At 46.6% G+C, this 144,179-nt stretch overlaps 4 protein-coding genes across 7 annotated transcripts; 1 reads left to right on the top strand and 3 right to left on the bottom strand.

Moving 5' to 3' along the window:
- Nucleotides 1-46,166: 46,166 nt before the first annotated feature.
- On the bottom strand, nt 46,167-51,505 carry LOC129384793 (uncharacterized). The gene is made up of 2 exons (XM_055070381.2): nt 51,047-51,505; nt 46,167-48,511 (listed from the first exon to the last, which is right to left on the bottom strand). The coding sequence occupies exons 1-2, from the start codon at nt 51,503-51,505 to the stop codon at nt 46,577-46,579; spliced, it is 2,394 nt and encodes a 797-aa protein (XP_054926356.1). The 3' UTR covers nt 46,167-46,576.
- A 15,777-nt stretch (nt 51,506-67,282) lies between these two features.
- LOC129384792 (uncharacterized) lies at nt 67,283-72,222 on the bottom strand. Its single transcript, XM_055070380.1, has 2 exons — nt 71,396-72,222; nt 67,283-68,404 (listed from the first exon to the last, which is right to left on the bottom strand). Exons 1-2 carry the CDS (start codon nt 71,852-71,854, stop codon nt 67,934-67,936), a joined length of 930 nt encoding a protein of 309 aa, XP_054926355.1. The 5' UTR covers nt 71,855-72,222; the 3' UTR covers nt 67,283-67,933.
- Nucleotides 72,223-95,799: 23,577 nt separating this feature from the next.
- LOC126531206 (G-protein coupled receptor moody-like) lies at nt 95,800-103,726 on the bottom strand. 4 transcript variants are annotated; one of them, XM_055071025.2, is made up of 6 exons: nt 102,978-103,726; nt 100,380-100,725; nt 99,136-99,420; nt 98,044-98,167; nt 97,214-97,470; nt 95,800-96,406 (listed from the first exon to the last, which is right to left on the bottom strand). In XM_055071025.2, the coding sequence occupies exons 2-5, from the start codon at nt 100,691-100,693 to the stop codon at nt 97,243-97,245; spliced, it is 951 nt and encodes a 316-aa protein (XP_054927000.1). In that variant the 5' UTR covers nt 100,694-100,725; nt 102,978-103,726; the 3' UTR covers nt 95,800-96,406; nt 97,214-97,242. The 4 variants fall into 4 exon arrangements, with proteins under 4 accessions (XP_054927000.1, XP_050034593.1, XP_072144419.1 ...); XM_050178636.3 differs by having other exon boundaries at nt 95,800-97,470; nt 100,380-100,769; XM_072288318.1 differs by having other exon boundaries at nt 95,800-97,470.
- Nucleotides 103,727-116,225: 12,499 nt separating this feature from the next.
- Nucleotides 116,226-143,446, top strand: LOC126532096 (disintegrin and metalloproteinase domain-containing protein 10 homolog). The gene is made up of 9 exons (XM_055070520.2): nt 116,226-116,321; nt 118,973-119,165; nt 119,967-120,151; nt 121,216-121,396; nt 127,151-127,304; nt 132,531-132,629; nt 133,508-133,698; nt 135,324-135,529; nt 142,411-143,446. Exons 1-9 carry the CDS (start codon nt 116,226-116,228, stop codon nt 142,588-142,590), a joined length of 1,485 nt encoding a protein of 494 aa, XP_054926495.2. The 3' UTR covers nt 142,591-143,446.
- The last annotated feature ends 733 nt before the right edge of the window (nt 143,447-144,179 follow it).

The raw sequence follows: 144,179 nt of genomic DNA, 5'->3' as shown, positions 1-144,179 counted from the left end.
TTTAGTGCGCAGCGCCTGTGACGAAGAAATTCCACCGCACTTGGTTTTAAAAGCGAGCGATTCTCGAAGCTGACCGCCTTGGCGCCACAGCGGCTCCGAGGCATCACTGGTGACAGAGTAGCCATCTCAAAAGACAGCTGCGATACGTTGTCGTTCGAGAACACTACGCACTCCTCAGCATCGTTGTCCACCACGGCGCATCGACGCCTTGCAAGCAGCTACAGTAACGTGCCGATAATTATTTGTTGTGTGCTATGTCGCCACAGTGCAGACAATGACGCCGTGCTGTGGGACCATCACAGCCCGAGAAGATAGATGCATAAGCCAGCGACAGATCACGCTTTGTTTTTGATGGTGATGCTCAGTGCATCACCGACGACAGTGCGTTGTGCGTGTTTTATTTCGGCGGTCAAGATATGCCTCGCAGCTCAACACCGCATCGCTTCTCCCGAAAAATAAGTTGGGCGTGGCCCAACCATAGTGGGTGCGGGCACACGAGTTACATGCCTCGTACGGAGTGTGACTTATGGTTTTGATTGACAGGCGAACTCGCGGCACACTCGTACATTGTGAAACACCCCCGAGTGGAACTCGGGAACATGCCAGCGGCAGCAGCAGCCTGTGTCATTGCATCCAGCGGCAGCAAGCGTCAATATGGTTGTCTGGACCTGTCCACCTAATGACCGACAGATAGTTTCAGCGTCATTTTCTCCTTTCCAAAACGCCAGTGTGCTGACAGTGTGATAAATTAGGCGAAGGCCCTCATCTGTGGAGCAGTGACAGGCATATTACGCTTTGTGAGCACAGATAGGAGTGACCGGGGTGCGCAACAAGACTTAGTGCGATCGCTTCGGCTCGCTCCGGCTTCAAGCGCTATGCGTCCACCGCGCTGCAGCGCCAGGCCAGGTCCGACGCCGTCACCGGAGTACTGGGGCATCTGTATGGACCTAGGGTTCAAACCGGACCAACCAACCTGCGAAGTCAAAGTGGTCACAATATACAGGAAGACTCGGAATGGACGCCGGGCTGCCTTCCGGTGCAAGAGGTGCCGAAAATAGTTGTCGTAGTTATACGGTACCAATGCATTGCACCGGCAGGGAGGCAAAGCAACTAAGTTCGACAACATGGACCGCCTCGGCCGTCCGAAAAACCGAACGTCTGTAAGGCGGCAATTGATTTGGCTCACGTACTGCGTTAGCAAAAGCGTAGACGTGTGGCTGTTGAAGGAGATGACCGGCGACTTGTTTCCTTTGTCGGAGTGCGCCATCGCCGACCGGAGGAACTACGCCCGTGTGGTCGTGAGGGACGAGCTGCAGGCGTGACCCTGATTCGTTGGCCCCGGAAAGATAGTGCAGACTGACGAGTGTGTTCTTCGCGACAAGCAAAAATACAATCGACGCCGCCTGACGACCGGCGACAACGTTCCACCAAGCCGCCAAAATTACGGCGGTGTTGCTGATCGGGGACCACGGATCTTCGGCATTGTCTGCGCTACCGCAGGGGAGCTGCGACTTTTCGAGGTCGACCGACGAGACGCGGCAACGCGAGGCGCCATTATTGCAGCCCATCTTCAACCGGGGACCATTATTCACAGTGATGAAAAGGCCCCATACAAGCGTACGTACCCCATATTTATTGGATTCTAACGGGCCGATGCTCAATCTACATTGGGAGACAGTCAACCACAGCGTGAACTTTGTGAAATAGTATAAGGTACTTAGAATGGTACGCATATCTGTAATTACCTGGATGCCCCTTATTTTGGCAAGTAAGAAATAGGGGCCAATGCTTTCCAATTCGCCCTCGCGCAGCACTTGTTGTGTAGGTATATACAAAGGTCAAGCAGCCGCCTACTTTTGTTAATTTCTGCTAGAGCGCATACAGCATTAGTTTCGCGAGGATAACAGCGCTGACTCGGTGTGGTGGTTCATGCGGGCCCAACACTCGCACATTGTAAGAAGTGTGTGAACACAACAAAAATGATTTTTTTACATCAGAAAGAATTACTCTTCAAACGACCAACTATGGTTGCACTACACGTCGACACAAGATATCATTCATCACGGTCGCGAACATAACTCTTTAACCCACAAGCACTGTTCAAGGTACATATTTGTCTATCAAGCTCCGTTTTGAGCGACATTATTCTATTTAGTGACACCTGACCGAGCATGCTACTTTTGCTGCTGCCGAGCTGCTTACTGTCTTAATAGAGCTTGTAAGCTCTTTCATATGCTGCAAGGAAAACCATTTTAGGTTTAATGATCTTATTCTTTTGTATGTCTATACGCGCGGCCGTACAATTGCACGTGACAATAACTTGATATTTCCATAAGCTTCAATTTATAAGACACACAACATTTAAAATGCAATACGTTTCGTTATCTCTAGCGCTCGTTTTCATGGTGGTCGTAATTTCATCACTTGGAAGAGGCACCTGGCAAAGGGCATGCGCTCTGCCGAAACCAATTTGCGGATCACGATTTAGAGCTTGGGACGCCTGAAGTTCTGCATGCAGAGATAGTAGCGTTCGGGAAAGCCACCCCGCTCCTCTTCTGTCGCCGCTCTCTCACCCGGTGGGGGTTATAGGAAAGGGAAAGGGCAGTCGCCGTCCACGCCGGAGTCAGCTCCGCTGGAGACAACGCCCACACGAAAAATCGGCTTATAGGCGTAGCGATATACTCTACGGCTTTAGTTGAACTTGTTAAGGATCCTGTTCTCTACGAAATTATGCAATGAAAGAAGAAACGCTACGCAAGATCCTCACTGTAACAAATATATGCCTTCAAGTGCACCATTTTCTTAACGAAGCGAATAGCTTCAATAATGAAAGAAGGGTTATATACTTTGATTACCTTGTCACTCATATTCGATGGTTCCGGCAAAATTTGTTTCATCTATACAAGAGTGCCCCCATTTACGAATTTTGTTTTGCTTTCCTACACAGAAACACACACGTGGCCAACCTTGGGGAGTACGAGCCATAGGACAACAACAAGTCCGGCGACGACCACGAATTCTAGGGCCACCCTTACGAACCCGACTACAACCCCGACGACGACGACGCGAACTACTAAGGCACCTCGTGAGCTGTGCAGAATGAGCGAAGTTCCCGCTTTAGTTCAGCATATTCATTCAACCGCACACCCCTACCTCATACACGCTACGCATTCATTTCACAGGCTTCACCTAGAGTGTCTGTGAGTGACTCAGAGTATGAGTGAGTGTGAGCATAAGCAGGAGTGAGAGCCGTCGAGTGCGAGTGGACGTAGTATATATGAGCAGGAACACAGACACGCGAGCGCACACACAGGAACACAAACAAAGACGCGAACACATCCGTGCGTGTCTTTGACCGCAAGCCTGTGACTCGGTCAGCGTGGTGCGAAGTGGATCTTTAATGGCATCAGACTGCGCATCATATTACATAGTTCATGCATGCACACCTGTGTTAACTGAGTACCGGTGAGTGGAGGCGAGTATCAGCGTGAATCGGTGTCGGTCAGCTTGAATGGAAGCGACTATGAATGCGAGTGAGTGTTGGCGAGCGTAAGGGAGTATCCACTTATTATGCCCACCTATACTGCCGCTTGCCGCCGTGTCCACTCGTTCAATATATCAGGCGACAGTGTGTACTATCCTACAAAGAAAAAAAAGAACGAATGGCAAATTTAAACCGGAACAGAAAACTTGTGAGGTTCGGTATAGATGAGGCACTAGCGTCCATTGTTGGTTTGAACCGCGTCACGTGATACACTCGTCTTTGCAGGAGTAATCAAACACTTACGTGGACGAAGTCAAACAGCGACCCTCGTGCTTCTTTGAGTTCACGTTAAATTATTTAATTTCATCGGTATTCGGCATTGATGACCGCCTACCATACCCACTTTTCTTAAACTCCGTACAATAAGCCTACTTGGAATTTTGTGCCAACTATAGGCGTAAGCGCGTGCTCTAATTGGTATGTACAAGAAACGTAGTAAATTAAATAATAGCCGTCACGGCATTTTGTTATCTCCGTGTGATGCTATGTTGCCTCTGGTGACTACTGCCGTTTCAGCAACCTTCTATTTTCGTGTTCCTGCTTTGTTGAAGATTTTGTAAACAATCTGCCTGCTCCCAATTACTGCTTTGCATTTGTTTCGTATCGCTGCTGCCCATGCTATCCGGCCATAAAAGAAAGGCAAAGCGAAGGCGCACCGCGACAATATCAATATGAAGGAACGCTGGCGGCGTTCGCTTCCTATTCCGACCGCATGCCACCCACTCAAGAAAAAAATTTAAAAAGAACGCACTACGTTGTGCACATTGCACAGGAGCCTGTGAATGTGCCACCATAGAAAGTCAGAATTGCGCACCTGTGTCGCTTCCGGATTACCAAGACTTATCTGTTAGGGCAGCATGTTCTCGATCAGGGCTGTACTCCGAATCGCTGTCGCTAAGGCAGCTATCTTCGCTGTCCTCAACAGGTGGAACCCTGATCCAGTAGAACCTCGTGAAGCCCATCACGGAAAAAAAGCATTCAATAACTGCACAAGAAACACAACAATGATTAGGTCTCTGACCACAACTTGAGGAAGAAATTGGGCACAAATCAAGACGCTACAGACCGAAGATGCGTAAGCGCGACAAAGCTACGCGCACTTGAAAGAACTATTCTTCAGAAATGAATTATTTACGCAAACTCTGCGTGTTATTCAACAAAGTACCCGTTATGTAACATTTGTAATGGAGCAGACGCGCCTCGTGTTTCCGATAGCAAATCGGGGACGACGACGACGGCCTGTGCTGTGATTTGCAAGAGAGCTCGGGCTGTTCGCTGCCGCTAGGCTGCTGTTGATCTGGTGCTTCTCAGCTTTAAATAAACACCATTACATTTGGTGGAGATTGCTGGAATCCCTCAAGTCACCCTGGAGCTCCCCAATCGTACGTTGCCCACCGCCACCATGACTCATGCGACCTGCACACCGAGTGTACGCATGGCTCCTTCTGCTCTCGTCCTTCAGCTCAAGTATTTCATTCGCGAAGAAGTGGCCCGCCAGCTGTCACTGCTCCCTCCCACCCAGGAGCCAGTCCCAACACTGACTACGGCCGTGCAACAAGCCATTCGTGCCCAAATATCTCACGCACTTGCCCCGGCTCGCTCGCCAGCTCCTGTGACGGCACCGCTCTGCTATGCTGACTACCCGCCGCTATTCGCATCTCCGACGGCACCGCTCTCTTATGCCGACTACCCGTCGCGGGTCACACCTCCACGCTCAACTATGCTGCCGCTGTCGCACGGCCACCCCCACCGTCATATTCCGTCCCACCACCAACGCACCGCGTTCCCCCTGCTCCCGTTCCACGGCAGTCACCCCATCTTCTACGTCGAGCCGACGTGTGGCGCACGCCAAACAACAGGCCTATTTGCTTCGCTTGTGGCATTGCTGGTCACGTTGCGCGCTTTTGTCGTCGTAACATGTCCTCGCACCGAGACGCCTTCGACCAGTTTCCCTACGCGCCACAACCTGCTGCCGAGATGCGATGCCAAGATGCCGCTGACTCGCCGCTGGGGCCCTTCGATCGCGACCGCGGTTCAGACAGTCGCCGTTCCTCTCCACGTCGACGGTCGCTGTCACCTATGCGTCGTCGGCCACCTACTGCCGAGGGAAACTGACTAGCACAGTTCCGGAGGCAAGAACAGCAAGCTCATCGAACTTTCTAAGGCCTCAATTTTCACCGCAGAATGTCATTGACGTCCATGTGGAGGGAGTATCCACCCAAGCGCTTATCGATACCGGGGCCGCCGTTTCCGTAATCCATGAAAATCTTTGTCGCAAGCTGACATAAGTCGTGAACTCTGCATCTCGCATGGCACTCCGCACTGCTAGCGAGCAACACATTCATCCTACAGCTGTATGCAAAGCCCGTGTAGTCATCCGAGACGTTTCACACGTCCTCAAGGTTTTTGTGTTGCCCTCCTGTTCTCATGATCTCATCCTCGAGTGGGACTTCCTGTCACGTCATAGTGGCATCATCGATTGTTCTCGCGCGCAAGTGGAAGTGGCCCTTTCGGCGCCAACCACAGTGTTCACAAAATCTTCATTGATAATTGATACTGATCTACCTCCGAAGACGTCAGTGCTTGTGATTTTATCCTGTAATGCCATGCCAGACTCAACAGTGGCGTTTACGCCATCTGACATGCTTGCTCATCGCAAGGAGTTATTTATACCGTTATCCGTCCTCACTGTTAGGTCTGAATCCGCCTTGATACCCATCTGTAATCCACACCGGTATCCAGTGACCATACTGCGCGGTGAGACTTTAGGATTTGTGCAAGCTGCCACATGTATTGAAGGCCTTGACGTTCACGATGGCGCCACACGTTTACACCTGGACGCCATAACTTCTGTCTCATCAACACCACCTCCAGCAGTTTTCAACAACGCCGTCGCCGTAGACCTTTCACCGTCTCATCGCACCTAACTTCTTACTCTACTGAACGAGTTCTTTTTTTCGTTCGACTGCACCGAATCATCCTTGAGTCGCACAACAAGTGTCTTTCATGCTAGCGACACCGGTTCCCATACCCCCTTGTGACAGCGTGCGTATCACGTTTCCGCAGAAGAGCACCGGGTTGTCACGGAAGGAGTGGACGACATACTGCAGCGCGGCGTCATTCAGCCTTCTCAAAGCCCTTGGTCGTCACCTGTCGTTCTGGTGCGCAAAAAAAAAAATGGCACCGTTCAGTTTTGTATCGATTATCGCCGCCTAAACAGGATTACAAGAAAAGATGTCCACCCACGGCCTCGGATCGATGATGCTCTTGACTGTCTGCAAGGTGCCGAATACTTCTCGGCTCTAGATCTCCGCTCTGGCTATTGGCAGATTCCCATGGCTGCGGCTGACCGCCCAAAGACAGCTTTCATCACTCCTGATGGCCTGCACGAGTTTAAGGTAATGCCTTTCGGGCTCTGCAATGCTACCGCTAACTTCGAGCGCATGGATGATACCATTCATCGCGGACATGAGTGGAAGACCGTTACTTGCCGATTGGGTCATTGACCCTTGCTCCAGGATCCAGTTTACCTCGCCGTGCCTCGCGGTAGGGGTCATTGCCCCCTGGTTTTTCTTGGAACCGAGGCGGAAGCCCTATTGAGGCGCCACCGCAGCCGCTCAGCAAACTTGCCTTTTTATTTAATTAAACCAGTCGACTCTCCATTCTGAAGCTGTCAGCACGTGTATTCCTTGCATTCGTCAAAAATTCAATCAATTAATATCTCAAAACCCATGAAGGGAACAAAAAACAAAACAAAAGCGGGAGATTTGATGGTTAGAACGCTACATGCGATTACTAGCTCTGGTATAAAACGCAAGCACCAATGAAAAATTGTGCATGACATTTCAACAAATAAGACACCTGGCTACGAAAGAAAAAAAATCGTCAGAAATAATGTAATTGGATCACAGCGAAACAGAACGGCCCCTGCAGATATAGCTCGTTCACACGTCTAGCCTTCAATGCGCATGCCCGCATTAGTACAACACTTTCAGGTGTTTAGATCACCCAGGTTGGTTATCCGATGTCCCATAATAATACAATGGCAGAAATTACTCATTTACTTATCTTAACATATGAGAAGCAATAAATATACCTATCGAATCCACACTGGTTCACAGTTCACAGTTACGATGCAGCCGATCTTGTCAACCCAACGCGCGCTTGAGAGCACGATACCACTGCGCAAGCGCTCCGTCACGCGGCTTTCTTTTTCATATTTTGCGGGCTTTCTTTGAAACCCGGAAGAAAGGACTACGTGAGGCGTATCCCACAGGAAACAACTCGATCGGTGATTTCTGAAGGTGCGCTACAAATCTTCTTATCTGACTTGGGGTCCTCAGTCAATAATAAAAAAGTTGGGTAATCAAACAACGAGTGAGTTATTTGGAAAACAAGAAAGTTGCCTTAGTTACTATAGGCCAGTGGAATAGTATGCGCTCGACTCAATTCGCTTCCGACGCGCTTTTCATTTTTAATGTATCGGCACAAGTTACTCGGGACACCCTGTATATACATGCATCAGGTATGTATTATTAATAATATATGAGAAAGCTCGCGCCGTCTAGGTAGGCAAAATACTTCTTTATTCTGGTGAGAAAAGACTCCATTGGCTTACGTCGTGCTGTTGGTACGTCGTCCGCAGGAAAATCGCTGCTGGTGGGTAGGCTGCTGTGCACCCTGCGTTATGGTTTCTCCCGCGAAACATTCGTCTTTCCCGCCGACGGAGTGTGCGCCATCACCACGTTCAACTCTCTCTTCGTGACTGGAGGCAACACGCTGAGTCCCCCATACCTTCCCGACTTCAAGTATTTCTTGGAGACAGCCAACAGTCACCGCGAAACGGAGTACGGCATCGGAATCGACCACAAGTGAGTGCACCAGCCATGGTATTGCCTCAGCATCGCACAAAATGGCCATCGTACTGCGTCACTTATTGAGCTTTCAATGCATTTTTTATTAGAAATAGTCTCGTTTCCTAATTACCGATTCTCTTGTAATAGGCAGTTTACTTCGATCAGATGCCCGTACTTAAAGTAGACGGCAGTAGGACCAGAATCAACACACCCACATTCAAAGCAGTGTTTTCACTTGCTTCAGAAGCTATAGAAATTCCATAACGTGATTTTCACCCGCTAAATGGCAGTGCTTTTTAAGTAGGAATGATGGGAAACATATAAAATACACTTTAATGTTATGCTACGGTATTGGTCGAAAAGCTAGACTAGAAGTAATCAAAATTTTCTTCTTGTTTCGTCCTAGAAAAAAAAAAATGTGCTGCCGTTACGGAGCAGCAAGACGCGGTACAATGATCTTGCTCGCAAAAAAAAAAAAAAAAAAAAAAACAGCAGGAGCGGTGCTTGGATTTCATCGGCCTGCAGACGGCTTGAGGCAGAGGAAAAGGATAAACCAAACAGATAATGCAGCTACTCGAATAACGCACGGAGTTCTTCGGCGGCCATAACACTAATGAAATACTAGGCACTGTATGGAAAGTCAAAATGGTACCATGTAGTACACCTCTAATTGCAGCCAGTCGCCTATGTGGCTGGGGTAGTGCAATCGACATTTAAGGAAGATACTTCAAAGTGCACTGCGTCGGCGTCACTCGCAGGAGAGCATGTTATATTTCCTTAGTTAGGGCTGGATTCTTAAGACCGGTATTCTACTAGGAAATATTTGGCACTGTGGGGTATAGAAGATGTCCTACGTAAATTGTGCCGAAATTTAAAAAATATATATACAAGTGCAACATAGATATTGAGAATCAAGGTGATTTTGTTGACCGTCACTCGCAAGTCAGAGTATTTTCTTTTCGCCATTTTGCCAATTACGTAATTATGCATTACAAATATTGAACATCTCAAATGCTATAGTCCGATCGAAATTGCCAATCTGAAAATCGGAGGCCGTCATGAAAAATTCCCGATCCCCGATCCATCTTTCAGTTGCTGTATACGTGCGACGTAAAAGTTTTTTTTCAAGGCCTGAAAAGAGCCCGCAAAGGGCCACACGACTACGTATAAGTGTTGCGCAGAGACCTGGTGTTTTTCAGATTTCGCCGGCTTTCTCTAGTCGTCGGAAATCCCTAAAAAAAAAAAAATAACACGCGATGTGCACCTATCAGGACATCCCTAACTTTGACGTGTCTTACGATTCCGTACAATGCCCCATTTGACATCTGGGCAATGGTACGAACAAAATAAAAATTAGATAATTACTTTCCACGAAATCTTGAATCAAGGATCTAAAAAAATTTATTGGCGGTTTTCGAAATGACATTAAAAAGCATACACTTGGTCCTATGTAGGTAGAATGATCCACGTTTTTTTTTTGTTTAGAACGTAGTGTATGTTAGCTGAGATACCCAGTATGTAATACAGCGTTACATTCTTTAAGCGTTAAATGCACGACAAACGCTTTTGTCCAGGAAGCACAGCTATTTAAAAGCGGTGAGGTGGAGACAAGTAAGAATGCGTACGTGCGAGCATCCATGTTGCGAGGAAGACGTGGTGAACGTTTTGGATTCATGTCCCAGCACCCTGTCAGGGGTCAACGAAGATTGGGCGTGGTCGTAACGCAAAGCGGAAAGGAGAACAGCAGACAGAGGCGCTGACTACGAGCTCAATTTAGCTAGTCAAAGCACAGACACACAGGCACGCGCGCGCGGTCACGCACACACGCGCACACTTGCGTCCGTGCGTGCGCGGTGTCATTGGACTTCCGGCCAGCCGGTGCGGCTGCTCGGCGTGTAAGCTCCCTCCTTCTCCTCCCTTCTCTTTCTCTTCCCACTCTCTCTATCATTTAACATACATGTCGTAGACCGATGCGTAGACATCCACCTTTCTTTTTTCTATTGTAGTCCGCTTACTACTGCTCAATTTGATATTGGTGGGATTTGAAGTTATAAAAAAGGCTACTTGCAAAGTTTTGGATCTCTCGAAAGTGTTAATTATATAGTGTCCCACAAGAATCCGACACAACTGAAAGTGCCAACTTCACTGTAATAATTCATGGGCACAAAGTGATGGTAGTGGACACGGGTGTAAACTTTTCTATTGTGTATTCTTTCTTATATTTCAACAAATTTTTAAAAATTGCCTGTGGGAGGTAGAGCAATTCTAACCATTGGCCGAAATTACTCGGTGAGGCGGCTATTACTACTACGAGAAATCAAATTCCGTTGTTCAATATATAAAACGTTTAGGCTAGATATTTAACCCTTTCCAAACCGTGCAAGAAAAAATTTTTACGAAAATTATCGGACTTTTTTGTCAGCTTATAGAGATTTCTTTCTGTATAAAACAGGACCCTCATTACAATTTAATGGCGTTCCTTTATTTCACAAATTGCGTAAAAATATAGTTTGAAGAAGGTTTCACTGCATGGTTCTGGTGTCTTACACAATAGCGCTTTGCAGGGCTCGATACGCTATGAAAAGAGAGAATAAAGAAAAAAATAACCTAAACGGCGCAGAAACATGCACATGAATAGTGGCGATTTTTCTGCAGCTCCTAAAGCAAGTCAGTAGGCCGTCTTCGTGTGGTAGACTCACGGACAGCCGCCAGCTCCTCCGTGCATCCGCAGAATCGTCGTCTTCAGACTCCTCAGATGAGAGCACATCGCTTTCCTTTTCTGTGCAAGACTACACACAGCGGTCGTCTAACGAGGAGTCGTCAAAATATATTTTTACGCGCGCTTTCATTGCCTCGTTTCGAGGAGACAGCCACGCTTAGGAGTCAGAGGTGAGAACATAACGAAAGGCGAGACACAAATAGCACAAAATGGACGAGTGTGGCCCTCTGGGGTCAGGAATCTATATCAGATGCAATATGGTAAGTATAGTTGTCACAGGTTTACTGTGAGACAAATCTTTATTTACGACGACTATAGTTGTCATTGGTTACATTTGTACAAACTTTCATGACCACTTCACTCGTCAACGGGAGGTCAAGGGTTAATTACTTATATTACGGCACAGATTTCGACCTACGAATTGTAGCTGGTGAGTGTACAAGGCATATCGACTTAGAACGAATTCTGGGTATGGCACCAGTTTCGAGATATGTGCCATCAAACTTGTGGTAAAAACGTGTTGTTGTCGCTCTTAATTGTTTAACAAAATGCTGTTTTATGCACTGAAGTAAAATAAGTAACTGGAATTATCTCGAAACTAGCGTCATCGTGAAAATTCGTTCGAAGTCTATACGCCTTGCATACTCACTATCTATAATTCGAACATTGAAATATGTGCCGTAACATAATTAATTTAAACTTAATTTGTGTAATTAGGTGAATTATTCCATTGAGCGTTTTAATATATTCTATAGAAGCAATCGTCTCTTCATCGAGCAACTTAGATGAAGGGTTAGAATTGTGCTATCTGCCAAAGTCAATATCTGAAAATTTGGTGCAGCTAAAAAAAATCTGTACAATGAGTCAGCCATTGGGAGACGAACTAACAAAGGTGAACATTAGTAATGATGTCTACAAGCAAACGTTGAGCAAGCCTAATGGTCTGGAATATAGCTTCTGTCACGACTTTCATAATTCTACCAGATTGCTGCTAATCGCTCATACTAGGCATGGACTTCTTACGAGAATAAGGCACCGTGGTTAACAAACGTTACGGCGAAGTAACTTTCTCCACTAGTAATGACAGGACCCATGGTGCAGACCTACAATGCAGATCCTTACGTGTCACCAAATGGGACGCCTGCCCACCGCCGCTATCATGTAGTCATGTTTCCATTCATTGCGAAGCACATCACAATGAAGACGGAGTAGCCGTACAACTAGCTCTACTCCTGCTCCGTCAAGGTGTTATCATCATTCGTGGCATCGTCAGCTTAATAAACGTGGGCCTGACAGCGTTCACTAACGAACCCCAACCCCAACAAAGGCACCGCCCTAGAATACCTTGACGAAATGGACCAGGCTCAATTTGCTATTCAAGGGGAAACAACGGGTGATATGGCAATACCTGCACCAGCCGTCGACATTGCTCCATGTGTAACGCTGAAAGGAAAAAAAGGCCTTCTAGAATTGCTTTTGGAATTTATGCACTGCTTCTTCTCAACGCTTTCAGTAGGTCAAATGCCGCTGGCTGAGCACTGCACAATCACAGAGGAGGCAGAAGCCGTACTGTGCGCCACAAAAAGAAGGCCAGGCAGTACAGCTGGAGGTAAAGAAAATGCTAGAGGATGATGTAATCCAGCTGTCAAAAAGGCCTTGGGCATCGCCAGTGAGGCTCTCAAAGACGAAGGATGAGAGCTTGCACTTCTGTATCGATTATCACAAGCCGAACCGAGTCCTAAAGAAAGCGGCGTTTGTCTGCTTACCCGCATAGATTAATCTCTCGACAGGCTACGTAATTAAACTAAAAAGTGGTTACGGGCAAATCGAGTTTGATGAGCGTGATGAAGCGAGGACTGCTTTCATGACGCCTGATGGGCTTTACGAATTAAAGTTTATCTGCTTCGCTTTGTGCTCAGCTCCTATCACGTTTCAAAGTCTCCTAGACACTGTTCTATTCGGCCTCAACTGGAAGACTTGCCTGGTGTCAGCCATACAGTCAGCGAACTCACATTGAAGCAAAAAAAAAAATGATAATGGCTTTGAAGAGCATCAATTCTTCGGCCATGCGGCCTTACAGAAGGTGTCAAAACTGATTCCGATAGAAAATTGCAGCCGTGACGAAGTTTTCAAGGCCTGGGGGGTGGACAAGAACGTCGTCCAATGCTTCCTGGGCCTCTGCGCCGATTAATGACGATTCATAGCACATTTGCATGTGTCGCCTCTACACTCAGCTGCCTCAAGAGAAGATGTCGTGTTTGTGTGGGAACAGGAGCAGGAAGCGGCCGTCAGCGATTTACGGCAACGCCTACAAACACCTCCTGTGGTCGCGCTCTTTGAGGACGATGCACCGACAGGGATCCATACAGATGCCAGCACCAAGGGCTTAGACACCGTTGTCGTTCAGTGGCAAGACGTTGCCGAGTAAGTGGTTGTCTATTCGAGCAGAACGCTGTCACGTGCAGACTCCAAGTACTCCAACCCAGACAAGGAATACCTGGCTGTAGTATGGGCAACCATCATGTTCCACTCGTACTTATACGGCCACTCTTTCCAAGTAGAAAGCAACCATCATTCCCTTTCTTTGTTGAAGAACACGTACCCGCCGTGGTAGCATACCTGGCGGGTACCACTAGTATTGAATTACTAATCTTGAGGGCTCGGGATGAAATGCCGGCCACAGCCACCGCATTTTGACGGGGGTGAAATCTAGAAGCGCCCGTGTACCATGTATTGTTTGCAGGGTAAAGAACCCCAGCTGGCCGAAATGAATGCCTAGTGCCCCACTACAGCGTGCCTACTAATTATGTCATAGTTTGGGCAAGTAAAACCTCACATATTTTTTAACAAACATGAAAGACCGATCCGGACGTTTGGCATGCCGAGCCCAATACATTAAGAGTATGACATGGAAGTAATTAATAAATCGAAAAAGCTGCACTTCGATGCCCACTCCCTCTCAAGTTCACCGATTGAGTCCCAAATCCAAGATGGCGGCTCTCGGTGTGACGTTACCGCCGAGATGGCAGCCACTAAAATTAGTTGGGCCTGTATAGATAGATAGCCACGATAGACTATCTCACCAGATGCGCGAAAGCCAAGGCACTTCTGAGCGACATGGCAGCTGAGGCGCGACGAGCTTCTTTTTCTTTTTTTAGAACATCAGCCTTAGACCCGGAGCACCAGATGCGGTCATAAGACAGAGGAACCACATTCATAGACGCGCTTCTGCGTACAGCGCTCACGCTCAGAGGCCCGGCGCATAGGAAGACGACAGTCTATCACCCAGAAACGATTGGCTTACGGCACGCCTCAACAAGACCCTCGCAGACACGCTTAGTATGTACGTCGACGTGCAGCTCAAGAATCGGGACATAATTTTACCGTGCGTCACATTGGCGGTGCAATACGGCGCGCCAGGAAGCGACAAGAATGAAGCCGTTTGGTCTTCCCCATGATAAAGAAGTAACAACGATGCTTGATGCTATGCTGCCCCATGATTGCAGCGATTCAGTATGTGACGTCGCTGATTTCACTGAGCTCCCCGATGAAGCAATCAAGCTCGTGCGGGGCGGAATAAATAACAGTCAAGGACCCTTACGCCCTCCGCTATAATCTCCGCCGCCGATGCGTCGTTTATAAACAAGACGATAGAATATGGGTTCTTACACCTGTACGACCGGGAGGCTTTTCGGATAAACTTCCACATCGACACTTCGGACTCTATAAATTTCTGCGTCGCTGTAGCGATGCTACCTACGAACTAATTTCTGACACACCATGTCTCACGGGCCACCGACAGCATGTCCCTGAGAATGAACACGTGGTGCGCATGAAGCCCTATCTTTCCGAATGACGCGAACACTCCCTATGTATGCACCGATTACTATGCGGTGAGTACCGGGACGGTGCTCGTTCTGGAGGGAGGCCATTGTCACGCCTCCATCAGCATCAAGCGACGCTGGCGACGATGAAGACAAAGATGTGCTCGACAGTGCGAGCTGTAAAAGAAGAAGGTTGCTTTCGTTGTTTGTATGTCCCTGCAGAGTACAAGGATACTTCCCCAATTCGAATAATCTGTGTTAAATGAACTGCGACAATATGCTCTGGAGAGTTTTACTATGCAACTTATTGCAGGCGACATAATAAACCAAAATACTTCGTGTACGTAAAGTCCGTAACGTATTGGGCAACGTAGCGTAAAAAAATTACGTAACAGCTTCGAGCACACGTTAAGCACTTTTTAAATATAAACTTGCATTCATTTCACAAGCACTGAACATTGCATCTAAATTGGGCAGATGTTTTTCTACGTCTGTGCTTTATTTCGCCTTGGTGACGTTTGTAGTTACGTCAGGGCTGCTGCATAAATTTTGCGCAGCTTCTAAAATGCACTCATAATCCTCCAGAGGGCTTGCGTTAATAATGTATCTTAAGCGCTGCCATAAGCCCATCCACTTGGACCTTTTCCTACATGTCACCCGCTGCCTGGCCCTTGGTTTCACCAAACAGAAAAAATGGAATTCCTTTATTTCACCGAGAACAGCGGACGAACTTCCTATCACGCGTGGAAATACCGTAAAAAGTAGGTTCATAAATTTTTTAGAAAGATTTACAGAATTAGGCCAGTTACAAGTAAGTTACCGGCAAGTGATAGGAAAGTAAGGTTAGTGTTCACTCATGCGTAGCTCTCATACACAGCGAAAGAAAACTTGTTCAATTTAAAAGAAGTTCGAAGGAAAAATTCACCGATGATTATGGCACTCCCTAATGTGAAATTTAACCGCAGCTCTTCAGGTGTGTCGAATTCCACCTGCTGCGTTGCTCATTGTTTAGAAAAAATGCGCGAACAGGGGAACGCTTGTCTCGCGCGGAATGCATTGCCATGCTTATTCTCTAGCGGCGGCAGCGCCGGCGAAGTAGCACATGAAATGTGAAGCCGAAACGCACGTCAGCGCTTTATTTCCATGTACTGTATCGGTGAACGTGTTCGCACAGCACTCGCCACAAGCCCTAGCAATGACGTCATCCATGCACTACGGCACACGCTACTACAGCGCGATTTTGTTTACAAAATCGCGATTTTGTTTTACAAAATGACCTGTACAAGGTAAATGAGTGGTGCAACAAGTGGCATATGCACATTAACATGAAAAAAACCGTTCATATGCGTTTCTCGAGGAAAAAAACCCCTCATGACTTCTGTTACTCTTTAAATTCAACCATGATAATATCGGTTCAGGAGCACAAACATCTCGGCGTTTATTTCACACCTGTTCTTTCTTGGAGCCGTCACATTGATCATATCACAAGTAAAGCATGCCGCATTGTAGGTATCCTGCGCAGAAATGCAAAAAAGTTGCCACTGGAGACAAAGGTATCATTGTACAAATAAAATGTCCGATCTGTTCTGGATTATGCGTGTGCTGTGTGCGATTCGTGGACGGCACATGACGTCAACAGTTTAGAAAGAATTCAAAGCATAGCCGTTCGTTTTGTTTATTCAAACTACACTAGGAATTTCAGTGTTTCAAGAGCAAAAGAACGCCTCAGTTGGGAGCCACTTCAGCAACGCAGGAAATATCTGAGGCTGAAACTCTTTCATAACATATTCCATTCTCGAACAGGTATAAATCCCGGGAAATATTTTTCCAAGCCTGATTACGTTTCTCAACGGCTGGACCATGAAAATAAGGTTAAAGAAATAGCCTGCAAAACTGAACCGTCTAAATTGTCATTTTTCCCCAGAACCATAAGCCAATGGAACAAGCTACCACCCAATGTCGCAATGATTCTATCAAGTGATGTATTTTCAAACTGTATACGCCCACTGAAGTAAGATAGTGTTTTTGTGTGTATGTGCGAGTATGACAGCATTCCGGGTATATGTTATGTTTTGCCTGCTTTATTTATTGGTTCTTTGTTTCCTTCTCCCCCCCCCCTCCCCCCGCTGTAATGCCTACGGGCGCTGTGGGTATTGTGATAAATAAATAAATAAATAAATAAATGTAGTCCAGTGCGGCACTCTGCTTTTTTTCCTCACCCTTCCGCCATACTCTCCGCTTTCTGCCTCATGATTTCACCGCAGCTTCCTCCTCCGCTTTCCTCTTCAAGTTCTCTTAGCTATCGCCCTCTCTTCGCTGCTCTCCGAGTTCGTTATTTCAACCTTCACTGCTCTCGTTTGCTCGGTTACGCCGACGCTGAACGCAGGAGCAAGCGCATGAAAGCTGCGCTCTATATGAACGCATTCCGAACACAACATACCAATTGGGGTATTAACAGTAAGCGTTTGTCAATTGAGGTGAGCTCGAGTCACCTAAATCTAGGCAATTCAGTTCAAGCACTTAGTCGGTTTATTGAATTTAGCAGCTCACAACAATATGGAAGGACGGAGAGGTTCGAGGACATTGTGTCTGCATCGTAATGGATGTTTTTAACTGGTAGAGCAGCTTGCTGTAAATGAAATTGCGCGCTCTTGTCACAAAATTGCCAGGTGTTCGCGTTATCCGTGCTGATTTAGCTGCGACATATTTATTATTTATTTATATATCATTATACTGTAAGGGCATAATGGGCATTAAAGAGGGAGTGAGTATATGGTTTACAAAAAATCAAAAGAATTCAAGCCTATAAGGACAAAATAACATGAGCAGGCAGAAACAGCAGGAAATAAAAATATAAGGAAGAAAAACAGGAACATTCGGGTCATTTCCAAGGACGATCGGTTAGAGTGGTCTTGATTGACGATGCATCAGCTGAGGTGGCGATAGAAGAGGCAAGGTGGTTCCACTCAGAACAGGTTCCTAGCATAAAAGAATGCAGGGACGTGTCAGAGGGACAATGAGGAACAGCGACCTTACCGCTGTACTCGCTACGGGATGATACGTACATTGGTTGTAAAATGAGTTGCTGATTTAATGAATGGTGACGAAATACTTTGTGGAATAAACAAAGACATGAGATATTGCGCCGAGTTTGAAGGTAAGGAAAGTTAAGTGATAATTTCATCTGCGAGACACTGGTGGTACGTGAATAGTTAGAGATAATAAAACGGGCTTATCGATGCCGAAGGGATTCGAGAGATTGAATGAGAGTGCGGTGAGCCAGATCCAAAACTACGCGCGTGTATTCGAGTTTGGGATGAATGAAACGATTAATTTTAGGCGCCATGGAGCTTCGAAAAAATTACGTCGGATATAACCGAGAGTGCGATTTGCACCAAGTATGATGTAGTCAAGGTGAGTGTACCATGACAAGTCATCAGATACGTAAACACCGAGATATTTCTGTGCAGACACGCGCCCGAGTCCGATGCCATTATTTCTGAATTCTGAAGGCACTGAGGTATAGTGCTTCGCGAAAATGTCGCGCTCTTGCATTTAATTATGTTCAGCAACATCAACCATCTACTGCACTATTCAGAAACTTTGGTTAGATCAGATTGAATAACGAGTTCATCATTAGGGTTATTTATCTCGTGATACCTAACGTAGTCATATGCAAATATATCATTTAGCCACCCAGATGAACGTATTCTTACTGGAACAAGCAACTTTATCTCAACAAAATGACGTCCTTTTTGGGGTTGAAGTTTTTGCAGAAACGACATGCGGATGACTGCTCTGGTTGCGAATCAGACAACGAAGGCGTACTTAAATGAGCTGTGGTTCAACCGGGTCTACCACTACGGACAAGTCAACACACCTGCAATAATAGAGAAAGGCAATACTATCGAATACGTCACGCAATCAGCAAAAGGCCTTCAGGTTTGTACGAAACTCATACTTCTGTATTTTCCATAAAGTGATCAACAAACATGCATTTTGCTTCACCGATAGGTGCGAAACGAGGGAAATGAAATAGGCTGGGACATGGGCTGGAACATAGGAACATAAGCTGAACTACCACACCTTACCTTGAGAACTGCTCCAAGCTTTGTATTTGAAGTTGCTCTTGAGAAACTTCCATCACATTTGCGAAAAATGCTTCGTAAGAAATTACACTAAACGACAGATTTATTTCTGCAGACACTACTTGGACTGTTTGCATACTAAAGTTATTTTGCTGGCGCTCCATTACCGCCTGTCGGCTCTTCAATAGTGCTTGCACTGTGCGTCACGTTCCTTGCACTGTTTTAATGATAATATTTAAATGAATTAATCATGTCCGTTTGTTCGTTCGTTCGCAAAAGTATTGCCTGCGCCACTGAGTCCACGCTTGTGACCTCAGAGCCACTGACCGCAGAGCAGAGTCAGATCCTGTGCTGCACAGAATGATGCAGAGTAGCCGAGGGAGAGAAAGGGTTCATGCCTTAGGCAACAAGAGCCTACGAGCGCTTGCGCAGAAGTGTTCATAAAAATTTTCTTGAAATTCGGCAGGGCGAGGCTCTCAATACTAAATGTGTGGCAAAAGGTACGTTTGTAATGTTGAGGACCTGTTCGTAACTTTGTATTTGTCAAGCTTTCATCCCCCTCTAGGCATCTTACTTTCTATGTGCTAAACTATAGCTGTATGAATATTGAGGAAGATGCACTGTCGGCGTAGGTGGAACAATTAAGGTAGCGATGCGGTGCGATCACAATAGCAGGGTGTAAAATCGCTCGTAATTTGAGATCTCCCTGAACTAACGAAACTCCATTGTGATTGCAGGTCTTGATACTTAACAAACCGTGCATGCAGTGCGTAAATAATATGGTGAGTTGCATTGCGGCAGGGGGTGCAATGATTTGTTTTCTATACAGTTTTTAACCATACTAATTTTTTTTTAATAAGAAAAGCTATGAGCGTAGGGAGCGTGGCGCTGTTCCAGGTAGATCGTTCGGCGAGGCCGATATACCTTGAGTGCTAGTAAATTATTAGGAGAATAATTAACATAAAATGTTGAATAACCTTCAGATGGAGCCTTGGAATCAGTTGCTTATATGGCAAAGTTGGAGGCAATCACATTTTATCGCAGCCTTACTTTATTCCATACCTTGAAAATCTCACCTGCTTCGAGATATTCATAATAGAATTTCAACGCTCAATCGCAGCAACATCGAAACCTGGCTAGTCTGTGTTATAGCTAATCTTAGAATTCAAATGCTGTATATTGCAATGGCCACGAATCGAGGCAGCAATATTGTTGCATGCGGAGCCAGAGCCGAACTTTCCTGTGGGATGTCGTAACGTGCGTGACGTTACGTAGCGGAAAAAACAGTGTTTCGTACAACGCCTTTCGGTTTTAAAACACCTCTTCGGAATACTGACGTGGAATCAGAAATGAACTGCTTCTTTTGAAGGTTCTAGTGCGCGCTTCCGATCATGATTGGAATGACGCACTGCAACAACACACTAGCATGAAAATTCGGAGTTCCTTGTGATCGGTGGACTCAGCCCTGCTTTGCGAATCAACAAGCGTCTATGAAGGCATGCGTCGGTTGACGGTTGAAATTTTCTCCCATGTTCTTAGAAGCGCAAGTCACTGTGCTCGCTAAAAACGTGAATTGCACAACTGAACTTGTCGTCTGTCTGTCGGTCTGTGAGCATTTTATTGCGATAAGTCCTTGACGTTCGCTATATAAGATTTAGCGAATGCGATCCCGGCTTCTGGTAATACAGCATTTGCTCTGCAGTAGCTAGAAATGCGGTCGAAAGTCTTACAATCCGTCATCATGAGGACAAGTGAAAAATTGTGTTGATTTGTTGTTGGAGGTCGCTTAAAACGGAGGAAAACACACGTGAAGCACCCTGTGGATGCTTACGCCTTAAACGAAAGGTTCACAGAGGAGCATTGACACCTTACAAGCGTGTAGGCAGAGTAAAATGCTACTGTAGCGTTCCCTACTTCGCCCAAGTTCGCAATATTTGATTAAAATGTCAACGACAAGAACGTTTTCCATCTAATATGTTTTGTTTACCATGCACAAAAAAGGTCGGATGGTTCCCTTGAAAAAAATTTCAGCCGCACCCATACCACGATGAATGTTGACGTCAATGCGATTAGCATTGAACCAACGTAGCGAGTTCCCGCATTGCCACCGCCGAAACGCGTCATGTGTAAGATGTGTAGGGAGCAGCGTTTCTCTCCCGCGCTTCCCGCTAAACAAGCTGCGACATGTAGCGCTGCGGCTGCAAAATTGGTGCATGATTTCGATTGGATTGCACGCATGGAGCGGTCATGGATTGAACTGCGCACAGCACCGGAGTAGTGTAATGGATTTTTTTGTCAATACAGAATGGTGCATTACAGTGGCAGATACTCAGTGACCGAAGTTGGCGTCAAAAAGGTTAATTGAGGTGCAGAACACACGTAGTGGCACGCATCCAATGACCCACGTTGGCATTAAAGAGGTCAATACACGAACTTACTGCAAGGTGTGAGAAACTCCCAACGATTGCTAATGACATTATTACGGTATGCGCTTTGAACATATACATTTGGTAGTACGAGGCACTCTGTCATTGAGATGAAATCCGTGTGGAGTGATGTGCCGGCTTTAAAATTTATATTCTTGTACTTTCGTTGGCGAGCCCTTTACCTCCCGGATACGTTTCGTACACCGTATACGGTGGACAAGCTTGGCTATTCCGCAATAAACGTGCTATTATATTTCACCAAAAAACAATTTCCACGTGTATTGTTCCTTTTTTCGGTGAAAAAGATTCAGATCTCATCTCAAGCAATTTTAGAAGTTCACAACAAGAAAAATTAGGTTCTCGTCGCCGGATGGCACACTCTGTGAGGCCGCACTAAATAAGACCAGACGAAGGCACGCCTTCGAATTTGACTAAATGGCATACCAACTGGCAGTCGGCTTCGTTAAAAATTTATAGGACATGGAAGTTGTGCTTGGGACGTTCACGTTTTATTTTTTTACTTTATCGGCGCTGTTAAATCCGACTTTGAACCTGAATCAAAACATTGTGTGTTCACCAAGTGAATATAGCATTCTGAATGTATTCCTTGCCTTCATTTAATGTGTCGATTCCATCAAGAATTTTATGATATCGACATTTCAAGTATCTTTTCGATTAAATTAAGGTGGAAACCATCCTTAATGATTAAGTATGCCATGCGAAGCATTTTGAAAAGAATATACAACACAATTGTGCGCAAAGAGCGGGGACGAAGGTATGACAACTGCTACATAACGATCATGGGATGATAATTCTCAAGCGTTGACAACGGTACGATGACGATGGTGTGACAACGGCGGGTGACCATTACATTATGACAACGTTGCTGCTGCCGCGGCTGCATTACAACAAGAGATGAAGACGCGTCAGTGACGGTGATGCTGTGATGGCGACGACGTGAGGACAGCGTGATGCAGATGGGATCACGATGTTAAAATGATCACAATGATATGACGACGACCGGCATCACCGCGACTTTGTGATAACAACGCAATATCTACAATGGCATGACGATGATGGAATTAGGGCAACTGCATGAAGACGACTGCAGAAGGGGAAAGCAAGGAAAGGAAAGGCAGGGAGGTCACCCAGATGAGAGTCTGGTTTGCTACCGTTCACTTGGGGTAAGGGCAAGAGGCAATAGAAAGAGGAAAGAGGGCGAAAGGGGACACTGGGTGTGCACGCTGCACTGTGTGGAGCGAAGTGCCTTAACACCAAAGCCAAGTGCAGTAGCTGGCGATGTGAGTTAGAGTCAACTGGGATGTCCTAGGGGCCATTGGTCGTTATGCGAATAAGCGGCTGCGGGAGAGCCATGGTACTTAGGCACAATAGGCTAGCCTCGAGTCGCAGTTCGTTTTCACTCCACAACTCATTTATTTATTTATTTATTTATTTATTTATTTATTTATTTATTTATTTATTTATTTATTCAGAATTGATTTAGACACTGTGAAGGTCTTGGATGGCAAGGCTAAAGGTAGAGCGTTGTCTGCCTGACTAAGGCCCTGTCACCCATACATTGCTCAACGATAAGGTAGCGCATGAGGCAGGCTAGGTCTCAGTTTAACCTTGGCTCAGATCGAAGGTCACATTGATGGAACCAGATGTTTTCTGGGTTTGTGCCTGTACTACTACAACTTCCGCTCTAAGTAGACGAAGTGAACGCTTCTTGCGAAGGTAGTGCGCCGTCATTAGGAAACGTGGCGTCCTCTGAAGCAGTCGCGTCTCGTGGACGCCGTTTTTCGAACGGGCAAGGTTTCTCGAAAGAGTCGAAGACGTTAGCTTTTAACGTCTTATAATCGCTTTGCCAGTGAGTGTGGGGAAGGATCCGGCATGAAGTTTCCGCTCAAGCGGACAGCGCAACTCACCATGGTGAGTGAGCAGACGCTGTACGAGTGGGTGTCGTAGAAAGAAAATAGGCAAAGTGTTGACACCGAAGCAACTCTCTGGCGAAGGAGGTCACGAGCACAAAAAGAAGCTGGACCACTTTGACCTGACTTGGGCGTGTTGTGAAGGGTCGTGCACAGCTTTTTTTGGGAGAAACGAGATCCCCACTGCCGGCAAGCTGACACGCCCCTTTGAAGGGTACAGCGAGCTGCCATTCGTATCTACGGCAACTGTGCGCAGGATGTTGAAGAAGCTTGACATCCGAGACAAGAAGCGGTCTCAGAACGCATTGCTCACTGAAGTGACGCATATTGTGCTGTCTCGCCGCCGCTACCTGCGCAAGATTGCGGAGATACGACGCCAAGGTAGGCAGGTTTTTTTACACCGACGAAACCTGAGTAAATGCCGGCCACACGAGTAGTCAAGTATGGGCTTACGAAACTGTAAATACTGTGCATAAGGCGCGTTTATCCAGACTGTCGACGGACCTCCAAAACCCCAGTGTAAGGGGCGGCATGCTTATGGTGACCCACTGCGGGAATGAAAATAGCTTTGTCGAAGGGGCAGGGGAAGTGTTTCACAAAAAAAAAGAAAGAAGCTCAGGCGTTTATCATGAGGAAGTGAATGGAGCGCACCACGAAAAGAGGTTCACTGAGAAATTGCTACCTCTTGTGCAGCCGGGAAGTGTTATAGACAGTGCACCTTATCACTCCGTGAAGCAGAAAAAGGTGTCGCGAATGAGCAGTCTGAAAGAGGAAATACAGGACTGGCTTTCTGCAGAGAGTTTCGTGTATGATCAGGTCATGGAAAACTGATGTCTTGAAGCACGTCGACAACACTAACGCGCGTGAAAAACGATACCGAGGGGTCTGTATCACTGCAGCATTAGGCCACCTCTCTGTGCACTTGTCACCCTATCACTGTCAACTGAATACGGTAAAGCTAGAATGGGGTGACGTCAGATGTTTCGCGGCCAGGGAAAACAAGACACTCAAGATGCAAGACGTGGAGTCGTTGGTATGGAAGGGGATGCCGCATGTGGGTGCTGAGCAATGAAATAAGTACGTACAGGACGGCCTAGACAAAGACCACTCGATAAAGAAAGTGGATCATACCACTGGTGATGATGTTTGCAGTCTGCACCCGGTGGTGGTGAACCTCCGCGGGGACACAACGAGTAGTGATGGCACAATCTCTGCTGATGAAGGCGACCTTGAGTGCGAATCCCTGTAATGTCCTTCGAGACAGGCTGTGCATTCTGTGTGTATTCGGTGCATTATATGCGTGTTTTTTTTTTAATGTGCAAAACCTTCAAAACTATACCTGTATGGTGAGGCGTTCCGTTCTGAAGGGCTTCGCAATAGGTTAGACAGCTGCAGGTCCGCTTTTCTTTTTTTCTTTTTTGCTGTGGCTTGGTAGTGGTCGAACAAACTTCCTTCTTAACTCAACCAGGGGCGATGACAGGAGGATGCATGAGCAAGACATTAGGTGTGGGCCCCTCTTACGAGCTTCGTCAAACGTTTACGTGAAGATTTCATATGTTCAGGACCGTCAGGTGAAGTAGCAAAAATGTATTTATTTATTTATTTATTTATTTATTTATTTATTTATTTATTTATTGTACCCTCAATGCATACAAGCATTATAGAGGGGAGGGGTCAATCATTCAACATAAATACAGTTATTTGCACATACACAATTAAAAATTTTCAAAAATGGGAATGAATGTAATTTCTAATAACAACGAATATTCACACTGTCATGCAAGGCTTGTACAATAATTACGGCAAGAAAATACTATTGCAGCCGATTAAGACACTAAAAGATAAAGTTTCCAACCGACATAGAGAACGTTTAAAGAAAAAGAATGTTGGAATGCGTTGAATTGCGCTGGAAAGAGCTTCACGAAAATGGTCACAGTTGGTAATGCTAACTAATGAGGCGGGAAGATGGTTCCAGTCGAGGCTGGTTTTGGGCAGGAAAGAGTGCGAGTATGTTGCAGTGTTTTGGTGCGGGACATGGACTTTCTTGTGGTGATCAAGTCGAGATGAAACAAAATTAGGTGGTTTAATCAGTCGGGTCCTAAGAACATGATTATGGTGATAGATCTTATGAAACAATGCAAGTCGAGATAGTTTCCGTCTATTTGCAAGCGGGGGCAGATTAAGTATCGATTTCATGTTAGTTACGCTGGAAGTTCGATGGTAGTTACTTAGGATAAATCGTGCTGAGCGATTCTGCATTGAACCTGAATTTTTTTTTAATAAAATATATCAGTTGACAGTTTCTGTGCACATTCAATCCATGTTTATTACCGAAAGAACTGGAAATGTTTTAGTGCTATATTGCAATGACCGAAGCTGACAGTTCTCAAATATTCTAAAATATCTTTTTGTGCTATAGTTACACCACCCTGCAGACCATATGTGCATAATACAGACTACTTCCGCAAAAGAGCCTGTGTATTTCTTGTGTTTCTGAAATGCACAAATGAAAACCTGTACTGTCAGGCCTTCTACATGGGTGCATATGTTAGACAACTGTCGTATTTTCTCTCTTTCTTTTTGGCGTGACATGTGATGGTGTGACATGGTCATGGTTTCTAAATAAACCTGCTTGTGCAATAAAGATTCATCTCAAAAACGTAGGGCTGTCAGTTTCATAGTGGGTTTGTGATGCAGCTGAAATGCCGTAGCGGCCGCATCATGCTATTGGTATCAAACTATGACTGACAGTTATTCATGATACAGGCTGAGATAAATATCCCCACAGTTTTTAGTCGTCTGAGCAGTCAAACATCATAAAATTTGGTTTGGGATAGTATGGGCGAAGCACCAGTTACAGCAGTTTTTTGTAACCTTGACCTTCCCGTAAAAACCCATGTATTGACGGCAGACGGCAATTCCGAAATGTTTACAACTCCACAGTAAACTTAATAACTGTGACAAGTAAATGAAAGTCGGCGTAATGCTAGAGTCATCTTAACGGGCTCTTGCACAATGATTTTTTCGAAGATAGATTGAGAGCTACAGGGCGTTCGTGAGAAAGTTGGCTTTGCCGCGTAGCGTATTCCGCTGCTGGACCATGCCACGAAGAAATCCCGATGTGTGGGTCAGGTACAGTTTCGCTGTAAAAGGACATAATACCCATAAAGACACAACCAACCTTACAAGGAAGGGGCTACCTTTAGATTATTTTATTGGCTTCTGTGAGGAGGAGCAGTTGTAGGTCGCGGCACCTGGTAAGCACGCCGCAGAACGCAAACAAACAAAAGTACCACTTACACAGTGCGATGCGGTGTATTCAGCTTTAGGCAGCGACAAAAGGTTACCGTAAAAAAAATACTTTCGGCCCGCGCTATCCGGATTCGAAGTTGCATCCGCTGAGGCTCGCACGATTTCGGGGTACGGGCGTTCAACCGATTAAGCCACGGCTGAAAGCGAGCTCCGACAACTCGACGCGGAGGAACTTGCCTTGCTGTGTGATGGACTATACGTCCTTGCGTATTCCTTCTTTATCCCATGCTCCCGCGAATCATTCGAACAGATAAAGTATTGCTACTGTTGTTATCTGGAAATTCAGGACACCGTAGCTTTGTGTATGTATGTTGTGATATTGAATGTATCACCTCAAAAAGAGGAAGCAATGTAGGGAGCCTCTGGAAAATTTGAATGTGCACGTTTATAATGCAAGTTTCTGGCGCTTTTCCCATTCCAGTGTGAAGTAGTAACCATTATTCCTTGTTACTGGCACAGATGATTTCCAAACTGATGAGGGACAAGGTGGACCCGGAGTATCGGCCCAGTCACACCATACTACACTACCCGCTGATCTATGAGTCGATGGCCACTGACGTCGCGGAAGCGCTAATGTAAGGATCATACTAGACTTGTGAACATATATGTATATTGAATAACAAAACGCTTACCGTATCTTGTTCAAACTGTAATTCTGAGTACATAACGCAATTATCGAAATTAAGCTGACTGCTTGAGGTAGGAATGCCATCAGCAAGCATCAGTTCGTAGTTGCAGGGCTAATGCTTGTCCCTCGTTTTTTTTTCTATTCTTTCGGCCTCTGTCACTTTAGCGCTACCCCTGCAACCATGAGCAGCTACCAACTCGCTCCATTTTCCTATTCTTCTCAAAGCATCAGCGATTCTCAGCAATGCAACAGTAATTTGGCAGCGAACAATGCGTCATCATACTTACTGTGGTATATTTTCGTGCTAGTGTCATGATTTCAGGGATGTCGATTGGTTCGTAATATTAAAAATTTTTTCTCGGATATACCTAGACACAATTTTTGAAATATCTGAACCATGTGTACAATGTTGTTCGAGAACTACTACACCTCTTGGAGCGAGTTCAGAGGAAAGCAGGATGTTCGCAAAGAATTTTCAATGTGAAAGTGCCGCTACATTTTTACGCACTATGCGCACTTAGTTCATAGGTATCATTTCAGGATGCTTAGGGACACCATTGAATAATGGAATGTCTTGTTCATCCTTATCTTCCATCTCCTTGCTTCGGATCAGCATATAGACAGTTTTAAATTATCCATTTTCAAGGTACAAGTGCAAGAAAAATAACTCGGATAGCTTTGATAGCATCGACATCAACAGCTCACGGTGCTTTCCCTTTATCTTGCAGGACCTATTCCGTAGATCTGCTTGTTGCCGTTGGATACGTAGCCTACAGCGACATCAGGATCAAGGACTGTCGCATCGTGCCTCCAGTCTTGCACTCTACTGAGCTACTCGAGCCTTTTGTTTTGAATAATACATACCCAATTCGTTTGGTAAGTTTGGCTGGCTAGCGCCTCCGTTTTGTCCATAACACTTCTTATAATTGACCCAAATAGGAAAAGGCAGCCAAAGAAACAAAAAATAAGGGTAAGACGACTTGATATATTTGATGACATGTACGTTTTGTTTTCTCTCGGAATATGCTGTTTCTATTAAGAACAACTTTAGTGTAAATTTTTTCTTACTGACAGGTCGTATAGAGCGAATGGGATTTTGGCTAGGATTCCGTCTTTGTTATTTTACGTGATAAACCTATTGTAATGTGTCTTACGAGTGATTTCCTTGATCAAAATTTTAAGTGCCTAATGAAGCTTTGCAGACTAGAATGAGTGCATCTAAAAAAATAAATAAATCTATGTATGTATAAATATAGTGTAATTACACCAAATTACACCAATGTAATTTTAGGGTGCCATTGACATTCAATTCTTTATTTTTATTGCTGATGCGGATATCTTTAGATCATCGTCGCATCGAAAGACTTCGTTATTTAATCATTTATAAAACAAACCTGATTGTGTAGTAATTCGGCTGTTTAATGAGGTGTTCAGAAAGTGACTGCCTTGTTTGTTTTTTTTTTTTTTTTTTACTGCATCTGCTCCCAGTAGTCAATATTGGTTTCAGTGACGTACAAAGGCGAGTTAAACTTATGGAACTGAGTTACCTCAAATTGTGCTACGCCTTGTCAATCTCGCCACCAACCGCGACAATACACGTGTTACTAGGCCAAAAGAACACACGGAAAGCTCCAAAACTATTCGCATCCTCCCCAAATTCAACAAAATTCTTGTGGCACAGTATATCTTCAAGTCAACGGGCTATTATCAACTGCCCTTTTATGATTCTATAAAGTATTCGCTTGCTAAGATTACACAAGCCCATTTTTGTTACAGCACCTCCATAAACTCTATGTGGTTAGAGAGTACATTTCTTCAGTTCGTTCCGATAAACGCGTCTTTTTCTTTTCTAAGCAAATATGTACAGATTGAGCATCACATAGCAATTTCTTCATTCACTTTTGATCCTTGATTGCCATCTCGTTTCGTGGCACTTGAAAGGTACAACACTGTTGTGGTCGCTGACGATGCAGCAGTATATTTAGTGCGAAGCATCGATTTACTTGAGAACCAGTGCATAACAGCTTCATCACACGCTCGACATATGGTTTCACCTGAGGCGAGCTTTGTGTTGCAGGAGCCTATTTTAGCTCATTTTTTTCTGGGTTAGCTCAGAAAATAATGTAAGCGTTTGTTTACGGGGCTGGACACAGGAGCAGAGCACATTGTGCCCACAAAATGATCATGTTGATGGAGGCAATGCATTAGCTCACGGTTAGAGGCCGCCATCGAGGTCACGTGGCTGTCTTCTTTGCACCAATATTTTCTCAGTCCACAAAAGACCCCTGATCGCTCTATGGTTCAACAATCTGCTGAGCACATCCCAGAAACTTGCCTGTCTTATTAGCAGTGACAAGATTGAAACAGTGGACACGTGAGAAGTCAGAACAAGTTCGAGCCAATCGGCTGACTTTGCTTGGTTTAAGCCAATCACAATGATATAATAAAGTGACTGCGAATAATCCAACACCGCCATAACAGTCTGGAAACTCCTGACCAACAAGTCAAGCAACACTCACATCGCAATGATGGCGGTGAGCACTGTCGTCGGTCATCAAACCTGATCTGACGCATCAGATCTGTGGGCTATTATGCACGTATCATCGCAGATTCCATCGTAGTGGCTGATGATCACGAGTATCCATGAATGTAGTACAACAATATTGGCGTCGCGCGCGCCATTTGGTTAAAAAAACTATCGCTATAGAATTGGCAACAACTTTAAAGAAATTTCCGATGCGATGGACGTTTCTCACACCGACGACATGGTGATAAAAGCAATGAATTAGAAAAATTATCACTAGCAGCTAGCTTGTACGCTTAAAACAATCTACGCTTGAAAACTATCGAAATATACCAGACAATGTCGAGCAACGCTCGTGAAAGCAAAACTTTGTTAATTCGACCCAACGATATTTCCCAACACGCAGCTTGATGGACACTGATCGTTGTTTCAGAGCATAAATTCCAGAATGATGACTGCAAAAGCAACTAGCCCAACCGTTAGTCTTTCAAAGTTGAAAGTTCATGTCCACTTTGCAAGAAACCGTAACCTGGCAATAAATACATTTCAGTTTTCGTCTGACGCATCTAAGCTGCTCAGTGGTCATTTCTTTATAATGAATAATAGCTGTACGAAAGGAAACGTTTACACTTGGAAGACACCGGGATAGCACACTGATTATGCGCCCGGTGCATACCGGTGAGTTGTCCAAAAGGAAACAATTTGAGCGTGAGCATTTTTTGTTGGGCGGCACACAGTCGGCCACGCCATTTACATTCACCGAAGCAATCTAGTGTCCATAGGTTTTGAGCCTGTCACTGGAAACAGTTGCCAAATGCTGGGCACGCTTTCTTGCTTCCTTCGTCTAAATGCACTCTGGTGGGCCGTTCTCCCTTCTACGTATGCTTAGTAGGCTCGTGCGTGCTTCATGTACACCACTTTTGTAGACAACGTCTGACATAAGATGCTGTTCCGGACACCGTCGAAAGGTGCAAAGTTTGTCACCTTGTCAAATCTGATTGGCCCACAGTGCTGCTACGGCTTCTCTGACTCGCTGGAAACGTGAACACGGAGGAATTCTATAGTTTCCGTGAATAGCAATCCTGTGATTTGTACATCCTGCCGGTGAGAAGATCGCCGGGCCTTCGTTGCCTGTATTCTATAGCAGACGCATCTAGTTTAACGGTGCGCACGTTTTGTCGCGACCTCAACCGTACTGCGCTGTGGCGATGAGACAAAGGTGCTCACGACTTCTGCAACGTTACCTTCGTCCTGACGTCGACTTGTATCACCACCTGGGCTCATCTCAGGTCAGAGTCATATCGGCCCTGGCGACCTTAAAGAACAAGTGGGCCACTGCAACAGCGTTCGCCGTGTCCCTGGGTATGGGTGGCCGGTGGTACGTGCCCAAGTACCCGGACAAGCTTGCAGGCACTTCCGGAAACTACCCTCTCGGTCATGAGTGCATGACGGCAACGGAAGGAGATCTCCCCCTGCGGGATCAGATATCGAGCATTGTCGAAGTAAGTGTGAGCAACGTTTAATTCTTTTTCCCCCTGACGCAAAAGCATTTCTCATTGGCAGGTCTATATGTGACCTTACTGCCTCGAGCTCACATTATTCACTGCCGCAGTGAACGCATTTTTATTTGCATCACATGATTCTTTGCTAGGGCAACATTGACCAATGCAGCACTTTTTGCTTGCGTCAATGAGGTTATGTACTACGTTGAGCCGTTTAAGCGTCAATACACGAGCATGTGTCTTTCAGCATAATAACAGAGCAGCGCAATGGTGAGGTTGTCAGGGTAAGTATTATTTGACTTGCGCAGTTTGTTAATTTCCGCATTTGTCGTGTGCGTGCGCGTGAATGTGCATGAGTGTATGTTTGTGCGTGCTTGTGCGTGATGCAGTAAGGTCGTCCAACCAGTCCAGACTAAACGTGCGTTAGATAGTGAAGAAATTTGGTCGTTTAGATAACTGCAAAGCGGTAGCTGTGTGGATGCGGGCGTATGTGATGTGTGTGTGTGTGTGTGTGCGTGTGTGTGTGTGCGTGTGTGCGTGTGTGTGCGTGTGCGTGTGCGTGCGCGTGTGCGTGTGTGTGTGTGTGTGTGTGTGTGTGTGTGTGTGTGTGTGTGTGTGTGTGTGTGTGTGTGTGTGTGTGTGTGTGTGTGTGTGTGTGTGTGTGCGTGTGTAGAACGTTTGAAATGAAGTTTTGCTTTGATATATTAAACCTATTGGCACATTAAATATTGCTTAAATTTTTGGCACATCGGGCCATCTCATAAGAGTATTGTGCAATTGGTATTATAGCAGGGAAACAGCCTCCTAGACAAAAACGGTTTTTTAAGAGTCATCTAAATTACCATCACTTTTACTATCACGTTCATTATTCGCATATTGCTTGAGCAAAGTGTAAACAAAAAGTATCCACGTTGTGATATTTATATTCGAAACAGATTTAGTAACGCTGAAGTGTGCAGAAAAAAACATGAGTAACAAAACGCGAACATCGTAGTGATTCGGGCTCAATGCATTTCGACAATATCTTAGAGCCGTCAATAAATCAGGCATTGCCCAAAAGCTCGCATGCAGCAAAAACACGCATTGTTTCTACGTGTCAGGTCGAAAGCGAAGCGTACGCTTTCACGCTCTGATCAGTTGGCTACTTCATGCAGAACTCACATCACGACTTATACAAAGGCTTTTGTGCTATGGTTTTCAGTAGAGCCCAACAAACTGGCACTACTGCTAAGTAATGCGCTCGAGCTCCCTAGCCCATTTTCGCAAAATGTGAGCAAGAAATTTCCCCATCAGTTTCCTGGATTTTTGCAAAACAATATTGTCCAATTTAACGGTGTGCTTACATAAAAAATAGAAGGTATCAAAGTTTACCTAATTAATTGAACCGTATGAATATAATGCGCCGTCCTTACTGAAGATGAAAAAGAAGATGATGCCAGCAATATAGAAGATCACACAACATATCCCCATAGACGCTGCCAAATATACTTGATCTCTCGTTTGCAAGAAATCAGACAGAGAGAGTTGGCGCCCTTCCAGAGGCTAACCAGAAGCCTATTTCGCAGTATAAAGGTTTGTTTATAGGCACCCGTGTTTGGTTTCTGCGTCTATTCTGGCTTGCCTGGCCTCATATCACAGTAAAAATGGAAGTTTTTATTTTGCAGTAATCTAGATTGCTAGCTCAACATAGATTGTGCCAAGAATTTACATCAGTGTAACAACAAAACCGCTATTCTTACCGTGAATTGAGGCGTGGTAAGCGTGAAAAGGTGCAAAAAATGAGACAGGAGACGAAGCATCATTCAGTCGCGCTGATGTCAGGGATTACTATACCGTCAACATGCATCTAGCTCATTGTTTATGCGTCAAGAAAAACTTGCAAGACTGTACGTTCAAATTTCCTTTTCTTTTTAGCCCAAACATATCGGCGCATAGGCTTATGCGCGAAATAGAAGTGAAGTGAGTCTGGGCCTAGTGCTCTCCAGCATAAGCGAATTTATTCCCTCCACATGAATGCAAACACTGTTTCAAAGTGACAATTTAACACTATATCTCGATTTATTGTTCCGCTTGCCCGTTAACTATGGCACTGTCTACTCCAACAGAAGACAGCCTGCTATGTTCGTCTGGTGTCGGCAGCGTGCGGACTGGTTAGAAATTTATGGAGATGTGGCTCATGCGCACGACGCATGCGCGAGTCTTTTAGGCTCCCCCTGTTCACCAATCTCGACAGTTCATACGCGCAACTAAGTGTTTAGCAGCTTATCTTTCGGAATCATTTATTAGCGCGTGACAATATTTTCATTTCTCACAGTTTTCTGAGCAAAAATCTCGTTCTGATTCAACAGGCCTGTGAAGACCCGAACTACAACGACACCTTCAGTATCGATAGCACCTTCCAGGCCCTCTTTTCATATGTCAAACCAGACTTTGCGCTTTACACATACGACAGTGCCTCCACACTTCGCTCCAAGGTGAGAGTGCTCGCTAATGTCTGGCCGCACTGTCATCAGGTGCTTCCTGTTATACATTTTGTAAGTTCCTTGATAGCAAGTGTAGAGGGTGTAGATGAGGGCCAGGTCTGTGCTTAGAAAAAAAACTGATGAGGGTCATTATATTACTACAATGTTACAAAATATATGCTACATTTTCCCATTGTATAATACCTGGTTCTTGAATTTATTTTGTTTGTTTTCTTGTTCTTGTTAAAAATTGTTGTCTAGTCCTCTTAGCATATTACTCCTACATGGAGCTTGCGAGGTATTTGTGAATAAAAAAACAATTAATTTGAACCCACATGGGCTTAAGACGCGAAAGCAGCGCAGACAACGCATGGCGGCAGCCGTGCGTGGTTAGAGCACGTGTCTGTGGCTCCCTCCCGATGTTGCCTGGGTCTGTCATCCTTGGCGGCATTCTAATCGGCTCAACATAGAGAGTAACAGCGGTGGTTCTGGTTGTGCATCGAATACGCTTCCCGTGGGCCGCTCTTTTTCCATACCTCGACGCGTTTCGGACAAGGACACAAACCCGAGAGCCTGCCTTTGGATTCTTGCAAGGTTGTTTATGCTGCACTGAGAGTACGGGTCTCAGGCAATACAGGCCTACTGGAGCTTCGGTCGAATTAGAAAATAATAAGCTAGGAGTTTAACAGATGGTGGAGCTTTTTAAGCATGTATTTTCGGAAACACAGTTTAGAAATGCCATCATCAGCATAATTTCAGCTTAATAATTCATACCTGCGCAGAAAGGTGATCATATCCGGTGCACTATGACAATACAAATATTAAAACAAATAAAGAGTACGTCGGCAGATGCATGTGGCAATGTAGAGCTCGTGATGGAGCGAAGCGGGTTACTACACAACCACACATTATTTTGAAGTGGACCGAACGTTAGGACATTGGCTAATTAATACATTGCTTCACCTGAACCGATACAGCAAACGTTTAGGCAGCCTAAGACAATACATGCTTGTTTAACAAGTGGAGACTATTCTGCATAAGTGATGTCCATGCGTTCGCTCAGAAAATATTTTGCCTGCGCAACAATCGCAGCTCCACTGCAGGAGAATCGCTCTGAGGAGTCTCCACTAAATTGAATAAATATGTTGAATGCGAGAGCATTTCTTTGCCGACTCCTGCCCACTTTTCCCTGGCAACATATCTGATCTCGATAGAATTACACGGTAGTCGTCTGAAAAACAAAACAAAAAAGAACAACAAAGACGAATTTAGAACGAAAGAGTTCAGTCCTCTACGACGATCCTAAGACGGGCTGGCAGCGTGGTTAGCGAGTATCAATCTTTGGCAACATGCCAACAGTTTGGGTGGATTTCGTATTTACGTGCAACTAATCCTGCAACTACAGAATTCGAACCCAAAGTCATTTTCATTAGGAAGAAACGGGAAACGAAGTATAAGGATAGAGCCTTGGTCAGAAGCGAGTAACTTCGGTTTCTCCAAATAGGCTAACCTCTGGTTTCACATTCAAATAAGTCCACACACCACGCGTCACAGCAGTTGGAATGGGTTCTAGAAAGCAAACTCCGTAAGCAGAAGAGGTTGAACACAGGAAGCGACGACGTTCCCAAACAGAAGCTCTTCGCTGTTCCACCGAAACAGAAGCCGCCAGGGAACGCCGGCTCCAACAGCGAGCGGCACAACGGCAACGACTCGCACAAGAAGCATCTCAAGAACGTGAGTGGAGGTTACAGCACATGCGAGAAGCAAAGCGCCAGAGAGCTGCACGGCAAACAGCTGAAGAACGTCACACTACAGGTAACAGCAAAAAGGAAAAGCAGAACGCCAATGGGTCGCTGGCCAAAACCAAGTCCGTGAGTTCCGTACTACGATAACACCATATAGAAATAAGTAACAGTGATGGTGATAGGGGACTTCAAGACATGGCATCTCTAAACCTCCGAACAAATCGTTTCCAGACTTCGTGAAGGAAGCTGACGGCTACAACTGTTCGCCACAGACTTCATACCTATAGCAAGAACGGGATGTGTCATTATTCTTGTCTTTGCTGGAGGTGTACAACATTTCAAATGGTTGAAATGTGTGTCCCCTGTTTGCCGTCCCTGTTTACTCTCTTAGGCAACACAAACGATAGAATTAGGATAGAACAAATGTGCGTATATGTGTGTGTGTGCTCAACAGTGTGTTTACCTTTCTTTAATTTTATTTATTGAGTACCTGCATCGCCTCAGAAGGCATTCAGCAGGAGGGTTACATACATATCTACATCAATTGTCACTCATTGCAACACACAACTCACGGTAAAAGTATTGATTACATTGTATACCTACAATATTTGACGGGAGAGCATTCCACTCCCTCGTGGACCTATAAAAAGTTCATAACGCAAGGTGTCACCCTTAAAAGGAAATTCGTGGAGTTTCAAAGCATGGTCGCTTCTACGCGAGATATACGACGGTAATTTAATACTTTTCTTCCTGTCAATGCCTGTTTTAGAATGGTTAACGCTGTGAAAAAATTTGTGTCTGAGGCCCTTTATTCTGTCCTCTAGATGCTGTCAATGAAATCTGCGCTTGCTTTCGGTGGTACTGAGGTTTTTGACGTAATTCCACATAACGAATCGAACCGCCCCATTCGGAATTTTTTCAAGTAAATCGACTACATGACACGTATAAGGATCCCAGCAGATACACGCGTACTCAAGTACCGAGGAATGCTGTGTGGAGGCTCGCGCATTGACCCGGACGATCACGCTGAGATGGTTTCTGCCGGCATTTTTACGCGAGAACGTTAAGGGCCTCGCGTCGCAGAAAATTCGGTGTTGGTGTCGGCGGAGTTGTCCGTGAGCAATCCAAACATATTGTTACGGAAGGATGAACGAAGAGAGGAAGAAGATCGCGAGACGCTGGCTGCTGCGGGTTGTTGTTGGTCAGCCATCTTAACTAGTCATACTCATTTGGTATGTATATATATATATATATATATATATATATATATATATTGTAAATATAATCTTCTATACTCCCAACATCAACGTAACATATTGGTGAGAGGTGCGGGGCACCACGGCTGGAAACGGAGCTCCGCAGTGGACGTCGCATCACCGCCCGCACCATGAATGACAGTGAGCACTCGGGATCAATGTCATTTCCGCCCTCCTACGTCACCGTCGAATGCGACGTCGCTGTCACCTTCGGTTATCGTTGTGCAACCCAAGGATCCTGGAAATTTCTGCGGGACCGATGGCGCCGACGTTGAAGAGTGGGTGGCCATGTACGAACGCGTGAGTGGAATCAACAGATGGGACCGTAGTCTTATCCTAGCTAACCTGTTGTTCTGCTTAAGAGACACGGCAAAGGTGTGGTACTAAAACCACGTAGAGGAGCTAACCAGCTGGGACTAATGCAAAGAGAAATTGATACAGCTGTTCGGCAAACCAGCTGGCCGTAAAATTGCCGCAAAGCAGGAACTGGCCTCACGTGCCCAATCCCCCACGGAGTCCTATGTCTCGCACATCCAGGACGTGCTGGCACTTTGTCGTAAGGCCGATCATGACATGACAGAAGCTGAAAGGTCGGGCACGTGCTTGAAGACATTGCTGACGACGCGTTTATTGTGCTCATGTGCAAAAGCTGCTCTACAGTTAATGCAATCATTAAAGAGTGCCGAAAATTTGAGCAGGCCAAAAGCCGACGCGTCTTCCAACCATTCGCCAGACTTCCCAATACTGCCGCAACGTCGACGTGTGAAGATCAACCCGCACAGCAGCATGCTTCGCCATCAGAGGACGTGGTGCGAATCGTTAGACGTCAACTGGATGCGACGGCGCCCGCAGCTTTCTGTTCGCGTAGCCCTGATACTACCACATTTTCAGTTCCCCTCATACAATCCATCTCTCGCCAGGAACTTGAAAACATTGGTTTACATTCTGTTTGCGCTGTCCCCAATCCCAGAGCTAACGAACGCCCTTCTACTATTTTCGCTCCACCCCGACGCCTCTCTCCACGTTATCGCAATCCGACTGAGAGAAGAACGGCCGACTACCAGCCGTTATGTTTCACCTGTTGCCGCATTGACCATGTCGCCCGACACTGCCACAGCTCGTGGCCCTCAACACCTCGCACGCCGACCAACCTGAGCCGTTTTGATGGAAATGCCCGCAATGTTTCGCCCACCGCCGTGTATAACAGCGGCCACAACTCTGCTAAGAACACGTGGTACAGCCGCTCACCATCGCCGCGCGGACAGCGCAGCGGTCTCGTTCACCCTAAACACGTCGCCCATCTTCCCGTTCACCGCAGCCACGTCGCCTTTCTTTCCCTCTGGCCTTTGACCGCAACTCTTCGGAAAACTAAGAAATGCAGCCCTCGGAGGTGGTGTTGCATTGCCAACTACTGCAGCTAATCCTCTGTCTGTGCCCCCAAGAAGAAGTGTAATTGATGTTACAGTAGACGGCGTACCTGTCCAAGCACCCGTCGACACCAGAGCCCACGTATCTGTGATGAGTGCTAGGCTACGTAGACGTTTAAAAAAGGTTCTCACCCCAGCAGCTGCCCGAGTGCTTCGTGTGGCCGACGGAGGCGTCATGTGGCAGACGGTGCCGAGAGAGTAGTTGCCTACGCGAACAGAACACTGTCAAGTTCTGAGTCCAACTACTATGGGCAGTCGCGACGTTTCGTCCGTACTAATACGGCCACGCTTTTCACGTCGTAAGCGACCAGAATTCCCTTTGTTGGTTGACCAATTTGAAAGATCCTTCTGGACGTTTGGCACGCCTGGACCTTACAGCTTCAAGATTACGGCTTGACAATAGTCTGCAAGTCTGGAAGGCAGCACTTAAATGCCGACAGCCTCTCGAGTCCACCGATTGCACCGCCGAGCGCCGACGAGGATGAATACGCAGGTCTCTTAGGAGTTGTTGATGCGACCGCCATCTCTCGCCAACAGGAAGACGACCGGGAGCTCAAATCACTCATAGAGTTCTTGAACGGACGAGCTATGAATGTGTCGAGATTATTTTCAAGAAGTTTGCCTTCAATCTGTTTGCGTAATGGTATTCTGTGCAGGAAGAACTTCTCTTCAACAGGGAAGAGCTATCTGCTAGTAGTTCCCGAAAATCTCCGCCATGAAATCTTGCAAGCCTGCCATAATGAAACCATCTCAAGCCACCTTGGTTACACATGAACACTGGCACGAATCAAAGAAACATCCTACTAGCCATGGCTCGCAGCAGAGGTGAAACATTACGTTCCAACTTGCCTTGAGTGCCAGCGACGCAAAGTACCACCGACTAAACCCGCTGATCTACTGCAGCCCGTTGCCGTACCGGAAACAGCGTTTCCTCAAATTTAAATGGACCTTCTCGGCCCTTTTCCAATATCTGACAGCGACAACCGATGGGTCATAGTCGCGACGGACTATCTCACCCGATACGTGGAAACCAAACCGATTCCTAGCGGCACTGCCTCTGAAACGGCACGGTTCTTTATCGAGAACATTGTCCTGAGACACGGTGCTCGGGCGGCCGTCATCACCGACAAAGGAACCGCATTCACAGCTGAGCTTTTGCGCATTGTGCTCACATTCAGTGGCACAGCGCATAGGAAGACGACAGCCTATCACCACAAACGAATGGGCTCACAGAACACCTCAACAAGACTATCTCAGACATGCTTTGCATGTACGTCGATATGGAGCGCAAGAATTGGGACAAAATATTGCCGCACGTCACATTCCCATATAATATAATAAACACCTACAAGCTGTTTATCGAGTCTAGCGACTACCAATTGATGAGCATCGCGACGATGCTAGCTCTGGAGGGAGGGTAATGCCGCGTCACTATTTGTGCCAGCTACACCCTGATGGCGACAAAGACGACTTGCTCGAGAGTACGAGCACGAAAAAGGTAAGACAAAGACGTTCTTTTGTGCTGGCCTGCATCCTGCACGTCCATTTCGAGCAGAACGCGTTACGGCGACTTGCCGCAATAAAGTCCCTGTTCTTTGTGATCTGCGACAATATCAAATAGACCGCTCAAGCAATCGCGCGCGATCAGTTATTCTCACGAACTTAGAATCTACCATCTACTCCAAATAGCAAATATCAGTCCACTGTTATTACGGATTGAAAATAAGGATTGATGCTATTAGACGGTATACTAGGTTGCTATAGGTTTGTGAAATATGATACCAGCGCAAAGTCGAGCGAGACGAGAAGAACAAGTATTTGCAACACAATGTCTGGACTAGAAGTTACATGGGCGTATTATTGGGAAATGTCCCGTGGAAATCATAGTCAACCATTATTTTGGTGCACATGTGTGTCACTAATGCTCCACCTTTATGATACCCGATTGTGTGAGAACATCGCAATTATTTGTTGCTTCTTTTATGCAGCTGTGCGAGACCAAGCGGAACGTCACCGATTTGTACTACAACGTTGTTGCCGACAACATTCAGTACGAAGACTTCAAAGACGTGTGCGGCTATGGCTCGTACAGCCGGCTTCAGATACTGAAGAGACTGGCTGCCTTCCTGGCAGAAAATTACACTTCACCCGATGAAGAACGCTCTTGCAATTTGGTCACGTAGTTTTCGCTGCCCATTACGTTTCTCCTTTTTTTTTTGGCACAATCCCTTATGTATCACGATGTAGTGTCAGTTTACTGTATGTACATGTCTTTTGTCGCTCATTTATATCTCATGATTTTGTAAATTATATAAGCATTCTTTTCCTTGTGATCGACCGTAATTAAATTGCTGTGGCGTAGATATTTCAACTACCTATAAAGTATTGCCGTTGGTTTGTGGTCGACTTGCTTAACCCCATCTACTTAGCACAACGAATCAGCCCGGCTCTCTCTTGCTCTATTTCTGCCCAATATCTGGGACTTTCTACTCCGATTATTAGATAAAGCGCACTTCGTAGTCCAAGACTACTTATAAACTTGTGTTTTTATTGTATAGACAACGTGGTGTAAAGCATATGCAATTTTTAATAGTGATAATACGTCTGCATGTTTACCGAGTACAGAGGATAGGATAGGAGTAAATTTTATTTGTCCAACAGTTATTGATGTTGGTCGCCGGGGCTAGGCTGCCAGGGGTCCACCGCCCCTGAGTACAGAGAATGCTAGGTAAACGTGAGTAACGTATTGCCTTCATTTTCTTCAATTTTCTGTGAGAATAATAGCAATAAAATGAATTATTGCTTATGAAAAAGATACATGTTCCATATGCGATGCCAGTAACGTGTTTGTTTCACGAATTTTGTTTCTTTCACATGCGTTTTTTTTTCAGTTTCGAAGTTGATTTCGATCTCGTGTTCATGAACACTAAACTGTGGCGCTGCTGGCTGAAGTATCTCGCTTCCGAGTATCTCACATTGCATAGAATATGGTGGTAGTCATAGAAGACGTATCATAGCCATGTCCAAGTCGAATCCCTTAGGCAGTCACATCGCTCATCAGTCACAATAGTTGTACTTCGGTCATCGTTTCTTTCATTGTTACAACATGTCTTCAACGACAATGAATTGAAGAGCGGTAGGTACGAAGTGCCGCGTATCCAATGACGTCACTTGAACCGGCGTTCAGTTTCGAACGCGGATTTCTAAGCACAGCAGCTTGATGTTCTACCGCTTACAATATGAGCTACCCAGTGACCTACACTGGCATGAAAGAGGCCAGGCGTGGACAGACTAACAAATGGACAGACACATGGCAAAAGGTGATGTTCGCAAAGATTGCCATTCGCATAAAAAAAAAGTGGGGACCTATTCAACGTACTGCGAAAATTTAAGGGTGAGAACAGCCAACAAAGAGGAACCTCACTTATTAGAGCTCCTGGCTCATTTTATTAACAAAATCATTTAATGAATCATTACACGTTACAGTTGATAGACGCTTTAGTACCTAGCTCTCGTAGTGTACACGTGTCGTGGGTGGAAACCTTGAGGTTGTTTGAGAAGAGGGGGCGGGGTAGAATTCAGCAGATCGTAAATGATCAAGTTTTTGGGTGTAATACGCGTATAAATGACCAACATCCCTTTAATTTGGGCAAGCGGTGTCCTTTGGCCATTCCAGCACTTCGCTGTTAAATACGAAGTTAAAAATTCCTCTGGACGTCTGATATCTTATTTTACCCAAATGCACTCGTAGCCCTCAGAAATGCTGTACGGAAGATGCCATGTGGCTGTTAAAGCATTTTTCAAAGCCTCCCAGCTAGCTGTTTCATGTAGTTCAGGCTAGTGCATGCAATATTGTATGCTGCGTGCGCAAAGATGTCAAACTAGTCTGCTTGTAATACTTGCGACACTATGAACATGGAATTATGAAGCTGGAACTATGAAGCTGGCAGTTTGTTCACTACTCTATACACTCTTAAGCAAATGTACACCCTTTGGGGTGTCGTGAAAGATGAGGTTCAGCGATCGCTTGGAGTTCCTGAGGTGCAACCTCAATTACCGCAGCCCCAGCGAGAAGCGATGACCTACGCGGCCGTCGCACGCCATCAAGGTCACCCTCCGCGACCGCGCCAGGGCCCTGTAACGCCGCAACTCCGTCGTCCGCCGCCAGCACGCCCACCCGTCGCCCAGCACACCTACGCGAGGAAGACGGACATTTGGCGAGCCCCCGACCATCGCCCGCTCTGCTATAACTGCGGAGAAGCCGGCCATGTGTGCCGCCGATGCCTATACCGCGACTTGGGACTGAGAGGGTTCGCCGTCAACGCGCCGCGTCCACAGCTTGGGGAGCGCCCACGTCACATCACCGATTACCTAGCCGCCACTCAGTGGAACTCTCGACGGACCGTCCCGTTCGCCGTCACCAGGCCGCTACCTGTCGCCGCAGCGCCTCCGGAAAACTAAAAGCAGCAACCGATTCAGGTGCGGTCTCTGTTCATCGAACTGACGAAGATCCTCCGCCGCCGACGAATGCGCCGAAAAGGCTATCTCGACGACATAACAACGACGATACACCGCCGTCCCGACGAAGTCTGGCAGCAAAGAACACGCTGATGAAAGACGACGATGCGACGTTCTAGCCACAGGTCATCGCGACGCAGCCGTGATCCGACGCCACGACCTTACTGTAACGCAAGACAAAGAACCACCGACCTCGACGTGCTTCTCGACGGCCACGCAGTCACCGCCTTAGTTGACACAGGGGCCGATTACTCCGTCATGAGTGGACACATCGCCGCCCAGTTGAAGAAGGTTAAGTCTGCATGGGAGGGCGCTCAAATGCGGACCGCTGGAGGACACCTCGTTACGCCGACTGTAATATGCAACGCAAGAATTACCGTTCATGACCGGACTTACCCTGCCACCTTCGTTATCCTCCAACAGTGCTCACGAGACGTCATTCTCGCCATGGACTTCCTGAACCAACACGGCGCAATAATCGAACTGAAGTCGTAATCGATAACGTTGTCGGAAGATCAAGCGCCGGCTCTAACATACGTAGTTTACAGAACTGCGATATCTGGTCTAGGTGCAGAGTTACAGATTTGTAGAATTCATGGTTCTTTTTTTCTTTGTTCGTTTCTAGCTTAGCACTTTCTGGCAATGTTTATCAGAAAATTCCAAGTCGTAGTCATAATTTTGCTTGCTAGAGTTGCTACAATTTAATTTTCTCTTTCAAATGCAATAAACATCATTCAACTCGATCCCACGGTTGTCTCAGGCAAGCATTTCGCCGTTGTACATGTATTTTAATAGAGAAATCGGAGCTGGCGTCGAGCTAAAGCTTCCCCTTAAAAGAAAATTTCGCATACTAACTACATACTATTAAATATTTATTTATTTAAAATATATTTCGCATACTATTAAATATTTACAAATGTAAATTCATGTGTGTTTCTCGCTGCTCCAACACTGCCCCTTCTTATTGTCTTAATGGTATTCCTCTTGATTTCGTCGCATCATATAGATATCTAGGAGTACATATATAACAAAACTTAACATGGAATGCCCATACTGAATACGTTACCAATAACGCTAATCGCATGTTAGGGTATTTACGTCGCGACTTCTCTGCTGCTCCTTCGTCCTTAAAACACCTACTTTATAAATCACTAATACGACCTAAACTTGAATACGCGTCATCTATATGGGACCCTGGGCATGAAAAACTTCTATCTTCTCTCTAACTAATACAATATAACTCCGTTCACTTCATCTTTTCAAATTACAACCGTATTGCAAGTATCACAGCCATGAAAACTAACCTTTCTCTCCCACCTTTAAAATCTCGCCGTAAAATCAGTCACCTCACTCTATTCCACAAGGTATATCATCACGTTACGCTACACGACGATATTATTTCACCACCGGAATACATCTCCCATCGCATTGATCATCGGCACAAGGCTGGCATCAAAAAGTGCAAAACTAAAGCTTGTTTTCAGTCCTACCTTCCCCAGACTTCTGTCGAATGGAACCGCCTCCCTCCCGATATTGAAGCCATTGAAGATAATCAACGATTTCGTGATGCACTAACAACCTTTGTTTATATTGGAGAATGTTGAAATTATGTTCTAACAAAATTCACTGTATTGTATTTATTGTCATCGTAAGCAACATTACCCACTCCCCTCTGTAATGCCTTTGGCCCTGAGGGTATAATAAATAAATAAATAAATAAATAAATAAATAGATAAATAAAATATAACTAACGCCATTGTGATTCGAACTCGTGGCCTTGCGGCAATGGTGCAGCTTTAATAGGGCTAAGCGCTAAAAATTGCGCTATCACGCAACATGCGCTTGGTAATTTCAGCTGCGTTGTATCCCACAGATTCTGCGTGTGGTGACATATATGTATGCATTTAGGAGGCCACAACACGCCATGCTATAGTGGACGAGGAGCTGAAGTGTTTGTCGCAAGGAAGTTCACAAGACAGCGGTATCAGCTACGACGGCCTGCTGCTGTTTCACGGCACTGAATGAGCTCAATGCCAGAGAAATTGCTGAAGTCTGCCGATTCTTTAAACTTTCTTCAGTTGCTTCGCAATGTTCACAGGGAGTTGATATAGAGGCCAGAGGGTGTTCCCAGCGAATACTTTCAAACTTTTTTTTGATTGCCTGTGGTAGATAGCACAACTTTAGTCCATGGCCTAGTCTACTCGAAGAGGCGGACATTCATTGCACAAAGAATTGAAATGAATAACTTAATAATTAATAAAAAATCACTTATTGGGGTTTAAGCTAATCACCATATGGCACATATTGCAATTTGCAAATCTCCAGTGGGTGAGACGGCAAAATTATACCCGCTTGAAAAGAATTTTGTGGATGATGCCATTTGTGAGATATGCACTGTCAAAGTTGCAGGGAAAATGCATTGTCATTCTTACTTTCTTAACACGTCGCTTTATGCATTGAAGTACAAAATTAACGGGAACGCAAATGCATTTATCTATAAAGTTCGGGAATCAATTACTCCAAAGTGGTGTCATCCTGAGAATTATTTCGAAGTGGATCCGCCTTGCGGACTCTCCGGCTAGAATTTGTAAATTGCAATGTGTGCCATAAGGTAATAAGCTAAAACCTAATTGATAAATTATGCACTTCAATTGTTTACACCAGTGATGACCGCCTCTTCTAGTAATACCAGCGCATGGACTAGGATTGTGCTATGTGCCGCAGGCAATTTCTAAAAATATTTGAAAGTGTTCGCTCAAATACCTGGCATATGCAAACAGTGTAGGTGTAGATCAACGTGCGAACAGTTAGGAAAGTCTCCTGTGCCTTTTTATGTCTATGAACGTATCAGCCTATGAATGCATCATTGTCGTCGCCGTCGTCATCGCCGTCGTCAAAGCCACTGCTCGACAAAAAGCTGTTTGCAGAGATGCTTCAAGTAACAGTCTCGCGCACCCTGTCATATATGCAGCAATATTCGGACCCATAACCTCAGGAGTGTTTCTCGCATGGCAACTACTTGTTTCTCTCCAATTTCCGAAGCTATCTTGCCAATGCAAGCTTTCTTAAATCGCATCCCACTATCTAATACTCTGGTTGGCTCGATGGCGGTTATCTCCCTTTGCAGTCCAATGTTTTTAACTATCGACAGGAAGCTATGTTCTAGCAAACCAGCAATCGGACTTAATAAACAGTAATTCGACAGACACTGTCCGTTCAATACGAGGCCTGCCGAACATTTACATGGAGGTACGCGCCATGAGACCTTTATGACATAGTACGAACGATTGCGGTGAGACTACAGCTAGTCAACTTGCACATTTATGTCCAAACACCAGCCCCCCTTCCCACTCACCATCCCTCCCTCTCCCGCCCTTTATTCAGTTTATACAGCGTAATTGACACCAAACACACGCAGGAAAGGTTCTCTTCGCCGTGTATGCAGCAAAACTGCAGCTCCGTGACATAAGCAGCAGTCGCCAGTTTATGCCGTACAATACATGTTTTCTCAAATTGCCACTGAATGCAGGGAATGCGGTTTCCAGCCTTAGGTAATGCGATATACTTTAAAATACTTAATCCGGCGGCGCATAATATTGCAAGGCCGAAGCCTATTAAAACCCGAAGCAGGAAAAGCATTTCGTTCAGCTTGACAAAACAAGTTTGCTAGTATTAGAAAAGATATCTGTTCCGTGCACTGACTCTCCTACCGCGTTGCCACCTCGTTGCACCGCATTGAAGTCACACAACACTGATGCGCGCGTTGCACAAAGTTCGAGAACCGATTTGCAAACCAGTCAAGTCCAAGCCGGTGTCAGAAGAGGCGACAGCGGTCGGCGGGGTTCATATACGTTAATCGAGGACATCTGAAGGCGTCAGCGAAGGCATCGACGTACCTCAATGCCACATTGCAGTCTTCGTCAGTGCCTTCAGAACTTCCCGGACATGTCGTGAAACACGACGCTATAAAGAAAATCTGCGACGCCGTGTAGTCGTTGAGCCCTACGAGCCGAACATCTTTGTCATCCAAAGCGCTCCTGAAGGCGTCGAAAAGGGCGCTAAGCGCGATCGCTTCCAGGCAGCTGCCAAGGTCTGGCGCACCGGCCATACAGATGGAGGCACGTTCAATATCTTTTTTTGCTTCCTTGAAGCGTGCATAGGTGTCTAGAAAAGCATCGCTCAAGGCTAGCGCCACTTCCTTGCCAACGCCGGCGTATTTGATGGCTTCAGCGGCGTTGAGATGATAGTTCGGAAACGCCGTAGCGAACGGCAGGAGGAGAAAGTCGTAGTCGAGCACTACGTGTAGCTTTAGGTGCTTCAGAGCGGCGTAAACCAAGTCAGATCGCATGACGTCGAGCGGCACCGCGGCGTCTCTCCAATTCTCCGCCAGGGACTCCCCCATATCCGGGTAGGAACGACTACCGTTCCCGATGCTCGTGGCATCGCTGTCAAAAGGGCTAAAGACAACAGACACAGAATCCCAATCACCCAAGACGATCCTTTCTGGCTCGTAGTGTTGCCACCTCATGAGCCTCTTGAGGAAAGTACGCCGTACAGAAAGGGCGATGACCTCTGCGTCCCCGCGGGCTGGCGGTTTCATTTCTTCGCTAACGTACGGAACGAACACGGAGAAACCCGCGATGAGGTAAGCCTTGCTGAGACAGAAGGCGCCGTGTTGAAAGTGCGCCGCATCTTGTGTGCCGTAATAATTGGTGACGAGCCGGTGATTGGCGTACAATGCGGCCACCTGCACGGTGCACCAAGACACCAGAATTTCGGTCATGGCCACGCCGTACCTTTCCCACAGGGTGAAGAACTCCGTAACGAACGATAGCGCTTCTGTCTCGTAGATGACCATCTCGCGGCCCTCAACGCCGTACGAGGCGAGCACCGATTGCCAGCGCGCTTTGCTCGGATCGGCTCCCGACCTGTACAGCCATGCGGGGCTGATGGCCACCGGCTTCCTGTCCTTCAGCACGGCGTCGAGGAGTGGATCCAGCATGACCTGCAGGGTGTTCTCGACTTCTTCGAAGCTGACCACCGTCTGGTCGGCTGCGGACGCTCCAAATTCGTCGGCGAGTACATCGAAATAGGCACGCCTTTCAGCAGCCTCTGATTTTTTCAGGGAGGTGTACTTCCGCGCCACTAGCTCGAAATCCTCGTACGGCATCAGGAAGACCCGCGTTGCGTAGGTCTTCGTGGTTTCTATCTCGATGTTAAAGATGGGGCTCCATCGAAGGCGAATGGACGAATAGAAGAGCGTGTGCAATACGTCCGGCTGCGCGGGACGCCGGGGCCATTCGACCTTCGCTTCTCTCAGCAACTTCTTGACTACTGCGATGTCGTCCTTGTCGTTTATGAGGACAGCGTAGCAGCTGCGGAAGAAGCCTGCGCCTTTCTGGGCAGTCGTCTGGCCTTTGGTCGGCACACTGACACTGTTGGCCAGACCCGCTAGCGCGTCAAGTGCGGTAAGCGTCATGTTTTGGCGAACGCTGTAGATGTTCTGGCGTCGCCACCCGTTGCAGACGAATTCCTTGAAATTATAACAGGGTGCGGCGGCGGACGCGTTAAGTGACGCGCGTAGCCTCTGCGCGTAGAGGTTGCAGCTGTCGGTGTCGCACGTAACATACCCGCCGGGCTTGGGGCCGTTAGGTCCGATTAATATGATGAAGATTACGATGATAAAGCCCACCGTCAGGGCCACTGTCTTGTTCACGTCGTTGAAATACCGGCACCGCTGTCTGTTTTCCTGCGAGATAAAAAATCCATAAGATACACCACAGGCTCTCGATTTACATCGTACTAAAGGGGCATGCTGGTCAGCATTAAAGTTGAGTTTACGAAAAAGGCTGTGCTGTGCTATGTTGTTGTTGGTGGTGGTAGTGTTGTTGTTGTTGTTGTTGTTGTTGTTGACGATCACTTTGCTAGGTGGTTAACGGGGTTTAAATGATGGATCCGGAACCTCAGAGATGCAGAGTTGCGCCGTAATGCTACGCATCATATATATATATATATATATATATATATATATATATATATATATATATATATATATATATATATATATATATATATATATATATATATATATATATATATGTGTGTGTGTGTGTGTGTGTGTGTGTGTGTGTGTGTGTGTGTGTGTGTGTGTGTGTGTGTGTGTGTGTGTGTGTGTGTGTATATGTATATGTATATAATATATATAACAAGGAGGCCTACCGCTCCTTTTCACCACGTGACCGGCTTCTCAGACTTCACACACACACACTTTTTCCCACTTTGACACTCCTAATGCGAACTCATTAAACAGACACAAAGAAACGCCCCATCGGCGAGAATGTATTTCAAATTGTGGAACAAGAACAAATATTAATGATAGACCTTAACGGTTAACGGATAAACCCTTAAGTCATGGTGTGCGCAGTTGTGGTACGCGACTTTATTTGTCGGTTTCGTCCAGTATAGCGGCAAGGAAGAAACCACGTACATTGAGCTTCGGGTTAATTGAGCCCCTCTGCATACTCAACAACCCTCCATTTCACTTCAGTGTGCAGAGTGTACTATAATGTTTGACAATATTTTCCACGTACTGCGATCTGCCAGCCAATTGCAGGAAAAAGAAAGTCGCAGTTTCACCCGAAAGGCGAAGCACCCATTGCGATAGCAAATTAGTGGATAGCTGTGCGAAGTAATGATAGTAGCTTTAACGTCCGTATAAACTTGTAAGTATTCGCTTACTAACTAAATTAACATTGGTAGAATATGTAAGCGTAACTCAACGAGGACGTAGTTTTTGCTTCTTTCTTCATCCATGTTCAGTCGTCCATACACATTCTATAATAGATTCAAAGCAACTAGCCCACCAACGTGTTTTAACTAACTTGACAAGCACGGTCTCACGCGCGCACAGGCAAACATGAACACATCTCGTTCGATGAGCGCGGAAACTCGCTGTCAAAATGCGGGAGTGAGAAATGGCAGCAGCAGCAAGCGAATTGACCTTCGCGCATCTCTCGCTTCAACGCGAGCGAAACGTCGAAAGCACAAAGCATATGAAGCTACCGGCACTACGCGCGCTCTGCAAACATCGCAGATCGCTTTGAAGACGAGGCCCGCGCGGACGAGCACTTTGGCCACGTCGCAGAGCGCTTTTAAGAGACACGAGCGCCTGCAACGCGTCCCTGCGGCGTCCGCCAAAGGCGTCTACTGCCAACGATCTTAGACATTTGTCTACTACGGCGTTCGCCAATCGCGTGCCCAACGCCTTCGTAGACGCCTCAGTTGTCTCCACTCTGTACGAAGCGGCGGGCGATGAGGACATCGAGGCACCCTAGCAGCCGACGGAAAAGAACGCCCCTTCTCCCTCGCCTGACGCCCCTGCCTCGAGCGCGACAGGAGAGGACACGCTTCCAGCCCTAAATCCAACCCTCGTTTCTCGCTCGCACACGCGAGATTGAACCGCGTTCGCCGGCTCACCCTCGTACGCTTTCACTCGCACATACAGCATACGGCGCGCGACGACGATATTATCGCCCTTGTACTTTACACAGAACCTCACGGCGACGGTGACGGTAGAAATGCGCCTGGAGAGTCCATGTAATTGCTATCGCAATAAAATGTTTTTCCTTTTTCGTAATGCTTACTTAACGTGTTCCAATTTTTCAGTATTTGCTGTCGCATCTCAAGGTTAAGCTGTTTCTTCGCCACGCTGTCATAACGGGCGTAATGGGGCTTCCTCAAGCCGCTGCATGCGGCTTTTACCCTTACGTCTACTCTCTTATTGTGTTCTGTGAAAAGAGAGAAAATTATTATTATTATCATCACAGTGACAAGCCACTGCGATGGCTTAGGCCAACCCGATTTCTGTACTTATACTCGCAGATTTGATAATAGATTATTATTATTATTATTATTATTATTATTATTATTATTATTATTATTATTATTATTATTATTATTATTATTGGGAATAATTAACATGCGTATGTGCATTGAACCAGGGATTAAATTCAATCTTTACGCTATGAAAATTCACTATCAACGTGACTTCCTTTCAATGTGGTCTTCAGCGGCATGCGATAAAATTAACGCTTGCGCAATTTAATTTCATCCTAATTCGTGAATTCATGGGATATAGTCCTTACATAGACTGTGAGAAAACTGAAGGCATGACGCTCTCGTGCGAGCTGTAGTGTTCCTTTGCGAGAAAATAATGTGAGCATTTCTCGTATACTTCCACAGATATATTTATATACATTTAATCAATGATAACGCATGCACTCACCTCCGGCGTTTGGCTAACATCGCCTCGAGGCGCAGACTCGACTGCTTTCGTTTGTGGGGCCTCCGCGTTCCCGACGCTGGATGGAGCCTGAGCCACGCGATCCGTTCCTGGGTTCTGAGCGCCTTCCACGGCACCCTGCAGCTTCTTTACCGGCGCAGAGTTGTCCCGGTGCCGTTCTTTGGTTTCTTCTTTATTGGTGGTCTTCTGCGTGGTTTCAAGCTTGCTGCTCGAGCTCTTCTCGGTAGGTGTAACTGAAGACTGTTCCCGGAGATCCCTGCCTCTCGTGCCCTTGTCCAGTGAACCAGGCGCTGCTGCCGTGTCCCCGGGTTGCTTATGAGCTTTCTTCGAACGACGATGCTTTCGCTTCCCTCGCGACGACTCTTGAGTGCGAGAGGTGTCGACGCTACGGGAGGCTTCGGCGTCCGACAGATTAGTCGCATCAGCCGCCTTTTCTTCCATTGTAGGAAAGGGCCTATCGAACGACAGAGCAATTTGGTTTGGTTTGACTTGGTGCTTATTTGTACGGCTCAACCCACTACGGGGGATCGGCCGCTGTGAACGGCTGGCGAGACAAGACGATGAGGCACCTCTGCGATTTGCATATCTGCACAATTGGTGAGGCTCGCCCGGGTAGATGGTGTCATATACGGGCTGATTTTTAAGTTTTCGGGAATTTTTATAAATGGCGTGGTCGCAGATTATATAGTTTTACTCCTTCAGCTGGATTATTCGGAGAGGCAGACATTACTTGCCCCTAGAGAAAGGAAGACGAAGTGATTCTCGTAGAGACTGCACGCGAGACCACGGTCGGGTTTGGTTCCCTCCCCCCTCTGCTCTTTTTGTAATGAGGAAGAGTCGATACACCACTTTCTTCTATCTTGTCGCCGCTTTACTGCGGTTAGAAAAAGATGGTTGGAAATACCTTTTCGAAGAATTGGCCTGGACTTGACAGAACCTTCAATTCTTTCGTTCGGAGCGTCCACTTTGGGATTCAGCCACAGGGATGCATGCTTCGCTGTCCGAACATTTCTTACGGAATCTAAACGAATGCCCTGCTAAATTCCTTTCTTTTTGTTTTTACTTTTAAATTAATTATTACTCATTCAATATGACTTTCCTGATTTTATTTAGCAGGTAGTTAAGCGCTATTCAATGCTATTTCAATAGCTATTAGGAAATTTATGCTCCATAATAATTTTGGATAATCCACCCATTTCTTGGCCAATCCCCCAACGTGGGTAGGAGCCACACGCATCGCAGGCTACAACAACAACAACGACAACGACCACCGACGCCGACAGGCAGCTTGGAAGCAGCTCCTCTGCAACCAGTGCCCCAAAAATTGGTCTGATTACAAGTTTCATGCTGCTGTCTTTAAACGTACAGTTGCTAAAGCTAAAGAGGATTATGATAGGAAACACTATGATTTCCTTTCTAAATCTAAAAACAAAAAATTGTTGTTTAGATATATGAGATATCGGAAAATTCTGCCATCGCCAACTAATATTGATTATGTCAATGTGGCTCCCGATGAAATGAGAAAATCTCTTGAACTCCTTGCTAAAGGCTTGGAGAGTAGATTCACGTCATCGATGTCGTATAATTTGCAAAAAGTAGCCCCATCCTTAGTGTATACTGAAGTTACATTGCCTGAATTAGCTCAAATGATTCGAAACTTACCTTTGTCAGCCCCTGCTCCTGATGGAATTACCGTTCACATGATAAAAATTTTATTTGATCTATCTCCTGGAGACCTTCTAAACGTTATAAACTATTCCTTACACAAAGCCTGGATACCTTACGATTGGAAAGTAGCTAAAGTAATCCCGATACCTAAAAAACAAGGACTAGGTTATAACATAGAAATCGTCAGACCTATTTCTCTTACTTCTAATATGGTCAAACTCATAGAGAGGGTATTACACTGCCGAATTACTATCTGGATGACGGATAACTTAATATTAAGTCCAAATCAAATAGGCTTTAGAGGTGATTGCTCAATATGGTGTGCCCATGCTGATTTAGAGAGCTGCATCCAACTTGCCCGGAAAAGGAGAGAATATTCTGCTTTGATGAAATTAGATATAGCTAAAGCTTATGACAGCGTCGAACATTCAATTCTATTGGATATTCTGCAGCGTCGTAATTTCTCCAATTATATAACCGCGTGGGTGGCAGAATTTTTGCGATCAAGAGAATTTTATTGCTTCAAGGACGGATGTCCTTCGTCTAAATTCAGACAAACTCGCGCAGTTCCCCAAGGATCTGTCCTATCCCCAATATTATTTAATATATTAATGAGCTCTATCCCCACTTGTCAGGACGTGCACGTTTACGTGTATGCAGATGACGTTGCATTCTTTGCTGCCGACATTGACATTAACACATTATACCAAAAATTACAAAGATACATGAGCATGCTAGAAGTATGGCTTCAGACAATTTGTATGTCATTAGATGTAAGCAAAAGCGCCATTTTAGTGTTCTCAGTCATGGATCCGGTTTCAATTTCTATAACTTATAAGCAAGAACCCATTCCACAGGTTGAGTCTCTAAAATATTTGGGAATCACTTATAATGGAAAACTCAACTGGAGTCCACACATAGAGAGTGTAGCGGGTAAGGCACAACGTGCTTTAGGTATTCTGCGCAGAATGAGTAACCGAAAATATGGACTACGTAGGGATTCACTTTTGATGATTTATAAAATGTATATGCGCCCCATATTGGAATTTGGGTGTGTCTTGTTCTCAGGCGACCCCGCTTATAAAATAAAGCCTCTGGTTCTTTTGGAGCGTGAGGCCCTACGCCTGCGTCTGGGGCTCCCCAGGTTTGTGGCTATTAATGATATCTACCAAGAAGCGCGCCTTCCAACATTGCCCTGCAGATTTCGCATCTTAACAGTTCAAGCATTTCTGAAATTTTACAGCTTGCCACTTAGACGATCTGAATACGCATTCATTAATGATCCAAATTCCTTCTTCCTTGCTCATTGGCCTCGATTTCACACTCCACAGATCATATTTGTACAAAAACAATTAGATAGCCTGGATGTGAACATTCGAGAGGTAATTCCGTCAACCGAATCACATCAGAATATTAAGATAGATTTTGATGACATTTTCCCCCCAAACTCAGTTTCAATCTTTGATGACATTTCCCCCCAAAGTTTCAATCTGCCACTTTTTTTTAAATTAGCTGTTGCAAGATTACCTAGCACACGTGCAAACAAATATCATAATAGCTACAGACGCTTCAGTGAACAACGAAAAGGCGGGCATAGGCATCTTCTCGCTTCCGCTTGGCTGGTCATTCTCCTTGAGACTGCCAGACTTCACACCTGTTTTTGAAGCCGAGCTTTTAGCAATTGTTTAAGCGCTTCGGAAACTCCCGTCGAACTCAATAAGTGCGGTTATTATAACAGATTCCCTTTCGATCTGTACTTCGCTTACGGCTTCACCCAATTCGCCACCACTAAAGACGTATCTAACATTAGTTCCTCCACAGTTGACTTCTCTAAAACTATTATGGGTACCTGGACAGTGTGGCTTACATTCAAATGAAATGGCAAACGCATTAGCGCGAGCATTCCTGAGTGGACCTATAATGCCTGTTCTTCCTTTGGTGGCTCACATAACAGCAATCAGATATAGAAAATATTCAATTCATAGGGATGTCAGTGAATCAATAACAACATGGACAGAATATCAGCACCTCAGATTTCCGTGGAAAATCCAGTGGTGTCTATCAAGACAATCAGAAGTAGCGATCACGAGATTACGCTGCCGTGTCCCTCCATTAAACCTATATTTACACAGGACTGGTCTGATGCTATCGCCTCTGTGTCCATACTGCCAAGAAACAGAATCACTAGATCATTATTTTTTAGTATGCCGACGATGCAAATTGTTAAGAAAAAGACATCTAGAACTTCCGCTCGCAAAATTAGGATTAATGTTATCACTATAAATCATACTATCTTTCGGTGCGTCAGTTATAGGGGTCAGCCACAGGGACGTATTTGATACCGTTTGCAGTTACATACAGTCTAATAACGTTTTAACTTTTGTCGTATAATTTGTATGTTTTTGTATGTTTTCTTGTCTCTCTCTCGTTATATTTTTTTTTCGCGTCGAATAAGTAGCACTTCAAAAGAATAGGTGAACGCTTCAGCACTCAATTCTTGGCCAATCCCTCAGTGTGGGTATGAGCCATAACATAAGGCCATCATCATCATCATCATCATCATCATCATCATCATCAAAGACCACTGTTCCTTCGCGCTGCAGTATTTACGGCTTTTTCCCGTGTTTTACTAGGAGACGCCGCTCCCATTGCCACGGCAATGGGAGCGGCGTCTATCGCTTAGCCAGCGTTTCTCGCATGAAGCAAATGCTTGAACTACCTCTCCTTTCTACTAGACGTCGAATTTCCCGCTTATGCCTGTTTCACAAAATATACTACACTAATAATGAGCTAAAAATGACACTTTTTTCGTCACCGAGCCATTTGTCATTCTGTATTGATCATCAAATGAAGGTTGGGGTGCCTCAGTGTAAAAGCAATGTATACCTCGAAGCCTTCATCCCGAAAAAAGTCAAGACTGGAATCGCCTTCCCGCATCCATCGTCACTATCACAGACCATGATGTGTTCAAGTCGGCTGTACGGCTGTAAGTCGGAGGAGTGCCACTCCTCTCTGTAATGCCTGTACGGCCTTGAGAGTAAATAAATGAAATGAAATGAAATGGAAGTGGAGTCGGCAGAATGCCCGCGCGACGTGACTGCTTCGGCAGGTACCGGCCCGAGGAAGAGAAATTGCCCTCCTAGTCAAACTGACAGCGAAGACACTGTGCTGTACTCCTGCTCAAGCGATGACGCATCAGATGACGAAGGCTTCGAAAGAGTTGTACATCGCAAGGCCAAGAGAAGAAACATCAGCGGACGGTCTTCGTCAAGTAAGTCTACCGTCATGCCACACCGAAGGCCATCGGCGCACACAATTATTTTTGTGCCGGACACATCTGCCGACAACCTTAACCGCGTTAATAAACAAGCGATTTCCGTTTCTCTGGAGGCTCTTGTCCCAGGAGAAATCAAGGATATCAGAATTGATACTCGAAAGGACGTCCTGGCTATTGATGTCCGCAACCAGAGCGCAATCAATACTGTGATGGCAGTGAAGATCCTGGGCAACATCAATGCCCACTACCTCATTCCGCAGGACAACGAAACCACGGCTCGAGTCGTTTTTGACATTGACACATCGATAAGTAACAGCGACCTGCGAATTTTAATCAAACCTGCCACAGATGGTGTTGCCTTACTACAAGCTCGGCGCCTTGGCAAGTCGACCTGTGTAAGGCTCGTGTTTAAAGGTGACTACCTACCATCACATGTAAGGGTCGGCCACTTTCGGCATGTGGTACGACCTTTCGTACCCAAACCACTTCAATGCAGAAGGTGTGAAAGAATTGGACACGTGAGTGCTGTCTGCCGAAATACAGCGACATGCCCACGATGTTCCGAACAACACGACACTGACACTTGCCGTGCAACAGAGCTCAAGTGCCCAAATTGTCAAGGCTCGCACGCTGCATCCTCAAAAGACTGTCCACGCCTAAAGAAAGAACAGAAAATCTTGCGAAAGATTGTCAGAGATGGATCATCACAGAGATTCTTCTGCAGCGATAAGGCGACATCGCTCCCGGAAACGAAAGTACGAAATCATCTTCCAGTTCAAGGAAAAAGTCTCGTCCGGCAACGCCGCCTGCTGTTCCATCTGTCTCCAGTAAGAGCACGAATGTCAACGATAAAAGCGGCCCTGCTATTCCTGCTTCATCAAGTGAGGTGTGGCCAGCACTGCCGAAGACATGCCACGTGCCAGAGCCACAGCACATGACTCGCCACTTAACGTTAAATGTCACTTCAGTTGACTGAATGCGAGAGAAGGATTCACAAGTTATTGCAATACTCAAATCCCTCACGAATGTCATGCGTCTATTACTGACAAACATGGACACTCCGGCTGCTCGTAACGCAATGCAAGTGCTGGGCGCGCTGACTCCAGTACTTGAAAGCATCCCATAGCACCATGACCCGCCCCTCGCTGCCCTTCCACAAGGAAGTAAAGAAAGCATCTCTATTGCAGTGGAATGCCCGTGGTCCCAAATCGAGAATTTCAGATTTTAGACACTATGTCTTCGAAAACCGATTTCCCATCCTCGTAATTTGCGAACCGAACGTGCAGAATGTTATACGCATTTCTGGCTATGATGTAATAATGTCTTCTACCTGTGGTGATGTGAGCAAAATAATTGTATATATTAGATGTGATCTGACATACGTGTTGCACCCAGTCCCGCCTCACGACGACAACCAGTACGTTTGTTTAATTGTGAAAACGAATAAGCTTACGTTCACACTCATCGCTGTTTACATTGCTCCTTCACGTGGCTTCGACTCTAAACAACTGCACGACGTGCTATTAGCGACACCCGGCCCTACGATTCTCACCGGAGATTTTAATGCTCACCATCCGCTTTGGGGGAGTTTGAAGATGGACTCCAGCGGAAGGAGACTAGCATCCTTTGCCACACAGCACGACCTTTCCTGCCTCAACGATGGTAGTCCAACATATTTACGCGGGCTTACATACAGCAGCTGCCTAGACTTGACGCTGCCTTCTCGGCGTCTTGAAAAAAACGTGCAATGGTTTCCAGACATCGAATCACATGGAAGCGACCACATTCCGACATGCCTAAATATCAAGGGACTATCTAAATGCCCCTCCACGACCCTCCGGAGAATCGAATGGTGGGCGTTTCGGTCGCACATGGAGGAAATATGTCAGCAAGGGAACCATTCAAATCTGGAACACGAAATTCAAAAAGTCATGCAAGATGCTACGCGTGCTTATCATCCTTCCCCGAAATACGAAGAATTTGAAGCCGAACTCCAGCGACTACGAGCAATTCGCCGGCGGGCTGAAAGAAGATACAGGAGAACCAAATCCATCCATGATCTCAGAGAGCCAAGGCGGATGCAAAAGTAGATTCAACGCCGCATTGATGCACTACAATCTCAAAGGTCAAAACGTTCCTGTGCGTCATTGGATCTACGTCAGTGATTATCTCAGATATGGGGAACTGCGCGTGGACTTGGCGTATCACCGCAACAGCGTGTTCCTTTGAAATCCCTCGCTTTGCACCAAGGTCGCAGCGAAAGAGACATTGCTGAAGAATTTTTCTCAAGACTTGCCAGCTCGCAGCTCCAACTCGCACTTACACCATGTGCCACTCCTGTGCCACGGGATTCCCGCATGGATGTAATGTTTTCGGTGGAGGAGCTTGAAGCGGCACTGGCGACTTGCAGGCGCTCTTCGTCACCTGGGCCGGACGGCGTTACCTATGCGGCGCTCGCCAGTCTTGGGCAGAAAGCACGACTCATGCTGCTAAACCTTTACAACGAGTCTTTGCGCAACGGTTTGGTTCCACGTGAATGGAAATGCAGCCGCTTGGTTCCGCTTCTCAAACCTGGTAAATCACCGCTAGATTTGTCATCGTACCACCCCATCGCTCTGGCCAGTTGCATAGGGAAAATAATGGAAAGAATGATTTGGACTCGCCTGGAATGGTACCTGGAAAATTACAACATGTGCCCAGACGCTTTTGCTGGCTTCCGGCGTGGGCGCTCATGCATAGATAATGTCATCGATTTGGTCACGTTTGTTCAACATCAGAAAAGTCTCAAACGACTCACTGCCGCATTATTCCTTGACATCAAAGGCGCCTATGATAATATAGCACATTATGCCATTATAGAGGCTCTGATTGAAGCTGGAATCGGTGGCCACACTTTTCGGTGGCTGTGCAGTATTTGACCGACAGGCATTTCTTCGTGATGACCGAGGATTTCGCCACGACTCAACACCAAACGTTCCGTGGAGTACCGCAAGGCGGAGTATTGAGCCCGACGCTATTCAACCTAGTGCTCGTTGGCCTAGTCAGATGCTTACCCAACACAGTTCAAGTATAAATCTATATCGACGACATCTGCATCTGGACGTCTGCTGTAACACGATTGCAGGTACGAGCACGGCTACAAAAGGCAGGTACCATAACATCACTGTATTTGCGAAAACAGAACTTAGAGCTGTCTTTAGAGAAATGCTGCCTTGTTACTTTCACTCAGAAGGCAATGAACCGTTACTCTGTAAGTGTCAACGGACAAGCAGTTGGAAATGCACGGAAACACCGCTTTTTAGGTGTAATTATCGACCGCGACCTATCATGGAGCCCGCACGTTTCATGCCTAAAGAAGACATTGATGACAATACTACATCTCCTCAAATTTGTCGGCGGAAATTCATGGGTCACATCGGTGCGATCAATGCTGCAGCTTTATAACGCCTTGTTCCTCGGTTTCGCAAGATACAGCCTCCCTGTGCTTGGAAACACCAGCAAAACAAACCTGCGTGTACTCTGGACTACAAGTTCAAGCCCTAAGGACGTGTCTCGGTCTTCCGAGGTGTGCGTCTACAGCGGCAACGATTGTCATAGCTCGAGATCACCCAATATCAACGTACTTGGTAACCGACGCTCTCAGAGCGCATATTCGCCACGTTGCCCGACTACCTTCTCACCATCTTGCCGCTCTACCAGCAGAAAGGCCACACGCAACTATCAGTCGTATAATTGTTGCCAATCGCACCTCATTGCCATCGAACTACATGCCTGCAGCAAGACCATCCTCACCTTTATGGTGCCTGCACAGACCTGAAATACGCCTCACCATCCCAGGAATCACGAAGAAGGCTAACATGCCGTCGTTTGCCCTGAAGCAGGCCACATTAGAACTTTTACATGAGGTGCACAGTGGCCGCGTACACGTTTACATCGATGGCTCAGTCACATCTGTAAGTTCAGCTGCTGCTGTGGTGATACGAACAAGATCCGTCAAAATACAGCCAAGAACGTCAAATGTATCATGAACGACAGATGCTGAACTGGTAGGCTTGCGTGCGGCTCTTCATTTCATTCATGAGGAACCAGCCCATGCATGGTCAGTCTTCTGTGACTCCAAGGCAGCCCTACAGAGTGCACTCTCAGCACTGTGCCATGGATCACATGAACAGCTCGTCGCAGAGACCAGAGAAGTACACCATCGCATAGCTGACGATATCATATTTCAGTGGTTGCCTAGTCACTGTGGCATACATGGCAATGATCGAGCAGACGCAGCTGCCCAATCTGCCCATGACGGCGTCAACTGCGTTGCCGTTCCTCTTTCGAGAGACGACGCAGCGAAAAACCTTGCCGTACTTGCACACGACCTGACATTAGCTCAATGGAATTCATCCTATTTCACAAGTGCACAACTTCATACCCTGGACCCTAATTTACAACTCCGTATTCCGCCGGAGCTTCCACGACGTGACTGCACCCTTCTAGTTCGTCTATGGCTCGGTGTAGCATATTCAAATGCGTATTCTTTTCTTATTGGAATGTCCAACAGCCCACTTTGTGACGTCTGCAGGTGCAATGAAACAATGGCGCACCTTCTTTGTCAGTGCTCTCGTTTCAACACGCAAAGAGCAGTCCTCTCAGCCACCCTAGACAAACTGGACAAGCGCCCAATGACGGAAAAGAAGATCCTTGGAAACTGGCCTACGCGACCATCAACGCGATCGGCTATGAAGGCGCTGCTGCGGTATTTAAAAGACATTGGACTCTCTGACAGATTGTGATTTCACTGTGTGACGCAGGATTGTACGGTGACACAGCATAACACTAGGAACGCCTTTGTGGGCTGCGTGACAGTGCCCACAGAAACAGTTTGTTTGTGCGTGCGTGTGTGTGTAGATTATTCTCTTTTTTTCTTTATTTTAAATCCTCCTCTCTCTCACCTATCGCAACCCCTTGCCCCTCCCCCAGTACAGGGTAGCCAGCCGGAGATAATCTCTGGTTAACCTCCCTCTCTTCCCTTTGCCTTTCTCTCTCTCTCTCTACTTGCCCAAAAAATCGAACCACACATTCAATTAATTAAAAGAAATTCACAAATTAACTTCCTAATTAAAGACTAGACGGCATATATTGCAATTTGCTAATTGTTAATTGTAGCCGGTGAGTTTGTAAGGCGTGACCACTTGAAAGGAATTTCCACAATGTTTTGGAGATACGTGCCATCAAACTTGCTGCAAAAGTGCGCGGTTCTTCCATTTACTGTTTTTGCATTAAAGTACAAGGGTAACTGGAATGCCCATGTATTTCGTCCCACACTTCCGGAAGTAGTATCCTGGAAGTGGTGTCGTCCTGGAGCTTCATTTCAAGTGGATACATCTTGCAATTTCGCCGGCTACATATCGGAAAGGAAAGATTAGCAGTGACATACAGAGAAGAAAGAGAGATGGCGGTACACTCTTAACTGTTTATTAAGCAAACCAGCTACAATCCGTAAATTGCATTATGTTCCGTGAAGTTATTAAGAAGTTATATAGTTAATTTGTATTAATTATGGAAATGTGGATTTCAATTTCTGGTGCCAGTAATGTCCGACTCCTTGAATAATCCATATCCAGCTCAAGAACAACATTTATGCTATATACCGAATGTAATCTTCAAAAATTACGGAAAACTGAAAATTTACCATCCCGTATAAAAAGGAGCAGTGAAAATCACTCGTACAATAATAAGTTGGAGTAGGTGCGACCTGGTCATCAGGCAAATCATGCTCAAAAGCATGTCGTTTCATCCTGTGGTCTACGGTATGCGATACGAACGGCAATTCCGAACGCCTTGTTCCAGCGCTCCAGGCAACTTTGTTAGGCACTGTACAGGCAATATAACTGCGTTTCTTTGAGTTCAATATACATTTATTGGATATTGTCACAAAACAAAAATGTTTGCCTAGTGCATGCGCATACTGAGGATTCTGGCATAAATAAGAGCTGGAATAGATTTGTATTCTCCTCAAGCATACTGGTACTCCCAGCGAGTCAAGTCTATGATACGTACGCAATCTGCATAACTGCATTAAACAGCAGATTAAACATTAAAAAAATGGATAGATGTGTCTCAGTTTCCTATAACCAAGATAGTTCGATGTCATCTGAATTCGGTTAGCTGTCTACACTGTCCCATTAAAAATAGGATCGGTTTCCGTTCTTTCTTTTAGTTCTTGCGTCTATCAGTAAATTCCGCTTGCTAGCGAGGTCGCTATCACCCGCCATTTTCGCACAATACATGCGCACGTAGGCGCCTGCTTCAATATCGGTGCGACACACTTACTTCTTGTCTTCACTGCAACGACGTCCTTCAGAAGCTACGGACTCCTCGTTTTTAGCTGAATGTGCTGACAAACGAAAAGCTTGGGAAATTGCCCAACCACGAAACACAACGCGGCGTTTTAGCAGCGATGACGGCTCGGATAAAGCGCCGTATGTAAGATAAAATTAATCTCTCTCTTATTGTCAGTCAGGCAACACAACACGCTTCAGGGCCTGCTGCCCTCTTCTGGGTGGCATGCTACAAAAATTAGTTACCGATTCAGTTTACAACTATAGCATTTGTATGTATACCACCCTTAAGTCCCTGGACATGCTCGTGAGTGAAAGAAACCCGCAAATGCACGCAAAATTGCCGCGAGACTGGCCGATCGAACAAACACTTTTGTGTAGAACGTATTGAGCAACAGAAAGCTGTATTGGGAGTTTTTCCTGTCGCTCTACAATTTTGTCATTAACCCTTTTAGTCTCATTACAATATTTGTGAAGTTGAATAATTAATTAGGACTAAATATCTAATTAGGCGGAATGAAACAAATACTTGGAGTATCTCCAAGCAAAGAGAAACATCATTACCTTTGTTCTGTCGTGCTACGTGGAATTTGCATATTTTTAAACTCTGGCTAAAGTTCGCTGGGACACCCTGTATACGCTTAGCCCGAAACGATACGAGGGGCTCGAGGAAAGGCGACGAACGCGGTTTTACAATTTTCGTAGAAATCACCGTACGGCGGACGCTCACTCGCGCCCATTACCACAGCATTCACGTCACAAAGTTATACAACAGCGTTGTAAAGCATTCTGGAAGATTTAACGTCAACGTCAAGCACTGCATGACAGTCTGCAGGATTCTTCCGGTTGAAAGGCTGAGGCATCGGTGAACCTGCAAGTGTGCCTAGTACTAAACTCGGAAACAGATGCAAGTGCGCCTACGCCTTCGTAGTAGAAAGCAATGGCGTGAGCACTGCGCTGTCATTGAACAGCAAGAAAATGGGTGCCAGTGCTTTGTCGTCCTAGTCATTACTGCAGATTCTACCGCACTGACCTTCGTGTGGCGATGCTTTCCTGCGTTCCCCGTGTCATTTCACGATAAGGTGACAACGGATTACCATCTAGACTGCTCCTGCACATTGATGGCTCAGAGGCTGGTCTGTTGGGAGCCTCGCTGCTCGCCATCCGTCTGCTCCGTTGCGTAGGACGCTTGGGAACAGCACAATGCAGCTACGGAGCCGAGAAGCTGCGCGTACGCCCGCCGGTACTGCCGGTTGGTGACGCCGTAGATGATGGGGTTGATGCACGCACTCAGATACAGCAGCAGCTGGCTTCCCAGGTGCGCTGCTGGGCTTATAAGGTGAAGCCAGGTGCGCCACAGTGGATTATAAAGTAAATCCACTGCGGCTCCAGGGTTCTGGCTAATTAAACGTGTGGCTTAGTGCGTGCCTCATCGAGCACGTGACGGCGCAGCCAATGGCGAGAATGTGGTGCCACGTCATAAGTGTATAAAATGAGCGTGTCCACGACGCTATGAGGTCTACAAAGGGCATAATACTTTCGCATGCCCACACGTAAGCAGTCTTAATTGTCTCTGCCGAATTTGTTTTTCTCTACTTTCGTACCACGTAAATAATCCGGCTCACGAAACGGGCCACATAACAGCGGGATGCGTAACTAGCGTCCCGTTATACTGTGAGCCGCATATACTGGGGCCACATAGTAAGCGTCGTTATTTCGATTTTGTCTCCTGAACGGACGGCGCCGTTATCAGCGGATTTTGACTCACAGTGTAGGTATTAAAATTGTATCTTGCATCTTACTTCATTTAACTTCTTTTTTTGTTGTTGAACAGCAGAACGTTAGCAGGAGCACCCTATTTACCAATATACCACGTGACACACGGAACGCGCGGCAAAAAGCCTTCTTTAACACGCCGGAAAAGGAGAGCCACGCAAAATACAGTGTGTCGCAAACAATTCAAATCGTTACAATTCAAAACACGTAATGTTAACATCTGTGCCCTAAATATATTGATTGAAATGGAAATAATTAGTCATTACAATCTAATTAACTAGGAAGGACGCAAAAATTACGACAGCTTGCGTTAGAAAACATCTCTTTTCTAACGGCGTCGTAGTTACGCGTGACTCATCTTCGCGTGGTTTTTCTCTCGCACGTGCGTTTGTTATGTTCATAGAGGGTCGTTAAAAACCGGAAAGTAGCCTCATCAGGTTTGTGGGACCGTTGTCGTCCCCAGCCTAACAGTTTTATACTGTTTGAACGAACCTCTTGCAGTTTCTAAGCACGCCGACCTGCTAATCGGATGAGCGGGTGATATTCTACTGCTTACTATTTTGACGCATTACGCGTTACACACAAACGTCGTCAGAGGTCGTGGACATATAGTCACATAAGCGCTGCGTGCCAAATAGGAACCTTTAGCTCATGGACTGCCATCTATATACACGGGTAAACATAGTTTTTCTCCGCAACCCCTGCACCGATTTATTTTAATGGGGTTTGTTGCATTTCAATGAGGTTGAGTCTAGTAACTCTCGCAAGCGGATTTTCAATCTATGCCATCAATTTCTTAACAAAAATTTTTGAACGTTGCGATTTTCTTAAATATCAACTTTCAAGTATTCCAATATAGCTTCAAGTATGCCAAAATCTCAAGTTTCAGGTCAAAGAGTATAAAGTTTATACCACTAACTCTGCAATAAAAAATCACAATTTTGTAAATTGCACATAATCACATGCTTAAAGAACACAGAGCATACGTATTTCACACCGCTCTCAAGTACATCACTAATTGTTGAGCAGGCCTCTTAGAATACCGTTGTAAGCATCGTAAAAATCTTGCGTATGCTGTAAAATCCCGTATAAAGCTTGTCCGCTTAAGATGCTCTAACATACGTAGTTCACAAAACTGCGATATCTGGTCTTGGTGCAGGGTTACATATTTGTAGAATTCATTGTTCTATTTTTCTGTGTTCGTTTTTAGCTTAGCACTTTCTGGCAATTTTTATCAAAAAATTCCAAGTCGTAGTCATAATTTTGCTTGATAGAGTTGCTATAATTTAATTTTCTCTTTCAAATGCAATAAATTTCATTCAACACGATTCCACGGTTGTCTCAGGCAAGCATTTCGCCGTTGTACGTGTATTTTAATAGAGAAATCGGAGCTGGCGTCCAGCTAAAGCTTCCTCTTAAAAGAAAATTTCGCCTACTAACGCCATTGTGATTCGAACTCGTGGCCTTTGTTACGGTTGGCGTCTGGCACCACGTGCAGAAAGGAATTTCACCCTACCTTTACCCACCATTCCTCGTCCGAATGAAGCGTCAATTCCTAATTCGCCATGATCATTTCGAGTGTCTGCCGGTCTGGCGGAAGCCCCGCAGTGTTTACAGGCCTCTTTTGTGTTTGTGTGTGCGACTTTAGAGGGACCCTTTCCTCGATCGGTCAAACTCGACAGGAGAACTTCCACGAACCAGCAACGCGCAAAGGAGACTGACAAGCGTCTACAATTCCAGGAGACGGGACGCCCTCCTCCTTGCAGCAGACTCGGTATAACCAGAGGAGGAGGGGCCGTCCTTCTGTGCCGGACACATGACGTCGACGGAAGCAAGATCCCTCCCAGGATTGTAGAGAGCTTACTTAAGGGGCTCCGAAATGTACTTTTGTACACTTCATTCTCTTGTCATCATCTTTCATCAACCTTTGAATAAACCGTGCAAGTTTCGCACTAGAAATCGTCTCGTCCTTGCCCGGTCGCCATGGTATACCGGATGACTGCTGTCCGACGACAACGCCACGCTACCCAATAGTAACGTCGGTCGAGCTTCGATAGGCAGACGTCGCTACAACTCGGCAGCAGTACGATACGCTACCCTGGAGTGTGCAACACATTGCGGCTACGGTGCAGCTTTAATAGCGCTAAGCACTAAAGATTGTGCTATCACGCAACATGCGCTTGGTAATTTTAGCTGCGGTGCATCCCACAGACTCTATGAGTGGTAGCATATATATATATGTGCATTCTGGAGGCCACAACACATAATGCTACAGTGGACGAGGAGGTGAGGTGTTTGTCGCAACGAAATTCACAGGACAGCGGTATCAGGTACGACGGCCTCCTGCTATTTCACTGCACTGAACGAGCTCAATGCCAGAGCAATTGCTGAAGTCTGCCGATTCTTTAAACTTTCTTCAGTTGCTTCGCAATGTTCACAGGGAGTTGATGTAGAGGCCCGAGGGTGTTCCAGCGAATACTTTCAAACCTTTTTTTTTAATTGCCTGTCGCAGATAGCACAACTTTACTCCATGCCCTAGTCTACTCGAAGAGGCGGACATTTATTGCACAAAGAATTGAAATGAATAATTCAATAATTAACCAAAACTCACTAATTATGGTTTCAGCTAATCACCTTATGGCACATATTGCAATTTGCACACTCCAGTGGGTGAGACTGCAAAATTATACTCGCTTGAAAAGAATTGTGTGGATGATGCCATTTGTGAGATGTGCGCAATACTCGCAATACTCGGACCCATTACCTCAGGAGTATTTGCCGCATGGCAGGTACTTGTCTCCCTCCGATTTCCGAAGCTATCTTGCCAATGCATGCTTTTTTAAATCATATCCCACTATCTAATGCTCTGGTCGGCTCTATGGCGGTTATCTCCCTTTGCCGTCTAATGTGTTTAACTATCGACAGGAAGCTATGCTCTAGCAGGCCAGTAATCAGACTTAATAAACAGTAATTCGACAGACACTGTCCGTTCAATACGAGGCCTGCCGAACATTTGCATGTAGATACGCGCCATGAGACCTTTATGACATAGAACGAACGAATGCGGTGAGACTACAGCTAAAGCAACAAGCACATTAATGTCCAAACACCTGCCCCCTTTCCCACTCACCATCCCTCCTCTCCCCCCCCCCATTTTTTTTTTTTTTCACGTTATACAGTGTAATTGACACCAACCACACGCTGGAAAGGTTCTCTTGTCGTGTATGCAGCAAAACTGCAGCTCGGTGACATAAGCAGCAGTTGCCAGTTTATGCCACGTATGTGTCAGATCAGAATTAATGTCCGTACAATACATGTTTTCTCAAAGAGCCACTGGATGCACGGAATGCGGTTGCCAGCCTTTGGTTATGCGATATACTTTCAAACACTCAATCCGGCGGCGCATAATATTGCAAGGCCGAAGACTATTAAAACCCGAAGCCGGAATAGCATCTCGTTAAGCTTGACAAAACGCATTCGCCAGTATTAGAAAGCGTTTCTGTTCCGTGCACTGACTTTTCTACCGCGTTGCCGCATCATTGCACCGCATTAAAGTCAAACAACACTGATGCGCGCAATGCACAAAGTTCGAGAACCAATTTGCAAACCAGTCAAATCCAAGCCGGTGTCAGAAGAGGCGACAGCGGTTGGCGGGGTTCATATACGTTAATTGCGGACATCTGAAGGCGTCAGCGAAGGCATCCACGTACCTCAATGCCACATTGCAGTCTTCGCGAGTGCCTTCAGAACTTCCCGGACATTTCGCGTAACACGACGCTATAAAAAAAATCTGTGACGCCGTGTAGTCGTTGAGCCCTACGAGGGACGCCGGGGCCATTCGACCTTGGCTTCTCTCAGCAACTTCTTGACTACTGCGATGCCGTTCTTGTCGTTTTTGAGGACAGCGTAGCAGCTGCGGAAGAAGCCTGCGCCTTTCTGGGCAGTCGTCTGGCCTTTGGTCGGCACACTGACACTGTTGGCCAGACCCGCTAGCGCGTAAAGTGCGGTAAGCGTCATGTTTTGGCGAACGCTGTAGGTGTTCTGGCGTCGCCACCCGTTGCAGACGAATTCCTTGAAATTGTAACACGGTACGGCGGCGGACGCGTTAAGTGACGCGCGTAGCCTCTGCGCCAAGAGGTTGCAGCTGTCGGTGTCGCACGTAACATACCCGCCGGGCTTGCGGCCGTTAGGTCCGATGATTATGATGAAGATTACGGTGATCAAGCCCGCCGTCAGGGCCACTGTTTTCTTCACGTCGTTGAAATACCGGCACCGCTGTCTGTTTTCCTGTGAGACAAAAAAATCCATAATATACACCACAGGCTCTCGATTTACATCGTACTAAAGGGGCATGCGGGTCAGCATTAAAGTTGAGTTTACGCAAAAGGCTGTGATGTGTTGTTGTTGTTGTTCACGATGAATGTGATAAATCTATGAAGTATAACATCTATATGCCTTTCATTGATAATGAAAAGCTTTTAGATTCAGTGGAAATCACAGTTGCAACGTACTCGCTCATTAGTACGCAGACTCATACTCGCTCTATATTGATTTCCCAGAGGTGAAATAATGTGTGAGTACAAACTATGATTGGACGAGGGTATGAACATGAATGAGCGCCGATGAGTCTGAGTAAGCATGAGTGAACATATATATCTCGTCGATTGCACTTCGCTCCTAGAAGAGGCAGTACGTATGTCGAGTGAGCTCCTGAACACTTTGCGATGTGGTTAATGCGGTTCAAATGATGGATCCTGAACCTCAAAGTTGCGCGGTAATTCTACGCATGTCTCTCTCTCTCTCTCCACACACACACACACACACACACACACACACACACACACACACACACACACACATATATATATATATATATATATATATATATATATATATATATATATATATATATATATATATATATATATATATATATATATATATATATATATATATAGGCCTTGTATATATACATATACATATACAAGGCCTACAGCTCCTTTTCACCACACACACACACACACATACACACGCACGCACACGCACACACACACACTTTTTCCCACTTTGACACTCCTAATGCTAACGTATTAAAAAAACAAAAAGAAACGCCCCATCGGCGAGAATGTATTTCACATTGTGCAACAAGAACAAATCTTAATGATAAACCTTAACGGTTAACGGATAAACCCTTAAGTCATGGCGTGCGCAGTTGTGGTACGCGACATTTATTTGTCGGTTTCGTCCAGTAAAGCGGCAAGGAACAAACCACCTACATTGAGCTTCAGGTTAATTGACCCCCTCGGCATACTCAACAATCCTCCATTTCACTTCAGTGTGCCGAGTGTACTATCATGTTTCACAATATGTTCCACGTACCGCGATCTGCCAGCCAATTGCAGTAAAAAGAAAGTCGCAGTTTCGCCCGAAAGGCGAAGCACCGATTGCGATAGCAAATTAGTGGATAGCTGTCCGAAGTAAGGATAGCAGCTTTAGCGTCCGTATAAACTTGTAAGTATTCGCTTACTAACTAAATTAACATTGGTAGAATATGTAAGCGTAACTCAACGAGAACGTAGTTTTTGCTTCTTTCTTAATCCTTGTTCAGTCGTCCGTACACATTCTCTAATAGATTCAAAGCAACTAGCCCACCAACGCGTTTTAACTAAATTGTGTCACAAGCGCGGTCTCACGCGCGCACAGGTAAAGGTGAACACATCTCTTTCGATGAGCGCGGAAACTCGCTGTCGAAATGCGGGATTGAGAAATCGCAGCAGCAACAAGCGAATTGACCTTTGTACATCTCTCGCTTCAACGCGAAATAAACGTCGCAAGCACAGCGCATATGAAGCTACAGGCACTACGCGCGCTCTGCAAATATCGCAGATCGCTTTGAAGACGAGGCCCGCGCGGACGCGCACATTGGCCACGTCGCAGAGCGCTTTTAAGAGACACGAGCGCCTGCAACGCATCCCTGCAGCGTCTGTCAAAGGCGTCTACTGCCAATGTTCTTAAACATTTGTCTACTACGGCGTCCACCAATCGCAAGCCCAATGCCCTCGAAGACGCCGCAGTTGTCCCCACTCTGTACGGAGCGGTGGGCGAGGAGGACATCGAGGCACCCTAGCAGCCGCCGGAGAAGTACGCCCCTTCTCCCTCGCCTGATCCCCCTGCTTCGTGCGCGACAGGAGAGGGCAGGCTTCTAACTCTAAAACCCCTTAAACTTCGTAAAGTAGTGCCAAGCTTTGAAGAATGCAGCCTCCTGCTCGCGCGCACGAGCCATGGCCGACGCCGCGTCGCTATTGGCCTAATAGCATCACGTGGGCCCTCGCGCCGTACATCAGCGCCATTTTTGCTCGAGAAGCGTCTACGGAGTGGCGAGGAGCTCATGTTGGCGCCGTTGCTACGCTCGAGCAGTGTAGACGGCGCCAAGGTCGAGGAGGGAGCGTGAAAGAGGACAAATGAGGAGGAGTGAAAGCGGAGGAGGGGAGTGTCGCTACTTTACGAAGTTTAAGGGGCTTTATCCAGCCCTCGTTTCTCGCTCCTGCACGCGAGATTGAACCTCGTTCGCCGGCTCACCCTCGCACGCTTTCACTCGCACATACAGCATACGGCACGCGACGACGATATTATCGCCCTTGGAATTTACACGGAGCCTCACGGCGACGGCAACGGTAGAAATACGCCTGGAGTGTCCATGTAATTGCTATCGCAATAAAGTGTTTTTCTTTTTCGTAATGCTTACTTAACGTGTTCCAATGTTTTCAGTATTTGCTGTACGCTTCTCAAGGCTGTTTCCTCGCCACACTGTCATAACGGGCGTATAAAAAATAATAATTAATAATATTAATATATTAATAATCATTAATAATTAATTATTATTATTATTATTATTATTATTATTATTATTATTATTATTATTATTATTATTATTATTATTGGGAATAATAACATGCGTATGTGCTTTGAACCAGTGATTAAATTAAATTTTTTAATTAATGTCACTGACATTACGCTATGAAAATTCACTATCAACGTGACTTCCTTTCAATGTGGTCTTCAGCGGCATGCGATAAAATTAACGCTTGCGCAATTTAATTTCATCCTAATTCGTGAATTCATGGGATATAGTCCTTACATAGACTGTGAGAAAACTGAAGGCATGACGCTCTCGTGCGAGCTGTAGTGTTCCTTTGCGAGAAAATAATGTGAGCATTTCTCGTATACTTCCACAGATATATTTATATACATTTAATCAATGATAACGCATGCACTCACCTCCGGCGTTTGGCTAACATCGCCTCGAGGCGCAGACTCGACTGCTTTCGTTTGTGGGGCCTCCGCGTTCCCGACGCTGGATGGAGCCTGAGCCACGCGATCCGTTCCTGGGTTCTGAGTGCCTTCCACGGCACCCTGCAGCTTCTTTACCGGCGCAGAGTTGTCCCGGTTCCGTTCTTTGGTTTCTTCTTTATTGGTGGTCTTCTCCGTGGTTTCAAGCTTGCTGCTCGAGCTCTTCTCGGTAGGTGTAACTGAAGACTGTTCCCGGAGATCCCTGCCTCTCGTGCCCTTGTCCAGTGAACCAGGCGCAGCTGCCGAGTCCCCGGGTTGCTTATGAGCTTTCTTCGAACGACGACGCTTTCGCTTTCCTCGCGACGACTCTTGAGTGCGAGAGGCGTCGACGCTACGGGAGGCTTCGGCGTCCAACACATTAGTCGCATCAGCCGCCTTTTCTTCCATTGTAGGAAAGGGCCTATCGAACGACAGAGCAATTTGGTTTGGTTTGACTTGGTGCTTATTTGTACGGCTCAACCCACTACGGGGGATCGGCCGCTGTGAACGGCTGGCGAGACAAGACGATGAGGCACGTCTGCGCTTTGCATATCTGCACAGTTGGCGAAGCTCGCTCGGGTAGATGGTGTCATATACGGGCTGATCTTTAAATTTTCGGGAATTTGTTTAAATCGCCTGGTCGCAGATTATATAGTTTTACTCCTTCAGCTGGATTATTCGGAGAGGCGGACATTACTTGCCCAAGAGAAAGGAAGACGAAGTGAGTCCAGCCATTTCTTGGCCAATCTTACTATCATTAATCATAATTTACCTTACCTTTTGATTAACCAATTTATTTTATTTTGCTTATTGAATCATATTACCACCCGATTCGTGGCCTATCCCCCACAGCGGGTTTGTGCCGTTAACTGAGGCTTCATCATCATCATCAATCCCCCATCGTGGGTAGGAGCCACACGCATCACAGGCTACAACACCTACAACAACAGACCGCTGTTCCTTCGCGCTGCAGTATTTTCGGATTTTTCCCGTGTTTTACTGGGAAACGCCGCTCCCATTGCCACGGCAATCGGAGTGGAATCGGCAGGCTGCCGATGCGATGGGACTGCTGCGGCAAGTACCGGCCCGAGGAAGAGAAATTGCCCTCCTAGTCAAGCGGACAGCGAGGACACTGTGCTGAACTCCTGCTCAAGCGACGACGCCTCAGATGACGAAGGCTTCTAAAAAGTGGTACATCGCAAGGCCAAGAGAAGAAACATCAGAAGACGGTCTTCGTCAGGTAAGTCTACCGTCATGCCACAGCGAAGGCTATCGGCGCACACAATTCTTTTTGTGCCGGACACACCTGCCGAGAACCTCAACCACCTTATTAGACAAGCGATTTCCGTTTCTCTGGAGGCTCTTCTTCCAGAAGAAATCAAGGATATCAGAATTAATACTTGAAAGAACATCCTGACTATTGATGTCCGCAACCAGAGCGCAATCAATACTTTGATGGCAGTGAAGATCCTGGGCAACATCAATGCCCACTACCTCATTCCGCAGGACAACGAAACCACGGCTCGTGTCGTTTTTGACATTGACACATCGATAAGTAACAGCGACCTGCCAATTTTAATCAAACCTGCCACAGATGGTGTTGCCTTACTACAAGCTCGGCGCCTTGGCAAGTCGACCTGTTTAAGGCTAGTGTTTAATGGTGACTGCCTACCACCACATGTAAAGGTCGGCCGCTTTCGGCATGTGGTACGACCTTTCGTACCCAAACCACTTCAGTGCAGAAGGTGTCAAAGAATTGGACATATGAGTGCTGTCTGTCGAAATATAGCCACATGCCCACGATGTTCCGAACAACACAACACTGACACTTGCCGTGCAACGTAGCTAAAGTGCCCAAATTGTCAAGGCTCGCACGCTGCATCCTCAAAAGACTGTCCACGCCTAAAGAGAGAGCAGAAAATCTTGCGAAAAATGGCCAGAGACAGATCATCACACAGAGGTGCTTCTGCAGCGATAAGGCGACATCGCTCCCGGAAACGAAAGTCTACGAAATCCTCTTCCGGTTCAAGGGAAATGTCTCGTCTGGCAGCGCCGCCTCCTGTTCCATCTGTCTCCACTAAGAACACGAATGTCAACGAAAGAAGTGGTCATGCTATTCATGCTTCATCAAGTGAGGTGGGGCCAGCACTGCCGAAGACATGCCACGCGCCAGAGCCACAGCACATGACTCGCCACTTAACGTGATAGGTCACTTCAGTTGACCAAATGCGAGACAAGGATTCACAAGTGATTGCTATTCATGCGTCTATTACTGACAAACATGGACACTCCGGCTGCTCGTAGCGCAATGCAAGTGCTCGACGCGCTGACTCCAGTACTTGAAAGTATCGCATAACACCATGGCCCCCCATCGCTGCCCTTCCACAAAGAAGGCAAGAAAGCATCTCTATTGCAGTGGAATGCCCGTGGTCTCAAATCGAGAATTTCAGATTTTAGACACTATGTCTTCGAAAACCGATTTCCCATCCTCGTAATTTGCGAACCGAACGTGCAGAATGTTATACGCATTTCTGGCTATGATGTATTCATGTCTTCTACCTGTGGTGATGTGAGCAAGATAATTGTATATATTAGATGTGATCTGACATACGTGTTGCACCCAGTCCCGCCTCACGACGACAACCAGTACGTTTGCTTAATTGTGAAAATGAATAAGCTTACGTTCACACTTATCCCTGTTTACGTTGCTCCTTCACAACAACGTGAAGGAGCAACGACGTAATTCAACCATCAACGAGTCCCTGAGCATCTCCTGTAGTTCTAGTTAAGCAAAAAGACGGCAGCTTGCGTTTCTTCGTGGACTACCGAAAACTAAATCAAGTGACAAAGAAAGACCTGTACCCGCTTCCCCGTATAGATGATTCACTCGACAGGCTTCGTCACGCGCGTTACTTTTCTTCAATGGACTTAAAAAGCGGATATTGGCAAATCAAGGTAGATCCAAGAGACCGTGAAAAAACTGCTTTTGTGACGCCAGACGGCCTATACGAATTTAAAGTCTTGCCTTTTGGCATGTGCTCTGCCCCTGCTACATTCCAGGGCCTCATGGATACTGTGCTTTCGGGTCTGAAGTCGAAAACCTGCTTAGTGTACCTGGATGACGTCATCGTGTTCTCCGCAACTTCTGAAGAACACCTCGAACGGCTTGAAGCGGTTCTGCAGTCCATCCGGTCCGCCGGCCTCACCCTGAAGCCGGAGAAGTGCCACTTTGGCTTCGCGGAACTACAGTTTCTCGGTCACGTTGTCAGCCACGCAGGTGTTCGCCCAGATCCTGAGAAAATTGCCGCCGTATCACAGTTTCCCGTACCATCCGATAAAAAGGCTGTCATGCGCTTCCTGGGGCTCTGTGCCTATTACCGGCGGTTTATTGCGGACTTTGCTCGCATTGCGTCGCCGTTAACTCGCCTGACGAGAGACGACGTTGCTTTTGTATGGGGCGACGAAGAGCAAAGTGCATTCAATGACTTTCGGGAACGTCTCCAGACACCTCCAGTGCTTTCTCACTTTGATGAGACCGCTTCTACATTGCTCCACACTGATGCCAGCAATGTTGGCTTGGGAGCTGTTCTTGTGCAGCAGCAGGAGGGCATAGAAAGAGTACTTGCCTATGCAAGCAGGACACTCTCACGCACAGAGCCTAATTATTCCACATCTGAGAAGGAATGCCTCGCCGTAGTATGGGCGGTTATGAAATTTCGCCCATATTTGTATGGCCGCCACTTCACAGTTATCGGCGACCACCATTCACTGTGTTGGTTGACAAACCTTACAGACCCTTCGGAACGACTAGCGCGTTGGAACCTACTGCTACAAGAGTTTGACATGACGGTCAAGTACAAGTCGGGGAAACGACATACGGATGCTGACTGCCTGTCTCGATCGCCGATAGAGTCGTCTGCTCCACCAGAAGAAGACTCCGCATTTCTTTGTGTTCTGGACACATCCACCATCGCTCAACAACAACGGGACGACCCTGAGTTGCTTGAACTCATGAGGAGGAGGAGGAGGAGGAGGAGGAGGAGGAGGAGGAGGAGGAGGAGGAGACAAACGAGAGGAAAGACAGGGAGGTTAGCCAGTGTAAGTACCGGCTGGCTACCCTGTGCTGGGGAAAGGGGTAAAGGGAATAAAAGGAGAAAGAAGAAGAGGAAAAAAAACTCATGAATTACTTAGAGGGCAGATCCACGAAACCGCCTAGAGTTTTCGCAAGAGGACTGTTGTCGTTTTGTTTGTGCGCCAAAGTCCTCTACAAAAGAAACTTTTCTTCGACCGGGTCCCCTGTTACGTTTCGCCTACGACGCGCGGTATAGCCGGCGCGGATGCAACGGCCGCCGGGGCTTCGTTCAAAGCGGAGGACATTTTGGCCCGTTCGGAGCTCCCGCAAAGCCTCCCCGCCAAGCGCGTCCAGGCGTGTTTCAGTGCCACGTGTCTTCGTGTGTGCGTGTGTGTGTGTGTGCCCACGCTTGTCAAAGCGCGGCAGCCGGGGAGAGGAGCTCCCCAAGTGTGAAGCGAGGAGGTCTGTCCGGCGCCGGGCCGGCGGATGCGTCACTACACTCGTCCCAACGTGTCTCTCAGCTTGTCCGTGCCGCGCGTCACGTGGGCCTCTATCAGGCGTTCCCTCTTGCCCTCGACTCCGAGACTATAAGAGCAGGTGCCCCCGGACGCCGAGAGAGGCTCCGATTTCTTGTGTTGAGTAACGTGCTCTCCCGTCTCTCATTTCGGTCGACCTGACTGGCCGCTCTTTTGCGATGTTAGAATAAACAAGTTGTTCTGTTACCAGTTGACTCATGCTTTGCCGGGACCTTCGGATGCTTCCAGTGCCCCAGGCCGCCAGGCCAACGCTACCCTTGGGGCTCGCGACCCATTTGCAATAACGGGCGTCAGCACTGAGGTTGCAACAACTCGTGCCAGCGGTGCAATTCCTACACCCCCTATCTGCTCGTCATTCCTGCAGCTCTTCGTACGGAAGTACTTCAAAGCTGTCACAACGAGGTGACTTCTGGTCACTTAGGCTACACGAGAACGTTGGCCAGAGTGCATCAGAGGTACTACTGGCCGAGACTTACCACCACCGTGAAACATCACGTCCGCACTTGCCTCGACTGCCAGAGGCGCAAGTGGCCTCCGTCGAAACCAGCCGGCCTCCTGCATCCCGTCCAGGTTCCTCAAAGACCATTTGACCAAATCGGAATGGATATATTGGGTCCACTTCCTACTTCTACTGCAGGGAATCGCTTTGTTATCGTAGCAACCGACTATCTCACACGTTACGCTGAAACAAAGGCAATCCAGAGAAGCCCAGCAGCCGAGGCGGCGCGCTTTTTAGTTGAGCACATTGTGTTGCGACACGGCGCACCAACCGTCGTAATAACAGACCGAGGAACCACATTCACGGCTGCGCTGTTGATCACGTCTTGCTGCTAAGTGGAACGGCGCATCGGAAATCAACCGCCTACCATCCACAAACCAACGGATTAACAGAACGCCTAAACAAAACAATTGAAGACATGCTCTCCATGTACGTGGATGTTGAACATAAAAATTGGGACGACATCCTACCGTATATCACCTTTGCATATAACACGGCGAAACAAGAGACGACGCGCATGACTCCATTCACCCTTGTTCATGGAAGGGATGTACAAACGATGTTGGATGCGATGCTTCCACATGACTTTGACGACACTGATACGGTGCCGATGTGTTTACGCAACGCGCAGAAGAGGCTCGGCAACTAGCGCGCTTGCGGATCTGCCAGCAGCAAGACTACGACGCAGGGTGCTATGATCTTCACCGTCGAACAGTAATCTATGACGTCGGCGACAGAGTGTGGGTTCGGACACCCATACGGAAACGAGGCCTCTCCGAGAAGCTGTTAAGGCGATATTTCGGACCAGATCGAGTATTGCGCCGACTCAGTGACGTCACGTACGAGGTCGTCCCCGATAGTGCCAATTGTACGCGGCGCCGCACGCACCGTCCTGAACTTGCGCACGTTATCCGCATGAAGCCGTATGTGAGCGAATAACTATGCGAGAGGCCCTTAATTCCGCAAGTGACACTGCTGGTCTAGCATCGGGAGGATGCTCTTTTAGAGCATGCTCTTCTTTTTTTTTTTTTTGCAGACGACAACGAAGATAGGGACATTAACGGGTCAGTGGGATTCGGCGAGAACGAAGAAGACGTGTCTCTGGCCTGTTTTGTATTTGAACAAGTTGTCCGGCGGTTCTTGAACGTCTCCCTGTCTACTGTCCGCGTTGTACTGCGACAATATATATATATATATATATATATATATATATATATATATATATATATATATATATATATATATATATACACACACACACACACACACACACACACACACACACACACACACTTCTCACTACTAGGGTCATTATTTTGAACTTGTGTATCGCGCAACAAAATCCCATTCACCTGGCAGGCTGCACGGTAAGCTTCGGTATTTCGAACTTTTGTACCACATAGCAATGTACCATTTACACAGCAGGCAGCTTCGCAAGCGTAGTTTCAATGCGAGAGCATTATAAGCCCCATTACTGGAAAATCCGTCGTATAGTCGGCGTGACCGAAATATAGTACCCAACATGGCCGACGGCGCAAAGAGTAAAAGCTCGTAAAAAAAATGCTCGGATGGACATCTAATTCCTGAGCGAGTTCCCTGTAAACAAATTAAATTAAGGGCTGTGAAAAACAAGTTTCCTACATTTTGGGCTGGGTGGGAATTGAACCCGGGCTCCCGCGGTGCGAGGCGAGCATGCTTCGCCGGCGCCACTGTGGCTCGTTCTGGCTGATTAAACGTGTGGCTTATTGCGTGCCTCATCGAGCACGTGATCCCCCGCCAAATCGGAGCTCCTACTTTACAGAAAAGAGAAGGGAGGCAGACCCAAAGATTGGAAGCCAGTCTCCGAAAGCAGCATCAGACTTCGCACTTGTGACGGGAGGATGATACCCATGGTCGACGTTATTCGGGTCCTGGGCATGGTTGTCGAATTCAACGGCGGGAACGGAACTGCTCTCCGCAAGATCATCGCAAAGACGGACAACGCTTTCCGCCTCGTTCGCAGAATCGCAAACCGGCATCGAGGAATGAAGGAAAACAACCTTCTCAGGCTGATCAATGCCTTTGTACTCTGCCACTTCACGTACACGATTTCTATACACAACTGGCTCAGAGCGGAGCGAGACAAGCTCAATGTTCTTATCCGCAAAATAGTCAAGAGGGCTCTTGGGCTACCCATCAGGACCCATACCGAGGATCTCTTGAAGCTGGGGGTACGGGGTACATAACACCGCCGAGGAGATTGCCGAAGCCCAAGAACGCGCACAGCTCAGTCGCCTGACCACCACAGCGGCAGGTAAACGCATCCTCGAAGAGCTGGGTTACCACCCTGCGGAATTCCCGATTGTCAGTACCCCGATCCCTAGGTGCATTCGAGACAAGTTCGTTGTGGCCCCTGTGCCCCGAAACGTCCATCCCGTCCACAACGAGGGTAGACGCAAGGCCAGAGCAGCAGCCATCCTCAAACAGATCAAGAAACACGACATTAAAGCAAGCTTCGTCGACGCCGCGGAGTACAGTGACGGGAAGACCTTTGCCGTCGTTGTGGTCGACTCGAGCGGACCGATTTCCAATAGCGCCTCGATTCGCACTTCAGACCCCGGAGTCGCCGAGCAAGTCGCCATCGCCCTCGCCTTGCTAGACGGCCGTAGGTCCGAAATCTATAGTGATTCGAAAACGGCAGTTAGGGCATTTCAGAAGGGTTGCATCGCCAAGGAAGCAGTTCGTCTTGTTAGCGGCTCGAGTCCACATGCTCTCACAAACCATTCAATTCACTGGTTTTCCGCTCACGTAGGATCGGTCGAGGGTGCTCCCACGAACCTCAATGAGTCTGCCCACGAGGCTGCGCGCAACCTCACCGACCGCGCTTCCTCTATAAGGAGCACTGACTCCCCTCCTCTCTACGGTCACAGGGACGCTCCCGCTACTTACAACGAGATTATTAAATATTTCTACATGTCCAGAAGGGTCTTTCAACCCCCTCACCCCAAGTTGAATAGGGCGCAAGCCGTTTCGCTTAGGCTTCTACAGACCAGCTCATATCCGTGTCTTTCCGCTCTCCACGAGGCTTACGCCGACGTGTATCGCGACGACGCCTGCCCGTCCTGCGGCCAGACCTCCACTCTACCTCACATGCTCTGGGAGTGCGGGTCGACTTACTTCAAGTTCATCAAGGAGGAGTGGGACTCGCTTCTGCGTAGCCCCGCTCTAGAAAAGCAAATCCTGGCCGTCCGGCGTGCCCGCGACCGGGCCAGTGGGCTAGACCTGCCGGTCCCGACGTGGGACTAGCCGGGTGCACGATGGGTTCGCGTCCTCGCCGGACCTGCAATAAAGTTTATTCACTCACTCACTCACTCACTCACTCACTCACTCACTCACTCACTCACTCACTCACTCATCAAGCACGTGACGGCGCAGCCAATGGGGAGGAGGTGGTGCCACGTCATGAGTGTATAAAATGTGCTATGAGATCTACAAAGGGCATAATACTGTCGCATGGCCACACATAAGCAGTCTTAATTGTCTCTGCCGAATTTGTTTTTTTTTATTTTCGTACCACGTAAATATTCGGGCTGACGAACCGGGCCTCATAATAGCGGGCTGCGTAACTAGCGTCCCGTTATACTGTGAGCCGCATATACTGGGGCCACATAGTAAGCGTCGTTATTTTGATTTTGTCTCCTGGACGGACGACGCCGTTATCTGCGGATTTTGACTCACAATGTAGGTATTAACATCGTATCTTGCATCTTACTTCATTTACCTTCTTTTTTTTTCGTTGAACAGCTTGCTTAACGTTAGCAGGAGCACCCTATTTACCAATATACCACGTGACACGCGGAACGCGCGGCAAAAAGCCTTCTTTACCACGCCGGAAAAGGAGAGCCACGCAATATACAGTTTGTCGCAAACATTTCAAATCGTTACAATTCAAAACACGTAATGTTAACATCTGTGCCCTAAATATAGTGATTGAAATGGAAATAATTAGCCATTACAATCTAATTAACTAGGAATGACGCAAAAATTACGACAGCTTGCGTTAGAAAACACCTCTTTTTTAACGGCGTCTTAGTTACGCGAGACTCATCTTCGTGTGGTTTTCCTCTCGCGCGTGGTTTTGTTATGTTCGTAGAGGGTCGTTCAAAACCCGAAAAGTAGCCTCATCAGATTTGTGGGACCGTTGTCGTCCCCAGTCTAACAGCTACAATTTAATTTTCTCTTTCAACTGCAATAAATTTCATTCAACTCGATTCCACGGTTTTCTCAGGCAAGCATTTCGCCGTTGTACATGTATTTTAATAGAGAAATCGGAGCTGGCGTCGAGTTAAAGCTTCCTCTTAAAAGAAAATTTCACGTACTAACGCCATTGTGATTCGAACTCGTGGCCTTTGTAACGGTTGGCCTCTGGCACCACGAGCAGAAAGGAATTTCACCCGACCTTCACCCACCATTCCTCGTCCGAATGAAGCGTGACTTCCTAATTCGCCATGATCATTTCGAGTGTCTGCCGGTCTGGCGGAAGCCCCGCAGTGTTTACAGGCCTCTTTTGTATTTGTGTGTGCGACTTTAGAGGGACCCTTTCCTCGATCGGTCAAACTCTACAGGAGAACTTCCACGAACCAGCAACGCGCAAAGGAGACGGACAAGCGTCTACAATTCGAGGAGGCGGGCCGCCCTCCTCCTTTCAGCAGGCTCGGTATAACCAAAGGAGGAGGGGCCCTCTTTCTGTGCCGGTCACGTGACGTCGACGGAAGCAAGAGCCCTCCCACGATTGTATAGAGCCTACTTAAGGGGCTCCGAAATGTACTTTTGAACACTTCATTCTCTTGTCATCATCTTTGATCAACCTTTGAATAAACCGTGCAAGTTTCGCACTAGAAATCGTCTCGTCCTTGCCCGGTCGCCATGGTCTACCGGATGACTGCTGTCCGCCGACAACTCCACGCTACCCAATAGTAACGTTGGTCGAGCTTCGATAGGCAGACGTCGATACAACTCGGCATACGCTACTCTGGAGTATGCAACACGTTGTGGCTATACGGTGCAGCTTTAATAGCGCTAAGCGCTAAAGATTGGGCTGTCACGCAGCATGCACGTGGTAATTTTAGCTGCGTTGCATCCCACAGACTCTATAAGTGGTAGCCTATATATATATATATATATATATATATATATATATATATATATATATATATATATATATATATATATATATATGTATATATATATATATATATATATATATATATATATATATATATATATATATATATATATAACGCAACGACGGCCTCCTGCTATTTCACTGCACTGAACGAGCTCAATGCCAGAGCAATTGCTGAAGTCTGCCGATTCTTTAAACTTTCTTCAGTTGCTTCGCAATGTTCACAGGGAGTTGATATAAAGGCCCGAGGGTGTTCCAGCGAATACTTTGTAACTTTTTTTTTTTAATATCCTGTGGTAGATAGCACAACTCTAGTCCATGGCCTAGTCTACTCAAAGAGGCGGACTTTCATTGCACAAAGAATTGAAATGCATAATTGAATAATTAGTAAAAACTAACTAGGGTTTAAGCTAATCACCTTACGGCACATATTGCAATTTGCACACTCCAGTGGGTGAGACTACGAAATTATACCCGCTTCAAAAGAATTGTGTGGATGATGCCATTTGTGAGATATGCGCTGTCAAATTTGCAGGGAAAATGCATTGTCATTCTTACTTTCTTAACAAAACGTCGCTTTATGCATTGAAGTACAAAATTAACTGGAACGCAGATGCATTTATCTGTAAAGTTCGGGAATCAATTACTCCAAAGTGGTGTCATCCTGAGAATTATTTCGAAGTGGATGCGCCTTGCGAAATCCCGGGCTAGAATTTGTAAATTGCAATATGTGCCATAAGGTAATAAACTAAAACCTAATGGATCAATTATGCACTTCAATTGTTTATACCAGTGATGAACGCCTCTTCTGGTAATACAAGAGCATGGACTAGGATTGTGCTATGTGCCGCAGGCAATATTTAAAAATATACGAAAGTGTTCGCTGAAATACCTGACATATGCAAACAGCGTCGGTGTAGATCACCGTGCGAACAGTTAGGAAAGTGTACTATGCCTTTTTATGTCTATGAATGTATCAGCCTATGAATGCATCATTATCGTCGTCGTCGTCGTTGTCGTCGTCGTTGTCGTCGTCGTTGTCGTCGTCGTTGTCGTTGTCGTCGTCGTTGTCGTCGAGACCACTGCTCGAAAAAAGCTGTTTGCAGAGATACTTCAAGTCGCCGTCCCGCGTACCCTGTCATATATGCATCGCAATACTCGGACCCATAACCTCAGGAGTATTTGCCGCATGGAAGATAGTTGTCTCCCTCCGATTTCCGAAGCTATCTTGCCAATGCATGCTTTTTTAAATCACATCCCACTATCTAATACTCTGGTCGGCTCGATGGCGGTTATCTCCCTTTGCAGTCCAATGTGTTTAACTATGGAAAGGAAGCTATGCTCTAGCAGGCCAGTAATCAGGCTTAATAAACAGTAATTCGACAGACACTGTCCGTTCAATACGAGGCCTGCCGAACATTTGCATGTAGATACGCGCCATGAGACCTGTATGACATAGAACGAACGAATGCGGTGAGACTACAGCTAATCAACAAGCACATTAATGTCCAGACACCTGCCCCCTTTCCCACTCACCATCCCTCCCTCACCCCCCCCCCCCCATTTTTTTTTCACGTTATACAGTGTAATTGACACCAACCACACGCTGGAAAGGTTCTCTATGTCATGTACGCAGCCAAACTGCAGCTCGGTGACATGAGCAGCAGTTGCCAGTTTATGCCACGTATGTGTCAGATCAGAATTAATGTCCGTACAATACATGTTTTCTCAAAGAGCCACTGGATGCACGGAATACGGCTGCCAGCCTTTGGTTATGCGATATACTTTAAAACACTCAAGCAGGCGTCGCATAATATTGCAAGCCCGAAGACTATTAAAACCCGAAGCCAGAAAAGCATTTCGTTCAGCTTGACAAAACGCATTCGCCAGTATTAGAAAGCGTTTCTGTCCCATGCATTGATTCTTCTTCCGCGTTGCCACATCATTGCACCGCATTAAAGTCACACAACACTCATGCGCGCAATGCACAAAGTTCGAGAACCAATTTGCAAAACAGTCAAGTCCAAGCCGGTGTCAGAAGAGGCGACAGCGGTCGGCGGGGTTCATATACGTTAATTGAGGACATCTGAAGGCGTCAGCGAAGGCATCGACGTACCTCAATGCCACATTGCAGTCTTCGTGAGTGCCGTCAGAACTTCCCGGACATTTCGCGTAACACGACGCTATAAAAAAAATCTGCGACGCCGTGTAGTCGTTGAGCCCTACGAGCCGAACATCTTTGTCATCCAAAGCGCTCCTGAAGGCGTCGAAAAGGACGCTAAGCGCGATCGCTTCCAGGTCGCTGCCAAAGTCTGGCGCACCGGCCATACAGATGGAGGCACGTTCAATAGCTTTTTTTGCTTCCTTGAAGCGTGCATAGGTGTCTAGAAAAGCATCGCTCAATGCTAGCGCCACTTCCTTGCCAACGCCGGCGTATTTGATGGCTTCAGCGGCGTTGAGATGATAGTTCGGAAACGCCGTAGCGAACGGCAGGAGGAGAAAGTCGTAGTCGAGCACTACGTGTAGCTTTAGGTGCTTCAGAGCGGCGTAAACCATGTCAGATCGCATGACGTCGAGCGGCACCGCGGCGTCTCTCCAGTTCTCCGCCAGGGACTCCCCCATATCCGGGTAGGAACGACTACCGTTCCCGATGCTCGTGGCATCGCTGTCAAAAGGGCTAAAGACAACAGACACAGAATCCCAATCACCCAAGACGATCCTTTCTGGCTCGTAGTGTTGCCACCTCATGAGCCTCTTGAGGAAAGCGCGTCGCACAGAAAGGGCGATGACCTCTGCGCCGCCGCGGGCTGGCGGTTTCATTTCTTTGCTGACATACGGAGCGAACACGGAGAAACCAGCGATGAGGTAAGCCTTGCTGAGACAGAAGGCGCCGTGTTGTAAGTGCGCCGCATCTTGTGTGCCGTAATAGTTGGTGACGAGCCGGTGATTGGCGTACTGTGCGGCCACCTGCACGGTGCACCAAGACACCAGAATTTCGGTCATAGCCTCGCCGTACCTTTCCCACAGGGTGAAGAACTCCGTAACGAACGATAGCGCTTCTGTCTCGTAGATGACCGTCTCGCGGCCCTCAACGCCGTACGAGGTGAGCACCGATTGCCAGCGCGCTTTGCTCAGATCGGCTCCCGGCCGGTACAGCCATGCGGTGCTGATGGCCAGTGGCTTCCTATACTTGAGTATGGCGTCCAGGAGTGGATCCAGCATGACCTGCAGGGTGTTCTCGACTTCTTCGAAGCTGACCACCGTCTGGTCGGCTGCGGACGCTCCAAATTCGTCGGCGAGTACATCGAAATAGGCACGCCTTTCAGCAGCCTCCGATTTTTTCAGGGAGGTGTACTTGCGCGCCACGAGCTCGAAATCCTCGTACGGCATCAGGAAGACCCGCGTTGCGTAGGTCTTCGTGGATTCTATCTCGATGTTAAAGATGGGGCTCCATCGAAGGCGAATGGACGAATAGAAGAGCGTGTGCAATACGTCCGGCTGCGAGGGTCGCCGGGGCCATTCGACCTTGGCTTCTCTCAGCAACTTCTTGACTACTGCGATGTCGTTCTTGTCGTTTTTGAGGACAGCGTGGCAGCTGCGGAAGAAGCCTGCGCCTCTCTGGGCAGTCGTCTGCCCTTTGGTCGGCACACTGACACTGTTGGCCAGAGTCGCTAGCGCGTCAAGTGCGGTAAGCGTCATGTTTTGGCGAACGCTGTAGGTGTTCTGGCGTCGCCACCCGTTGCAGACGAATTCCTTGAAATTGTAACAGGGTACGGCGGCGGACGCGTTAAGTGACGCGCGTAGCCTCTGCGCGTAGAGGTTGCAGCTGTCGGTGTCACACGTAACATACCCGCCGGGCTTGGGGCCGTTACGTCCAAAGATTATGAAGAAGATTATGGTGATAAAGCCCACCGCCAGGGCCACTGCCGTGCTCACGTCGTTGAAATACCGGCACCACTGTGTGTTTTCCTGTGAGACAAAAAAATCCATAAGATACACCACAGGCACTCGATTTACATCGTACTAAAGGGGCATGCTGGTCAGCATTAAAGTATAGTTTACGGAAAAGGCTGTGCTTTGTCGTTGTTGTTCATGACGATGATGGTGATAAATCTGTGAAGTATGACGTCTATATGTCTTTCATTGATAATTAAACGCCCTTAGATTCAACAGAGATCAGAGTTGCAATGTACCCACTCATGAGTACACAGACTCATAGTCGCTCCACATTAATTTCCCAGAAATTATCAGCGCAAATTATGATTGGACAAGGGTATGAACATGAGTGAGCGCCGATGAGTCTGAGTAAACATGAGTAAACATATAGATCCCGTCGGTTCCACTTCGCTCCTTGAAGAGGCCATACGTATGTCGAGTGAGCTCCTAAACACTTTGCGTTGTCGTGAATGGGGTTTAAATGAATGATCCGGAACCTCAGAGGTGCAGAGTTGCGACGTAAGGCTAACGCATCTCTCTCTCTCTCCCTCTCTCTCTCTCTCTCTCTCTCTCTCTCTCTCTCTATATATATATATATATATATATATATATATATATATATATATATATATATATATATATATATATATATATATATAAACATACCGAGACCGACCAAGTTGTCCAGCGCTGTTTGTTCCCGAAATAGGCACCACCGCAGCTCATGCGCGTAGAAGTAGAACAGGGAAGATGATGATGGCTATGTACAAATGAAAACGACGAAGTACGTTAATAGTTCTTACACTAACTTCCCCCCGTCATGGAAGCGGCCAGCCTGGCCGCAGATTAGAGATTATCTCAATGGGGACTGAAGGGCTTCTCCGCGAGACGTGAACAATTTCGGCGTTCCGGTGGCGCCGATCAGGGACGGAGTGTACTAGGCGGACGAGATAGTTCACTGCTGATGTTTGCTGCACAACGGTGTATGGGCCAATGTAGCGTTGAAGGAATTTCTGACAGAGGCCTGGAGTGCGAACTGGAGTCCAAAGCAGGACTTGGTCTCCAGGGTGAAAACTTAGGTCACGGCATTTGTTGTCGCAGTGATGTTTGCGCTCAGCTTGGGTAGCTTTAGTGCTTTGCCGGGCAATTTGAAGGCAATGTGCAACTCGGGCAGCAAAATCTTCTGGAAGCAACGTGGTAGGCGAAGAAGGTGCTAAAAATAATTCTCTGTCGAATATGGTGGAAGAAGATCATCCATACACAAGGAAGAAAGGGCTGTAGCCGGTAGTCCGTTTAATATCAGTATTATATGCGAATGTCACGAAAGGAAGAATTTTATCCCCGTCAGTATGGTCAGGACGGATGTACACAGAAATCATGTCAGACAGCGTAGGGTGGAAGCACTCAGTAAGGCCATTGGTTTGCGGATGATAGGTAGAAGTAGATTTGTGGACGGTATTAGCGGCCCGAAAAACTTCCTTGAGAACTTGGGAAATAAACGCCTTGACACGGTCACTGGGAAGAACGCGAGGAGCACCGTGGCGCAAGACGATGGCGCGCAAGAAAAAGTCGGCGACCTCAGAAGCGGTACCGGATCGCAGAGGGGCAGTCTCCGCATATCTTGTTAAATGGCCGACCGAAGTGACAATCCATCGGTGACCGGAGGGTGTCAATGGCAAGGGACCATATAAATCAATGCCAACAAATTCAAAAGGTGCGTCCGGTCAAGGGAGAGGTTGTAGTAAACCGGCAGGAGGGGATGTCGAGCGTTTGCGCTGCTGACATGACGCACAAGAGGCAATGTGTTTGGCCACCGTTGTGGATAGGCCAGACCAGAAGCGGCGGGTCTTGATGCGGTCGTAAGTCTTATGGAAGCCTAAGTGGCCAGCCGATACGTCGTCGTGAAGTGCCTCTAATACTCGCAGCCGAAGGCAGCGAGGTAGAACTGGGACCCACCGATGACCTGTTGTGTGGTAAACGTAGCGGTGTAGCACGCCATCTTGAAGGCGGAATTGTCGAAGTCGGCATCGCAAGCGGCTGTTGGGTGGTTCGGCGAACCCACTAAGGCGATCCATGAGAGCTCGACAGTATGAGTCGGCCCGCTGAAGTAAGACGAAATCAGAGCGTGATGAAAGCGTAACTTCGTCCAGGGGCGTTATCGAGAACTGGTGTGAGGCAGGCGAATCATCGGAACGACGTGGTAGGGAAGACGACGGCGCGTTACCGGGAGAGAGCGAGAGTGGGCAGCGAGACAGTGCGTCTGCATCATGATGACATTTTCCAGACTTGTACGTTATTGTAAAGTCATATTCCTGCAAGCGGAGTATCCAGCGACCTAAGCGTCCTGACATGTTTTTCATTGACGACAGCCAACACAGAGCATGATGTCGGTGACTATGGTGAAGTGGCGGCCGTAAAGGTATGGGCGAAATTTCTGAATCGACCAAACGATAGCCAGGCGCTCTTGCTCTGTAATGGTGTAGTTCCGCTCAGCTGGAGAAAGTGTTCGGCTGGCATATGCTATGACTTGCTCTTTAGAGGCTGCATTACGTTGCAGAAGTACTGCGCCAATACCTTGTGCGCTTGCGTCAGTATGGAGTATGGTGGGGGCTTGATTATCGAAGTGGCGAAGCACTGGTCCGGAGGTAAGATGTCGCTTAAGAACTTGAAAAGCCGACTCGCAGTCGCTAGTCCATGTGAAATAGGCACCGGTAACCAGTAGCTTGTGTAGAGGAGCTGCTATTGCAGCGAAGTTGCGTATAAATCGAAGAAAATATGACGCCAAGCCGAGGAAACTACGTAGATCTTTCTGCTGCAGGGGGCGAGGAAACTTATTATAGCAGAACCTTAAATTATAAATTCAAATTATAGCAGAACCATCGGTTTCGATGCGGTGTGTACCCGCAGAAGTTTTGCTCAACAAAGGTGAACAGCTATCGAAACAGGCTTTGTGCTTTGCCAAGACCACCAGTGCGGCTTCGGACTACGCGGCTGTTAGGTCTGAACCAAGAACAGTTGGAGGAGGGAAAGAATCATCCAAACCTGAGGTTGGCGCTGGCGATGAAGAAGAGCAAAGCGTGAATATAGAGATAAGTTGAGTGTCGGCGAGGGTTTCCACAGTCATCCCTTTGGGCAACATCACAGGATCTGGGGTCGTGTTGCAAGCAGACAGAAGGGCGCGGCCACGTGAAAACCGAACGAGACAGGTGGCAATGAGAATTCCGCGAGAAGTACAGCGGGAAGAAGGGGCGACTAGGGCGTCTCCGTCGGCAATCTGACTGTATGTTACGGCTACAATGTCTTCGTGACCAGGACGCAGGACGTAGCTTGCAGCGATGGCCAAGTTCACGCATGAAAGTGAAGAGTCTGTAACAGGTGCAAGCGCTGTATCTGTGATATGGACAACTTCCCCTCTACATGAAATGATCACTGAAGCAGAATGTAGTAAGTCCCAACCTAGTATAATTTCATTGATGCACGTTGGAAGGATGATAAACTCAATGTGGTGGCGTATGCCGTCGATGAGAACACGAGCAGTACATTGTCCATCGGGGTGAATGAATGCATTATTAGCACAACGCAAAATAGGTCCAAGATAAGGCGTTTTTACTTACACACATCACACATCACTACGAAGAGCAGAAGCGGCGGCACCGGTATCGATGAGAGCTGACGCGGGAACACCTTCGACAGTTACAGAAAGCATGTTGGCCGGGCGAACAGGAGGAACTTTTGAAGACCGATAGAAAGCAGTTTCCCCTCCAAAAACTGCAACAGTTAGTTTTCCGAATGCGCGTCGGCAAGATGGGAAGTGGGGCGAAGCGATGATGTAGAGCGCCGGTAAGGCGAAGGAGAACGGCTCATGGCCGAACGGGAACTATGAGGCATATTGGGAGCAGCTGGAGGAGACGGAGAACGCTATTGCCGGAACGAGTACAATCCGGGATAGTAGGCGCCTGGTCGGCGAGTGCGGTCTCTCTCGTACTCAGCATAGCCTCGTCGTTCATCCTGCTGGCGATGGCGGCAGAAGCGAAATGTATGGCCGCGTGTCCATCGTTGTAGGGGTAGCCGGGCGCAGGCGGCAACCGGAACGTAGCTCCAGGGAGGACGGGAACGCGAGAGGACGTCGGGGTCTTGACGTACCTCCACCACTTTATAATACCGAGACCGACCAAGTTGTCCAGCGCTGCTTATTCCCCAAAAAGGCAACGCCCCAGCTCATGCGCGAAGCAGTAGAAAAACAGGGAAGATTATGATGGCTATGTACAAAATAAAACGACAAATTTCGTTAATAGTGCTTACAATATATATATATATATATATATATATATATAAATATATATATATATATATAAAACTAGGCCTACCGCTCCTTTTCACCGCCTGACCGGCTTCTCAGACTTCACACACACACACACACACACTTCTTTTCCCACTTTGGCACTCCTACTGCGAAAGCATTGACAAGACAAAAAAAACGCTCCATCGGCGAGAATGTATTTAAAATTTTGGAATAAGATCAAATCTTAACGATAACTATTAACGGTTAACGGATAAACCCTTAAGTCATGGCGTGCGCACTTGTGGTGCGCGACATTTATTTGTCGGTTGGTCCAGTATAGCGGCAAGGAACAAACCACGTACATTGAGCTTCAGTTAAATTGAGCCCCTCTGCGTACTCAACAATTCTCCATTTCACTTCAGTGTGCAGAGTGTACTGTCATGTTTGACAATACGTTCCACGTACCGCGATTTGCCAGCAACTGCAGGAAAGAAAGTCGCAGTCTCACCCGAAAGGCGAAGCACCGATTGCGATAGCAAATTAGTGGATAGCTGTGCGAAGTAAGGATAGTAGTTTTAGCGTCCGTTTAAACTTGTAAGTACGCGCTTACTAACTAAATTAACATTGGTAGAATACGTAAGCGTAACTCAACGAGGACGTAGGTTTTGCTTCTTTGTTAATCATTGTTCAGTCGTCCGTACACATTCTATAATAGATTCAAAGCAACTATCCCATCAACGTGTTTTAACTAAATTTACTAGCACGGTCTCACGCGCCCACAGGTAAACGTGAACACATCTCGTTCGATGAGCGCGGAAACTCGCTGTTAAAATGCTGGAGTGAGAAATCGCGGCCGCAGCAAGCGAATTGACCTTCGTGCATCTCTCGCTTCAACGCGAACGAAACGTCGAAAGCACAGCGCATATGAAGCTACCGGCACTACGCGCACTCTGCAAACATCGCAGATCGCTTTGAAGATGAGGCCCGCGCGGACGCTCACTTTCGCCACGTCGCAGAGCGTCCCTGCGGCGTCCGCCAAAGGCGTGTACTGTCAACGTTCTTATACATTTGTCTACTACGGCGTCCGCCAATCGCGTGCCCAACGCCTTCGTAGATGCCGCAGTTGTCTCCACTCTGTACGGAGCGGTGGGCGAGGAGGACATCGAGGCACCCTAGCAGCCGCCGGAGAAGAACGCCCCTCCTCCGTCACATGACCCCCCTGCCTCGTGCGCGACAGGAGAGGGCACGCTTTCAGCCCTAAAACCCCTTAAACTTCGTAAAGTAGTGCCATGCTTTGAAGAATGCCGCCTCCTCCTGGCGCGCTCTGGCCAAAGCGGACGCCGCGTCGCTATTGGCCTAATAGCATCACGTGGGCCCTCGCGCCGTGCATCAGCGCCCTTTTTACTCGAGAAGCGTCCACGGAGTGGCGAGGAACGCATGTTGGCGCCGTTGCTACGCTCGAGCAGTGTAGGCGGCGCCACGGTCGAGGAAGGAGCGTGAAAGAGAGGAGAAACTAGGAGGAGTGAAGGCGGAGGAGGAGAGTGTCGCCACTTTACGAAGTTTAAGGGGCTTTATCCAGCCCTCGTTTCACGCTCGCACACGCGAGATTGAACCGCGTTCGCCAGCTAACCCTCGAACCCTTTCACTCGCACATACAGCGTACGGCGCTCGACGACAATATTATCGCCCTTGGACTTTACACGGAACCTCTCGGCGACGGCGACGGTAGAAATACGCCTGGAGTGTCCATGTAATTGCTATCGCAATAAAATGTTTTTCCTTTTTCGTGATGCTGACTTAAAGTGCTCCAATGTTTTCGGTATTTGCTGTACACTTCTCAAGGCTAAGCTGTTTCCTCGCCACACTGTCATAACGGGCGTAATGGGGTTTCCTCAAGCCGCTGCACGCGGCTTTTACCCTTACGTCTACTCTCTTATTGTGTTCTGTGAAAAGCGAGAAAATTATTATTATTATTATTATTATTATTATTATTATTATTATTATTATTATTATTATTGGGAATAATTAACATGCGTATGTGCTTTGAACCAGGGATTAAATTAAATTTTAAATTAATGTCACTGACGTTACGCTATGAAAATTCACTATCAACGCGACTTCCTTTCAATGTAGTCTTCAGCGGCATACGATAAAATTAACGCTTGCGCAATTTAATTTCATCCTAATTCCTGAATTCATGGGAAATAGTCCTTACATAGACTGTGAGAAAACTGAAGGCATGACGCTCTCGTGCGAGCTGTAGTGTTCCTTTGCAAGAGAATAATGTGGGCTTTTCTCGTATACTTCCACCGATATATTTATATACATTTAATCAATGATAACGCATGCACTCACCTCCGGCGTTTGGGTAACATCGCCACGAGGCGCAGACTCGACTGCTTTCGTTTGTGGGGCCTCCGCGTTCCCGACGGTAACTGACGAGGATGGAGCCTGAGCCACGCCATCCGTTCCTAGGTTCTGAGCGCCTTCAACGGCACCCTGCAGCTTCTTTACCTGCTGCGAGTTGTCCCGGGTCCGTTCTTTGGCTTCTTTTGGATTGGTGGTCTTCTCCGTGGTTTCAAGCTTGCTACTCCAGCTCTTCTCGGTAACTGCAGCCGAAGTCTGTTCCTGGAGATCCCTGCCTCTCGTGTCTTTGACCACTGAACCAGCCGCAGCGGTTGTGTCGCCATGATACTTCCTAGCTTTCTTCGAACGACGACGCTTTCGCTTTCCTCGCGATGACTCTTCCGAGCGAGAGGCGTCTTGCGTGCGAGAGGTGTCGACGGTACGGGAGAGTTCAGTGTCCAATACATTGGTATCATCAGCCGCCTCTTCTTCCATTGTCGGAAAGGGCCTATCGAACGACAGAGCAATTTGGTTTGGTTTGACTTGGTGCTTATTTGTACGGCTCAACCCACTACGGGGGATCGACTGCTGTGAACGACAGGCTAGACAAGACGATGAGAAACGCCTGCGCGTTGCATATTTGCACAGTTGGTGAGGCTCGCCCGTGTAGATGGTGTCATTTACGGGGTGATAATTCGGGGTGTTTACGGGAATTTTTATATATCGCCTGGTTGCAAATTATATAGTTCTACTCCTTCAGCTGGATTATTCAGTGAGGCGGACATTACTTGCACAAGAAATCGAACCACACATTCAAATAATTAAAAGGAATTCACTAATTATCTTCCTAATTAATTACTAAACGGCACATATTGCAATTTGCTAATTGTACCGGTAATTTTGCAAGGCTTAACCACTTGAAAGGAATTTCCACAATGTTTTGGAGATATTCGCCATCAAACTTGCGGCAACAATGCACGGTTCTTCCATTTACTTTTTTGCATTGAAGTACAAAGGTAAGTCCACGTGTTTTGTCCCGCACTTCAGGAAATAATATCCCGAAAGTGGTGTTGTCCTGGAGTTTCATTTCAAGTAGATACGTCTTGCAATTTCGCCTGCTACATAATTAGCAGGCGAAAGCAAATTAGCAGCGACAGACAGAGCATAAAGAAAGATGGCGCTACACTCTTAACTGTTTATTGAGCAAACCAGCTACAATTCGTAAATTGCATTATGTTGCGTGAAGTTATTAAGAAGTTATATAGTTAGTTTTTATTAATTATGTCAATGTGGATATCAATTCCTCGTGCCACTAATGTCCGACTCTTTGAATAATCCAAATCCAGCTCAAGGACAACATTTACGCTATATACCAAATGCAATCTTCAAAAATTACGGGAAACTGAAAATTTACCATCCCGAATAAAAAGGAGCACTGAAAATCAATCGCATAATAATAAGTTAGAGTAGGTGCGACCTGTTCATCAGGCAAATCATGCTCAAAAGCAGGTTGTTTCGTCCTATGGTCTACGGTATAGGCGATACGAACGGCAACTCCGAACGCCTTGTTCCAGCGCTCCAGACAACTTTGTTAGGCACTGTACACGCAATATAAATGCGTTTCTTTGAGTTCCATATACATTTCTTGAATGTTGTCACAAAAAAATGCTTGCCTAGTGCATGCGCATACTGATGATTCTGGGATAAATAAGAGTTTCAATAGATTTGTATTCTCCTCAATCATACTGGCACTCCTAGCGAGTCAAGTCTATGATACGTACGCAATCTGCATAACTGCATTATACAGCAGATTAAGCATCGAAAAAAAAAAATGAATCGATGTGTCTCGGTTACCTATAACCAAGATATTTCAATGACAGCTGAAGTCCGTCAGCTGTGTACACTGTCCCATTCAAAATAGCATCGGTTTCCGTTATTTCTTTTAGTTCTTGCGACTATCTGTAAATTCCGCTTGCTAGCGAGGTCGCTATCACCCGCCATTTTCGCACAATACACGCGCACGTAGGCGCCTGCCTCGATATCGGTGCGACACACTTCCTTCTTGTCTTCACTGCAACGACGTCCTTCAGAAGCTACAGACTCCTCGTTGTTAGCTGAATGTGCTGACAAACGAAAAGCTTGGGAAATTGCCCAACCACGAAACACAACGCGCCGTTTTAACAGCGATGACGGCTCGGATAAAGAGCCGTATGTAAGATAAAATTAATCTCTTTCTTATTGTCAGTCACGCAACACAACGCCCTTCGGGGCCGGCTGTCCCCTTCTGGGTGGCATAATACAAAAATTACGGTTACCGATCCAGTTTACACCTATAGCATTTGTATGTACCTCCCTAAAGTCTCTGGACATGCTCGCTTTAAAAAAAAAAGAAGAAGAAGAAGAAGAAGAAGAAGCATATACGTGGACTTTAGACCTTCCTTTGACAGTTTGGGCTTAGCTTTCCAGTAATAAACATCATCCTGTCGCCATTCCTGTGATAGCGTCATTCTTCATTTTCAAGTGGATTTCTGGGACAGGTGAAACTTTGCTTTAGAAATGGCAATGTCCACGCAGATAATTACTAATGTTCGTTAATTCTTTCTTTAGTTGTTCACTTTAAGGCATATGTTGCAATTGCAAAGTTTAAAAATAGTGAAGTCATGTCGGCTTAGAAGAAATTCGGAGACTAGCAATAACCTCGAGGCATCTGTCCGGTGTATCTACAACGAAGCGCATTGCTGTTCCTGTTAACAGTTTCCTGAAAAACCCGTCCTGACACTTCGGAATGCATTTTTTTTTTTGCAGATTATTGGGATGGATTTCTGGAATATTACACTAATCAACATTTCTACTAAGCAGAACAACTTAATTACTGAATGGCTTCACTGCAGTAGAGCCACATATGCTGTGAATAATTAAAAAGTTGACTATTGATACATTTGTGAATTAGCTACCTGTACATTTCGATTTAACTAGCGAGTGACACCCTCATTATTAGCTAATCCACCTGAACATGCTCAATTGCACATAGGCTCCATGCGATTAACTAAAAAAATTAAAGAAACTTTATTGCAAATATTTAGAAAAATACCTGTATGAAATATGCGTGACAAGAAGGTACCGCAGCCTCTATCAAGAAATTTTTCTCTCCAAGGATTGACGCATTTCTTTTTTATTTTGATACGCGCCAAAATACAAAACTCAAAAACTCATGGCGAGAGTAAAATATCGGTATGTACATTCTGAAGGCTACTTTCGAGCATTGTGCATACTGCACATACGTGGTTTGGTTTCTCGAGAAAAGGACCTTCTGAGTAGTGCTCCCAAAACTTTAAGCTTGCTTTTCAGGAAGTCTGTGCTTTCGCAATTTGCGAAACGTAAGGAGCATGAACGTGTCATATGGGTGTTGACTGGCACTCTCAAAAGACATCTATGGCGTTCAATATAGTGTCCGATATGTCACTCTTCTATGGTAATTGTTCGGAGGACATCTAAAAAAACACGGCACACCAACAATCTATCAAAGAGTGATTTGTTTTATTACCGCATGCACAAAGGATGACACATTCTTACCTGCGGATCAAAACGGTTCATCTCATCCAAGTACGTTATGACTGCGAACACTTTGTATGCATGCAACGAGAAAATAACACTATGCCACGAGGCACACCATACATTCAGCCGGGAATCAGCAAGACACACAGAGGTTCTCTGTCTTGTGCGCTATCTCATTATTCAACATTTTCATGTGGATATGAATGTTTCGCTTACTACGAAATACAATGGCAATATTTGCAGTTCTTTCTTTCAACCAGTATTTTAGGGACAGAATAGGAGGCTCAGAGAGAGTCTTCCTACTGTGCTATAGTACCGCAGGAAACGTAAGAATCAGTCGATTTTTTTTCTCTACACACATCACGATGGCAAGATGGTCAGAGGTCAGCACACGAGTAAAATGTTTGGACTAGACACAATCGGTAGGCTCCGAGCCGTCGCCGCATTCGCTGTGACACCGTGAAGAAAGCAAGGAGCATTCCTCGCAAAAGAGGGCAGGACGGAAGCCTGTCCTCAGGAAGCCTGCCCTTTCGGAAGCCACATGTCGCGAATCGCTGCAAGGTAGCTTCGCTGAAAAAGAAAACACGAAACTGGATCTTAATTGATTTTACTAGCGCTGTTTCTTGATAACCAACAACGCTGTTCTAAGCTACTTGCACATTGAGCAAAGGGAGCAAATATCTGCCTGTACGCAATACTAACGCTTCGCAACATTGTAGCACTACAATGCAGGCGCGCTACCTGATCGGCAACGAAACGCAGCCACATTTCGCTAATTTTGCTTAGATGTTAAGATGACTGCCCTACGAAGGCGGTGGAGCCGGACATATTGCCATGAGCAATATGAGTTTTGCTTCAGCTGGTAAGCTTTCCTTTTTGAAGGATCCTTCACTGGTTTTCTTCGTAGCTCTGCGGCTTCGGTCGAGCAGATGTAAGCGTTTCCTTTCGTAAACGTTACTGCACATCGCAGATTTCTGAAAAAAAAAAAAAAACATAATTTGCTTAAGCTCGTATCATCTGTCCCTGTACGAATCTGTTTGTCTACAGGTCCTCGGAAAACGCTGCATGTCGACAGTTGCCGTCGAGGAGGCTTCTGCGGCCCAGCGCTAAAATCCAACCGTGCCTGCGCCAACACATTCACGACCGCCAACACGCAAGTGTGCCTTGTACTAAACTCGGAAACAGGTGCAAGTACGCCTACGCCTTCATAGTAGAAAGCAATGTCGTGGGCACTGCACTGTCATTGAACAGCACGATAATGTGTGCCTGTGCGTTGTCGTCCTAGTCGTAACTGGAGATTCTACCGCACTGACCTTCGTGTGGCGATGCTTTCCTGCGTTCCCCGTGTCATTTCGCGATAAGGTGACAACGGATTACCATCTAGACCGCTCCTGCACATTGATGGCTCAGAGGCTGGTCTGTTGGGAGTCTCGCTGCTTGCCATCCGTCTGCTCCGTTGTGTAGGGCGCTTGGGAACAGCACAACGCAGCTACGGAGCCGAGAAGCTGCGCGTACGCCCGCCGGTACTGCCGGTTGGTGACGCCGTAGATGATGGGGTTGATGCACGCACTCAGATACAGCAGCAGCTGGCTTCCCAGATGCGCAGCTGGGTGACGAACCTCGGCGTCAACTACCTGCAATGTTGCCAGCAGCTTGGTGTCAGACACACATTGCACGTGGATGTCCTGCACCACTTAAGTGGGTCGCGCGCGATGAGTGCCCTTCTTGGTGAAGAATTCGTGCATTCACGAAAACGTGCGCGAAAAAAGTGATCCAATCACGAGGCAGTTTAGAAGAAGTGGTCAACTGAGGGTCCGAATTATTACCTTGCAGGCTGGTAAATGGTATCCGGCAGGCAAGTCGGGGAGCAAGCAAGCCAGCGTAGTACCCTTTATCAGGCCGTGTTAACAGCCACAAGTATTGAGGCGGGAAAAAAAACGGAAATATTCATAAATATTGAAAGTGTAATTGTGTGCCTGCCGGCGAAGACAACCGATGATAGGTGCTTGATGTACGAGCCCAGCAGATACGAGCTTTTTCGTGAAATGTTGCTTCTGTGTCCCTGCTTCGTTGCGCTGTTTCAGCTTATGTCGTTTCGAACTAATTTCACTCACGCAGAGATAAACCGACATCTGATCATACTCTAGCATGCGTTCCTTTCTCAAGGAATATTTCCCTGAATGGCAGCAATTTAATGCACGTCTCACCTTGACGATGGTGATGGGTAAATAACATGCGAGGAACGACAGGAAGATGACGAGGACCATGCGTGTGATGCGCCACTCGTCCTGGCGCCGACGAGCAGCTTCACCGTGCGCCTCCAGCTGCAGCCTACGCACAGACAGTGCCCGAAATTTGCTTCAGATGGCGGACCTACCGCAGTAAGTGTTAATTTTGTTGTACAAGCACAACAGAAACAACGACGTACGCACTTCGCGTTGGGGACTGGCCTTGAAAACAATGTCCTCGTTTCATTGACATGATTATTATATTTGATGACGAATCGTAATGCTAGTAAGGTTTCCTTTCTGTTATATCTACAGAACGTCGATACACCTTGCTGCAGCGATTTCTGCGTGCAACGAAGTGACAACGTACTAAGAAACCCAATAACGTCTGAGCTTCCGAACTCATAATTTCCGAATTAACTGTGCGCTCTCGATAGAGCGGGTGAAAATGGCGAGTAGGCGTCGAAAAGTTTCATGTTTTCAACAGGATGCTATCTGAAGAATAAACAAAAGTTAAAAAATTAGTCATTGCATCTATTTTTGGGCACCCTATCTTCACTATATGTACCAGGAGGTGGGCAACAATTCTGCACGCAATCATAAGATTCGCCATACTGCATATGGTCCCATAAGGCTAACAGGACGCGAGAGCTGCGTCAGAAACTCTGATTTTGCAAGCCTATTCAGGTTGTTATAACTACTGTGTCGGTTCCATTTTTATTACGAGCCTGTTTGTTACGCGCATGTTTGTTTCTTTACCGGGTACTATTCTAGAAAGTCGTGTCATCTTTCCTTCACTTTCGAGCAGCAAGAGGCTGGCACGGCCTTCCACTTGCCATTACTGTCATCACAAGCCCATCTGTTTTCTTGCCAAAGCTGTTGCCACGCATATTTCATAAACAGCACCTGTCTTTAAAGTTTTGTTTTGCTATCCACTTCTTATGTAATACTTATACAATGGGGTATTTCAGAAAATGTAGTGAAGTCCTGTCTGACTAGGCCACAAATTAAACATTACTGATTTCGACTAAAGTTTCCAGAAGATCGCCCTTGGTGAGACGAAAAACCTACCTGGCCTTCCGTGCGTGCCTGAAGATGGCGGCGTAGCAGTAGACGATCGCCAGACAGGGCACGAGAAAGGCGGCCACGAAGAGGAACGCCTTGGGCGACCTTCCGCCCGACGCCACCACTGAGCACCCAGGGCTACGCGGGTCCGGCCCGAAGCGGCCCCACACGCCAGCCAGAGTGGGGGCCAGCAGAAAACAGGGGGCCAGCCACGTGGCAGCTACCATCCACCAAATTCCCGCACGCCCATACAGCCGGCCGTAGAGCGATGGCCGCACCACGAGCACGTACCTGAGACAGCACACAGTGAAACACAACACAGCGCAGCGCGACCAGACGAGTACAGAGAATAATTTGACACACACAAACACATAGTGCTTGTCCAGTCGCGCTGTTCTGCGCTATCATGAATCCTAACCAACTAGCCCGCCAACGTGCTTTAGCCAACATTGCAACACTTGTTTGCTTGTGGGTACCGTCCGAAACATCCCTTCGAGCTCCAAATTTCGACACTTCGGCGTGCAAGATACTGAATGAACATCAACTAACTTTGTAATTTTCCGCTACTATACAAAGGTTGATATTCTTAGTACTCATACTAATTACATACCGGTGCAATACGCATGTATATGCTCGAACTAACCCACGTTTCGCTATATCCGACGTAGAAGGTCGCTTTCGGCTAGTTTCACTGTGGACTCAAGGCAGCGCCTTCGGGTTGACGGACGTGTGAGTGAGACACCTTTGTTCTACTTGTACTCTCAACAGGCCGGCAAGCTACTATCGCTTACAGCCCTTTGGTAAACAGCACCGCTTGCCAGTGAGTTCTCTCCGCCGAGGTTAAAGCATGGGTCCTTTCGCGAAATTATGCTAGGTGGAGCGACTTATCATTTGATATGAGTTATTCCTATAAGAGAATTATGCGGTACCCTATGAAACGACGTACGTCTCATTGTCACAGTCAACCTTGCACTAAGTGTACACCCCACTAAACACCATACATCTGAAGACAGCCTTGCCTATAGTTGCCACACCTCATTTATAATAGGCGACTAGTTATAACTTACCAAAGATGATACCTTGCGTAATATATACCGTGTTTTATGACAGTCATTAGTTGGCTAATAGCGTGGCAGCAGCGGCATCTACTGCCTACAGCTTTGATCGACATTAGCATTTTTTTTTTGCTGTTTGTTTCCTCATTATGAAAAACGGCCTAGGTGTAAGAATATGCGGTTTGATTCACGCACCTGTTGACGGCGATGGCTGTAATCGAGAGCAGCGAGACTCCCACGTTAAGGTACCGGCCTGCGGCTACCAGCCGACACAGGAGCGGTCCGTGCGTCCAAGCCCCTTGCAGCAGACTGGACGCGGCGAAGGGCAGGTTCAGAGAGCAGAAGCACAAGTCGGCCGCCGACAAGCTCACGATGAACACGGACGACGCGTTGCCACTGTGCTCTCGGCGCATGCGCAGCAGCAGCGCGGCTATCGTCAGCGCGTTGCCCACCGTGCCGGCGATGGCGACGGCTATTACGAAGGCGCCCCCGGCCGAGGACACTTCCATTCCGTCTTCCGTGGCAGGGCGTGATGTTACTGCTCCGATGTCACAAGAGGCATTAGGTGTGCCCTTCTACTGTGCTCTGTATGGTCATTGCGAACGTGAGAGAAAAGAAAACATTTTATTGAGAGTAAAACAGGTGTATCGGCGTGGTATTAGTAAGGTTGCTCAGCCAAGCATCACGTTGGCGGCATTCTCGAACAATTAATTTTGCCAGGCACACTTTCTCGTCTATGTCACCTGCTGCAGCCAACTACTCTTGGTAGACGTAAGTGGAAGGGACATAGAGGAGGGTGTGAGTGGTAGTTTCAAGGATGTTTGTCGAGCGGGATTTCCATCGCTGCGCACGCAGTCTCTGTGTGTGCAGATCGTTAGTGTATGTTTTCGGGCGGAGTAGTAGGACACAATAAAAAAAAAGCTAATGCAGGAAACGGCTGCGCAGTACGCCCATATTCTTATACACGAAAAGGCTGGTAATATCCGAGAGCTCTACATTACGGTAGTGCAGCTAATAACGCATGCGTCAATTAAAGAAAACAATATAAGAAGGGAAGCACTATTTGAATAACTGTCGTGCATAGAAGCGTTGCAGCTTCTGACACAATTACTTATCGTTCGAGAGTGTCTTTTGACTGCGTTTAGTCTTTTGTAATGTTCACCAGCCTAGTGTTAAAAAAAAATTGTGCAACCTCAACTTAGTGAAATGTCACTCGTTCACCAAATGTAATAGGATACTACGAGCATAAGTCCTATATGTGGCTTAGAAATTGGCCGCGAGATACACCTGTGATATATTTGTCTGGATCGTGCGACGCCACATTTCGTGTGATACGGCATTGCGCCCAGTCCAATGTTCAGTGTTTAGTGTATCCCAGTACAATTTAACGGGAAATCTAGTATTTGTAGTCTGACCGGAACTTAATAGGAGAAATTCCAACTGCCACAAACTGTAATCTATTGAAAGCCCCCTGCCGGAGCAATGATGAATTAAACCCGAACAGAGCTGATGTATTCTATAGAAGACCCCTTTGTCGTAACGGAATGTCTGGGTCGTAACTTTCCCGCCAGACAGCGTCTTCCCAACTCTGCACATTGGCCTAATAATGACTACTATTTATTCAATTTTAGGCTTCATTAATCCTAAGATGTCGGCTTTTTTTTTTTTCTTGTAAAGCAAATCGTCCAAATGTTTTAGATACAAAGAATCGAAGCTTGAATTATAAGTATGCGCGATTCAGTGATTAGTAGGTGAAATACGAAGCTCAGTACACAGCACAATTCTCCCTCAGTTAACAAGGAGCTTAACAAAAGCTGCAAACATGCATAGTTGAATAGCTATAAAGAAGCACTTTTCTTGCATTCACGAATCAAAACTAGAAATTCTAACAAATTCGTACACTCCTATGCTAAAACAGCAAAGAAAGACGCATTAAATGTGGACAGGAGAGACACTTCGGCGTGCAAAAGCTGAATGAACATCAACTCACTTTGCAATTATCCGCTACTGTAGATAAGTTGACATTCTTAGAATTCATGCTAATTACATACCGCTGTAATACGCATGCATGTGCTCGAACGAACCCATGTTTCGGTATAATTGACGTAGAAGGTGGCTCTCGCTTAGTTTCACTGCACACTCAAGGCGTCGTCTTCGGTTTGATGGACGCGTGAGTGAGACACCTTTGTTCTACTTGTACTCTCAACAGGCCGGCAAGCTACTATGAGTTACAGCCCATTGGTAAGCAGCAATGCTTGCCGGTGAGTTGTCTCCGCCGAGGTTAACGCATGTGCCCTTTCGCGAAATTATGCTAGTTGGAGCGACATATCACTTGATATGAGTTATCCCTATAAAAGAATTATGTCAAACCAAATTAAACGACGCACGCTTCCAGGTTCAAAAAGTAGACACATGACGTGATGCTTGTAACTGAGTAGTGGCTTAGCGAACTTTACAAAACTATCTTTTTTTTCATTGTCGCAGTCGACCTTGCATTTAGTACGCACCCCACTAAACATCATACATCCGAGTACAGCCTTGCCTACTTGTCATACCTCATTTATACGTATTAAGCGTTTAATTATAACCTACCAGAAATAATACCTTTTTTGCGTACTCTATAGCGTGTTTTATCAAAATCGTTCGTTGATTAATAGCGCGGCAACAGCGGCATCTACTGCCTACATTTTTCATTGATATAACAAATACTTTTGCGCATCCCCGCAAAAACAAATTGTTACGAAAGCTGCATAACATGTAACATTAGTTGATAATGCTAAACTTGATACTTACGTCAATTACGGTAGCTGACGAGTGGTGCAAAATTTATGCAAGCCGTAAGTTGTCCTTCTTGGTGTCCATGGACACGGGCGACTTATCTGGAACGTTTGCTTTAAGATATAAGCAAGTTCGATCTCCTCAGCACCTTGCGTTCACTGTCTTCTTTGTCAGAAAGACATCAGTATCCACATAATGCACACGTTTGTGACAATCGCATTTCGTCCACAGAGGCACACTGCGTTATCTTGAAACAGGTCTAGCATACGTTACTATGAACAAGCGCTACCATTGGAACATGACGGCTCCTTTGGCATCAACTGAAGATCAACAGAAGCCACAACTAGATTTCACTCCTTGTCTGCTGTCTTGAGTTTCCCTTGAGGCGCAGTGAGCTCCTACGTTGAATAACGTCTTCTTGTTGAACTTTCGTCCTTCCGCAAAGCTGAGGCTTGCTGGAACGCGTTTTTTTTTTCTTTTTCAGCAGTTTCTCAAGCGCAACGGGCTCCAGTGGCGAGGTAGCTGTGATGAGAGATGAACAGCAGACTTGCATGCCTCGAACGTAGCCGGCAACACACCAGCGATGACGAACGCGGCCGTAGCTCAGTGGTCACCGCATCTGAGTCATGTGCAGTGGTGTCGCAGTTATCGCTTCTTCATTTGCCGCGTACAATCTGCGCTAGAGCACCGCGCAGAACGTCAGATACTGGGCCATCGAAGGTGTCCGTGGCGTCCACTGAGAGCACATCCGCCCGGCACGCGCAGATTGAACGGAGAGGGGGATGAGCTGCCTGGGAAAACTGTACGCAGGAAGTTCGTTTATGGGTGCCCCAGGGACCACCCCGTGGGAGGGCGATGCTCAAACGGCGGCAATTGTTGGTACTGGCGGGTCGCGACACGTTGTTATCGAAACGCACAAGTGAGCAGAAACCACGTCATTTGACGTTCGCTTGCTGTTGTTGTTGTTGCTGTTGTTGTTCAGCAGGTGATGGTAGAGCTTGCGGTCGGCCGTCACGACGAAAGCGCTCATTCAGCTTCATTCAGCGTTCATTCAGCGTTCATTCAGCGTTCAGTTGAAAATTTGGAAGCACGAAGGTACGTATGTCTTAAAATTTCAATGATTCACGTTAGATGGTCAGATAGATTTCCCATCAAATTCAAAAGCAAAGTTTCTATTTCAAGCTCAGGGATCGGTGGTCAGGCGCTAACCCATATGGGTTCATCTATAATAAAATTTTTATTTGAGTAATAAACAGGCCCAGTCAGGTCACTTCTTCCTATTTCATCATTCTGCGATCTGGCGTAACGTGCTGGCATTAGCAAGGGCTTTTCAATAATTTTTATTTAATGTTTTATTTTGGCTCACCTGTAACATGTACAGAAAGACTAGTCAATAAAGTATAAAAGGTTAACGCAACCTGGCCTAAATACCAAAAAAAAAAAATCGAAATTCCGGAAGTCCTTGTAGCCAACTCTGCCGTCGACTTTCGAGAGTGCATTTTCCGGATTCATGCGTCCTCCTACGGGCACTCAGTCTTAAAACTTGGCGAGCCTACAGCAGCGTCATCACAAACAGATTAGCTAGCAGAGGAAACATTTTTCGATGACACATGCTGAGAGCTCGCGCACACAAGTTGACTTCTCATATTCAGGCACATGTGTCCAGCTTCTGGCCTAATTTGACACAGCGCGCTAAATTTTAACTGTGCACGCGCTCCTCGCAGCGAGCATGGAACTAGAGACACCATGGTCTGCGTCACCGGGATAAAGCAAGCGTTGATGCAGGCGCACATCGTTTGTTGTTAATATCGTTCCATATTCGTGGCATTCCCGCCAGACGGTGTCAGCATAGTTTATTTGCGCACTCAAACACATCAGAACCACCTGGTTATAGCAACTGTAAGTGCTCTACGACGTGATGACTGCGTGACTGCTTCAATATTGTGACACATTTCCCATATACAGGGCTGGAAAACGCATGAACAAGAACTGTTGTCTTTTTTTTTTTTTTTTTTGCTACGAGAGAAAACTTGTTTAAGATAGATTTTTTTTTAGCTTCGCTCCCCTTGAAGGCTTTTAGCTCATATGGAACCGACAAAGTCGGGGAAAGTGCACTTGTCAAGAATTCGCTCGTCGGATTGACGGAAACGCGAGCACTTCGAGGCAAGTAAGCGCCGCGGTGGGTCGAGTCTGGCCTACTTGCTCAGAATGCGAGATATGTGTATACCGAGATATTTATAGTGAGATACTTCGGAGATATAAGTTTTCTGGGCAAAATAGTGGAAGAGAAGTGGCTTTTTCCTTAGTGTTATTCTCATGATGACGGTTTTTTTCATAGTAAATAACCATTTGCCATTGATGGCACCATGCAACTATTTTGCCAAAGTCACTATTCAGCCTGATTTGATCTTGGGGTGAGTCAGTTTCGTCATATAGTATACAGTAATCCGCGTAAAGTTTAATTTTGACAGACAGCAGATGTCAATTATATAAAGCAAAAATAAAAGAGGACCCAGCACGGATCCCTGGGGAACGCCAGAAGCAACAGGTAATGTGTTGGAGGAAGTCTGGTTTATCCCAACGAATTGGAAACGGTTGGTTAGGTACGCTTGTATCTATTTTAATAGCTTATCGTTTCTAAGTATAAAACTTAATTTGTAAAGTAATTTGCTGTCAGCTACTTTGTCGAATGCTTTACTGAAATAAATGAATATAGCGTCAGTTTGTTTTCTATTATTTATTGTGTTGGCGAAATCGCGAATTGTTTCTACGAACGGAGTGCTTGTGGAAAAGCCCTGCCGGAATCCGTGTTGAGCGCTTGTCAATACGCACTGCTCATCAAGGAAACCAATGACATGCTTATAGATTATGTGTAATCAATGTTATGATTATTTGTCATTAATGTCCAAGTAATTGGAGTGATTACCAATTTATTGCTGCATATTTCAAGCTTACGATAGTTAAAGCCAAATATGAGTATGATGGGAATAATTTCACTTATATGTCTAAATCTAAGAACAAAAATGCCCTCTATAGATTTTTATGCTCTCGAAAGCAGATTCCGATTGCAGAAAAAATAACGCTTTTGTCTTTTCGCATATAAGAAGCCGCGTGAATGTCTGAATGATTGGAAATATTGGAAAGGGACTAGACAACAAGTTCACTTCGATCGTTCCACCATAAACAATAAAGATTTACCCTACCATACCATACCGTAGCCATTGAAATCATTGCCGCTAGAGGAGTTTAGGGAAGTCACATTACAAGAAATGACGGATGTTGTTCGCTCTCTGCCTTCTTCGGCGCTAGGTCGAAATGGAGTTACCACAGCCATGATAAAAATTCTGCATGAATTATCCCCGCAACAAATTTTGACTATGGTAAATCGCGAATGCCTGGGTACCTTCAGAACGGAACAGTGCTAAGATAATTCCCATACTTGAAAAAAAACAGGGACGTGGATATAATTTAGATAATATTAGACTAATTTGTCTCACATCCGATTTGGTCAAGCTAATAGAAAGAGATTTCAATGACCGAATGACCACCTCCATTTATGAAAACCTAATACTTAGCTCCAGCCAAATTGGCTTTAGATCTGGGTGCTCGATATGTTGTGCGCACGTAGACTTAGAGAGTCGCATACAACTTGCTCGTCGCCAAAAAGAATATTCGGCATTAGCGACCGTATGTCTAATAAAGCTTATGATTCTGTAGAGCATGGCATACTGATAAAGCAACTAGAGAATTACAGGTTTCCGAAATACATCATGGCATGAGTTTCAGAGCTTTTAAGGGAAAGTGAATTCTACTGTCTTCAAAGCGGATGTTCATCGTTTAGGTATAAGCAGAAACGCGGGGTACCTCAAGGGTCAGTGTTATCTCCTGTTTTATTTATTATGTTTTTGACCTCCATCCTTTTGCTCCAGGACACTCAAGTATACGTTGATGCCGATGACATTGCTTTCTTTGCTTATAACGATGATCTACATTCACTTTATCAATCGTTGCAAAATTCTGTACTCTTGAGACTTGCATTTAGAAGATACATATGTCTCTGAAGGTCACTAAAAGTACACTTCTTCTCTTTCCTTTAGAAGTTTCCGTTCACATTTCCTTCATGCGTTGTCAAGAGTTCATTCCCCTGGTGGATTCTATTAAATGCCTGGGAATCACGCATGATGGGACACTAAACTGGATAAGCCAGATTGAAAAAGACGCGTCTAAGGCAACTCGTGTCGTGGGATGGTTGCGTAAGATCAGTAACCGATGATATGGGTTGCGAAGACATACATTAATTATTATATGTAATATGTATGTCCGACCTATCACGGAACTTGGGTGTGTCTTGTTTCCCAGCAGCCCAGCCCATAAAATGCAGCCTTTGGTTTTCTTAGAAAAGGAAGCTTTGTGATTGTGCCTTGGACTCCCTAAATTTGTTGCAAACACCGTTCTGTATATGGAAGCGCGCATAACATGTTTAAAAAGTAGAGTCTGGATCCTCACAGTCCAAACATACCTAAACATTTGCGATTCTCCTCAAAGAAAATCAGTGTATGTTTTCTTTATTGAAGCAAGTTCATTTTTTTAATAATCATTGGTCACGACTACGCACATCTCAGATTGTATTTGTACAGGCACAGCTAAAAACCATTGAATGTGCAAATTCAACGCATTGAACCAAAAAGTAAATCCAAGAACAGCCTTCAGGTAGAATTTGACGATATTTTCCCCTCAAATGCTAAACTAATGCGATACCAATATTTAAATGACCAATTACTAGATTACCTTTCTCACCTGGCAACAAGCAATATAATAGCCATTGATGCTTCACTGTCTGAAGACAAGGTTGACGTAGGCATTTTCTCTTTTTCCCTCTGTTGGTCTTTTTCTATACGCCTTCCAGATTACACGCCTATTTTCATAGCAGAATTATGGGCTATTATTTTAGCGCTTCGCAAGCTTCCCGCTAATTAATCCTCAGCTGTCGTAATTGCAGATTCTCTATCGGTATGTGTGTCACTTTCCACAGCAACAAATACAGTTAAGTATGTTTCAAAATGTAGTCCGTACAACTTTACAAAAAAAATAATTTGCTGTGGGTTCCTGGCCACTGCGCTTTATACTTAAACGAAATGGCAGATTTATTAGACAGAACATCTTTCAGTGGTCCTTTGATCTCTGCTTTACCGGATACAGCTTACATCACTGCATCGAGATGCAGAAAATTATATTTGCAAAATGATTTAAGTAAATTATCGCTGATACCCATTTCCAGACTTTCAGCATCTCGGTTTTCGCTGGAATAAACAGTGGTGTCCTCGGCGACTGCAAGTTACTGACACCAGACTGCGCTGTCGCATTCTGCAATCGAATTTTTATTTACATAGAGCTGGTCTGACGATGTCCCCTCTGTGCCACAGTTGTAAGGAAATTGAATCAATAGACCACTGCTTTTTATCGTGCAGACGATATTCACACCATAGAAAGATATTACTCGAAGTTCCACTCTGCAAAATTGTATTAGGGGGATTAGTGTTAAGTATACCAATATTATTAGCATTTGGGGCCTCGACGCTAGGTTACAGTCACAGAGACGTTTGTTCCGCAGCATTTGATTATTGAAATGAAACAACATTATCGCCCTGCTAGTTATTGTATCTTTATTCTAGATATCAAGTGTGCATTCATTTCACCCAAATTTGTTTCTCTAAATTCTTCATTAACATTAATTTCTTCTTAATTGTAGCCTCTTTTAACATTCACCTTTCAGTTAGTCTGACTGCCTACTCGCATACTAATCTGGTTATTGCAACGTCTCCTTTCTTGTGTTTCTTTTACTTTGCCTTTATCATTTTCAAATAAGAATGACCTTTTGTTTCCTCCTGCCGCCCGATTCTTGGTCTATCCCCCTTAGTGGGTGCGAGCCCTGGCAGAAGTTCATCATCATCATCATTGCCCAGGGCTGAATGACCAGTGAAAGTTGGTGGACTGGGCCAGGGTGGCAGCAAGAGCCCGCGGATTCCTGAAATGAGCAAGCCGCACACCTGAGGGGGCAGAGAGATCTCTAACTCTCTATCGCTAGTTCACAAATCAGCGTTTATCTCTCTCTCTCGCTCGCGTGCCATAAATGTGCACGTGCTATTTTTTCTGGACCGACGAAGAAGAAGTAGAAGAACGCTATGCTCGGTCGCCATTCGATGCTACACCCGAAGATTTTCTACGTTATAATGGTGGTTATGGTCTGCATTTCAGAGAATATCTGTTCGGGTAAGTGTTCTGAAGGCTGTTGTGCTTCCCATGGGTGGTAATCTTCCTAGGTAGTGCTGGTGGCGAGCGCGATGATGTCAGTTGATGCCTAGTTGGACTCTAACGACTCCACAAAACCCCTTGCTTAATAAATACCTTAAATGGCCGTACGTTTGAATGTGTGCAGGACGATCCGGGTAAAAAGTGGCTCGATGCGAACAAATTAGAAACGCTCTCGTTGCACGCTGTCAAAAAAATCAAAATGGGTTATCGACAAACTTGTGTACCCGTTACTAATCGTATTCCTACTAAACCTGAATAATATTGGTACGTATCGGCGAGCTTTCTCTTTCGTGCGAGCATTTCCCAACTTGTTCGCGAGCCTTTTGCGTCCGTAGCTATCTCATGGGCTTCGAAATAATCTAGGTCAGCGGAACCAGGGGTTCCACGAAGAGCATTTTAGGGCTCCGCGAGTGATCAGAACTAATCCGATCCCATCCTCCTTTGATTGATATTTACGTTAGAGTTTGAATTTAACAAATAAAACCGCCACATCACCATCAGAATGGGGAAGAGAAGTTTCGCGGAACTCTGGGAAGGCTGGCGGGTTTCCACCAGGCTTGAAAGTTTGGCAACCCCGGGTCTAGATGATCTAACTCATTTAAAATAAATTGGTGCAGTCCTTCAAAACGTGCGCACGGTCACCTTCGATTTTAAAGATGGCAATGGCAATTTTTAATACAATTACAATGAAAGGTTAGGAACTACGAGGACTGGCATATCCTCAACTGACAGTCCTCAGGACGAGCCGAACGCCTGATCTTTAATATTTGTGTACCTTTCACAACAACTGCTAAGCTTCCCGTTCTCAAAACTGTGGCATGCAGTATACCTCATGTGTAACCTCTCCTGCGGCGTGATGTCAGCCTAAGTTTCTTATGTCACGTCGTCTATACAACCATTGCTATAAAACGAGATAGGCTAACTACGGGGGAAAATGCCTAGACCAAACCTCAAGACTCCCCATGGCGATTCCGGCTGTCCTGTTCCAATGAGGCTCATCAAATGCCTGCAAATTTCGCACTCACGTGAATGAATGAATGAACCTCCGCCGTCATCGGCCGCGTTTTCCTTCACTTCAACTTGAAATTCCTGCGGTCCGAGTGAGTAAGGAAACGGGTTTTTATATACGGGGCATCATTCTCCTACAGAACGACATTCCCCCTGCCTCTTGCATCCCTTATCCCGCTGTACTCAACACACTTTCTTTTCAAATTCGTTTTGCACTGTAGAAATATGCCCTTGCAGTGAACACCAGCTATCAAAAGGGTCGTTTAGCGCGTGCCTTAATCCTGTCTCCTTAACGCTCTCCACGAATCTGCCACCAACGCAGCGCGAGTTCTCAACCGCTACGTGCGCCACTACGAGCCGCTGTCGTACGAGCCTGTAAGTACCCACCGAGGGAGACCAGCAGGAGGCCGCTGGAAGCGCTCCGTCGGGATCCCTGGGGACTTTGGCAACCTCCAGGTGACTTTCAAGGCGCTCAACAGGTATGCCGTAGGAGGAGTGGTGCATCGTGGTTTCAAGCTCGCTTGTTCTATAGCTACCGAACTTAATCGAATCTAACCGCCCCCTTGCCATCCCCGTTGTCCTTTATTTTATTTTTTTTTAACGCATATCTTTTTCTTGTCTCCGTCGCCCGTTTTCGAGGTCGGAGGTTGGGCTTTCAGGCCGGTACAGCAGTGCCGATGCAAAAGTGCACATATTGCGGACACATGACCGCAGCCGAGTAGCGCGGTGCTTTCGCTAACGAAAAAAAAATTCTGCGCTCTTACGCGCCAATGCGGCGGTCTTATCATGAGGCGCGCAGTAATGGGGGACTTTGGATCAATTTTAACGCCTTTGTAATTTTTTAACGTACACCCAGTGCAAGGCGCAAGAATGCAAAACACTCCCGTGTACCGTGCGTTCGGCGAACGCAAACTGATGTAGTTCTTTGAGGCGCGCTTACTGTCTGCTTGTACTGCCGCTACACATGTGATGGTTTAAGGGCTGTGTTCTCAGTGAAAGTACGGAATAAAAACACGGCGTAAAGGGCATCATTCCTTCAATAAAGGGAAGAGATTTCTAGAAGTGTTAGTCTGTTCGCTTACATTGGCAGTCATCGTCGATGACGTTTGTATGATGTTTGTCAACTCCTTTATTCTTTTCAATGTCAGTGAATGGTTGTTAGGTTCAAAAGAAAATGAAAGAGTCTCACGAAATTCGAGCAGGAAATAATGTTTTCTCTAGAGGAGGCTCAGAATGAAATCCACCGGAGCCACTTTCAATTTGCGATAATCGTTATAGCGACAGAGTAAATACGCGTTTGTCCTCGCTACATTAATTCAGAGCCACACACATTTGCTCTCTCTCGACGTGAACTAATTTCCTGCCACCGCATGAGCTGCTACTCCCGTTTCTGCCGGGATCATATAACAAATTGCATTTACGTTTCATTTAGGTTATTCGCAATACCGAACGTTACTTCCCTATGACACTGGCTTGATACGCCGGCAGCGTATTTTCGACTAGTATGAACAAAGCAGGTGGTTATGCTCGTCAATTATTGTGATTACATGCTGATAATGATTCTTGTAAGAGGTAGGGATTTCTCTAGGTTCTGGTGAGCGAGGAGGTGCTTCTAACGCAGACGCTTACTATCGTTGTGACAGAGCTACTCGGCTGCTTCGACAAAGATCCCGCTCGTATAAATCCAATAGAACACTTAAAACGGTGAAGCCGAATACGCCCACGTGCCGCAGTGCAATTTCAGTTCATATTTTCGTATTATTTGCTTCATCGAAAGTTTCAAAAAGCGAGGCGGGAATTTCCATCTGAAGTCACAGATCTGCCTTCTACATTCCAAAGCTACACCTCTTTCTTCTCGCCCGTAAGCAGAAGTTAACAAGCTTACGTTCATAGCGAAAGAGATCCCGAAGTGAAAGATACCCTTATACTTATACCACTGCAATTACAGCAAATTAAATACAACATTTGGTCTGCCACACTTCAATGTGTGTTGCCCTGCTAAGAGAGCCGGAAATACCGGCTCTGAAGTGTTACCTGTTATATTGAAATAAGAATATCTTTCAACGCTGCATAATACATGTCAGATATCATTGTAATGTCAAAACGTAGGAACGGTCCATGCCATAGTTATTTCTCTTTGTTTTTTTTTTCGGGGGGGGGGGGGTGGAGTGGAGAGGGAGGGAACCTCCCAAGTGATCGGTTCTGAAGTGATCGGTTCACAGCTTGCCCCTTTGCGGTGTTATGTTTGCGGCAAAACGGGTGCAGGTCAAGCTAGTAGCGAGTGGCAATATTGACGAAACATCATTTATTCGTTTCTTGGCGCGATCTATATTCCCAGGCTGTTCCGGCTTCACTTGAAGCGAGATCGATCCTCCTTCTCCGACGACTTTCTCCTGGTGACCAGCCGTGGACCAGTCAACGCCAGCCTCGATCACATGTACTCGGGCCACGTCCTGGGCAAGTTCACAATATTGTTATTATTTCTTTTCTGGAACCATATTGCTACATGACAGCCGTAGAGCGGCCTTTGGATGAAGACAACCACGTGCCTTGTGATTTACGGGGACTGCTTATTCAGTGCTTGTGATCCTTGTAAATATAGTGTAAATAGTTTCTGCCTAGTTTTTTTCCACGTAACATTTTGGTGCGGGTGCGGAGTTATTTCCCTTTCCTGCCAGGAAAGGGAAAGCGAGGATCAGGCTGGCAACGGCCACCGGAAGACGTACAACGCCGGCTTGCTCTCCAGAAACGAGGAGGAGACAGAGGAACATAGACATTGAAGATAGGAAGAAGGGCAGGCAAGAGGAAGGAAAGGACAACATGAGAGCTTTCAAAGAACAAAGCAGAACATGCACACACAGGACAGGTTACGCACAGTAGGGGCGGTCACTGCATGTCGTACTTCTAAAGGAATGTTACACAATTGAAGAAAAAGTGTCAAAGGTTTCGTCATTTTAAAAGAAAAATTAGCTACGAACGTGAACGTAAGTCAGTTACTCCTGCACAAGTAAGGACAGAGCGATAAGTTTGATCGCGTCGAGACGCACATCCACCGGAGTACAAACATTCACGTTATTCAAGTCCCTAAAAAGCGCACATTCGTTAACAGAAACACGTACGCAGAGACCTCAGCACACACACGCGCGCGCGCACGCACGTGGCAAGTGATCGGTACTTCTCAATGAAGCTTTACGCTTTTCGGCAATTCTTCAGCTACAATTTTTAAGCAGTTGGCAGGCGTCAATGTTTCAGGTGATTGGACATGAGGAGTGTTTCTAAAGCAACTGCATATATCGCAAGGAATCGTAAGCAGCTTTCGCAATGGCCGATTCAGCTGAGGGGCGACGCGGCCCTCCAGTCGGCGTTAGTGTTTGGCATCACGCTGTATTAAAACAAGGATGCTTAAGACCACAGCAAGCTGGTGAATTTGGTAGAGCTTCACGGTGTGCCTGGCTTTTCCGCACAATATACAAGTGAAGCTGTATCGCGGTGAAGTGCTACCAAGGCACCGTATTCAGGGTAGTCGAGGAAAAGGTTGGTGTCGGTGTATGCGCTTGTAAATTGGGACTACCAAGCAGCTACCATATAGTCATGGAATGCTCATCTTTGGCCCGTGCCACCGTCCGCGTGCAGGATATCCCGGCAGTCGCGTGGTGGGCGCCGTGACGAACGGCGTATTCTTGGGTCGTATCGCGCTCTCCGCGGCTGATGGCACCGAGGAGCATTTCCACGTGGAGAGCGCCAGCCGCTACCTGGGACCTGAGCGCGACCCCCGAATCCACTCGATCATCTACTCAGCGCGCGACGTTATGCCGTCGGGCGGTCGGTGTGGCCTCTACGGTGCCACTCAGGCCTTCCTGAGCCAATTACGGAATAAGCACCGCAAGGTATGCGCCACGTGTCGCTCCTGTCCACCCGATTGTGCATATTGCACTGTCCAGGGTGTCGTGTAGTTTCGTGCAAAGATTGAGTTACTTTGCTTCACTCTATTATTATATGGTAGGGGACGTCACAACTTGAGCCAACCAGCCAGGAGTAATGTCAGGAAAGCGAATGTGTCCGTGCTCCGTCTGCCCCTTCTGCCTCACAGCGTCATCTGCTCAGTTGCATGCATAGTATCGAGTGCTGAGCACTTTTCGCAACTCCTGCGACAGAGTATTGTGAAACAGTCTACAAAAAGGTACCAGGCACAGGCTTTTTTTTTAAATTTATTTATACATACTGCAGCCTCGGTGAGGCTATTGCAGGAGTGGGCAGTGAAGAAAAAAAAAGGAAAGCAAGCAAACAAGATACAGGCACAAAAAATATGAATATCAAGTATATGTAATTGTTTTCAAAAATTATTGCGTAGGTAAAGAGCGGATGCTTCCAGGCAGTGAATTCCTGAGTTCAATGGCCAATGGAAAGAAGCTGCGCTTGAACATCTCCGTTCGGCAAAAGAAAGGGATAAGGTTGAGATTATGAGAACTCCTAGTGATAGAAGGTGGACTAAAGTTCAAGTAACTATTTAGTGTAACAAGGCGCTCAGAATGAATCAGCGTGTGTAAAAATTTCATGCATTCTAAGCGGCTGCGAGATGAAAGAACTGTAAGACCTGTAGCTGTATAATGGGAAGAAGGGGAAAAATCTCGGCTATAGTTGCGAAAAATGAAGCGCACTGATTTCTTTTGGACTGATTCTAACTTTTTAATATTGGATTTCTTATGAAGATTCCATATGATGCAGCCATAATCGAGAATGGGGCGGATAAGTGTTTTATACGTCATCAGTTTGGTATCCTTTGGAGCCTTACGCAATGAACGATGGAGGTAACCGACACGTCTAAAAGCTTTGTTACATATGATGTCAATGTGTTTCGACCATGACATGTCATGGGAGAAATTAGGCTTTTGCTATGACCCGCCAATACAGCTCAACGGCTACAATGTGGGAACGATGAGTAGTACGTAGGTTCACCCAAACGTTATTCTACCCTGTAGCGTCCGAGCGGAGTATATTACTCAGCTCCTTGCTACTTTTCTTCAACTGCAGCGCTTTCTTTGTGATTATAGGTAGTAGCATTGTGTTACTTTGTTCTACATAGCAACCGTCATTTTATATTAAATGCGGGCAAGTGATCAGTTAACAGTATTGACTGGCCTTTAATCCGACCTGGGGCGTTTTATTGCCCTTCGCAAGGCTCCTGAGAAGCATCGCCAAGATGGAAAAGTGCGCAGAAAGCGTTCCTTCTCCGAATCGGCTGCGACGGCCTACTACACGCCTTCGGCCCCAGCCACGCCCACCGAAGTTTGGAAACCGTCCTCTGTGCCCCTCGGAACGGAGTCTGCTGAACACAGCGCTCGTGAATTGGCGGTGAGGGCGTTAGAACTTTCGCAAAGAACTGCAGCCTATCTATTCCTGTAGAATTTAGCAAGCCGGCCGTTCGTTCAATAGTCAAGTGCGAATATACCTAAACAAGCAAAGTGCAGGACTGCATTGCGACCCGGGGAAAACGAACGTTCGATTGAAATGAAGTTCGTCACTTCTATATGTCTATGTTAAATGCTCGCTTTGTGCGCTTCATTGTAGCGAGTACAAGATACCTCTCTTTTTCTGATAATTGTGTCTACAATTCATTTAAAAAATAATCTATACATATAGAGAAATAGCTTCAGCGAAACGTTATATAGCGACGCTGATACTATAGGGCAAAATTATTATGACATCCTCCATTAACTCCGGCGTCCCTCGTAGCCAACTACGCAGTTCACTGTGCAAAAACTAAAATCAGTTGCCACACACTCGGCTGCACAGGAGACGGGCGGCAGCGACCCGAAACGACGATCGGGCGCCATCTTCAAGCGAGTCTGCAACGTCGAAGTGGTGGTGGACCACTTGCTGTTCGAATCTTTCCTGAGCGAAGAAGGCGGCGAGCGAGAGAGAGCGCTCGAAGCCATCACAGCAATGGCGGGGACCCACGCGGCTGCCGCCTCGGACATCTTCAGCAAGACGGACTTCGACGGCATCACCGGAATCTCATTCGAAGTGCAGCGCTTACGGGTGGGCGACCATTACCGTGAATACGAACGCCTTAAGAAGCACTGTCGCTCTACGGAAAGAAGATGTGGCCAATCAGCTGGAGTTGGTGTTCGCAAAACAAACAAAAAAAAGAAGTCGCAGTTTAGCCCGAAAAGCGAAGCATTGATTGCGATAGCAAATTAGGGGACAGCTAACTATACGAAGTGAGGATAGTGGTTTCGTTGGCCATTTAAACTTGTAAACATAGGCATACTAACTAAATTAACAAGCGTGGTGTCACGCGCGCACAAGCAAATATGAACGCATCTCACTCGATGACCGCGGAAACTCGCTGTCACAACGCTGGAGTTAGGAAGCACAGCATCAGCAGCGAGCGAATTGACCTTCGTGCTGCGTCTTGCTTCAACGCGAACTAAGCCGGACTCTGTCCCCGTCGCAGATGGCTTTCAAGATACAGCGGCCCGGGCGAGTGCGTGCAGCCGCCCAGGGTGCCCGGAGTAGAACGCCCCCCCCCCCCCCCCCCCCCCCCCCCCCCTCCGGAGCTTCACGCGCGACGGAAGACGGCCGGCACGCTTCCTCCCAGCTTTTCTCGCTTGTGTGCGCGAGATTGCGCCGTGGTAGCCGGCTAAATTGAGCCTGGAGTGTCCATATATTTGCTATCGCAATAAAATATTGTGTCATTGGCCGACCACATCAGCTAACATTTAAGGTCTGCTTTTATGAGACGTACTACAATATACAAAAAAAAAATAGAGCTGTGCAGGCTAAGTAATGCGTAGGGCAGATTACCGGTGGCCCACAGAAGTCACAGAATGGGTGCGAAGGAAAGGGAAGCACGGTCGACGATTCCACAAAGTTAGCATTTGTGATGAAATCACGTAATTTACTGGCGCAGGTTGGAATCAGCTAGTGCACGACAGGGGTAATTGGAGAGCGCTGGGACAGGCCTTCGTCCTGCAGTGGGCATAAAATATTATGATGGTGATGACGTACGAACAGCTTTCTCTATCTCGCAATACTGCATTATATTGCTTCTTTATCATGTACTCCTTCGCCTTGCTTTTTTCGTGTTCGCGCCTTTCCGAGTTTGCGCCTTCATCCATCCAGGAACCTGCACTGACGACACGTCAACCGACTGACACACGGCGCTACCTCCCATTCCTCCACCGACATTTATTAGCACACCTTTCTTTTCAATTCTATACCCCCGGTGCTAACACACCCTCGGCCGTTGCATCGCCCACCCGCTTTACTCCCTGTCCCCTTTAAAAGAGCCGTATACCTATATATACCATGCCGAGGAAAGCATATGTCACCTGGAAAAAGACGAAGTCCACTTGTAGAAGCGTCGGCTCCTGTTTTTACCTTCTTCTCGTATTGCTCATCTTCTTGAATTTCCATCTCCTGCCTTCCCCGTATTTTCCAAGGAGTACAGGAGGCATAAGTGACCACCTTGGAAAATAGCTACAAAAATTCCACAGCTACCGTGGATCTCCGCAATAAAAGTAGAAAATTACCTATTCTATTAAGAAAGGGGTCAGGCTGGAGACACAACCTCTCCAACAATATTCACTACATGTTTAGAAGTATTCAAGCTATTAGACTGGGAAGGCTTAGGAGTGAGGACCAACGGCGAATATCTCGGCAACCTTCGGTTTGCAGATGACATCGTCCTGTTCAGGAACACTGCAGTTCATTTGCAACAACTGATTGAGGACCCTAACGGAGAAAGAGTGAGAGTGGGATTGAAGATTAATATGGAGAAGACAAATGCAATGCCCAATAGCCTGGCAAGAATACAAGAATTTATGATCGCCAGTGAGCCCCTAGAGTCTGTACAGGAGTACGTTTATCTAGGTCAATTACTCACAGGGTACCCTGACCCCGGAGAAGGAAATTTGCAGAAGAATAAACATGGGTTGGAGTTCATACGGTAGGCATTACCAAGTCCTGACTGGGAGCTTACCATTGTCGTTGAAAAGAAAAGTGTACGATTATTGCATTCTACCAGTGCTAGCATATGGGGCAGAAGCTTGTAGGTTAACAAAGAAGCTCGAGAACAAGTTAAGGACCATACAAAGAGCGATGGGGTGAAAAATGTTACGCGTAACGTTCAGAAACAGGAAAAGAGTGGTCTGGATCAGAGATCAAACGGGGATAGCCGATATTCTAATTGCCATTAAGAGAAAAAAAATGGAGCTGGGCAGGTCATGTAGGTTAGGTAGGCCATGCGTTAAGTATGCCATGCGTAGGTTAGATAACCGGTCGACCATTAGTGTTACAGAATAGGTGCCAAGAGAAAGGAAGCGCAGTCGAGGACGGCAGAAAATTGGGCGGGGTGAAGAAATTAGGAAACATACCAGCGCAATCTGGAATCAGCTAGCGCAATACAGGGGTGATTGGAGATTTATGGGAGAGCTGGCCTTTGTTCTGCAGTCGACGTAAAAGTAAACTGATGATGATTGTATTGTGAGCAGTCTTTTCCATGTCTTCTTCCACCCTCGTTGTTGCTATTTGTCTTCCGCTGCTGCTTCTTCTCTCGTTTGATGGTCCTCCTTCCGTGTCTCATCTCAATACTGTCTTGAGCTATAGTGGTTAAGCAGCTAAATAGGTCGGCAGGCTTTCCTTTTATTCACTATCAGTAAAGAAAAATAAAACGGCGCTGCGCGCAGATCAACGAGTCGAACTCCTGCGAGGGTAGGGCGCGCCACACGAACCCGTTCTGCCGGGAAGACCTGGACGCGGCGTACGTGCTGTTCGAGCTGTCCAAGATCAACCACGACAATTTCTGCGCCTCGTACATATGGACGTACCGGGACTTCCCAGGCGGAACGCTGGGGCTTGCCTACCTCGCGGAGGCCGGAGGTGGGGCCTTTGTTAGCGCACATAGCGTTTTCCCGTGTCATGTGTTAGGTTACGAACACACTGGGGCGGTCGTTGAGTGCATTTGAACGAGCGAATAGTGAAATTGAGCACACGCATCCAGCTGTCGACGCTTCTGCTGCAAGATAACCTCAGTATGCGGGACCTTACATTTGCAGCGTTGAAATGGTTTGCTTTCTTTCGGTCGAGTTAATGACTATTCGCATATAAAGCAAGAAAGGACGTTACGTTCGGTCGAGATAATGACTACGCGCACTATTACCAAGGAGAGTTACTGCTAAGCAAAACAAAGACGCTCTGCAGCAAACTACAGGATATTACTATCAACTTACCTTAAACTGGAGGAGCATCATATCTATAACGGAAGAAAACAGCTTGAGGACTATTTTAACACAGCTGATTTTTCTTTCGGGAACAAGAAAACCTAGCTATAGGGTTTAGGAAACTAGGCGCATTCGCTTGCAAGTTCTTCTAGAGGAGTTCATCGCTTTCAACATTGCATTAAATGACCTCTCCCCTGTAATGCTTATGTTTCACGCGCGGCAGCTTGCGCTACATCACTATAAAAAAACAAGCATATTGCCGAATAACTTCTATACTCAATCCCAATAAATTCCACGTATCTTGCTCACAGTCTCGCTACCTATCGCGCTCTCTATCCACATAAATCACATTGGATTATTGTATACTATGGTTACGGGACGTATGCGTTTTTCCCGATGTAAACGCGGGAGACCATGCGTTTCCGTTGTGGAGTCTTATGCACGGTTTACACGAATGCAGTCGATACGGGAGGCGTCTGCGACAAGTTTCACTTTGGTGCCAACGTGGTTAAGGCACTGACCTACCGTGGAAGCCTAAGCCTCAACACCGGCCTGGTCACCTTCGTCAACAACAACGTGCGCCTCTCGCAGCGGGACACCGAGGTCACCTTTTCCCACGAGCTGGGCCACAACTTTGGATCACCGGTATGAGTGCACAGAGGGAGATGAAGGGGACGTGAGAGATGTTCGAGTAGTTTCAGTACGCTACTGCCACAGCTGCTCTTTGTAACACAAGAACACGCATATATCTCGCAGAATATGTTTTGTACTTGCAATGGCTGTGTGCGTGAAGCTTTGGGAACGTTATGCTTGGCTGTTATTTGCTTTCGTCTGTTTTGCTCTGTGTGGGAAGAAAAAGAAAGGGAAATATTGGCCATGATAAGCTTTCTGCGGAGCACCGACCTTATTTGGCAGGTTCTAGTTACTTCCAGCATAGCAATAACCAAAGGAAAAGTAAATTTGTGAGACATTGCACAGAGTGGTGTAATGTGTATTTTGCGCCAGGTTTTTGTGTTTGTGCGGGCGCGCGCGTGTGTCTGTGTGTGTGTGTGTGTGTGTGTGTGTGTGTGTGTGCGTGTGCGTGCGTGCGTGCGTGTGCGTGTGCGTGTGCGTGTGTGTGTGTGTGTGTGTGCGTGTGCGTGTGCGTGTGTGTGTGTGTGTGTGTGTGTGTGTGTGTGTGTGTGTGTGTGTGTGTGTGTGTGTGTGTGTGTGTGTGTGTGTGTGTCCACTACGGTGTGCCTCATAATCAGAAAGTGGTTTTGGCACGTAAAACCCCATAATTTCTTTTTTTAATGGACGTACCTACATATAATGCGTACGCGCGCACTGGAGGCTAGCGCTGCATCGCTCATGTCAATACAACACGTGCCTATCGATTCTGTAGCCATTCAGCCCTAAATCAAGGAATTCCTCTCAGAAGCCTCGGAAAATGCGGCTTCTACAAGCAGCCACTATATACTATCGCTAGCTAGCACAATGCTCAAATGAGTGGTATAAACGAGCTTTACGTCTCGTGGAAAAGAGCGAGCGAACGTAGAGAATGGTAAGAATAGACGAAGGGGGGGGGGCAACGAAGGGGGGGGGCAGCAAAGTCGGGATGGGTTTAATGGCAGGGCGGAAACCCTCACCACGCTAGGATTAAGAGGACGCAGCTGTCACAGTGCATTATAGCTGGCATTCACCCCATCCGTTTCACGATCCGGGAGCAGCACGACTACCCAGTGGAGTGCACGCCAGGCGGCACTCAGGGGAACTTCCTCATGTACCCCAGTGCACGCCGTGGAACCGAGCCCAACAATCTCAAGTTCTCGCCCTGCAGCATAAGGAACATGTCGCTCGTCCTGAAGGAGCTCATCGCTGGAGAGGCGATCAGTCCCAACTGCTTTCAGGGTGAGTCCCTCTGGCTCGTGGACGGCATATCTCCCGCATTTATCAGGTTGCTGATGCAGCCAGTACCGTAGGGGTCAGGAAACATCGCAAGCGTCTGTGTGGCGCCAAGGTTTCCGAGTGCTGTCTCGTGCGTGTCACAGCTGCAAGAATTCTCGACACAAGGACGGTACGTCCACATGTGCATTGAAACGCTCGTGGCGGGTTTTGCCGGGTTTTGTCAGTGCAGTCGATGAGTCCGTACGGGGCAATATGAGTCCACTCAATTTCGGCAAAACGCCCAACGAAATGCCGTAGACTGATAGAATGGTCGAGCGACCAGGTGGAACACACAAAGTTAGCCACCTATTTTCTTGCTAACCGAAGTTACCGTTGAGCGAGTTCAAATAGCCATGTTACTGTTTCCACTACTGCAACACCCTTTTTCTGCTGAGCAGCGTTCCGGAGGTGATCCGATGTCATCTAGGCGCGGGCATGGATCAGTTGGTTCGTCTGGAACACAATTTAATTTGGGTTAACCATGTAGGTCTTCCTTTTCAACGCTGAAAACGTAAAAATGAACACCATCGCAGTACGCGCAGTTTGCCCGCTTTCGTTTCAGTTAGGTTATAGGAGTGAGCAGAGTGCGCGTTGTAAAGGTTGTTACTACCGAAATATTGCAAGTTGCCACCATTGTGCGCACCTCACAACCCAAAGAACGTACGCATGCTTACAAATGCGTAGAAGGCAGAGAATAGCAGAAACGTGCAGCGTGTCGTAGTCCAAACGTCCCAAAATAATAAGAAAATAATAATTCCTCCACACATATTGTAGTGATCTTGCTACCGATGAATGCTCATGACATCACCGAATAAGTGCCGTGAAAGTCGCCTCAAGAAGCATAATTACGAATTTGTAATAGAAATTATGGCTGACTGCTTTATCATTACCATTTGCTCTGTGTACAGAAAACAGTTTTCTTAAAAGGCCTTAGAATAGGGCCCGCAAACCTTGCATTTTTTTCAAGATACTTAAAATGATTAAACAAAAGGAATAGATTAAATCAGATATTTCTGGTAACACGAGATGTGAATGTATTTAAAGCGTTTAAGATTTACAGAAATATATTCACCAAAGTACAAAGCCAAGGTAGACGTAGTTATCACTTTGTGATGTTCGATGATGTCACTGACAGTAAACACATCTGGTATAAACTTAAATCTATTATGTCTTCGAAAGAAGCAACCAGTGATATTGGTGAGCTGTTCATAAGCGATGAATCATGCAGGGATACAGAATTAACCAACTAGTTCAACGAGTTCTTCACTTCGTTAGTCGATAGTCAGATTCAATAGATCACATACGTATCCCCTTAAAAAATTCGCTATTTGACCATCCTACAGATCAATACGAGGTTATTAATGTGTTTCAACGTTAAATAAAAAGAAGTTAAAAATGCGGCCATAGATGGATTAAAATTGGAACCTATAATATTTGCTTTGCATCTCGTCTGCGCCATGTTAGCACCACACCCGCCGTGGTAATTTAGCGGCTATGGCGTTGCGCCTCTAAGCACGAGGTCACGGGATCGAATCCCGGCCGCGGCGGCCACATTTCGATGGCGGCGAAATACAAAAACGCCGGTACATATGCCGTGCACTGGGTGCACGTTAAAGAACCCCAGGTGGCCAAAATTAACCCGGAGTCCAACACTACGGCGTGCGTCATAATCAGATAGTGGTTTTGGCACGTCGAACCCCACAACTAAATTAAGTTTAGTACATACATATCACCTTGCATTATCACAGGTGTATATCATGAGAAAATCAAAATCGCGAAACTCACTAATATACAAAGGTGGAGATAACTATAATTTGCGTAATTCCAGATCAATTTCAATTCTAGGGGTTTGAAAAATTAAGATATACAAGGTTGTCTAGATTTTTTGACCAACGCAACATCATTACGCCGTCGCAGTACGGCTTTCAGTCCGGCGTTTCAACAGAAAGTGCTTTGCTATACCAAAAGCAATTAGGCTTAAAGCACATTGAAGCAAAAATAAAAGCTCACTCTAGTAATATACTTCGATTTCTCGAAGGCATTCGACCGAATTTATTCTATTACTCTGTTAGAAAAGCTACATTGTTACGGCATTCGCGGTGTCCATTTCAACTCTTATAAAAAGTTACTTATCAAGTCGGCATCAATGTGTATATATTAACCGAGAGTTGTAAACGTATAAAAGTTTATGAATTGCGTACCACAAGGAAGTATACTGAGGCCCCTTTTATTCGATATTTTCATTAATGATATTGTAAGAGTTGACAACCCTGTAGATTGCCATTTATGCGAATCACACAAGTCCTTTTTGCTTTCTGGTGAAATCGTTGAAATCTTGTTGTATCTCCTAATGAAGCACTAAGGAAAATATATCTTTGGACTATCAAGAACTCCCTACTCACAAACTGCTCCGAGACTAACACTGTACCGCTCCGAGTGGAATCAAAATCTTCTGAACTATCTCAGAAAATATTTCTCAACAGTAATGAAATCAAACTTTCTCCGTCCGTAAAAACACTTGGTGTTATCTTTAACGAATACTTGTTAGGGGATTATCGTATACTGAGCACACAAGTCTTCAACTTTCCAGACTTTTAGGCATATATTGCGCAGGTGTCAACGTATAGTACCTGTAGCTCAAAAACCTTTAGTGTACATTGCCTTTCTTTTTTTTTTGTCGTTTACATTGTTGTTATCTGGTTTGGTCGAAAGGCTCTAAAAATATTTAAATACTGTCTTCCCACTGCAAATGAAAAATGTATGACGGTCTACTGAAGGTGTCGCTTGTAATGCATGCACCTCTGAATTGTTCTAGAAGTTCGGAATCTTGAGAGTTGGTTATTGCTACGAATACCAGCTCTTGTTGGCTTTTAAATCTGAAATACGCTGAGGTGGCACGTAGATATGTAATTTAGCTGGCCTGCAGCCTAATCGAGCCTGTTGTCTAATCCGACATTCAGAGTTAGCATGTACCGTGTCCCCCAAACTAATCTCCGTTTTCTAAACGTACTTAATAGGTGGAAATTGACAACTGAGAACTTACGTGCTTTATCAAAATAATTATAGAGCATCTAGCTTCTTATTATGTAAGTGTTTTATTCTTTCTTTGTTTTGAAAGACCGCATATGTATTTTTATGTACCGTTCTTTTTTGCGGCCTGTGCTTTTTTGTTTTTGTTTCATTTCAGGGGTGATGAGGCCCGTCAAGCTGCTTTTATGCAGCTTTTTTCCCGTCATTCCCAACCACTAGTGCACATTCCTCACGTACCATGAGATTAAGTAAACTCAAACTCAAATGCGTACAATGTAGTCAGCGAAGTCACCAAAAACGCGCGGTAGAAGAAAAGCGGAAGTTCCGCTGCACCGCTATACAATACCGCTGTGTAAGTGAACGAAGTGCCCTTCCCGCTGCAATTATTTGCCGCGATCTGAAATTCCCGTAGTGACCTGCCTAGAAACGCGCGCAAAGCAAAAGTCTTCCGGACTTATTAGTATTCTTTTTTTTAATGTTACGGAAGAAAAAGTACACACGTTATATTTAAAGGCGAAGCAGGGCCAGCCGAGGTAGAAAGGCACTGGCGGCGTAGGCATTGCACTGCTAACGGCGCAAAAGATAAGAACAAAAGATAAGAACGGATTCAATTGAGTACAAAGTACGCACGCGGAAAGGCGCTCTGCTTCCTAAGTCTACTCAGACAGCATCAAGGTGTTACGACTTCACAAGCGTGACGCGAGTATTTCAGCGAAAAACGAACAGCAGTAACGTATGCAGCAGCTAACGGCAGCCCTCGCCCTAAGCGACATCTTTTCTGACACATTTCCCAAGCAAATACTATGTCGAATGTCGAAGATGTCCTCGGGCGAAACGAGTAAAGCTGTTGAAGAAGCCTTCTTGCCTGTAATCATTCCAATAAGGCAGAGCGCGGTTTAGGCTCCTAGCTTACAAACCAAGCGAGGCTTAAAAATATCAGTTAAAAATTGTACTTTATTATATCAGCAGCAGTTCTGCATGAAGCATCTAGCAACACCTCAACATGCGCGAGGACAGGCATAAAATAGATCCAGAAAGCATGACCTGCGTGACAGCTGGTGCGAAAATCTGACTGGCTGCGTAAAACCAACAAGATCAGTCCACGCAAGCCTCAGTATAGCTTTAACACACAACATGGTGCACTAGCACAGTCGTGCATCCTAGTTAGAGCAACGCGGTGGAAAAGCGGCAAGCGGCATTGAGAATCTAAGGGAATGCCTGTAACCAGCATGCTGCATTGCGAACAAACCGAACCAAAACATGGGTAGGTCGTGATCAATTTCGCCGCTTACCTAGGCAAACATGATCGAGTGCAACAAACACTGATATGACAAAAGAAGGCATGATAGCAAGATATTTCCCGCCGAAAGCGGGGATCGATTGCTGCCCTTGCTGCCCTTGCTCCCCCTCATCAGGCCTCGCAGGCAATTATTATAACCGAGTCGGCGGCAAGCTTCTGCAGGAATTTCAGCTCCCACCGACCCCTCGCAATAATTTCGCCTCTACGTGCCTTGAAGCTTTGGCCACCACACACATGCGACAGGTGTTGCTTATTTCGCTTCGAAACGTGAATCCAACAGAGGAGCACGAGCAACGGTATAAAAACTACGGCGGACGGCTGCCTCGTTTCCCGAGTGTACTTAGCAAGACCGCCACCAGTGGCGTATCCTTCCGCGCGCACTACGCGTATGCCTTGTTTCTATCTCTCGCAATGTTCATGGCATGCGGACTGAAGCCGCTCTACACAGTTTCTTGACGAGCGCATTTGCGCTATCATGCTTTTATTTAGCGCAGGCGTGCGAGAGCCGGCTGTCGCACGGGCATGTGCTACCTGCGTTCTTTCATGAGACAAACGTAATAACAATAAAAAAAATTACGTAAAGCCGCTATCACGTTGTCGCAGTGCACTCTGTCAAGTTGCGGCCATGTGTGTCAGGGGAGAATCGGGTTTCCATATGGATATGAGTGGTGTTTTAGTGCAGCTTTATCACCTATATTTTAGTTTCATTTCTCTCTCCCTTTTAGGTGTGGGTAAAAGCCTAACTATATTATTGAAGTTTCGGCTGACGGGGGTAAAAAGCTGCTTGTCCGTGCTTTTCCGCCTCATTTCATGAGCTAAGCGTTTGCTTGTGAAAAGTTAAAACAGTTTGATTGGTTATTCACCTTTCCTTGTTTGTTTCTCTTAAACACCTGGTTGATGGCCAATACCACGCTAGGAGTGTGTGTCACAGACACTCAAAACACTAACAACAACATCAACAATGAGTTCGTGCGCTCACACGCATCTTCGTTACTCTGTGAAATTTTCTAGTGGTGAGTGCCGGACTTCCCGATGACCTTGTCCTCCATCGTTCCACGGGAGTAATGCTCATGATGTTGTCCAGAATCGGGTTCGACCAATGGCAGCCACTGCTGTAATCGAAGATTATGCAGGCAGTCAGCATTCAGAAAGGCACTAGCGTCGAACAATCATCGTATACTAATGTAATTATCGCGTCTAATGTAGAGCTCAGGTGCGTTGAGATTCAGTGATTGCAAATGCTGGCATTAGTTTGCGGATGTGTGGTTTATTGTAACGTCCTCCGACGTTAACAGGCGCTCAGTTCGCTTGCCAGTACGCAAAGGAGCTATAGGTTCTGTTCATATATAGCACTGATATGACGTCCGTATGCTCCCTCGCTGACGCAGAGCCCCGTGGCCCCTTCTGCGGCAACAAGGTGCGCGAGAAGGGAGAAGAGTGCGACTGCGGCTTCGACAACAGTGAGTGCACCGACCGCTGCTGCTACCCGCGGCAGAGTGGGCCTGACAAGGCCTGCAAGTTGCGACCCGGAGCCAAGTGTAGGTAAGCGAGCATACAGAGTGGCGAGTATATAAGCACAGATCGCGCAGAGGTCTCATATCCAGGAATCAACCTTGAGCGCTACGAGTGAGAGTTAAGAGCCATGCCGGACACTGCTGACATCCCAATGCGCTGACGACTTGGTGGAGGCGCCGTAATCCCAAAAATCGGACCGCACACGCGCACGACTGTAGGCCAGAAAGGTGCGTCTGGGGCTATAGCCGAGAGAATTACACGGCATCACCTCGACATCACCTTGTCCTCCTCCCCTTTGCCGGCGTAGCCGTCATCTCGGCTGCAACTGTGTTTACGTCACGCCACAATTGCACAAAACACGGTCATGTTGAAACATGACCACTTCGAAGGTGCACACGCTGAAACAAAATAAGAGATGCTGTAAAGCAGCACATGGTCGCAAGTATAGGTTTCGTTTATTCTTCAAACCGCGTACGTTTAATAGTCCCCGTTTTGACTAAATGACGGCTTCACTCTCACGAAGTGTCGTCACACTTAATTTCCCTTTTGCGCAAGCCACGGCCTGCTCACGCGTAACAACCCTGGATATATTTTTTTGTAGTTTACGCTGTTCATATTGCGCCGTTTTAGATAATGAAACTAAAATGAATATAGGGGAGTTATTCAAGGGTAGCTAGAAATTAATATAGCTTAGACTTGAATTTCCCAGTAGCTTCGTATTCTTAACAAAAGCAAAGGATAGTGAAAGTGATAGATAAGCCAGTGAGAGCGAAATCCATCACTTGCGCATGATGTTTGAGCTGCTCTCTGCCAGTAAATGGCGCATCGCGGCATTTACTGGCAGCATCGCGGCACTGATGAGTTTTCGGCCCCTGGTGCATGCAGCCGGAAAAGACATAGTCTACGAGATCGGTTGCTGTTACTCCGAAAGAGCCGTTGCTGTGACGTCGATTTAAACACCACCTATCCTACTACGGCAACGGCTGTCCCTCCGTCTCCTTTCTTGAGTATTGTGAAGGCTCTCTTTCGGCATCAGAAAACAAAATGACTTACGAGAGTGATGCTTCGAGGTGCAAACTAAAAGCCATTTAGAGTACCCTCCAAAGTTTGCACGCTGCTTACGCAACAATGATAACACGTGTATCCTATGACTTTGGGTGTGCGAATATTCGACAGTTGGAATACTAATCGAATAGACCGTGCTCTTTGATCTGTATTTGATTTGCAATTTACCATTCGAAATTGTCGAGTATTCGTTTCTGTTCGAGTATAAGAAGTAAGAACACTTACTGTCGTTTACAGGGAACATGAGTGATGCAAATAATGACGGTTCTTAATAATTACTGAAGTGACTAGCGCAAGAGTAAAGAGGACAAGTGCTTGTCCTTGTCGCCCTTTTGTGCTCCGTGTCTACTCTTGCGCTAGTCACTTCAGCAATGGAATACCTACTATCCCGGTCTCACACCCTGCTCAATATAATTATTAGGATCTAGAGCAGAGATGCGCACGTTACATAACCCGATTACAATTACAATTACTCGATTCAATATTGTGATTTATTAAAGTGACCAATTACTGTCCCGCGAAAGTAATTGAGCAATTATTTAAAAGTAAACGGTTACTTTTTCGTTACCTTCCACCCAACTAGGTGAAGTTTTATTTAATAAATACAGCAAATGCAAATGCACTAAATATAACGAGATGACTTGGCTCTTTCAGTGCATTCTGTCTAGCCCTCCACATGTTATCTTTCCTAAAAATTTATTTTCCAAAATTTCGACGGTCATCCTCGCTAATTTTCTGAGGAAGCCAATAGGGCAGCGACACTGAAAACTCTCTCAGTGTGCAGCCTGGAGGCAAGGCCGATGTCTCAACGTACGAACACCTTGCGCACAAGATGGTGCATGGTTACTCATTACCGCGATTCCCGCGGGCGTCTGGGTCCTCTATGAAACGCGGCGTTTTATTGCTTGTGGGGCTAGGGGAAGGCGCTCCTGCGAGAGGGCCCGTGAAAAACTGTAAAAAAAAAAATTGTCCGTAGGGGATTTCCTGGCATCAACATGTGAATTGAACATCGCTATCGACCCATATAAAAGCGCCGTTTCTATTCGTCGGCTAACATCTGGGGGAGCTCACCCCTTCCAGCGCCTTTGACGGACGCCTGTGGATGTTCACGTTCCTCAAAAAGGTGGCCCAAATCTATAATGCAATTTAAACTGCTAAAGCTGGAAATTTTATATTCCTAAAACTAATTTTCGTCTGTTACAAATGCAAAAGTAGGTGTATATGAGTGATGTACATATCCGACAGATAGAAACATGCACGTTTAACGGCCGCAGACGTCGGTCTACATCAGAGACATCATAGACTGCAATAAGTGAATAATTAAGCAGCAGCTGTTACCGCCTATTAATGACGTTTAAAAGCGCTTCCAAGGGACGAGTTCAAATCTGCGAGCTGGCCATCTTCAGATTATCGAGGCGTAGCTGCAGAACGCTGCAGGTAACCCATGTACATGTTTTCATCCCTTTGCACGATATGAATCACAGACCGCGGGCATTTTTACTGTACTGCCGCTAAATTCTGAAGACTTCCACCCGGCTTCGCTTCAAAGCTACAGTTTCCTCTGTCTAAGTCGCTCTCCAATGTCTGCTTCACTTGTTACACCTTGTTTCGATCGCGAATAATGTAACTGGTTACGTATAATTGGTTGCTCAAAAAGGTGATTAAGTTACAGTGAGTTTTACCAAATAAACAGAGTAGTCGTTAAATTCTAAAACTACCAGAAGCTGAAGTTATTTGCAAGTAATTAATTACGTGCAATTTGTGAGGTGCAAGCCTGCGCTAAAGCAATGGTTGTTGAACAGACACAACAGTTTTTGAGCAAACGCGTGGAACAGGTAACTCAATTGCAATAGTTTTTTTCATTCATCTAGAATGCAACGCTTTTAGGCAGCTTGCGAAGCAATTTGTTCTGTTGTAGTACTTCACTTAGCTCCGTCAACAAACGCAACACTCCACGCGCACTTGGGTACCTACTGTTCCATTGTTTCGTTAATGTCATTCTCACGACACACCGGATACCATCACCTTTTAACTGTTGCTCATTAAAAATCTCCTCACTTGACCGGACGGTCACTAGTGACTGGCATCACATGTATCAAGTGATGTAAATGAACCCCTTCTTTATCAAAGGGCTTGATGTAGCCTTTAGATTTTGCTTTGGTTAATAATAAGAAGGAATCTTCAATATTCGAAGGTCGTTTTTCTCTACTATTAGATCCGATTTCGGAAAGTTAACTATTTGTGCATCCTCTGCTTACATAACACGGCAGCGTTAACCAGCGCAACTAGTGGTCACTGCGGCGCATGTGGAACAGTTATTGAACAGCATATGTGTCACTTGCTATGTGATCTTAGGAGCTGGCAACCACCCCCTACGCAAATTAAGCGGTATCAGTAAATGATGGCATCAATAACCATCCGGCCTATACAGGTCCCGTCATGCCGAATCTTCAAGCTCTTAGGCTGTATACGCCAGGCATCTGTAACTCTTTATGTCAAGATAGATTCGAATACTGGAATGATATGTTCACGAAGCCGTTTTTGAGCGATAGCTGTCAAGATAGGGGCTTGTACGGCCTTGACAATGTGCGTATGCTTGTGCATGTATGTGTTACAATTATGCAACTCCAGGCGGCATCTTCGGTTTACTTGCCCAACGGTATTGGTCGCTCCACTCACCATCACATTAGGGCAAATAGACCAAGCGCAAAATTGTGCTTTATATATATATATATATATATATATATATATATATATATATATATTCAAGAAATGGCGAATAAAAAGAATGAACTGGTTGTTTAATAATCAGGACAGTGAACGCAACGAACAGCAATGAAAATTACATCTGACAATTTCAAATAATAAATACATCTGCAACTCTGCACTCACCGATGACTCGCTCAATACACATCACGCAACAATTAAGCATTTGCAAATCAACTCATGTCGCAATAGTTTGTGGGAAAAGTAATCGCTACCACGACAATCGCTCATTGGCTGTCCGCGTATGAAGTCACCAAACTTGGCTTTGGGGTAGCCTGGTGTACTGATAGCGTTTTATTTTTTATCCTGTTTCCGCGCCGTTTACAGGGGGCAACCTCAAGGAAGGCGTTGTCGGTGCATATGTGGCGTGTACATCGGCTGGCGTGGTTGCGCGACGAATTTCAATGACGTCTCCCAACTACTATGCACACGCTCTGTTTCGGTGTATATTGAGTGTAGCTCAATATACACCGTGATCCAGTCGTCGTTAGCGTTCCACTTCCAGCGTGAGGTGTTTGCCTGATGTGCGCCTGGCTAACTTCCCGGCCTTCCCTCTCACCCTTTCTCACTGGCACCGCACAATGCAGCGTTGTTCCAACTGTTATCCGCCATTGCCTGCCGTGAATGTAACGTCCGGGGCATGGAAGTCCGGGGAATGGCAACATCGGGCCCCACATTTATGAACAAACCTCTCACGCTAGAATTGTTGCGCATGAGGCATAATTCGCAGAGCTCGTAATTGTTCGTTTCAGCCAATACTGATACTGGACATTTATTAGCGGCGGCGGCTGGTCAATGGCAAACAGCACTTACGAACAATAAGCTTTGTGAAATTCGGCCACAGAATCTCAGTCTTGGCCTATACTTCCCATCTGGCACCACACGCGTAGTTTCCTGCGGGGTTCCCTGTCTCTTGTGGAACACTATAGGTGACCTGTAGAACATGGTGGTCATGACGTATTTCTCGCTGTGAAAATGCTTCCGGCTCCCCACAGCCGCTAGAAACAAACCCTTCGAGATGTTCTGTTACTCAGTGGGAGCCGTCGCGGAGGCATGGATTTATAAACCACCTGTTCTGGATGCTGTGAGATTACCCTATATTTTCGGCTTTTTGAGCCACCTAGAGACGGCGTAACCGCCTCTACGTGAACTAATCAGAGCGAAATATATGGCGAGGTAAAGAATATGGCGGGATTCGAGTGTCTAGAACAGCACCCGTGATCTGTGTTATTTTCTTGGCGCTTTCGCGACGTGGACTTCGTTTGACGTGGACTTTAGGAACCTTCACACACACACACACGCTCAAGCGCTGTTTTCTGTTTGCTGTACTTGTCCTTTTATTGGGGCGAGCTGCGTTACTTTCATTACATAGGTATTGTGCAGCGTACTCACTGAAACACAATCCTTCTGCTCCACGCCCAGCCCAATGAACTCGGCGTGCTGCACCAAGAGCTGTGGCATCCAAGACACGTCGGTGCTTTGTCGCTTGGAGGACGATTGTCGCTTCCCGGCGTACTGCGAGTATCCTTTTTGTTACGAAGAATAGGGTTACTCTGAGGGCAATGCGACAAGGGAAGGACAGCCCTTGTTTAGGTCCACTGGGAACGTGCAAAAGCCGGTAGATGGAAGTACACTACATAAGCAGAAATCAAACAAGGCGATGTTCGCCAGAGTGGCTGGCCAAGATTTTGGTAGATGGGCTTATTTTTGTCAAAGGCGGCCTTGTCATCTTCGATGCAAGTTCTTTGAAGTTCTATGCAAACTGCACAGCTTATCGAATAAACTGTTGTCACATTTGTTCCAACGTGCCTCAACTTATTTCCCCTTAAGTTAATAGCGGCCATCATCTGCGAGTTATGGCTTCAGCGCCTTTCTACTCGGCCATCTCGCGTGTAGATCTACGTTTACATGCTGCTCCCTTGTATTGCATTGCTGACAGGTGTCGATTTGCAGTGTATATATATCTACCACTTTTCAATGGTTCAATGGGGTCAGTGGAGTGACATCAGTTCGCTAACCATGTAAGATAACCGCTAACAAGACCACGTGGTAACCGCTGCGACGCTTCCTGGGTTCTTTTGCAGTGACAGAACGTCTCCATCGATCTTTGTTACCGTCTGCCAAACGCTTCCACCGTCCGCCTATACGGTGCAGCACTGGTGTTGCAATGTACTGAGGCTGTGTTTTAGGCTATTTATACGCGCAATCATTTTTCTCCTCATCAAAGAGCACTGTTTGAAATACTTTCATGCGTGACGTCATGAATTAAAGTTACCAACACATTCTTTTTTTTTTTTACCTATGGCACTGGCGCCGTATTACCTCCTAGAGGTACACTACCCAGCATTTGCCGCCCTTGCATGCCATTCGCGAGCGTTCTCCTTGACCAACAGACTAAGCGGGTACACTGCCACGTGTCCGCTATCTGCGTGGCGAGCCAACGGCACCATCTGCAACCACGGCACGCAACTGTGCGAGGCCGGCGAATGCAGGCACTCGGTGTGCCGTATGTACGGCCTCGTCGAGTGCTTCCTCACCGGACCGGATGTTACGCCTAGTGACCGGTGCCTCATCGCTTGCAAGGAGAGCGGTAAGGGTGCCCACGTGGTATAAAGTGTAGTGCGGTACGTAGCTCTAGCTGGGCGGAGTCGGCACATCTGTATTGTTACTTACAGGGTGCACATCAAACACGGACAACGAAGAGAGGCGTAACGCGAGCGCTCGTGCCACGTCTCTCTTCTTTGTCCGTGTTTGATGTGCGCGCTGCAAGTAATATACTGCACGTACCACATATACGTGCGCAGTAGTGTACGGCGCAGTCCGCCACGCGTCGCACAAGTGACTGTAACACTCCGCCGCACTTTAACCTTCCGGCACTCCCAGTTCTGGTAACGTTCTGCCCCTGTCTGCTGCCACCCCACCAATCAATTTGTTACCTCTTCCACGGAGCCCCCTTCCAAACAAACAAATAAGCAAAAAAGAAAGAAAGAAAGAAAGAAAGAAAGAAAGTTTCCCCAAACCTCTGCAAAGTTCTATGCAAATTGCGCAGTTTGCGGAATAAACTGTTGTCACATTTCTTCCAACGTGCCTCAGCTTATTTCCCCTTATTTTAATAGCGGCCATCAACTGCGAGTTTTGCCTTCAGCACCTTTCTGCTCGGCCATCTCGCGTGTAGATCTACATTTACATGCTGCTCCTTTGTATTGCATTGTTGACAGGTGTCGATTTGCAGTGTAAATATATATATCTACCACTTTTTCCCGAACAGCGCCCCAGCCTCGTTTGCTGAACTCTACCTTGTGCACGTTAAGTTCCCCATGTTTCCTTCTAAATTTCACTGATTTCTATATATCCCTTCTTTCCTCCTTTGTTGAAGGCTGAAGCGACTTACGCATTATTAAAATATGTTCAGTAATTTTTCTTAACTTGCCTATGCAGCAGCGCCAAATAGGATCTTTATTGTCAAACTTTTAGCTCTATCATTTCGTCCTCAAGCTCTCAATGCTAATGGCACCTACAACGACCGTCGTGACATCTGGCGAGCGCTGCGCGAATCATCGCAAAGCAGGAATAAGCCTGCTTCTGTTTCAACGTGCAGCTGATACATGTGCTTAGCTGCGTTACGAAGCGACGAAGTGAAAGCAAAAGTACCTTTCGCGCAGGGCAAATATGCATAGGCTCTGTGCTAGCGCAATCAAAACTTCGTTTTAAAACGCATTCGTCGCTGTGCTTTCAACTTGTGAACATCGAGCGTGAGTTCGACCACTTAGCGCCCCGCTTCTAGCGCCACCGTAGGCAGGATGCGTCTTGCGGAGTCACGAGACAGATGCATAGAAGACATATCCTAAAGCGCTATGCAGGGCCGCCTCATCCCGAGCGCGAGAAGAAATATGTGCCCTAAATGAGGGCTATTGGCGTGTTTTGCTCGTTTAAGTCGTGAACTACGATGGACTTGCGTGCCGTATAGACCTGTGGACGTTTACCATCGAGGTTGGTTTAAGCCTTTATCACATAAGTACTCAGGAAGTTGGATTATGTAAGCAGGATGTCAACCCGGCTCTCACATGAGCGATCTCCCCCGCTAGCAAGAGCTCGAGCACATATTAGGGGGCCAGCTAGTACGTTCAGCGTTAAACATCTAATAGGAGCGCGGTATACTTTTCTTTTTGTGCTTTAGCTTTCCTAACCCTACTGACATTCCTAATATCCTTGCAGATCCGGGCAGCGAGTGCCGTGAGGCGTGTTCCTTCCGTCGCATGCGAAGCCTCTGCCACAAGAAGCTTCAGCCTGGCGCCTTGTGCGACGACCTGCACGGCTACTGCGACGTGTTCCAGCAGTGCCGCCACATCGATGCCGAAGGTCCGCTCACCAGGCTCCAGTGGCTTGTGTTCGGCAACGCGGGCATCACGCACGTGCTCGTGGTAGGTGAAGCTGCTCGGTTTTGCAATGACTAAAATGCCATAGCCTTAGGAGAGGTGTTGAGGGGAAATAGCGCCACAAAAGCCATACTGACAACTACTTAATGGGAGGAATGGCTTCGCACCGCAACATATATATATATATATATATATATATATATATATATATATATATATATATATGTACACGCAGGAAAGAGACGACGAACTTTGTGGAAGACTCATTTACTAAACGTATTTTTTCGGCTGGTGGACCAGCCTTCGTCAGAGTACAGTACTCTCTACTGAGTCCCTGTACTCTGACGAAGGCTGGTCCAACAGCCGAAAACGTTTAGTAAATAAGTCTTCCAAAAAGGTTGTCGTCTCTTTCCTGCGTATGTTACGTCGGGTCCTGTGTGTTGAACTTTGAAGACGCCCCTTATATATATATATATATATATATATATATATATATATATATATATATATATTGTAAGCACTATTAACGTACTTCGTCGTTTTCATTTGTACATAGCCATCATCATCTTCACTGTTCTTCGACTTCTTCGCGCGTGAGCTGGGGGCGTTGCCTTTGGTGGAATAAACAGCGCTGGACAACTTGATCGGTCTCGGTATTATAAAGTGGTGGAGGTACGTCAAGATCCCGACGTCCTCTCGCGTTCCCGTCCTCCCTGGAGCTCCGTTCCGGTCGCCGCCTGCACCCAACTACCCCTACAACAATGGACACTTCCGACCCCGGCCCTTCCGGCGCCTCAAACCCTACCACACAGACGACCCCACCTGCGGCGCCCTCTTGGACTGTGACGAGCCCTCAGCGCGATCCCCCTGTCTTTGCGGGACTCCGCGGTGATGACGTAGACGATTGGATCGACCACTACGACCGCGTGAGTTCTTGTAACAAGTGGAACGACACCCAGAAATTGAGGCACGTCGCCTTCTACTTGACCGGTGTTGCAAAGACGTGGTATTTCAACCACGAAACCGACATCGCGGATTGGACCACGTTTACCTCGAAGCTGCGGCAAATCTTCGCTTCCTCGTCTGGCCGTGCAGAAGTCGCCAAACAGAAGCTGGGAACGCGCCGCCAACTTCCCCAAGAGTCTTACACCTCATACATAGAGGATGTCTTGGCTCTGTGCCGCCGTGCGAATCCTAGCATGACGGAAGCCGAACGCGTTCGCCACATCTTAAAAGGCATTGGGCCTGTCGCGTTCAACGCCTTAATCGTGCAAAATCCGGCTTCTGTCCAAGACATCACTTCAACGTGTCAACGCCTCGACGAGCTGCAGTCTATTCGTCTTCCACATGACAGCAGCGATCCTCAGGTTGCTCATTCTCCAGATCTACGTGCTCTTATCCGCACCATCATCCGCGAGGAGCTTCAACTACAAGACCTAAAGCGTCCCCCTGCTGCCTGCGCACCAACCCCCACCTTCGACTTGCGCGAGGTCGTAAAGCAGGAGTTGACAGCGATGACTACACCCACGACGCATCTTGCTCCGGTAGCGCGCTCCACCCCTACCTACGCGGATGTTGTTTCGCTACCCACCCCTACCGTGACTTCCGTGCCTACTGGCGTTTCCTATGACCATTTGGCTTCGATGGGAACCAGAGCACTTGCTGCGCCATCGTACCCTCAGTGGCGTCCACCTCGTCCGGTTTGTTTTTACTGTGGCATACGCGGCCATATATCTCGCTTCTGCCGCCGGCGCCAGCAGGATGAAAGGCGAGGCTATGCTGAGCACGAAAGAGACCGCACTCGCCGATCAGACGACTACTATCCCGGACCGCACTCATTCCCTCAACAGCGTTCTCCGTCTCCACCAGCTGCTCCCAATCTGCCTCATAGTTCCCGTTCGGCCAGACGTCGTTCTCCATCCCCTTACCGGCGCTCTACATCACCACTTCGTCCCACTTCCCATTTTGTCGACCAGCACTCGGAAAACTAACTGCTGCAGTTTTTGGAGGGGAAACTGCTTCTTATCAGTCTTCAAAAATTCCTCCTGTTCGCCCGGCCAACATGCTTTCTGTGACTGTCGAAGGTGTTCCCGCATCAGCTCTCATCGATACCGGTGCCGCCGTTTCTGTTCTTCGGAGTGATCTGTGTTCCCGGCTCCGTAAAGTAAAAACGCCTTATCTTGGACCTATTTTGCGTGGCGCTAATAATGCATTCATTCACCCTGACGGACAGTGTACTGCTCGTGTTCTCATCGACGGCATACGCCACCACATCGAGTTTATCATCCTTCCAACGTGTATCCATGAACTTATACTTGGTTGGGACTTCCTACATTCTGCTTCAGCCGTCATTTCATGTAGAGAAGAAGTTGTCCACATCACAGATACAGAGCTTGAACCTGTTGCGGACTCTTCACTTTCATGCGTGAACTTGGTCCTCGCTTCAGACTACGTCCTGCGTCCTGGTCACGAAGACGTTGTAGCCGTAACGTCCAGTCAGATCGCCGACGGAGACGCCCTAGTCGCCCCTTCTTCCCGCTGTACTTCTCGCGGAATTCTCATTGCCACCTGTCTCGTCCGGTTTTCACGCGGCCGCGCCCTTCTGTCTGCTTGCAACACGACCCCAGATCCTGTGATGCTGCCCAAAGGGATGACTGTGGCAACCCTCGCCGACACTCAACCAATCTCTCTAGTCACGCTTTGCCCTTCTTCATCGCCAGCACCAACCTCAGGTTTGGATGATTCTTTCCCTCCTCCAGCCGTTCTTGGTTCTGACCTAACAGCCGCGCAGTCCGAAGCCTTAATGGTGGTCTTGGCAAAACACAAAGCCTGTTTCGATAGCTGTTCCTCTGTGTTGAGCCAAACTCCTGCGGCTACACACCGTATCGAAACCGAAGGTTCCGCTATAATACGACGACGCCCCTATCGTGTATCGCCGTCCGAACGAAAGGTCATTGCACAACAGGTCGCTGACATGCTTGCGCGGAAGATAATACGACCTTCATCTAGCCCATGGGCGTCTCCCGTGGTCCTGGTAAAGAAGAAAGATGGCTCAGTTCGCTTTTGCGTGGATTATCGAGCGCTCAATAAGATCACACGCAAGGACGTATATCCAATACCTCGAATTGACGACGCTTTGGACACACTACAAGGGGCGGAGTATTTCTCCAGCATTGATCTTCGATCAGGATATTGGCAAATTCCGATGAACGAGACTGACAAAGAAAAGACCGCATTCGCTACACCGGATGGCCTTTATGAATTTAACGTGATGCCTTTTGGCCTTTGCAATGCTCCTGCCACATTTGAGCGCATGATAGACAACGTACTTCGTGGTCTAAAATGGAAGACATGCCTCTGTTATCTGGACGATATTGTCATCTTTTCGTCTGACTTCAGCCAACATCTTCAACGATTAGACGAAGTTCTCAAGTGCCTTGCGAATGCTGGTCTCCAGATCAATACAAAAAAATGCAAATTTGCAACCAAAACAATAAAAGTATTGGGTCACGTCGTCTCAAAAGATGGCATCCAGCCTGACCCCGACAAGATTAGTGCCGTTCTTCAGTTTCCTCGCCCCCAGCAACAGAAAGATCTACGTAGTTTCCTCGGCTTGGCGTCATATTTTCGTAGGTTTATACGCAACTTCGCAGCAATAGCAGCTCCTCTACACAAGCTACTGGTTACCGGTGCCTCTTTCACGTGGACTAGCGACTGCGAGTCGGCTTTTCAAGCTCTTAAGCGGCATCTTACTTCCGGACCAGTGCTTCGCCACTTCGATAATCGTGCCCCCACCATACTCCATACTGACGCAAGCGCACAAGGTATTGGCGCAGTACTTCTGCAACGTAATACAGCATCTAAAGAGCAAGTCATAGCATATGCCAGCCGAACACTTTCTCCAGCTGAGCGGAACTACACCATTACAGAGCAAGAGTGCCTGGCTATCGTTTGGTCGATTCAGAAATTTCGCCCATACCTTTACGGCCGCCACTTCACCATCGTCACCGACCATCATGCTCTGTGTTGGCTGTCATCAATGAAAAACATGTCAGGACGCTTAGGACGCTGGATACTCCGCTTGCAGGAATATAACTTCACTATAACGTACAAGTCTGGAAAACACCATCATGATGCAGACGCATTGTCTCGCTGCCCACTCTCACTCTCTCCAGGTAACGCGCCGTCGTCTTCCCAACCACGTCGTTCCGATGCTACGCCTGCCTCTCACCAACTCTCGATAACATCCCTGGACCAAGTTACGCTTTCATCACGCTCTGATTTCGTCTCGCTTCAGCGGGCCGACTCCTACTGTCGAGCTCTCATGGATCGCCTTAGTGGGTTCGCCGAACCGCCCAACAGCCGCTTGCGACGCCAACTTCGACAATTCCGCCTTCAAGGTGGCGTGCTACACCGCTACATTTACCACCCAACAGGTCACCGGTGGGTCCCAGTTCTACCTCGCTGCCTTCGTTTGCGGGTATTAGAGGCACTTCACGACGATGTATCGGCTGGCCACTTAGGCTTCCACAAGACATACGACCGCATAAAGACCCGCTGCTTCTGGCCTGGCCTATCCTCAACGGTGGCCAAATACATTGCCTCTTGTGCGTCATGTCAGCACCGCAAACGCTCGACATCCCCTCCTGCCGGTTTACTACAACCTCTCCCTTGCCCGGACGCACCTTTTGAATTTGTTGGCATTGATTTATATGGTCCCTTGCCGTTGACACCCTCCGGTCACCGTTGGATTGTCACTTCGGTCGACCATTTAACAAGATATGCCGAGACTGCCCCTCTGCGATCCGGCACCGCTTCTGAGGTCGCCGACTTTTTCTTGCGCGCCATCGTCTTGCGCCATGGGGCTCCTCGCGTTCTTCTCAGTGACCGTGGCAAGGCGTTCATTTCACAAGTCCTCGAGGAAGTTCTTCGAGCCACTAATACCGTCCACAAATCTACGTCCACTTATCATCCGCAAACCAATGGCCTTACTGAGCGCTTCCACCGTACGCTGTCTGACATGATTTCCATGTACATCCGTCCTGACCACACTGACTGGGATAAAATTCTTCCTTTTGTGACATTCGCATATAACACTGCTATTCAACGAACTACCGGCTACAGCCCTTTCTTCCTTGTGTATGGACGATCTCCTTCCACCATATTCGACAGAGAACTATTTTTCGCACCTTCTTCGCCTAACGCGTCGCTTCCGGAAGATTTCGCTGCCCGAGTTGCACATTGCCGTCAAATCGCCCGGCAAAGCACAGAAGCTACCCAAGCTGAGCGCAAGCGTTACTGCGACAACAAACGCCGTGACCTACGTTTTCACCCTGGAGACCAAGTCCTGCTTTGGACTCCAGTCCGCACCCCAGGCCTCTGTGAGAAGTTCCTTCCACGCTACATTGGCCCATACACCGTTGTGCAGCAAACATCTGCAGTGAACTATCTCGTTCGCCCAGTACACTCCGTCACTGACCGGCGCCGCCGGAATGCTGAAATTGTTCACGTCTCGCGGATGAAGCCCTTCACTCCCCGTTTAGATAATCTCTAATCTGCGGCCAGGCTGGCCGCTTCCATGACGGGGGGAAGTTAGTGTAAGCACTATTAACGTACTTCGTCGTTTTCATTTGTACATAGCCATCATCATCTTCACTGTTCTTCGACTTCTTCGCGCGTGAGCTGGGGGCGTTGCCTTTGGTGGAATAAACAGCGCTGGACAACTTGATCGGTCTCGGTATTATAATATATATATATTCATTTTGCGTGCTACCATGCAACGTGGCTCCTCAATACGCAAGCAGGGGATTCGACACTCTGTGCCCCGGAGTAACTTACCTCATGGTTGTTTTGAGCAGATTACGCTCTGACGCAGAAGGGCAGGTGGCGTGACTGTGTATTCGCGTGTGGAGTCATATATGTTCTATATATAACTATATATGTGTATACATATAGCTGCTGCTACTGTATACTGTATACTGAATACTGTAATACTGTGTACTGTAGACTGAATACATATAACTACTGTAGTTACTGTATACGCTCCCTACGGGAGCATGTACAGTAACTATTCGGGTCATCGTGTCGAATGTATACCTTCCACGCCGGTGTCACATTATGGTGAAACGAGATATAGGTTGTCTGCCTCCGCCCTGGCGTCAGGCTCTTTCGAGGGAGATTAGTGGCTGGGAGGCGGCCACCTGTGAGCTCTGTCATGTAGCTGTCAAATTGTGGTGGCTACCTGCTGCCTTCACGACTGACTGCACTATTGTCTGTGCGGTCACTGTTACTAGTGTGCTCTGTTGCGCGCCGATGTTGTGTCATTTTGGTGCAAGATACGAATAAGTAGGCCGAAGCTGTGCATATGACTGAATATGGTTGAATTGTCGAGTTCGCCGTATTTTTTTTTTATTGTTGTTGTTTTTCTCTCAGAACAAGTCAATATGGGGTACAGTTGAAAGAAGAACGGCGCAGTTTATTGCTGGATGAATGTAGCTAGCCTCCGCGTGTATTACCACAATCTATGACCTCTGAATTAGAGCTGGTTCGCTAATTTCGCGGCCGCTTCCCTACAGGGCGTTTCAAATTTAGTAACGCTGCGACGGGGCTAGTTAGTAAGCGTCTAGCCAGGACGTTTCACATTCGCGTCGTTTTGTCGCACACGAAGCCTCTTTTGCTAGTAGAAGTAATATCTCTGATGTTTCAGAGGTGTTATATTGCGAGTGTACCGAGCACTTTTTTTTTTTCACTGTCTACTCAAAAGTCGTTCTTTTGTAGAGGTGTTATATTACGAGTGTACCGAGCGCTTTCTTTTTTATTCACTGTCTACTCAAAAGTCCTTCTCTTTCGCTTCTCCGTTTTTTTTTTTTTTCCCTGGCCTCCAAGCGTAGGCTCTCCGTTCTCGTTTTTCTTTTTTTTTTTCACAGCGGCACTGGTACCTGACGGCTTTGGGTGTCGCGCTGAGTGCTGTGGTGACAGTGTCTCTGATACGCGTCTGCACCGCCTACACTCCCAGCAGCAACCCGCACCTGAAGCCGCACAAGAAGATCACCGACACCGTCGGTCACCCGCTGGACTTCATTTCAGACCTCTTACGTCGTCGATAACATCGGCGCGCGCGCGCGCGCGCCACCGGGCTGCACATTGCAGGCGCCACCGGTTGCTTCGCTGGCTGCGGTCCCAGCTTACCTTTGTTTTATTCAAGATAACTACAGCTGCCCCCACGTGACCGACTCCGTGATGCGATTGCTACCGATTATTAAATAGAAACAAATCACTGAGTTTACTTACGTTTTTCGCCCACGGAACTGCATCGTCTTACACGGACTGGACTTACTGTCAGTCATTTTAGAAGCGACCACAAGGAGCTCCCTCGGGCCACTAAGTCACGAACTATGGGCACCGCCGTTCGTTGCTTAGTTTGCGACACCCTGGTACCTAGTTCAATGGACACCATGCTAAAGGTCCCAACAGAAGGTGTAGTCCGACGTTATAACGGCGATCACGTTGTTGGCAAGAGGCGAGAGCCCTTTTCGTGTTCGTCACTTTAACAACTTACGTGAGGCCCACTGCGGCGATGGCACTGAACTGCAGCAGCTCGTGCGAATAGGCGTAGCAGAGACTTGCCAGCTCATTAAACGGAAACTTGCTTCTCTTGTCTTTCTTTTTTGTTTTCTTTCACTCTTTTTCTTGCCATGGGGATAGCAGTACTGGACATAGTTTGTTGTATGTTTTTGACACCTGTCACTCCGGCGAGCTCGCGACGCCTTTGCTAGCATTTTATACTATAGATTTGCGGATGATCCTGGGGGCACAGACTGACGCTATACTCTAACGAAGGGGAAATACTTTGCTAAAATATAATTACATTAAGAAAAAGAAGCTTTCCAACGGTGAGGCAGGATTTTGTGTTAAACTCTTTTACATCCGTTCGCGTTATACGAATTGGCTAACTGCAGCGGAGAAAAGCAAGGAAGTAGTAAAAAAGAAAGCGGGAGATGGGGGGGGGGGGGGGGGGATAGGCGCATTTGAAGAAATGAAAATGAAGTTTGCCGTAACAAATCAACTGTTCGTCCAGTTATTTTGTTCCCGTTTCCCATGTATTAGATATTTGCTATCTGCAAAACTTACAATTGTACCGTCTTGGCACCAGTTTTCTGTCCATTACCACCGTAGTGGGCAACTGTTATTACTTGAGCAAATAAGCAAGCAGTATTCGTTTTATGTGACGCAGTCTACCTGATCTACCTTACACAAAATATCTTGCCAAAGGAATGAACACGGATGATGAGATACTTAAATAGCATTTGAATTGCATTTGGAGCCGCTTTTGCTATGATGACTTCAGATGAAATGGCGTAACGCGCCGCTAATGGCAGGCGAAAAAAACCACATGTGCCTTTCAAATGAAAGCAATGAGTGGAGTGAAACGCCAATGCTTTAATCACCCGCTGCCAAGATTATTGGTTCGTGCTGTGGCCCCAATTTCTTATATAGCTTCAGATTGCTTTAGCATGCTGCCTTGGATGGATAGGTAGGCTAGTTGGTAATGCATTACTATAAAAACTTAGAGCGCTATAAACACAAAGGGCGTAGAAAAAGAGAGACACCACACGCGATATAATGTGATGGGTTTACAAGGACGCGATTTACAATGCAAGGCGAGATGAGAGGATGGCGCGCCGTTTAATGAATT

Source organism: Dermacentor andersoni, chromosome 5 (assembly GCF_023375885.2).
Source record: "Dermacentor andersoni chromosome 5, qqDerAnde1_hic_scaffold, whole genome shotgun sequence".
NCBI classification, from domain to species: Eukaryota; Metazoa; Arthropoda; class Arachnida; order Ixodida; family Ixodidae; genus Dermacentor; species Dermacentor andersoni.
Note: the sequence above shows the minus strand (reverse complement) of the source record. Positions and strands in the feature narration are given on the sequence as shown.

Excerpts from the sequence above, each read along its gene's own strand:
- LOC129384793 (XM_055070381.2), bottom strand. The coding sequence starts at position 51,505 with ATGGAAGAAAAGGCGGCTGATGCGACTAATCTGTCGGACGCCGAAGCC. Across the intron at positions 48,512-51,046 it reads ATGTTAGCCAAACGCCGGAG|GAAAACAGACAGCGGTGCCG; the intron begins GTGAGTGCATGC and ends TTTATCTCGCAG.
- LOC129384792 (XM_055070380.1), bottom strand. The coding sequence starts at position 71,854 with ATGGAAGAAAAGGCGGCTGATGCGACTAATGTGTTGGACGCCGAAGCC. Across the intron at positions 68,405-71,395 it reads ATGTTAGCCAAACGCCGGAG|GAAAACAGACAGCGGTGCCG; the intron begins GTGAGTGCATGC and ends TTTGTCTCACAG.
- LOC126531206 (XM_050178636.3), bottom strand. The coding sequence starts at position 100,693 with ATGGAAGTGTCCTCGGCCGGGGGCGCCTTCGTAATAGCCGTCGCCATC. Across the intron at positions 98,168-99,135 it reads AGGCACGCACGGAAGGCCAG|GCTGCAGCTGGAGGCGCACG; the intron begins GTAGGTTTTTCG and ends GTCTGTGCGTAG. Across the intron at positions 97,471-98,043 it reads TACCCATCACCATCGTCAAG|GTAGTTGACGCCGAGGTTCG; the intron begins GTGAGACGTGCA and ends GCAACATTGCAG.
- LOC126532096 (XM_055070520.2), top strand. The coding sequence starts at position 116,226 with ATGGCGGGGACCCACGCGGCTGCCGCCTCGGACATCTTCAGCAAGACG. Across the intron at positions 116,322-118,972 it reads TCGAAGTGCAGCGCTTACGG|ATCAACGAGTCGAACTCCTG; the intron begins GTGGGCGACCAT and ends CGCTGCGCGCAG. Across the intron at positions 121,397-127,150 it reads CAGTCCCAACTGCTTTCAGG|AGCCCCGTGGCCCCTTCTGC; the intron begins GTGAGTCCCTCT and ends TCGCTGACGCAG.